Here is a 138,140-nt window from a genome sequence, read left to right as displayed (position 1 = left end):
ACTCACAGAGATCCGCCTGGCTCTGCCTCCCGAGTGCTGGGATTAAAGGCGTGCGCCACCACCGCCCGGCTTAGGACACGCAATTTATGTATTTATGGGACTTAAAAAGCACCAGGCTGTAGGGGACAGGGTGTCCTTTTCCTGTTTTTCTCGTCAGTTGTTTGTCTCTTCCTCATCATCTTTTATACATCACAGCTACTACCCCCCTCAAATACCAGGAACTGAATCTGGGGCCTCTATCACTGAACTACAGCAACCAGCCTTTTTGTGTTTTATTTTGAAATATCATCTCTAAGTTACTTGGGCAGAATCCTTCTGCCTCAGCCTCCCAAATAGCTGGGACAGATATGACAGCACCTTCATCCGGCTCATGACAGCAATTTTAATAGTTGTGAATATGCAGTAAGCATTTCCTCTCAGCCTGCATAGACTTTTGTCTTTTGTTCAAAGTGGTTTTCTTAACATAGTGAGGTTTTTCATTTTTCTGTTTAACTTATAATTCTTTTCCTTTGTGACTGTGAGATCTCTTCTTTGACTCCAGGAATGTTAAGAATATTATCCCACTGGGCGGTAGTGGCGCACGCCTTTCTTTAATCCCAGCACTCAGGAGGCAGAGACAGGCAGATCTCTGTGAGTTTGAGGCCAACCTGGTCTACAGAGGAGATCCAGGACAGACACCAAAACTACACAGAGAAACCCTGTCTTGAAAAACAAAAACAAAACAAACAAACAAAAGAATATTATCCCAGTTTTCTCTTGACCCTATGATCTTTAAAAGTTGTGTTTATATAGTTTGCTTTTATATGTAAGAATTGTTCCTCTCCCACCTCATCCCTGAGTGTACAAAAAGCCAAAGAGAGAAGATGAGCCATTACACCTCAGCGTTAGAGAGCTCAGGGCACAGGTCAAAATGTCAAAGGCCAACAGAGGTACAGGGTTCCAGTCAGCAGAAGCTACAGGGTTCCAGTCAGCAGAAGCTACGAGTTCTCTGATACTCAACTTCAGACTCTTACAACCTCCTAAACCCCATTAGTTTCCCCTGGCCGCTGTGAGGATGTGAAGTGAAGGAACAGCTTGGAATGGCCTGCAAACAAGTCTCCCACGCACTTTGGAGAACCATGCCCTTCTTTCCTCTACCCAGAAGCCCTAGAATCAAGGTCCCAGAGGCTACTATCTACACTTCCTTCAACCCCCCAGGCCTCTCGGACACCGTGTAGGCACCAGGAGCCTGTGAGAGGGCTCTGGAGGAAAAGGGCCTCCCGCCCTGTCATCAGCACCAGGCAGTCCTCACCTTCCAGGGTGCATGTCTTTGGACAGCTGGGATTGATTCAGACAGAACAAAGAGAAAGAATCATGGTAGATGAAGACACAGAGAAAGCTGCTATCAGGGCCGAGAGCAGTGCTGTAACTCCTGAGGAAGCTCGAGAGCAAGCTGTAACAATTGCTCTCCACTCTGGGCACAGGAAGAGCACACGACTGGCCTTCCTGCTTGGCTTCCTCAGGCTGACCTTCACCTTAGAAGAGAGCCTGAACCAGAGGAACACAGCAATCTCCCAGCTGCAAACCGAGACCGCTAGTTTCCCTGGTCAACTGCACCTGTGGGCAAAGGTGTACTGCACCAGGCTTCTCTCTGGGCCAGGAAGAAACAGGGCAGGGGGCTCAGCGGCCCCTGAGCCCAGCTCCTACCTCCCATGTAGGGAAATGTGGGGACTGGTAGCTCTCCATATGCCATATTATATTTGTGCTGAGGGACCTGAAGTGCTTTGGGGTGACACAACTGTAAAAGAACATTCCACACTAGATGTGCTATGACTTAGTCATGCCACTGCTGACTAGGACCATGTGTCGGTGTGCACCCCTGGGAAAAAGGTACGCACTCTCTCTCTCTCTCCTTTTTAAATTCTGTTGTGCTGGGAAGGAACCCAGAGCCTGTCCCATTCTAGATAAGCAGTCTACCTTAGTTATATCTCCTCTTTGGGCTTCACATCAACACCACATGGACTACTTAGGCTATTTATATTTTAGCCTGCCTAGTCACAGAGCCCAGCTATCAGTGTACCCCCAAATACACAATACACAATGCCGATGCTCAATTACAAACCCCTCGCCAGTCCCTGATACCTGTGTTTGGCTGGTGCTAAAGAGGTGTGCCTGTCAGTGGGCATTAACCAGGCATTGATTATATGCTGAGGCCATCACCCAGGTGTGATCTGGATACACATGTTACCAGCTGAGGGGCCTTGTCTAGCTTTTATTTTGTGCTAGTAGAAGTCAGACATATATGTGATTCAACTATAAGCAAAAATTCCCCACTGAGGTATTCACATATAAACTTTAAAGAGCTTCAAGACAAACACACCAAGCAGGCTTGTTATCATTCACAACCTCAGCCCTGTGCAACTAAAACAAACTATAAAAATAAAACGGATCTAAAGCCAACACTAAGATAGTTGACACTTTCATTTCAAATTAAAAAATTTTTTTTTTGTTACAGCCAAATGGTTTTAAAATAAGGAAATGATATAAACATTACCTTTGAAGAGAACTGAGTCGCTTTCCTTCCCAGAACAGCCTAGTGTGGTGACATGTGGTGAGCCCTGACCCATTCCTTTTAAGCCTCAGATATTCACTGTACAATTTCATGCAGGCTTCAAAAGGCCCCCAGATTATCACCTCCCAGCTCACAAAACAGAACAGGGCACAGAAAAGTTAAACGACTGACTTGGAATTAACTGGTTGAACCGAGCAGGTCTGGAAGACAGACTTGACTCTGTCTATTTCCAAGTCCACTGTGAGGTGTCCTACCTCAGAATGATCATGGTTATGATAATCCATGGGACTGCATTCCATTGAGTCTGAAAACTTCTCTAGACATTCTGGGATGGGCTCCTCACTGTGAGTCTAGGAAGCTAGGAGTACAGTTATCCAGTGGAGTGAGTGGGGAACAAAGGCGGCCTCATCCCTTGAATTCCCAGTTCTGAGGTGGCTGGGGAGAGAAATGATGCTTTTTCCTTGTCATTAAAATCCAAACTATGAAAGATTCGAACTAGAACCCTACTTTATACCATATACAAAAATGAATTCAAAATGGATCAAAGTCCTAAACGTAAAAACAAAACTCGTAAGAGAAAATAGAATCATAAATTTTTTGTGATACCAATTAGTCAGATATGGCACCAAAAATACAAGTGACCATAATATACAAAAATGAACTTTGTCAAAATCTAAAACATGTATGTTTCAAAGAATACTATCTTTGGGGCCCAGTGGTTAAGAAAACTTGATGCTCTTGCAGAGGACCAGGGTTTAACACCCATGCAGCTAACAACTGTCCATAACTCCAGTGCCAGGGGATCTGATGCTCTCTTCTGGCCTCCACAGGCACTGCACACACGTGGTGCACAGACATGCACACAGGCAAAACACCCATAAACATAAAATAAAAATAAATATTTTTTAAAGGATATTTTCAAGTAAAGGAAGCCAGATGTGGTGGTACACACCTATAATCACAGTACTCAAGAGGCTGAGGCAGGAGGATAGTGAGTTTGAGGCCAGCTTGTTCTATATGGTTCTAAGCCAGCATGGGCTATAGAAAGACCATATCTTAAGAAACAACAATAACAACAAAATAAAGTGGAAAGCTGTGGGTACAGCTCGATGGTAGTCCATGTTCAGTATGTAAAAGGCCCTAAATTTGATCTGCAGCACAAAAAAAAAAAAAAAAGAAAGAAAAAGAAAGAAAGAAAAAGAAAAAAGAAAGAAAGAACGAATACAGGGTTAAAAACAAAACAAAAAACCTTCATGGAACATGGTAAGTTATTTGCATATCACACTTCTGATAAGGGTCTAGCGTCCAGAATATATAGGAAGGAAGGAAGGAAGGAAGGAAGGAAGGAAGGAAGGAAGGAAGGAAGGGAGGAAGGAAGGAAGGAAGAAAGGCTGGAGAGATTCTCAGTGGTTATGAGCACTGGCTGCTCTTCCACAGGACCTGATTCAATTCCCAGCACCCATGTGGCAGCTCTAACCTGTTCTAACACCAGTTCCAGGGGATCTGACACCCTCACACAGACATACATGCAGGCAAAACCAATGCACATAAAATAAAAATAAATTATAAAAAGAAAGAAAAAAGAAAACCTTATATTACAAGGACAAGGGATTTAAATCCATTTCTCCAAAGATATAAATGCCCTACACGTTATTAAAAAAAATCTCAGCATCATTAATCATGGTGCAACTGCAAGCCAAAACCACAATGGAACTACTTCACACCCACTCTGACGTCCAGGATAAAACAGACAAGCCCAAGTACAGGTTAGGATGTGGGGAAATGGAGCCTACACATTGTGACTAAGAATGGAAAATAACCTGGTGGTTCCTCAAAAAGTCAGGAGTTACGCTATAACTCACCTTCCTCTTCTGGGTCTACCCAACAGGTAGGAAACACATTTGCACAAAACCTTAGGCAGCAGTCTCCCCCACTTCCCTTTATCCAATTTCATTTTCTGTGGTCATTCGTGATCACCGACAGCCCAGAATTATTAAATGGAAGAAAACCAGAAAAAAATGATTCACAAGTTTTAAATTGCACAGCATTCTGAGTACCATGAACTCTCCAGCTGTCCCACCCTGTACCTCCTGTAACATGAGTCAGTCTTCTGTCCAACATATCTACATAATATACTCAGCACTTAGCAGGCTGCCAGTCATTAGCGGCCATCTTGGCTACCACAGCATTGAGATGCATGCGTTTAAGGAACTCTTACTTGAATTTAGAATAGTCTGAATATGTGGCAGTAGAGATGCGGAAATTCAGATATGCCCATAAGAGAAAGATAGAAAGTCTCTAGTTTGGTAGGAAAATAAATTAGTTAAGATCTACAGTAAAAATGAATCTTCTATCCAGGATATTGTGAAGAAGAAATTCCTGCTACATTTGCTGCAATATTTCAAACTGAAAAAGTTATGGTTAGAATACCTAAGAACTTAGGATAGAAAAAACAATGCACCTGTATATGCTTATGTAGGAAAGACATAGACAGGGCTCAGTGTTAGCCTTGGTTTTAGCTGTCTACTGGAGCCCTTGCAATGTATTCACTATCTCAGGTAAGGGGATAAGGACTAGATAAACACAATATGGTATGACAGTTCTTCCTTAGCTATGGAGGGCACGCTCTAAAACCCACAGATGCCCAAGACTATATACAGTTCATATATTCTGTTCTTTCCTATGAACACATACTCATGATAAAGTCTAATCTAAAGTAAGGCAGAGCCAAATGCTAATACTCTAAAGTAAAATTATTAAAGTAATGTTATAATAAAAATTATGTAATGTGGTCTCTTAAAGTATCTTTTTTTTTTTTTTTGTTTTTTTTGTTTTGTTTTTTCCAGACAGGGTTTCTCTGTGTAGTTTTGCACCTTTCCTGGAACTCACTCTGTAGCCCAGGCTGTCTTAAAGTATCTTCTACTTTTACCTTTCCACTTAAAGGAAGCACTTCATGGCTGTATTTTGGCATATCTGAATTGCCATCATTGTGACTCAGGTGTTCTGGGCTATAACCACATAAAATCAGAGTTACCTGGACACAGCACTGTGACATTGTAACACTTGATAACTGAGATGGCTACTAAGTGATTAATGGCCTATTAAGTGACTGTGTGTGTGTATAATGTGGATACACCAGACAAAGAACTGAATCCTGTGAAAGAGTTCACCACACTACTCAGAATGGTGCATTTAAAACTCATGAATTGTTTACTTCTGGAGTTCTCCATGTAACATTTTCAAACCATGGCTGCCAGTAGGCAACAGAAACCATGGGATGGAAAATCAAATTAAAAAGAGATTTCTGAATGTATATCCAAAGAATATGTTAGTCATAAAAGGACTAAATGATTAATGCTACAACATGAATGGACCCTGGAAATAAATTAAGTTGCTACATATTATATGAAACAGTATACGAAAACAATGAGAACAAGCAAACTCGTAGAGGCAGAGAGTGAGGCAGTGAGTACCCAGGGCTGGGGAAAGGAGGGGACAGACAGTTACTGTGCTAAACAGAGGGCTGTGTTGTGGGCGATGAAGTGTTCTGGAATTAAGACAGCAGTGTTCATCACCTCACAACTTTGTGGATCTACTGAAAACTACTAAATTGTATACTCACAGCAAATTTTATAGTATGTGAACTGTATCTCAACCTAAAAGCATTTCTCCCTAAACAAAAAGAAAACAACAGCAACAACCATAATGAAGTCAGGTATGTTGGCATCGGAGAGGCAGGAGGATCACTGCAAGTTCAAGGCCACCCTGGGCTATGGGACAAATCTTATGCCAACTACTTCTATATAGTGAAAGCCTATCTTAACAAAATAAAATGTAAGAAGTCCACACCATAGCCTAGGGTTCCCTGGGTCTATCCACCTCATCCAATGCCAGCACACAAGAGACAGACATCTCTGGAACAACCCCCAGGCAGATACTAGCTATGACAGATTCCCTTGAGAGCCCCTGCCTGCAGAAAAAGCTGACGGTGCTCTTAGACTGTGTTCAAAGGTAAATTTAAAGGAGGAGCTAGCCCAGTGATTTTCAGCTGGGTGATTCTGGCCCCTCCCACCAGGAGAAGATGGGCATTGTCTCCTCTAGAGAACAGAATTTTAGTGGATGGGCCGGGAAGAAAAGTGTTACAGATGTGGATCGAGGCCAGGGATGCTGTTAAGCAGTGTCCCTCATAGTTCAGAAAGACAACAGTGCCATGGCTGAGAAACCCATCTTAATCTAATGACAGGTTAATTACTTTTCAAATCCTCAGATTTATATAACCTTTGTATATGTTTGATATCAATAATGTCAAATATGTCCGAATAGCTCCAAGGCCATGCTTCAAACCAGAATCACAGAGTTAGGCTGGTCCTAGAACTACTGCAGGAAAGTCTAACTAAAAAGAGCATTCCTGGGGCTGGAGAGATGGTTCAGTGGTTAAGAGCACCAACTGCTCTTTGGGAGGATCTGGGTTCAATTCCCCGCACCCACATGGCAGCTCACAACTGTAATTCCAGTTCCAGGGAACCTGACACCCACGGCAAACAGTTTTTTAAAAAGTTAATCAATTAAAAAGAGCATTTTAGGCCTTTCCTGCTCAGAGTCGTGCAAGCCTGAAGCAGCCAGGAAAACCTCCCCAAAGGCAGTCTTAACAACAAAGCTTTATTTTCAAAGAGATGTTTATCAGGTTTCATTCTTCAGTGAAAAATGAAAGGTTTGTGATGTTTATTTGACAGACTCACATAGGCAATGAGAATTTTTTCTTATGCAAGAAAATGTAAAGAGACATTCACAACAGGAGATGGTATACAGGCAGAGTCTAACGTGTATGGTCCCTTCCAGCTTAGTGGCAGGAGGCTAGCCACATCACCAAATTCCACATCTCCAGGCTCTATTTAGTACTCCAAAAAAGATTCAGGAGTCTTTACTCTGCAATTTCAAGAAAGATTTATTTTAAAGAAGCCAAGGCCATCTTCATTATTAAGGGGAAAATAATTAAATATTAGATATATGTTATCAGAAAAGCTCTCAAAGAAAAATGCTCCACATAGGTCTTCATAGACAACTACATCAATGTGACTCTTTTTCTTGTAAAACTAGAATCCTAGTCTATACACTGTTTTATGACTTGTTTCTTTGTGGGGCTTTTTTTTGGGGGGGGGCAGGGTGAGGCAGAGTCTCACTATGTAGCCTTGGCTGGCTTGAAGCTTGCTATGTAGACCAGGCTGGCCTTGAACTCACAAAGATCCACCTGCTGCTGCCTCTCAAGTGTGGGGATTAAAGGTGTGAGCATGAATGGCAAGGACTTGTTCCTCTTACATATTTATTTTCCCATGACAGTAAGTCCACAGCTATACCAGAAATATAATGTCCAAATGCATGGCTGACCACTTTTTTGTTGTTTTGTTTGTTTGTTTGGAGATAGGAGTCTCATTATGTAGCCTGGCAAATTTCAGAGATTTGCCTGCTCCTACCTGCTGGGATAAAAGGCATGTGCCACCATGTCCAGCCTTGTTTGGATTTTCAAAACAAGTCTTGATGCACAGCCCAGGCTGGCTTTGAACTACAGTCTGGGAAGTGCTGGAATACAGATGTGTGCCATCATGCCTCCTGGCTTGGCTTGATTTTTTTTTTTTTTCCTTTAAAGAAACTTTTTCCCACTGTTCTCTGTACTGTCTTCAGTATCTTGCTCCAAGTCTTTAAATGACCACCTGTGTTTAACATATCCTTTTACGGTTCCCTTACCTTTCCTTAGAATCAATTCTCAGAAGTAAACTGCATATGGCTTTTGATATTTTGGCTTCACACTGCTGAACTACCCTTCTTAAGGTCTGCTCACTTCATTATTGTTTACTTTTATTGGTTTTGAGACACAGTCTTGCTATAGAGCTCTGGGCGGCCACAAACTGGTGACCCCTCTGCTCAGCAGGACTTACTGTGTCATCAGCAGCACACCAGTCTCCCCCCAGAAGGGAGAGCAGAGCTGCTCTATGACGCAGCTTTGATACACTGGAGCGGGGTATCTACCACGAGCCCCATGACAGCAATTCACTGATTAAGAATGACTAATTCCAGGCTGGAGAGACGGCTCAGCAGTTAAAAGAGCAAACCGCACTTACCGAGGACCCCAATTCAGTTCCCTGGGTGACTCACAACCTCCTGTAACTCGAGCTCCAAGGGACACAACATCCTCTCTGATTTACATGGTGTTTACACTGACATGTACACACCCCACAGAAATGTACAACACTAAAAATAAAAGGATCTTAAAATGGAAGAATGGTGAATTCTCTTGTTAGTGCTGAGTCTGAGCCAACACTGCAACAGTATGTCTATACAGGTATTCCTTCTTTCTAGTCCATCCTCACCCACTAGGAGGGAAATCCACCTTCAAAATCAAGAGAGATTTTTGCAAAACAAAATGCCTTGGAGTAGAAGAAAATACGTGGCCAGTCTGACTTAACATAAACCCACCAACAAACATGATGTGCTCTACCTGACCACATTCCTCCATCCTCTATCCTCAGAGTCAGGGTCCAGTCTGCTTCTCCTCAAAGCTGAGGTCTGTGTCTTAAACTTTGGTGGCTGTGGGTGGGTAGGCAAAGTTGAGAACCTCAAAAGGAACTTACATAGAAGTGGAAATGCAAGAAGTGGGCCAAAACTCTGGGAGCCACATCAGGGAAGGTGCCCAGGAGAGTCTGGAGGTATACCTCCAGGTCCTTCTCCCTTTTCTCTACCAAGCTTCTTGAGTTCTTTCCGATTATCTTTTTGGGTGGAAGTAGAGCTTTGTCAATTTTTCTCTCTGCAACAAGCTGTAAGAAAACACAAGCATATCAACCACAGACCAAGAAGCTCTGTATCTCTGTAAGATCCAGGCTGGCAATGATCATATCTTCTACAGCCACTCTTGGTAGCAGTACCAGGATTGGTGCTCCAACTAATGCACCTGGGATCTGGCCTCTTCCAATCGAAGTAGAATTGGAAATACTAATATAATTCCAAGTGAGAAATTCCATCTTCAGTCTTTGGAGACATTGAGAAAAGTAGTGCTTAAGGTCCCCTGAAATTTGAAAACTAAAGGAGTCCATGCTATATTTTAGGACACTCTCACTGTAAACATCCCACAGAAAAGCAGCTCTTTCTAAAATCAAGGCAAAAAATATAATCTCAATCTGTTATTAAAGAGTAAAAATATACTTTGTGGAACAAGTTCAAAATTGTGCTCGCCTCAGGAATATGGCAATTTTAAAATCAAAATTTAAATATACTACTCTAGAAGGTCTCACACTAGGGCTGAACTCCTAGGACCAACCAGTTCTTTTGTGAGATGCATTAAGGAGCTGGTCTACTAAAGTCAACTACAAAGCCCATGAGATGGCTCATCTGGCAAAGGCGTTTGCTGCTGAATCGGATGATCTGAGTTCAGTCCTCGGGGCCTATGTGGTAGAAGGAGAACCAGATCTCTCAAACTGTGCTCTGACCTCTATATAAGGGCTGTGACATGTGTGCATCCCCTCCCACCTACAATAAATACATAAGTTATATATATATTTTAAAGACAGAGTTTCTCTGTTTAACAACCCTGGCTGTCTTGGAACCCACTTTGTACACCAGGCTGGCCTCAAAACTCACAGAAATCTACCGGCCTCTGCCTCCCGGGTGCTGGGATTAAAGGCATGCACCACTATGGCCAGCCATAAATAAATTTTTAAGAAATTAGCAAAAAATAGATGTGGAGGCAGTTTTGTCCTAAAATTAATGTGTGGCACAGTGGAGACTCGGTCCTCAAGCCCGTAAGCCCTGAGATGCAGGTTCCCAACTCCTCAGATTACCTTTTCGTGTAGGTCATGGAAGTCACTATAACGATGCTTGACTGTCCACTCGTGGTTGCCATCAGTAACCTGTATGATATAAACCTAAAGGGAAAAATGATTCCTTGAGGCGAGGGAACCCTGCCCCCACAATAGCTGCAAAGTATTCAGACCCCACTCCCCCAAATCCAGAGTCAGGCATCCTTCCACATCCATTGTGCACCTGACCCCCCTACTGAGCGGTGGTGAACCAGCCTTCCTCAGCCTCCCCCACAGCCCTGTGAGGTCTGGAGTAAAGCTGTGCTCTGGTAAATGTGACTAGCTCAACACACCTCCTTAGATTTTGACATCCTGCCTCCATGTAATTCAAAACTCAACCTGAGTTGTCGGCAAGGCTGCCCCTTCTAAGGGAGGTAGAGCAGAACCCTGTTCGGCAGGACCAGTGTCTCTGCTATACATCTTTTCAGGTACCCTGACTCCATCCTAGAATAGGTCTTCAAACAACATTTTCCACTGACTGATTTTGAATTCTGCTGCTGAACCAGGAGTCGAGGCACCACCAAGCTCCTACAGCAGTGGTCCAATCAGCCTTAACGGAAGACAGTACGGTTTTGGTGGTTAAGAAAACCTGGGTTCAAAAATCCGGCTATCCCATTTCCTGGGTGTGGCTTATGTGCAGCTTATGTAAGTGACTAGGAGCCTAAATTCTCTCTGGGCCTCAATTCCTCCATTTTAAAACCCGGCAGGCTTAAGGCTCAAGTAAAGTAATGATTATGAAATGATTTGTGCAGGCCTGACACCTGACAAAAGACAGGTATGTTAATAACATCTAATGCAGCACACCCAGGGACAAATGATGATGGTGGTCAGCTTCGATCACCACCTTGCTCCCTGTCACTTAGAGGAAGGACAAAGCCCCGAACAGAAGAGCTTTTGGAGATGAACCTCTACTGACTGCAGCTAGTCATAGTGGAGTGACCTCATCCCTTAACTAGATGAGCAAACCCCATGGTCCTAGCTCCCCCCTCCCCCGTCTGTGTAGCAGGGAAGGGTGAGTGGGAATAGTCATCTAGGCTGATTCCTCTGACCCCCAGAGGCGGCCATTTCTCTAGCACCAGCCTGTTGCTCCAGGAGCCACCCGCCATAATTCCACCGCGACAGTTCCCCTTCCTTACAGGGGAGAGAAGGGCTAGAGGACGGCCCTCAGGATCCGGCATTAGGATGGGAGCCAATGGGGTGAGGCAAAGGCAGGGCCAAGGCCCTTACCACTGTCCACCCTCCTGGGAACAAAGGACAAGGAGACAGGCTCTATGAGCCCCCACTACAGAACAAGTTTTCACCTGGCAGGCATGGCATCCTACCCTATCCAGACTCAAGAGGGCTTCTAACACCATCACCATAACTACCTTCCTTTTTTTTTTGTCGGGCCTCCCTTGTAGCCTACAAGGATACGTGAGAAGCTCACTGTCCCTCTTCCCTAAGCCATGAAGTCCCCTAAGGTTTGTAGGTCCTGTACTTCAGCCCTAAGGTAACTTCTCCTTCCCCAACGACTGGGGTCCATTTCTTTCCCACCAGACCCCCCAGGGCGCATTCTCCCCCCCCCCCCCCCCCGCCCCATCCCTTCCTCACTTGGCGGGGCTGATCTGGCTTGTGTGGGGGTGGGGTAGAGACCAAGATCCGCCCCCTCCCCTTCACCACCTGAGGATCCCCGGCCCTTTCCTTTGGTTCCAGCTATCAGGGACCACCCCTTTCGAGTCCCCTTCCTCCTAAACGCTCTATCAAGGTCTCTTAGGCTGGCATCCCTCCTTGCCTGCAGGATCTAGAGGGACTCCATCTTATCCACACATCCCTTCCTCCCCAGGTCCTCCTTTACCCTCTGATTTCCTCCAACACAAGTCTCCTTTTCGGATCGCGCACCCTTTCTCCCAACCCCCTCCAGGCGCCCCGCCCTAGAACCTCCTCCAGGACCTAAGCGACCCGGCCCCTTCCTCTGAAAACCCCACTGCTAGGGCTCCCTGGTCGCGATCGCACAACCTTCTACCCTCTCGGCCTCGGCAACCTGGGAGCCCACCCCCACCCCCCCGACTCGGACTCCTGGTTCCAGGCGCGATGCCCGCTCTGGGTGCCCGCGTCCCCCCGACAGCACACCGTGTACGTGTCCACGAGCTCGGAACCCACGACGCGCGCCTCCTTGGCCGGCTCGGCCTCCCGCTCGGGCCCGAAGCTGAGTGCCGCCGCCGCCGCCGCCGCCATGTTGCGGGCTCCGCCGCTGCCGACGCCCGGCGCAGACTGGCAGCAGCAGGGGGCGGGGTCAGCGTCCCGCCGCCCCCCGGCCCCCGCCGCCCCCCGCCCGCAGCCGCGCCGCCATCTTGGCCCCCCTGCCTTCCCGCGCCCTCGCCCCGCCCCTCGCCCATAATTGACAGGACTCGCCAGTGGCACGCATGCGCAGCTCCCGCGGGCTGGCCTAGCCGCCTTTTGTGTACCTGTGTGGCTGGCGTCTCGCTTCTCTTGCGGTTGTGGTTATTGTCCGTTAGGCCCTCAGCATCGGAGGCTAGAGGCCAGGGGCCTTCTGAACTCTCCGAAGTCAGTCTGCTTCGCCTGGCCTCAGTTTCCAGAGGGGACATTACTAGGGTCTCGCCCGGCTGTTAGGCTCATTCCCTGTGTAGCAAGAGCAAGATGGAGAAGATAAGAACGGGGCTTAGAGCTGGAGCAGGGACCAGAGTGACTCTCTGAGACTCGGGGAGTCTGTTGTCACATGTAGTGATGGAGAATTGAGTGTGGTGATTCTGCATTGCCCAGCACGTCCCCGTTGTGTGCTAGGCTGCAAACCGGAGTGTTCACGGGAAATGTATATGAAGCAGAGGTACAGGTGAGGGGAAGGAATATGTGCTGCCCATCTGGTTCCCCAGATGACATCCTGCAAGAGCTCAGATTGAGGGGGACCCAGACTGGCCCTGGACACAAAAGCTTCAGGGCTTGAATGAGCAAACATTAGCCATGGGGACTAGCTAGAGAAGAGGTGGCCCAGTTGGAGGATGAAGGAAGAGAATCCTGATATAGGTAGGATTCTTTAGGAATACTTGTTGAGTCAGAGACATTGCTCTCCTTGAGAGACAGAAGGTTGGGGCATGGCAGATCTGGCCGAAGGGCTCCAGGCTATCCTATCCTAGGTGGACCAGTTTCATGTTATACTCTGAACCTTACATGGGAGGCTTTTCTTGGCAGGGTTTACACTGCTAGCCCCTGTTTGCATGTTACCCCCTCCCGAGAAATGTAATATGAGGTAGGGGCTTTCTGTAGGTAGTCACTGTCTGTTTGAAAGCTTGTTTCCTCATCTGGAAAATGGAGGTGTTACCACCCACCTCTCTGATTGCAGAGAAAATTAACCCATTTTAGGGACCTGGCTGGCCCACTACTTCACATTTCCTGTCTGGGACTGGACTCCATGTTTTCACTCACTCAAGAAACTTTTCTTGGGGCTGTTGAGATGGCATATATATATATATATATATATATATATATATATATATATATATATATATGCATTTAGGTGCTTGCTGTCAAGCCTGAAGACTTGAGTTCAGTCCTGGGAATCTAGGTAATAGAGGGAAATAGATGACTCCTGCAAGTTATCCTCTGATCTCCCACATGCACACATAAATAAATATAATAATAGGTTTTTTCTTGAGCATTCACTGTGGGGTATAGGGAACAGGTGGCAAGGGACCTGGTCCTTATGGTCTTTCATAGTTCCTGGCCCAGGCAGAGGATACAGGGACTCTGGCCAGCCTGAGATTACAGGGACCAGGGGAGGGGGTGGAGGATATTACAGGCAGTGGTGGGCTGGGCTGGGAATGCAGCAGGAGGTGGAGGGAGGCAGGGCTATTTAAGCCTAGGCTGAGGGCTGGCTGGCTGGCAACCCCAGTAGCCTGTCCTGTGAGCTGCCTCCAGCATGGATGACATCTACAAAGCCGCGGTGAGAGATAAGTCTTTAAAGGGTTGGGATGGGTAGGTCCACTGGGGGTTCACTCAACTCAGAATGGGGGGCGAGGGTGCCCCAGGGAAGTGATGGAGGACTCCAAAGAGGCCCCACACAGCTGTAGCTAAGCCCCTCAAAGGAATAGTGGGGCTGACATTTGGAGGATGCAGAAAAGGTAGGAGTCTTGGGGTCTGGAGAGGGGCTGTTAGGGTGGCTAGAGGATGTGGTCTCAGCTTTTCGCATCCTGTGTCACCCTCTGTTTCTAGATGTCTAGTCTGTCTCTGTCTTGACCACACCTCTGTATTTGTGTGTCTATTCTGTAGGCCTTTGGTCTTTCTCAGGGTCTTTCTACCTCTGTTCCCTCCTCACTGTCTCTCCGAGTCCTTGTCTCGCTGTGTATCTCCAGCCCCCACCCCATTTCTACCTCTCACGATCTGCTTCTTACATGCTCAGTTCTGTCACCCTCCTCTGGCCCCTTAGCTGGCGGAAGAAGCTTTAGAAGGTGGGAGGCAACTGTGAGGAAGGGCTGCAGAACTTGAATTCTGGGATGGGGAAGGTGCTTAGAAGGTCCTGTCCTGGGGAGAGGTAGGGGAGAGAGAACAGAAAGCCGAAACCTAGTCCTTGTAAGGTCTGGCAGGCTCAGGGCTTAGGTAGACATTGAGGGTGATAGGAGTCAGGGCTAAAGAACATCACCCCAAGACTCTGCAATCTCCTGGGGACCCTGAGGGGCTTTTGATACAACCACTACCTGCTCCAGAGACAAGAAAATCCTGGCAAACAGCTGTTCCCAGAGACTTCTCCCCCAACACCCAGAATGTGGCCCCTCTTGTGGGCAGGGAAGGGCTGCAGCTGGTTCCTATGGTATCCTTGCCTATCTTGTAGAAGTCCGTGGAGCTGGAGTGGGGGGGGGGGGTAGACCTCCACCCAGTGCCCATACAAGGCCTGGCGGGGCTAGGAACTAATTTTGGCTCCCCAGGCAGCACCAGTAGGCCAGGGGGGCAGATAACACTGCCCCACCCCCCACATACCAAAGTCCCCAGAACAATCACCAGGTTTAACTTTGTCCTCCTTTAAAAATAGCTCAGTGGCCACCCTGGTCCGGTTACAGAGGGAGGCTTTGCTCACCCCCACATTAGTTTTATTGTCTCAACCTGAGGGACAGCTGTCTCTTAGGCCATGCAGCTTAGGTTTCATTAGGGTGATCTAAAGGACATGGAATGGTCATTGAGTATTGTTACTCGGGACACCTTGCTCCTGGAAGGGGTGCCTGCCTGTCATCTTGGCCCCTAGCCCAGCCTCTGGAAGATCAGCTGGGTCAGGAAAGGACTGAGGACTTCCTCTGTAACCTGGGAGTGGGTGCCTCCTTCCATTCTCAGTCTTCCTACCTGTGGAATGGGTCAGTCTCTACAGCAGTCTCCACTAAGGCCTGAGTCTGGGTCCTGAGTTCCCATTTCCTCTCTAGGTAGAGCAGTTGACAGAAGAGCAGAAGAATGGTAAGTGTCACCCATGGAGGGGACAGTGTGGCTGGATGGAGGGTATGTGGGGATGCCTTTTCAGGAAAGAACCCCAGATTAGAGGCCACAGTCTGAGGGTTCTCCTTGCTATGACTTCAAAGAACTCTTGGAGGGAGGTGGGCGGTTTGCTGGTGGCCCCAGGGACCTGGGTTTCTAGTATCCTGACTGCTGATCCCATCCCATCATCCTACCATTGGACACAGAGTTCAAGGCTGCCTTTGATATCTTTGTCCTGGGTGCGGAGGATGGCTGCATCAGTACCAAGGAGCTGGGCAAGGTGATGAGGATGCTGGGCCAGAACCCCACCCCTGAGGAGCTGCAGGAGATGATCGATGAAGTGGATGAAGATGGTGAGCCCCTTCGCCCACTCCAGTCTCCACGCATGTAACACCCTGGCTCACTGGCCTCCAACTCCTAGCCATCTCGTCCAGAGACTCAGCAAAGAGCTCGTGCCTGTAATCCCAAGAAGGCTGAGGCAGTGTGGCTGTGATGAGTTTGAAGCCAGTCTGATTGGGTCACATGGGGAGCTCCAGGCCAGCTTGGACTACAAAGCAAGATTCTGCCTCAAATAAGAAGAATGGGCAAATGAACACACTAGCCCTGTAGGGTTGGTGTGGGGAGGGCACGGCCTGAGTGCTGACCTCCTCTCTCCGGCCCTGCTATCTACCCACAGGCAGCGGCACAGTGGACTTCGACGAGTTCCTTGTCATGATGGTTCGATGCATGAAGGATGATAGCAAAGGGAAGTCTGAGGAGGAGCTGTCGGATCTCTTCCGCATGTTTGACAAGTGAGAACGTGCTTGCCTTCTGACCCTGACCCAAGCAGAGCGTAGAAAGGGGTAGTCTCAGCTGGGCGGTGGTGGTGCACGCCTTTAATCCCAGCACTCGGAGGCAGAGGCAGGTCAGTCTCTGAGTTCAAGGCTAGCCTGGTCTACAGAGCGAGTTCCAGGACAGCCAGGGCTACACAGAGAAGCCCTATCTTGAAAAAAAAAAAAACAAGAAAGAAAGAAAGAAAGGGGTAGTCTCCGATCCCATGCTAGATACCCTGCAGTCAATCTATCTCCCATCCTGTGTGATGAGACACTAGACATCTTCTAGTCTCCCTGCCCTGTCTCCTGGGGTTGTATGTGTGGGGTGCCTCTTCCCTCCTCCTCTGCCCCCTCCTGAGCTCTGAGGTGCCCCTTGCCCGCCCCGCCCCGCCCCCTGTAGAAATGCTGACGGCTACATCGACTTGGATGAGCTGAAGATGATGCTGCAGGCTACGGGCGAGACAATTACAGAGGACGACATTGAAGAGCTCATGAAGGATGGTGACAAGAACAATGATGGCCGAATTGACTATGATGGTGAGTGGGTGGGAGGACCACCCTGCTGCTCTCCATCCTCTGCCCAGCTCTTATCTGACCCGTACACGGTCCTCTTTCCACAGAGTTCCTGGAATTCATGAAGGGTGTGGAGTAGACGTTGACTTTGCACAGAGTTGCCCCCACGCCTGGCCTCCCTCTCCAGACAGACCCTGTGGTACCAGTACAACTGGATTCTCTAGACTCTGAACCTGGTTGTGTCCTTTAACACCCCCCCCCCCCCAACCTAGACTCTCTCCCCTTTCCTGTCCTGGGGAATGCAAATAAATCCTTGCTCCCTAGAGGCTGGTATCTTGCTCTGAGTTTCCTGGGGCCACAGTCTTTTCTCAGGGCTCCCTCCTGCCTGATGCCGTCATCCCTGTCAGGCTGGCTGCAGAGGCTGTGTTGTGACTGCTCAACCCACCTTCTACCAGAGGGCTTTCACTAGGTCAGAGATACCTTGCTCCGTGCCTTGCTGAGAACTGGGCCCTGCAGCAGCCCCAGAGCCTGCATTGTTACAAGTTCATGAAAGGTGTGCAGCCGACCCTGACCTTCACTAAAAGCTGCCCGTTCCCACCTCCCACTTTAGCCAGCTCTGGGATGGGGGTGAGCTGCCTGGGTCAGCCAGTATGGCAGCCAACAGCTGTCCTCTGAGGGGGAGCAGTTAGTTCAGTGGGTACCGGGTGCTCCTTGGCACAGCAACCTCTCCATCCTGGTTGGAATGAAGCTAAATCTCGTGAGATCCAGCAGGCTTATGGCACTATCTCCCCACTGCCTTGTATTTCTCACCGGGAATACTGACTGACTCTTGGCCTCTGATGAGCATGTAGTTTACTCCACACTCTGTCGTTCATTTTACAGATGAGGACCCAATGGCCCAGAGAGCCAAGGTCATCTGGCAAATCTACAAGAGGGCTTAGCCACCTTGCCGCCAGCCAAGGACTCTGACAGACTAGGTCAAATGGACCTACTGTCTAGCTCCTTGGGCCCTCTGAGATTGGCCTCCAGTCACCTGTCTGATCTTTTTCCCTGACAGGAAATGAAGGCCTGAGGTCTGGAGATATCCCCAGCTTAGTGGGGGTGCCCAGGTCAGAGCTGCAGCCAAAACAGTGAAGGGGGAATGTTGGGGGTTTGCAAGGAAATGGAGGTGTTGGTAGCAATGCTTTCAGGACAGACAGCTGATAATGAGGACCAGGCTCCAGCCAGAATGTCAGCAGCTGTCCTTGCTCCGCCCAGCTGCTGTCCTGCCTCTGCACCTGTGCCCCAGCCTCAGCATTCTCCAGACAGGCTGCACATTCCACAGAGAGTCTCAGAATTCTAGACATGCCTCTGGCTGGGCAAGAGTTGTCAGGAGTTCCCGGTCCCTGCAGAGCCATGGGAGGAGTGGAGAGGGGGTCCCCGCAGGCCTGCCCTTGGGATTGGGAACTGGAGAACTTGGGGTCCTATGAAGATATCCAGAGTGACCCAGTGAGGATGATGTCCCAGAGGAGGAGAAGCCACAGTGAGTGGTACAGCCTGCCAGTGCGTCATTCAGTGGCCTCTGCTTCACACACCCTGTCTGCAGTATAGAGCTAGATGCTGTGGTATATCAGAGCGAGGCCTTGTTCCTAATCTCCGGATCTCTAGCCAACTCTGGGAAATGAAAAGGCAAAGGAATTTAGTGAGAAAGCAGCATGGTATGGTAGCCCGACACAAAGTTGTCTTGGGATGTTTCCTGGAAGAGGAAGTCTTGAGCAGAACCCCGAAGAACACCAATTAACCAGCTGTGGGGCACAATGGGAAGACTTGAAATGGGTCTCGAGCAGGAAGGCAGCCCTGGGACAGAAGCTGAGCCCCAGTTACCTCAGGGAGAGGTGGGCAGTGCCTGGCCTCCTGTTCTGTAGTGCTCCGAGAACGATCTACCGTAGTCTGCCTTTGGTTTATAAGTGAGTTTATTAAGTATGTAGCAAGCAAAAGTAAGAGAATAGCCACAGATAGAGAGAAGCGGTAGCTAGCAGGACATTATCCAAACATCCGGCAGAGATGCTCTCTCAGCCCCACTGAGAGCAAACAGGAGAAAGACCATCAAACTGGAGACTTCCAGCCCAAATCAGCTGGGGAAGCCCTGCGTGGGCAGCTGTCTGGAGTTCCCAGTCCAGAGAGTCTTGGGTGGAGGAGACCGTCTCCGCGATGAGTAAAAGAACATTGCCGCAGATAGATAACATCCAGTCAGGTTCTGACAACATCAGCCCAAGCCAGCAGAACAAACTGAAGAAGCCAGCAGTTCCCAGTTGAGCTTTCTTCCCCGTGGCTTCTCCCTCCCTCACTGCCGGCATTTCCCCCCTTTTCTTCATTAATTACATTTTTTCATTTATTTTACATCCCCACCACAGTTCTTCTCTCCCTCCTCTCCTCCCCTCCCCTCCCCCTGCCTTCCCTCTGCCCCCTCAATTCACTCTTCCTGTTTTTGTCCAGAAAGGGGCAGGCCTCCCATGGGTGCCAACAAAGCATGGCATATCAAGTTGAGGTAGGACTAAATTCCTATTAAGTCTGGGCAAGGCAATCCAGTATGAGGAGTAGGCTCCCCAAAGCCAGCCCAAGCCTTAGGGACAGGCCCCGATCTCAGACCAAACTACACAACTGTCACACATATGTAGAGGGCCTAGGTCAGTCCCATGCAGGCTCCTAGCTGTTGGTCCAGAGTCTGTGAGCTCCTGTGAGCCCAGGTTAGTTGTTTCTGTGGGTTCCCTTGTGAAGACCTTGACCACCCCACCCGCCCACCCCACTGGAGGCATTTTACATCATAGGATTAAATAATAGTATTATCAGTTGGAAATGGCTGACCTTCTGGCTGTTCTCAAAGACACAGTGTTTTTTACTCTTAGACTGTTTTAACTATTTCTCTCAAGTTTACCACAGGAAACATTTTGGAGAATATTTGAAATAAGCTTGCTGGAGTCTGGGACAGAAGAGCTTCCCCTGGCTCCCAAGGTTCTACTTCCCACAAGCTTAAACAGCACACAACAGTTTACCAACGTAACAGACATTACACGCTCCCGAACATCTCAGCTTACGTGAGGAGTGAGGCATTCCTGGGGCTGCAGAGGGAGAAGGGCTGAGAGAGCCAGGACGCCTGCCAGCAGCTGGGTGAGAAGGCGGGGTGGCTCTTGGTACTGTGGGATGCAGGAGCAAAGGGGCATAGAAGGTTTGGGGGAATATTTTGAAATCACTATAGGTAGAAATTGCCGAAGGCTTGAACTTGAGAGGACTAGGGACTCCAGGGTGACCCTTAGAGTTTTGGTCACGTTGACACTTCTTGAGATATGAACGCCTGGGGAGGCACAGATTTGGATCGGAGGTTTTAGGGATGGAAATTTCTTTGCATCCAGGTTTGGTATTTATCTTTTTGTGAAATTCTAGACTTTAAAACATGTAGAAATAGCACAAAATACTCCCATTTTTCAGGCCAGGGAGATGCCTCAGTGGAGAAAGGCACCTGCTACCAAGCTGGATGACCTGAGATTGACCCCTGGGACCCAATGGACACAGTGTTGTCATTGGACTGCTTTACTGTTCCCTCCTGTCTTGTAGAGAACTAGCCTGTCCCAGGAGGGATGCTGGGAGTGGTTATGAAAGTTGTTCTCCGACCTTCACACACCCTTCACACACGCACAGTGGCACACTTGCACCCGACCCCACCTCTATGCACATACACAAACATATAAACGTAAAAATATCCAAACTACTCTCAGCTGTCCTCTGGCCTGCTTTAGCAAGATCTCCCAAGGTAGTTCAGGTTAGCCCCAAGTGTGCCGCCCCCCCCCACCAAGGTCTCAAGTGTGCCGTCCCCCAACCAAGGTTTCCCAAGGTAGTTCAGGTTAGCCCCAAGTGTGCCGTCCCCCAACCAAGGTTTCCCAAGGTAGTTCAGGTTAGCCCCAAGTGTGCCGTCCCCCAACCAAGGTTTCCCAAGGTAGTTCAGGTTAGCCCCAAGTGTGCCGTCCCCCACCAAGGTCTCAAGTGTGCCGTCCCCCACCAAGGTTTCCCAAGGTAGTTCAGGTTAGCCCCAAGTGTGCCGTCCCCCCACCAAGGTTTCCCAAGGTAGTTCAGGTTAGCCCCAAGTGTGCCGTCCCCCACCAAGGTCTCCCAAGTGCTGGGACTATAGATGTGAAAATTACGCTGGCTTGGACTTGAGCTTTCCTTTTGTTTTGTTCTTTGAGGCAGGGTTTCTCTGTGTAGTCCTGGAACTCGCTCTGTAGACCAGGCTGGCCTCAAACTCAGAGGTCCACCTGCCTCTGCCTCCTGAGTGCTGGCATTAAAGGCCTGTGCCACCACCGCCTGGCTGAACTTTAACACTTATTTATTTATTTATTTATTTATTTATTTATTTATTTATTTATTCATTCATTCATTCATTCATTTATTTGGTTTTTCGAGACAGGGTTTCTCTATGTAGCTTTGCACCTTTCCTGGAACTCACTCTGTAGACCAGGCTGGCCTCAAACTCACAGAGATCCACCTGCCTCTGTCTCCCGAGTGCTGGGATTAAAGGCGTGCGCCACCACCGCCCGGCTGAACTTTAACATTTTAGATAACCACGAGACGGTGCTCAAACTGAGGGAATCAACGTGAGCATCACACTGTCACCTCACCTGTAGACCTGACTGAAGTTTTGTCAGCTGCCCAGAGTTCTGTTCCCGGCTCAGCCACTGTGTGGTGAAGATGGCACCCGTGTATTCAAGCTATCCTGGCTCCTTGTCGGTTTGCAACGGTTTCTCAGTCGTTCTTCCTCCTTCAAGGCCTTGATTTGGAAGGAGTACAGGCTCATTCTGGTGTGTGTGTGTGTGTGTGTGTGTGTGTGTGTGTGTGTGTGTGTGTGCGCACTCTTGGGTGTGTGTGTACCCACACTCTTGAGTACATGCAGAAGCCAGAGGAAGACCCTGGGTGTCTTGCTCTATTGCTCTGCCTAATTCCTTTGAGACAGGTTCTCTCACAGAAACTGAGCTAGGCCGGCAGCCCCAGCAATCCTGTCTCTGTCTGCCCCCAGCACTGGGATTGCAGGTGCATACGTGGCCATGCCTGACTTTTTATGTGGGTCTTGGAGGTCAAGTTCGGGTCCTCACACTTGCCCAGTAAGCACTCTTATCCATTGTTCATTCTGTCTGTCTGTCTGTCTGTCTGTCTGTCTGTCTGTCTCTCTCTCTCTCTCTCTGTGTGTGTGTGTGTGTGTGTGTGTGTGTGTGTGTGTGTGTGTGTGTAGGCCGGAGGTCAGCTGCAGAGGGTTACTTCTCAGGTGCTGTCCAGCATCTTTTCTGAGACAGTCTTCCACTCACCCCGCAAACTCACCGGTGAGGCTGACGGAGCAGTGCACCCCGGGGACCGCCCTGTCTCTACCTCCCCAGTGCTGGGGTTACAAGAACCTGCCACCACACCTGTTTTATTCAGTGGGTTCTGGGGTTCACACTCAGGTCTTCGCACTCACAGAGCAGGCACTTTACCAAGCGAGTCACCGCTCCGGCTCCCAGGCTGGCTCTTTGGTAGACTCTCTCAGAGTCCGGGTGGGTTTCCTCAGGAGAAATTTTAGGTGGGGCAGTTTAGATGGCTTGACTACAAGAAAGATGAAGAACCAAAGCTGAGATGCCGGGACAGGCTGGTGGGGAGACGCACAGATGGGAGCTAACAGAGGGCGGAGTGAGGGCCAGGAACGTGGGTGTCAGCAGAGCGGGGAACCCTTTTCCAGTTTTATAAACCATGAACGAGGGCCCCAGAGAAAGCGGCAGAGACCGGGTGCCTGAAACTGACATGAGCAGCTGGGTAGGACACATGGATGAGAGTTGATGGGTGACAGAAGCAGGCCTGAATGATGGCTAGTGGCTCCAGGGTTTTGGAATTAGAGCCCTCCCCCATTCCCTTCCCTCTCACCCTCCTTCTAGGCCTTAGCTATCTGGATGGGAGGGTCCCAGGGGGCAGTAGGATGAAACTCAGATTAGAGGGGCCTGAAGAGAGTGATCAGTGGTCTGGGAGACAGGGAATGGTGTGGACAACCACCAAAAATCAGAGGAATGGGTGGGGTCTACAGGAAGAACAGGGACTAAGGAGAAGGATGTTTGAGGATGGGTGGGGAATGACCGGTGTGCTGATGGAAACAACCCATCGAGGGCGCTGGAGAGGCTGGGCAGCTCAGCCACCATTGTCCACAAAGCTGGGCCATAGTGCTGGGCCCAGGATTTAAACTAGAGGGCGGGCAGGTGGCCTCGGCGGGTGAAAGGCTGTGGTACGGGTGTGGGTGTGGGTGTGGGTACTGAGTGTAGCGGTAGTGCCCAGAGGAAGGGTGACATGTTCCAAAGATGCCCACAGAAAGGCATGTCCTGGGCGGCCACTTGAAGAGTGCCTGAGGTATGTGTGGGGAGAGAGAGGTGATGGGCAGTGACTGGGGAGGGGACAGAGTCAAGCCCACGATGATGGCTAAGCCTGCTACACAGCGGCCTCTTTGCCTGGGGCTTAGCAATGAGAACTGTCCAGAAGGGGCATTAAGGAGAGAGGGAATGTCCCTGCCATCCCTGGCTCTCTTCATCAGCTGCCAGAGGTGGGAGAGATGAAGGAGGTCATGACCCATTCATTGAAGGGAGTTTTAGAAAACGCCATGGCAGTTGAGGACAGAAAAGGGGGAGCTGTTCCTTCCAGGCCTCGTTGCCTCAGAAGTGTACCCAGGAATGGCTGGGCTATACAACCCTGCATGTATCCACCTGGTGGCACCTGCTACAAGAACACACATGCCATAGGAATCAGTCCAGAGATCCCAAGTGCCCACCAGCTAACGCCACAGCACTCGCATGCATCACCTATTTCTGGCCTCTCCACTGTGGAGTTTTGTCGTTCTTCGCCTGGATAGGGCTTCGCCTGGATAGGGCTTTCTCCGCGAAGCCTCCCTTGATTTTTTTCCATTAGAAGAAATAGCCGGAGCACCTTTCCTGCTTCTGCTTCTCTGTATTGTGGTGTCTAGGTAACTGCCTGATTGCTCGGGAGCGGGTTCCAGCACAAACCCAGACTGGCGTTTTTGATCTCTCATGAAGTTCCATCTTTGTCCATTAGGTGGCACCAGGGGTCTGTGCGAGGCTCCAGCGTGCCTTTGGGTCTGCCGCTGAGAGGGAAGGGTCCTTTGGGAAAGGATCCATATCCTGCTGCTTAGACTGGGGAACTGAGGAAGAGAAGGAGAAAGGGAGGGATGGAGAGAGAGCGACAGAGGGAGAAACCTGACTGAGTCCACACAGCTGAGTATGGCCCCCCCAGGCTCTGTCCCAGGCTTTTTCTGCCCACCCCACATGCCTGTCCTGATAGACGCAGGCCTCCCTACAGCCACAGCTAGGGTCTGGCTGAGTGCAGACCCCCGGGGTGGTGGCCTGAGGAGGCACCCTGCTCACACTCTCAACTTGCGGCCACATGGTGGCTGAGGGGCTTGTCTAGCTCAATCTCAAGCAAGACACAGAGCCTCGGCCTGGGCGAGGTACAGTGCTTCCCGAGGGAAGTAGAGGCAGAGCGTCTCCACCTACTGAGACTCCAGGGTAGACTCCACTGTATCAGTCCCCCGACAGGCACCATTCTTCAGTGTATAAGTTCATATCCAGGATGACTGGTCCCTTGGCCTCAGGAAGAGAAGGCAGACCCAGGTTGTGAAGGGCATTGGTTAGAGCTCTTGAGCAGAGTCCGAGGTAGTGGGGTGGGGCCACTTGCTAATGTCTCTAAGCAGCCCCTGGTCGGCTTCCAGGTAAAAAGCCCCCACCACATTAATGTTCTAGGGTCCAGGGGAATAGGGAGGTGGAATTGTAAGCCATGGGTCCTTCTCATGCTGAGCCAAGGGCTAACCTGTTTCCTTTCTGGAGATGAGACAGAGAAGGGAGATAGGGTCCTGGGATTCCCACCCTCCAGGAAGCCCAGAAGCAAAAGAGGGCCCCAGGGTTGATTGAAGTCAAGTCTCTCTCCCAACAGCTGCTCGTGGATTTCCTGCCACCCACCTCCCAAGGGCTCCAGCCACTCCATCTGGGAGGCCCACCCTACAGGCATTTCTAGAATTCTGGGAGCTCTAACTTTGAAGGTCACGGATTCTGAAAGGAGGGTGTGGGGTGGGGTGAGGTAGGAGCTGGGGGTGGTGGAGACAGAAACTGCTCTGAAATGGTGGTGGTGTGGGGGTTCCCGCTTGCCCAGATCCAGTTCCTTGCCGGCCTCCCCCTTGGCTCCTTTTCATGCCCTCCTCACCAGAGTTTGGGGCAGAACAGTGAAATCTGGTGGAACTAAAGTACGTAGGGCCCATGGGCTTGGGAAGAACTCACCACCACCCACTGTGCTCTGGCCCCTGGGCCTCTGAAAGACTGCTGGCCTGAAGGGAGCAAGACAATGGAAGGCCCCCTGGGCTTTGGATAAACCTTGTCCCCACCTCAGAGAAAGCCTGCTGAGCTGAGATGGAGCCTGGGAGATTCAGGGAGGGGGTATGGAGGCTGGGGAGGTCTGCGTAGGTGACCTTAGGCCAGTGGTTCTCAACCTTCCTAATGCTGCGACCCTTTAATACCGTTCCTCATGCTGTGGTGACCCCCGACCATACATTTATTTTCAATGCTACTTCCTAACCGTAATTTTGCTACTGCTATGCATTGTAATGCAAACATCTGTGTTTTCTGGTGGTCTTAGGCAACCCCTGAGAAAGGGTCTTTCTACCTCAAAGGGGTCATGACCCACCGGTTGAGAACCACCACCTTAGACATTCATTTCTTACCAGTGCCAGACCTGTGAAGTGTGGCTAGGTCTTAAGCCCCTAGTAGGATGAGTTCCTTGGGTTAGAAACGAACACTGTACCCCAGCTGGGGGGTAGAGTCCCGGGGCCAGTCATGGGGACGTCTCTGGAGAGGCAGAGAGTAAAGCCAGACCCCCACCTGATGATCCCTGACCTCTTTTCCGGGTTGTCTTACCCCTTTGCCGCTTTGCTGGAGCCTGGGTACTTGCATTTGTGAGTGTCTGTCATTCAGACTGTCCGTCCACACCTCAGCTGGAATCTCCTAAGGGGGGGACAGGCCGGCTTGCTGCACCGGCATTGTGTGGGCCAGCTGAGGTGGCTGGAGAAACTGCAGGTAGATGGCAGGCTTGGAGCTCCTCTGCTCCCCTCTGCCTCCCCGCCTCCCCGCCTCCCCGCCTCCCCGGCCAGCGTTGGGTGGAGCCACCGCCTTATAAGTGGCGGACCTGGTAGCAGCGGCGCCAACTACTCCAGCAGCTGGATCAGAGGGCAGCTCCTTTTTCCCAGCATGGCCCCCTCGGCTTGGGCCATCTGCTGCTGTCTCCTGGGGAGCCTCCTGCCCCATGGGGGCAGCCCCAGCCCCGGTCCCAGCCCCAGTGTGCCTCGTCTGCGGCTCTCCTACCGAGGTACTGGCCAGCGCTGTCCTGTTTGTGTGCATGCTGTGAATGCCTGTGGCTCTCGGACGTCCATCCCTCAGCCAGTCAGCAGCGATCCGGGTAGTAGGTCCTGCACATCCCTTGGGAAAGGCTTCCTGGTCAGCCTCTGGATGGTGCTAAGGGTGACTGTGGGCGGGAAAGGTAGACACATCCTGGGAGCCATGGCCAAAGGGGGAGACTGATACAGTGTGGAAACTGAGGAAGCGGTTACAAGGGGAGAGAGAGAGACCGAAACCCTGAGAGACCTCCGTAGGGATAGAGATAGAAGGGGGACAGAGGGCCTGGGCAGAAGGGAGGGTACAGAGAGGGTCTGGACAGACGTCAAGGGAGTGGGTAGAAGTCTGACTTAGTCCTGAGCCACAGGGAAGGGAGGAGCCTCTCCCACCTCTCTCAGCCTGTCCTGCCTGACCATCCAAGCTCACTTTATCATCTCCTCTCCATCTATTGTCCTGGAGAGTCTCTGCTTCCCTCTGCCATGCAGCGTGTGTGTGTGTGTGTGTGTGTGTGTGTGTGTGTGTGTGTGTGTGTGTGTGTGTGTGCAGAGGTGGTCCCCTCTATTCTGTCTAGCTGTGTGGTACTGCCACTGTCTATGGGGAAAGATGATTGAGGCTAAGAGTCTTCAACAAAAAACGTATTGCATTTATTTATTTATCTATTTATCTATTTATTTTGAGAGAGAGAGGGAGGGAGAGAGAGACAGAGAGACAGACAGACAGAGAGAGAGAGAGAGAGAGAGAGAGAGAGAGAGAGAGAGAGAGAGAATGTGCTGTCCAGGAGCCCATGTGCTACAGTGTATGTTGTACGTGTGTGGAGGTCGGAAGACAAGTGGCAGGAATTGGTTCTCTCCACCATGTGAGGCCCCCAGGGATCAAGCTCAGGTGGCCAGGTTTGGCAACCAAGTGTCTTAACCCGCTGAGCCATCTCACCAGACCTGCAGACTCTCTTGGGGAGAAGAATCACCTTCCCCTGAGAACCTCACTTACAAGGTGGAAGGTCCAAGCTTGCTGTGGAGACCAGAGGGGGACAGGTGTCCTTGTTCCTGGAGCCGCGGCTTTGAGGGGAGATCGAACTGTTAGAAATGGCCTGTAAGAGGGAAGATTCGGAGTCTGTATCAACCAAGGAGGGCTTCCTGAAGAGGCTGCCCGGTGCATTTGGGGATGGAGTGGAGTGTCTGAGGAGCTCTGGGCAAAGGATCACTCTCGGCCTTCATCACTTCCATCTCCCCAAGGAACTAGGGCAAGACCTACAACCCTTGGGGCCCTTGATCCCTCCATCTCTGGGGTCAGCTGGCAGGGCAGTGTCTGTGAGGGAGTACGGCATTCGCCCACAACTCTGAGGCTGGAGTTCCATCTGGCCGTGCCTAATCTGCCCTGGGCCGTGGTGTTCCCTCTGCCTGGACCTGTCCGCCTTCCCAGTGGAGCTAGTCTTGCAAATGTTCACACTCTTCCACCTTCTTCCTGGCTCTCCAAGCTCTTTGCCAGGCTTGCTGACGTGATTTCTGTTGGGGGGGCTGTCTTCCCCGGGCACTTAGCAAGGTACAGACAGGTGGGATCCCGGGAGGCTGTGAGCTGAAAGATCAAGGGTCTGAAGAATGGAGGGAGGAGGGTTATTGGGGATTTGCTTGGTAGCAGAAAGCTTGGGTGCTGAGCACGGTGGAAGGTGGCAATGTGGCCCTAAGTTTAATCTCCAAGATCACTTTTAAAAAAAAAGAAAAGAATGGAGGTAAACTGGGCTAGATTGAGTGGGGGAGGGGGGCTGAGAGTTACTTGTACTACTTGCCCCAAGAACCATGTCCCAAAAGCCAACCAGCAATCCTGTGCATGGCAACGTTTTCCAGATGTACGTGTGTGTGGTAGGTGCACAGCTGGGATCTTCATTCCCCGCCCCTGGCTGGGGAAGCAGGCTGAGTAGCAGACCCTAATCCTCTTCCCTCCATCTCTCCTAGATCTCCTGTCTGCCAACCGTTCTGCTCTCTTTCTGGGTCCACGGGGCTCCCTAGACCTTCAAGTCATGTACCTGGATGAGTATCGGGATCGCCTCTTCCTGGGAGGCCGTGATGCCCTCTACTCTTTGAGGCTGGATCAGGCATGGCCAGACCCCCGGGAGGTGAGCGGGACTGGTGGGGGTGAAAGTGGGGCACCCCCAGATGGGAGGCTAGATGGAGAACTTGAAACCTTGAGTGTAAGGGCATTGAGGCACTGGCTGTGTTTCAGGTCTTGTGGCTGCCACAGCCAGGACAGAGGGCAGAATGTGTCCAAAAGGGAAGAGATCCTTTGGTGAGTACTGTTGACAAGGACCTCTCTAGCCCACTCAGTACCAGGCCTTGGTTCTCAAAATGCCCTGCAGCCACGCCCCTGGTGCCTCTGCTCGGAGCATTTGGAGCAGATCCTGAGTGTTTGGGGAGGCCTGGGAAGAATGTGACCTTCGCCCATGTCCTCAGAGCTGATATGAAGCGGGGCTGAGCCTTAGAACCGAAGGACATGGTGTGCTTCTCCCTCACCCTCGGCCCCTCCCTCCTCCTGCAGACAGAGTGTGCCAACTTTGTTCGGGTCTTACAACCCCACAACCGAACCCACCTGCTGGCCTGTGGCACTGGAGCCTTCCAGCCCATCTGTACCCTCATCACAGTAGGGCATCGAGGGGAGGTGAGCCTGGGCCGGGCCCATGAGGGATTGGGAAGCAGTGACATTTCCTCCCTGCTGCCTGAACGCTTCCCATTGAACCGGGGTTGGACAGAGGGGGGATAGGGGCTTGAAAGACGCCTTTGTGCTGGGGTCCTGACCCCGTCAGAGAGGACTTGAATGAGGATTTCTTCCCCTACCCCCAACCCCATGCCTCAGTTGCACGCAAGGGTCACTGCCTGGGTTGAGGCCCGCTTCTTTCCCAGGTGACACCCTCCTGCTCCCTTTTCCTACCTCTAGCATGTGCTCCACCTGGAGCCCAGCACGGTGGAAAGTGGAAGGGGGCGTTGCCCACATGAGCCAAGCCGGCCCTTCGCCAGCACCTTTGTAGGTGGGTGATACCAAGCCAGAGTGGGCCAGGAGGGTGAGAGTTGGCCTATGGCCCTGGGAAGGCATGGGCTGGTTGCTAGGCCTGGCCTCTCTCCTGACTCTGGCCCCTTCTAGGTGGGGAGTTGTACACAGGCCTCACTGCTGATTTCCTGGGACGTGAGGCCATGATTTTCCGGAGTGGGGGTCCCAAACCAGCCCTTCGTTCTGACTCTGACCAGAGCCTCCTACATGGTGAGGCCCCCCTGAGGGCAAGGTTGCCCGGGACCCATCTCTCTAACTGGCATGATAGAAGATAGACAGAATGTGGCACAAGATGGAGAGGCCACACCTCCAGCGCCTGGGGTAGGGGAGGCATGGTGGCTTGCCCTGTCCCATTATTACCCTGTCACTCTCCCAGACCCCCGGTTTGTGATGGCTGCTCGGATCCCAGATAACTCAGACCGGGATGACGACAAAGTGTATTTCTTCTTCTCTGAGACTGTCCCATCACCAGATGGTGGCCCGGGTCATGTCACCATCAGCCGTGTGGGCCGAGTCTGTGTGGTAAGAGCTGTGGTGGGGTGGTGAGGTTCAAGACCCCTGTTGGGACCTCTTTCCTAGACTGTCCCTCCACAGTAGAGAAACTGAGGCAAGCATGTGGTTGGGGTGGAGGGACAGGAGGTGGGGCCCACCCTCATGGGACATAAAGCCCACTCCAACCTCCCATTCCCCAGAATGATGCCGGTGGCCAGCGGGTGCTGGTGAACAAGTGGAGTACCTTCCTCAAGGCCAGGCTGGTATGCTCTGTGCCTGGCCCTGGTGGGGCTGAGACTCACTTTGACCAGCTGGGTAAGGGAATGGCCAACCAGGGAGTTGGAATAGGGAGGGCTCGGAGCGGGTAAGTCAGAGCACTGGCAGTCGCTATAACGCTGACGCCTCTTTCTGTGTCCCAGAGGATGTGTTCCTGCTGTGGCCCAAGGCAGGGAAGAACCTGGAGGTGTATGCGCTGTTCAGCACTGTCAGGTGGGCACACTCTGTTTCCTGCGCCCGGCCACCCCGGCCTGGTGGCGCTGTGACTGTTTTCTCATGTTCTCTCTGTTCCGTCACTTGTCTCTGTGTTCTGTGTCCCGGTCTTTGTTTTAAGCAGACATTGTCATCTTCTATACTACCTGTTGAGCCAGTCTGCGTCACCCCCAACCTGGCCTGACTGTCCCTGTTTGTCCTTGGCAGTGCCGTGTTCCGGGGCTTCGCCGTCTGTGTGTACCACATGGCAGACATCTGGGAGGTCTTCAACGGGCCCTTTGCCCACCGAGATGGCCCTCAGCATCAGTGGGGACCTTATGGGGGCAAGGTGCCCTTCCCCCGCCCTGGTGTGGTAAGCAGCTGCTTGGGACCAGGCGAAGGAGCCCTAAGTAGATGGTGCAGGTGGGGGAGGGCTCCTCCGTAGGAAAGCTTCAGGCTTACATTCATCCCATGGCAGTAGGGGGCTGGACCTCCAGAGGGCTTGGGAGGAGAGCCCCTGCTATGAGCATGGCCCCCTGGAGGTGGAAAGAGGCCTGGCCATGCCATCCTAGGGACTTCAAGTGTCCCCTGTGTTCTGCTCCCAGTGCCCTAGCAAGATGACGGCACAGCCAGGGCGACCCTTTGGCAGCACCAAGGACTACCCGGATGAGGTGCTGCAGTTTGTCCGAGACCACCCACTCATGTTCCAGCCTGTGAGGCCTAGGCGTGGACGCCCCGTCCTGGTCAAAACTAACTTAGCTCAGGAGCTGCGCCAGATTGTGGTGGACCGAGTGGAGGCAGAGGATGGGACCTATGATGTCATCTTCCTAGGGACCGGTAGGAGGGCCGAACAGAGGTAGCCAGGCTTGTGGGGAGGGGGTGGCTCCTTCCTTCTTGTCTCACTAACCCTTGTGCCTCTCTTCCAGATTCAGGGTCTGTGCTCAAAGTCATTGCCCTCCATGTTAGCGGCTTGGCTGAGCCTGAAGAGGTAGTTCTGGAGGAGCTCCAGGTGTTTAAGGTGAGCATGGGTTAATGAGAGGCTCGGACTCCCACCCTTGGGCCTAGGGTAAGTTCCAGGGGAGTGAACCCAGGGGATAGGCTCAAAATATGGCGCACACTGCTGAAGAGGCCCTTGGATGCTTCTGAGTTACTGGGAGAGCCGAGGTAGCAGACTGTGGACTCAAATGCCTGGTGCTTTCTGGGGAGGGAGAGCCGAGGTGAGCGCTTTTGACACAGCCTTGTCAGGCTCAAGGTGCAGTGACCAAGTGGCTGAGACTCCAAGTCCCCAAGAGTTCTCCTCCCCCCATGTATCTGGACAGGGATTGTCTCTGTTTGGGGGGCTATTTTGACTCTGGACATGAAGTAAATGATTTAGGGCAGCTAGGTCATGGCTGGGGAACACTGTGGGAGGGGACAGTGGAACTCTGTGCCAAGCCTCCCACTTGGCCTGGAGGCCAGCCAGGATGAGGGGACCCTTCTGGATGTCGGGAAAAGACTATCCAGACGTTTTTTGTTTGTTTGTTTGTTTGTTTGTTTGTTTGAGACTATATATATATGGCCTGGAACACACTGTGTAGAGCAGGCTGGACTCAGACTCAGAGAAAGCTACCTGCCTCTGCCTGCCAAGCACTGGGATTAAAGGCGTGTGTGACTGTACCCAGCATTTGTTTGTATTTTTGAGACCGTGTCTCTCTATGTAGCTTAGCGCAGAGTGAGACTTATCATATAGAGCGGGTGGGCTGGCTTTGGCCACTTCCTGCCTTGACTACTCAAGTGCTGAGATTACAGGCAAGCACCACCTTTCCCTAACCCCATCCAATCCTTTGCTGCCAGGAGGTAGTGATCCGGTGGGGGGCAACTGCCTCCCACACAGGGCTGGGGGAATGCTGAAAGCAGGGATGCTGTGCACACAGCCTTCACCAACCCATCCTAAGACCCCCCAACCCTTCTCTAGGTGCCGACACCCATCACCCAGATGGAGATCTCTGTCAAAAGGGTAAGGCTGCCCCTCCCCCATACCCCCTCCCTTAAACTTGCCTTGGATTCTATTGGAGAGCTGGGCCTGTCAGATTTGATTAGGTCTTGCAGCTAAGGCCAAGTCCAGCTGGGAGCAGGAGCTTCATGTGTTCAGATAAAGCCACGAAAACCCCTGGGGTAGCCTTCTAATGGGACGCAAATCGGCTTGGAAACAAAAATCCAGACTTCTAATCAAACAAGGTTACTTCTTTTAGTGGTATGCTGTATGCCCTTAACATACTCTGTCCCAGTTTGTCTTTAGGTAAATCACAGCTTACATTGTGTGTGTGTGTGGGTGGGGGGGGGCATGCATGTCTATCTGTCTGTCTGTCTGTCCATCTATGTATAGGTTAGAGGTGTCATTCCTCAGGTGCTGCTCACCTTTCCATGAGATGGACTCATTGGCCAATCAGGCTAGAGTGGCTGGCCAGTGAGCCCTGAAGCCACATGCCTCTGCTTCTCCAGGCTGGAATTCCAACTGGGGCCACCATCTCCTGCTCTCTATACATGTAGTTTCTGAAGAACGAGCTTGGGGCCTTGTGCTCAAGCACGTGACTGCCTGAGCTATTGCCCTAGCATCTAGGAGTAAAGCCCAACTTCCTAAACTTTTCAAAAATATCCTGCCAGGCTCAAGTGGGGGTGAGCAAGTAGCTGAGTCTGCAGGCCCTAAAAGTTCTCGTGGCCAACGGAGGGTGCAGATCAGAGAGCAGTTTCTAGAAGCGGATTCTTTCCTTTTACCACATGCGACATGGGGGAGCAAACTCGGATTGTCAGGCTGGGTGGCCAGCACCTCTCCCTGCAGAACCATCTCACGGGTCCAAATCTCAGCTTTTATCCTGGGATTACTGTGGATGTGTCCAGTCGACATCCCACTGGCTACATGGGGCTGAGGACAGCTATGAGTTGTGGTTCAACACAAAATCATAAACTTACTTAAAACATGAGTTGGTTCCCCCCCCCCCCCCGCCCAGTTTGATTTTGATAACTCAGTTGCTCATACATGAATTTTGCAGATGACAGCGCCATATCACAATGTCAAAAGGTTGGCCATGCCTGCAAGGTACAGTTCTGAAGTCAGAGAGAGGCCAATCACACGAAGTCCCTTAGGCTAGGGTGCAAAGGTTGACAGCAAAGAAGGCCTGAAGAAGTCTCTCATAGAAAAGCCGCAGGCCACCCCCCTCCACTCACAGCCTAGCACAGGATCTGGAACACATTCGGCATCTCTGGTCTTGTGAATGAATCCGAGAGGTTCTGGAAGCCTTCCTGAAACTGATGGGTCTCGGGAAACCCTGGGGGTTGAGAGCCTGTTGGTGAAGGCCAGCTCACCGTGACTCTGCTTGTGCTCCTTCCCCAGCAAACGCTGTACGTGGGCTCTCCACGGGGCGTGGCCCGGCTGCGGCTGCACCAGTGTGAGACTTACGGCACTGCCTGTGCTGAGTGCTGCCTGGCCAGGGACCCGTACTGCGCCTGGGATGGTGCTTCCTGTACCCGATACCGCCCCAGCTTGGGCAAGCGCCGGTTCCGCAGGCAGGACATCCGACATGGCAACCCTGTTCTGCAGTGTCTGGGCCAGGGCCAGAGCCAAGACAGTGAGTGGTGGGCTCAGGATGTGGGTCAGCCTGTGGACTGGGCTCCATCCCTGGGAAGCATGGGCTTAGAAAAGTCGTGTTGTGATAAAGTCCTCAGTTCCCCTATCTGTGCAGCTACACTTGGGGTCTTAGGACAGTGTCTTCTGGCACTGAGAGTGGCTTGGGATTGTTGGATGTCTAAGTATCACACAGGTATCCTACGGGAGTTAGTTTGTGACCCTCAGAGCCCGGCTCCCCGAGTTCCCAAGTTGATGTGACCTGCTCCTCTTTACAGAGGAAGCTTCAAGACTGGTGACCAGAGTCTTCGGCACAGAGCACAACAGCACTTTCCTGGAGTGTCTGCCCAAGTCTCCCCAAGCTGCAGTACGCTGGTTTTTACAGAGGCCAGGTGATGAGGGGACCGACCAGGTGAGTGAAGACCCTGCCTTGACATCCACTTTTCTCCCTAAGCTCTGGAAAGGGACTCTGGGGTGAACTGGCAAAGATCATCCTGAGAAAAATTATACCCTGGGGTACCTATGAGGACCTGCCCATATTTCTGCTACCTAGGCTGGATGTAGCTACAGTCTCTCTAGCCTGTGAGGGGGGTGGCAGAGGTTGAAGAGAGGTCTATGTTGGTCTGGAAGTTCTCATCCTAACACCTGTGGCTCAGCTTTGAAGGGATCTCTTCCCCAGAGTTTCTTAATTGGTCTCTGCCTCAAGCCTGGTCCCTGACCACTCTATTACCTCCTATGCCTAGCCCTATGCTTCTTCCTCAGAAGCCAGTTGTCTGCCCAAGCCCTCTTCTCCCCCGCTGACTGGGAAGGTCTATCAACCCCCAAGATGGCTTCAGTCTGGGGCCTGAGGCAGAGCCGAGTTGGGAAGGGTTTTCCCATGGGGAGGGACAGCGGAGGAGGGCTTTGACTACAGGAGGGGCTCCTCCTCAGCTCGGGAGCCAGGGAGGGCAAGCCTGAGGCCAGCTGTTGGGTTGGGCACTGAGGAGACTCCCTAGAGTAAGGGGAGCAACAAGATGAGGTTACACAATGCTAACCACCCAGGCGGTTCACCCTCAGCAGCGCGCAGATGCAAAGACCGAAGCCCAGAACAGGGTTAGTAGAAGAGCTTGGGATCAGAGCCAGTTCTTGCCTCCCACACTCAAGTGGGCACTTAGCCCACCCCAGGCTTGGGCTGTGGGCCTCACACTGTGGGGGAGTGACTAGGACAGACCAAGACAGGGAAAGGCTAGCACGATTGCTCGTGTGTGTGTGTGTGTGTGTGTGTGTGTGTGTGTGTGTGTGTGTGTGTAGAATTTTCCTTAACTCAGAGTAAAATCTCATTAGAAAGCACCTAACTCCTCTGCTCCCTGGGGGATCCTGCAGAGTTTATGAAGCTGGTGTCTTAGGGATCTGACCTGGGGACACCCAGCCATTCAGTCTTTGAAAGCCTCCTTTATAGGTCCTTGTCCTGTGCTGTGCGAAGAGGAGGGCCTGCCTGCCTGCAATGAGCTCATAGTCTGCCCTGAGATCCTGTTAAGCTACTAGACCCATCTTGGGGAGGAGGAAATAGGCTAAGGGGGGGGGGGCCCAAGGCTTGGCCCCTGAGGGTGGTAAATGTGGAAAAGCAGGGCAAAGAGAATGAGGGGAACGTCCTCCCCAACTCCTTGCTAAGGTCTCCTGTGCTCCCCTGCCCGCGCTGTAGGTGAAGACAGATGAGCGAGTTCTGCAAACAGAACAGGGGCTGCTGTTCCGGAGGCTCAGCCGCCTTGACGCCGGAAACTATACCTGTACCACACTGGAGCATGGCTTCTCCCAGACTGTAGTTCGTTTTACCCTGGAGGTGATTGCAGCTGTGCAGCTGGACAGCCTGTTCCTTCAGGAACCACGGCTAGAGGAGCCCTCAGCCTGGAGAGGCCTGGCCGCCGCCTCACCCAAGACTTGGTATAAGGACATCCTTCAGCTCGCTGGTTTCGCCAACCTGCCCCGTGTGGATGAGTACTGTGAGCGTGTGTGGTGTAGGGGTGTTGGGGAGCGCTCAGGCTCCTTCCGGGGCAGGGGAAAGCAGGCTAAGGGGAAGAGCTGGGCAGGGCTGGAGCTGGGCAAGAAGGTGAAGAGCCGGGTGCTGGCTGAGCACAATCGGACACCTAGGGAGGTAGAAGCCACATAGAAGATGGCTGAGGAGGGGGTGGACAGGCTGGGCTGGGAGACTCAACAACATCTGCCTCCCACCCAGTTAGGGCAGAGGAGGCCAGGGCACCTGGTTACCTCTTAGAGATGGCAATCTCTACCACCTGCAGGAAAGACTAGAGGCTGGTGGGAAGGGCCGTGCACCTCAGCCTACCCCTGCCCCTCTCTGTGTTCTCAGTCCCAGGCTGGAGCTGGCACCCCCTGACCACTTGGAGTCCCAAGGGGCCTGCTATTTGTTCTCAGAGATGGTGTGGCTTCCGGAGCACATTTCCGGTTGTGCCCAGAGGCAAATGGGTTGGGTGGTTCTTTCTCAGCTTGCAGAACAATGGCCATTCTGAGTGGGTGTATGGGTGGCTCTGAGGGGATATATTGGCCGTCCACCAGAGAAGGGGAAAGTAGCTTGGTAAGCTGGCACCTGTGAAGAAGTACTTGCCCCACCAGAGGTGTGAGAGAAGGTGGCAGGGCGAGGAGGTCGGGGAGCTTTGTTCATCTGCCTCCACGCTTTGGTATCTAGATGTTTCCCTGCCTCAGCCCACCACCATCTCAGACTTAGGCAGGAATTGCTAGAACCTGAAAGTGGCCTGGCTCCCTTTAACACCAGGAAGAGTAGTCTCACAACATGATACCTGTTTTCCAGGTCCCAAACTATCAGGCCAGGTTTGTGGGGTACCTACACCTCACCATCAGGGTCCCTCTCTGAGGGTCAGGAGGAGGAGGGTCTGAGGGGCAGAGAGAGGAAGAAGGCAGATCCAGGGTGGGAGCCGGAAACATGGGCTACCTTCCTAAGGGCGAGGCAGGCACACTCAGGCCTGTGAGGTTACGAGTGGGCTCTCTGAGAACTGCAGCCTGTGGTCAGGATCAGTATCCTGGGCTTTGGCCAGGGCTACAAGGAACTAGAGAGGGGTGGGTCCATGGGTCCATGACAGGTGTCCTCAAGAATCAAAGTGACATCAAGCGGTTCAGGAGTCTCTGGGTAGGCCAGATATTTCCAGCTCTGGAGTCTATATTTGCTATACACAGGGGTGGTCATGATGGTTCATTTCTAAGACTCCTGTGTTTTTCATGGTACTCGGGATTGGACCCAGGGTCTCATGGATGCTAGACAAGTGCCCTACCACTGAGTTATGTCCCAGCTTGCTCGTTCTCTCTCTCTCTCTCTCTCTCTCTCTCTCTCTCTCTCTCTCTCTCTCTCTCTCTCTTTTAATGGGAGAATGTGGCGCAGAAAGCTGATAGGATGGTGATGGGGGGGGGCTGAGTGTCAAGGGCACATCTGGCTTGGGCTGTAGAGGAGGAACTTGGCCATCAGCAGTCTCTCCAGCTGGGGAGCAGAGTGGGGGAGGAGGACAATTAAATGAGAAGTTATTCCCAGCCTGAGGGTGAATTAGTTAGTGACGCACAAGATGGACAAGAGGGCAAGTCTGAGATCCCTCCTTTGAAAAGAAGGAAAAAAGGGGGTGGGCAGAAGAGGAAGCAGCAGGATAGAGGTTCTTGCTCTCCTGAAGTTCAGACCTTGGGTTTATTTCCTCTAACCTGGCACCACCAGGGTGCTGGGATCTGAAGGCCCACACCCTCTCCGCTTTGCTCAGCTGGCACACAGGAGCCCTGAAATCCACCTGCCCAAACCCAGGTCCTTCTGCTTGTGGGTGCGGCCCCTTGGGATATTGGTGGATGAAGGAAGAGGAGAGAGGAGTGGGTAGAAGCCAGAGGAAAGAAGGGATGGGGAGACAGAGGAGATGGAAGGGGAGAGGAGACCCTGAGAAAGCGGCAGCCCAGTCCTCAGTGGCCTTTGGCCCGAGTCTACGTTTGGCAAGCTCTGGGTAGGCTCCTCTGGGGAAATGGCCCTGGAAAGCACAGGGAGAAGGAACTCAACATCCTGAACCATGTACCCCTATACTGGGGAATAGGACAGCTCTTGCCGACAGCCACCCTCCCTGTGGTACTGTGGTAGGAGCCCCTGGGAACAGCCATATGTGTGAACTGTGTTTGTGTTGGTGTTTTGAAATGAGCCTTTTTGGCTTCTCAGTCCTCCAAGCATACTTACTGAAATTAGTATTGATATTTTTATTGTCGTGGTTGCCTTTGAGCTCTGATGAGGAAAGAGCCCGTAAAGAAAGGGATGAAAAAATATTTCTGTCGTCCAATTGTATCATGACTGTATCTGTGTGTTTTTGTACTGAGCTGATGGATATGAGCTACGAGAGGAAGGAAGAACACTATGTGTTCCCGGAAATGGTCAGCCTAGATGGCGTTTTCTAGCAGACAGGGTGATGTACGACAGAGGAGGGAGTCAGATGGCTTTGCCTGTAAAGCAAAGATTGCTCAGTACACAAGGAAAATCCTGTCCTGAGGGCTTAGAAAATTGACCTTTTTGGAGCTTCAGAAGGATTTTGAGGGGGGCAGGAGAAGTTGGCAAGGGCAGGCAGGCACGTAGGCGTCTCCCCTCCTTTTTTTTCCCTCACAACTCTTGACGTTTGTAACTGTGCCTCTAGCCTGGTACTGCCTTCCTTCCAAGACATAAACTAATGTACATCAAGGCCACTAAAATCATGCCCAGGCCAGGCTAGACTACAGCTTCTGGGCAGGCGGGGAAGTCTCGAGAGTAAGCTACGGGGCATGCTCAGAAGGCTTTCTGACCACACACGCGATCCCCACTGCCCCCCAGACATGTGACATCCTTCCCAAAGTATGGACTACAGTGATGCCGGGGGAGATGGGAAAACTACAAGGAACATTTCGAAGACAGGGGGACATGGCGGCCTACCCCCCCAGGAAGCTGGCCGTGGCGTCTAGCTTGGATAGGTCCCTTGGAGCGAGGGCCACTTTTTAACCTGGGCCCCCTCTGCAAACACTAGGCTTCACTGAGCCTGACGCTCCACTGCCCCACCTCAAGTCGTCATCACCACTGACTAAGAAACATCAACATTGCACTGACCTGGCATTGGCCCAGCCCAGGGTACAAATGTGGCCACAGCCCCTTCTCCCCTTGGCCACACTATGCAGCCCCTGCTCCCAGCGGCCGCTGCCACCCACGTTCCCAAGGCCTTCTCCCATCTTCCCTCCCCCCTTCTCAGCTCAAGCCCAGTTTCCGGCCTCAGGGTTCCACCTTGTGTCTTTCTCTTGCAGCTTTCCCCTCTGAGTCTCACACTTCCCCTGCTGTCGGGACCCCTTGTTCACGATTTCCCAGACAGGTTTAAAGCTGAGAAGAGGCGTAGACAAAGAGACTAGTCAAGGGTTGCCAAAATGGTGTCCTGTGAACTGCTAATCCCAGGAAACGCTCCCTGGTCTCCTGGTCTCCATGGCCTGTCAGAGTCCAGGATTCCTGTGTTCGTGGCTGCCCCGGGCCTGGAGGCTGCTGCCCTGTGGACTCCTGCGATGGTCTCTCACCCACCTCCTCCCTGCTGTGGCAAGGCCTTTTGTCTCGTTTGCATTTTTGCAGGGCTGCTAACATCTTGTTTCTATGTTCTGAAGAGCACATTTTTAAAAAGTGCTGATTAGATTAATTCCTTCCCTTTACACATGAAGTTAATTTGTTAATCGTTGCCTCCCGAGTCGGTAAACACTGGAGGCCCTGACTCCCAGATGTCAGTCAGTCTCCGCTTCCTTCACCAAAATAGGCCCTTCCACCCTGACAGAGCTGTAAACCCACTAGTGTTAGGAACTGTGGGTCTGGGGTCTTTCCTGCTCTGGCTCCCATTCTCCTACCCTCAGCCTGTCTCCTCAGTCTCTTCCGGCTCTTCCAGTGTCTAGTATGGTTATCTGTGTGTATGGGAGGAAGAGGGGCTGAGTGTCACCTCAAGCCTGCGGCTGGCCTGAAATTGAGCAGAGCAATCTCTCCAGAAAGGTGGGGAACTTATCAGAACAAGAGGAACCGCCCCTTTTGCTGTCTCAAATGGCTTCTGTGCGTCTCTTTCATTGAGTTAAGCTTGAGTCAGGTCTCAGACGCCCCAAGAATCTTGAGGAATGGACATATAGCAGCTACCAGGAGACTGTCTCCTCTAAGACAGTCCTCACTGGAGGCTGGCAGCAGCAGCCTGGCTCCCTGGAGGACCAACTCACACACCTCTGTCAGCCCAGGAAATGGATGCTTCTCTGTGTAGCACCTTTTTTGTTTGTTTGTTTTGGTTTTTTGAAACTGTAGCTCTGGCTGTCCTGGAACTCGCTCTGTAGCCCAGGCTGGCCTCAAACTCACAGAGATCACCTGCTTCTGCCTCCCGAGTGCTGGAGGTAAAAGCATGTGCCACCACCGCCCAAGCACCATTTTCTTAAAAGTAGGAGAGAGGTATTCAGAAATAGTCCACTTTTCATGGAGATAATGACCTAGTCTTGTCTCATTTGTGTCCTGGGCTGCGGGGGGTGGGGCACTCCATGAGGAGGAGCTTGAACATAACAGAAACCAATCTCCATGTTTTTCTAAGAATACAAACTTGGAAAGGAGTAGGCAGGGCCAGATTTGGACTCAGTATCTGATAAGGAGCTTGGGGATTGTTGGGGTCCCACCCGGCTTCTTTTCCGGACTCACCTTCCTCTCTGGAATATTGGAGATGAGGAAGGCAGCAAAGGCCTGGTGCCCACTCCCCCTGCCCAGCCTATTCACCTTGGCCCCTTTCCCTCCGAGGCCACCTTATATATAATGAAGCCTTTCACTTTCTTCGATGGAACTTCATTAAGGAAATTTCTAGTTCCTCAATCATTCTATGTGGGGGATAAGAACTGCTACAAAGTCTCCAGGGAGGCTTGTAAGGGATGCTGGGCTTTCTTCCCAGAGGCCTCCAGCCAGCTGGTAGCCTGCTCCCAGGAGCTCTGCTGATGGGGGATGCAGGGAGGAGCAGGTTCGAGTCTCTACTCTAACAATGGTATCTGTTTCCCATGTGTATACCACTGGACAGAGGGGACAACCAGGGCCACCAGAAAGCCGTGACCTGATTAGGATCCAAGGTGAATTAAAAAAAAAAAAAAAGTCCTGAACAGAATCCAGGTGTCTACCTTCAAATAAAAGGGACTGTACTGGGGACACTTGTATTGGCCTGTTGGGAGGTCAGGGCAGTTCTGCTCTCATAGATACAGATATAGAAGAATGATTTGTCAGAACAGCAGCTTGCTTTGTGGGCATGATCTCATTGTGCATACCACCTCCACCGCCTCAGCTGATAAGAATCTGGCGCTGTTTCCTGTAGTCCAAGGGTCTAGGACAATAGTGTGAACGGCTGGCCCAAATGGAAAGGACATTGTTCAGGGAAGAAAAAACAACACTCCCACACAAAGCCAGGGCAGGATCTGTCTAAATGTAAGAGCCTGTTTACAAATTCACCATTTCCAAGGAGTGGAACACAATGGGGGATTGTTTCCTTGAGGATGATGTCTCCTCTGTCTGATCCTGATGGCTAGGGATGGCTTTGATGACCCAGACGGGTCTCAGATGCACTGAGTCGGATGGACACTGATGGCGCGGATGCCTTCCTGTTTATCAGGCATGCATGCAGGCTAGGGTCAAGAAGCCAGGGTCAAGGGGGAGGGCCTGTCAGGCTTTACTCCTCCATCTGAGCCTCATGATGTCTGATCCTTTAAAATGGAGTTCCCGGGGTTGGGGATTTAGCTCAGTAGTAGAGTGCTTGCCTAGCAAGCACAAGGCCCTGGGTTGGATCCTCAGCTCCAAAAAAAAAAAAAAAAAAAAAAGAGGAAGAAAAAAAAATAAAGTGGGGTTTCCTTGCTTAGTCACAAAGGAGTCTTCTTTCATCTAGGGCTTCCACGATGTTGTGATTCACCTCCTGTCAGCCTGGAACACAGGGGGGGTGGGGGTGGGGGTGGGGGTGACACTGTGGAGATGCTGCTTTTCACAGCATCTCTGTCCTGTCCATGCCTTTGGACCACCAACCACAGACTGTGGCTGTGTGTGGGTGTCTGCATGTGTGCACATATGTGTATGTATATGTGTGGGAAGGCAATTCAGAAGAGCAATAGAACCATATTAAATATCCCTTGGGACTGGAAGTCATTGGTTGGTGGTGGGAGAAGGCAAGCCAGGCTTAGGAAGGCCACTGTGAGTCTAGAGGAACTATAAAGGTAGTCTTGTTTAAGGATTTGACCTGAGTGGTAGTGTCGTTGTTAACTTTAATATTCATCTCTAACCCTAAACATAAATACACTTTATAAATAAACTTGAACTAACGTGTTTAGAACAAGTGAGCACATTACTGCTAATTCCCCAAACAGAAGCAAGGTTTTCATAATCTCATTCCTCAACGTGCTAACACTGCCCTCTGGTGTTTAATACTAGAACAACATGATCGAGAACCCAGTGTGGATAGATGGCAAACTGCCTGGGAAGGTGGCTGGGCTAGGCACCACAAACCAGAGAAACAGTAAAGGTAAACAGTAAAAGTAAACAGGTCTCTGACTGCAAGGGGCTTCCAATCCAGCAGCAGAGACAGACTTACAGCTGTAGGACTGACAGAGGACATGGGCTACAAGGGCACAAGCAGAGACCAGAAGTGAGAACCCAGCGACGAAGAGGTAGCCATTGCATTCAGTTCAACAGGCTAAGGATGAAAGTTAGGGCCTTCCACTCTGGGGACCTGAGGCCCCGCAGTTCAGAAAAGGACAGGGCAGCATGCCCATGGGTGGGGTGCTGTGGGAAACGCGGCTGTGCAGGGCCCTGTCTGAGAAAAGGCCACGGACACCAATCCTAAGCAAAAAGCTATCACGTATTCTATGGTAACTGAAGGAAAAGGGGTGCATCTGAGCTGAACACTGGCAGCAGCAGAAAGGGGGGGGATGTGAGAAACAGATGAACTGACAAGAAAGCAGGTTGATCAGGGAGGAAAGCAGAATAAAACCCCCAGGTTTCTGACCTGCACTTAGGGCTCCAGGAAAGAGAAGCTGAGGGGGGCATGTGCATTGGAGAACTTCAGTGAACTTTTGTTTCTGTCCTTCACAAAGGTCAAGTCCTCAGTTATGAAATAGTCATTAATTGAACATCTATTAGTAATTTGTTCCAATAGACACATCTGTTATGAAAAAAAAAAAAAACATTTAGCCGGGCGTTGGTGGCGCACGCCTTTAATCCCAGCACTCGGGAGGCAGAGCCAGGCGGATCTCTGTGAGTTCGAGGCCAGCCTGGGCTACTGAGCGAGATCCAGGAAAGGCGCAAAGCTACACAGAGAAACCCTGTCTCGGAAAAACCAAAACCAAAACAAAACAAAACAAAAAAACAAAAAAAGCATTTAAAAATACAATATAATGTTGGGACACATTGCATTCCAGAAATTAAGGATGTATTGAAAAACAAAACAAAATGCAATGATAGAGATGTTTGAAAAGGACACAGAAGTGCCCAATGGCCAAAGCAGGAACAATCTAGACAAAAAAAAAAATCATATTGAGTTGAAACCCAAAGCATAATATGCACATTTCCAATCCCATACTGATATTAACGATAAAATGAAAAATATACATTAAAATATAAAAAATAAAAGTGCTTGAGTAAATAATTAAGTGGGAGAAAACAGGTAAATCTCTGCAGAAGGATTCCACATATTTTTTTATGCTCTCAAAGAGAAGGGTACACAAGTCCCCCACACCCTGCAGGCTGCATGCAGAGGGGCATGGCTGCCTTCCACCATGCCGCCAGCAGGGCACTTCAGATGCTGAAATGCTCTTACCTCTGTGCCCTTCGAAACTCATAACCCCAGTCTACTCTGATAAAGACATTAGATAAATCCTATTTAGGGACACGATACAAAATACCTGATAGTCCTCTACAAAACTGTCACAGAAAAATCTGTCACCTCCAAGAGGAACTTGAAAATGACTCAATGTGGCTGAGCATGGTGTCTTTAATCCCAGAGCTCAGGAGGCAGAGGCAGGCGGATCTTGATGAGTTCCAGGCCAGCTAGGGCAGCATTGTGAGACCTTGTCTCAAAAAGCAAAAGCAAAACAAAACAAAACAAAAAGATGAGTTGGTGCTATGTAGTCTTGGGCAGAAATCTGAAAAAAACCAAAAGAAAAATATAGGGGAAAACCAAGAAAAGCTGAATAATGTGTGGTCTTTAGTGGATTATTATGTAACAATATTGGTTTATTTGTTGTGAGAAATTCACCATATGAATCTAAGACATCAGTAATAAGAAGTTCTGGGTTTGGATATGTAAGAATTCTCTACATTATCTTCACATTTCCCCCTGTAAACTGTTTTAAAGTGAATTTTTTTTTTTTTTGGTTTTTCGAGACAGGGTTTCTGTGTGTAATTTTTTGTGCCTTTCCTGGAACTCACTCTGTAGACCAGGCTGGCCTGCAACTCACAGAGATCCACCTGCCTCTGCCTTCCGAGTGCTGGGATTAAAGGCGTGTGCTAAAATGAAAATTTTAAGGGGCTAGAGAGATGGTTCAGGGGTTAAGAACATTTGTTGGGCTTCTAGAGGACCCAGCACCAACATGGAGGCTCACAACCATCTGTAACTCTAGTTCCAGGGGTCCTACTCACTTCTGACTGCCACGGGTACCAGGCACACAGATGGACATACATACATTCAGGCAAAACATTCATATGTATAAAATAAATCTTTAAAAAGTTTGCTAAAGAGAATCTGGATATCTAATAGAAAATGATTGGCTTGAACCAGAGGAAGAGTAGTATAAAATTGATTTTTCTGGCCTATAAGAATGGGATTAGGTATTAATATCAGTGGAGAGTATAAATGTAGAGTAAGATATGTTTGATGTGTGTGTGTGTGTGTGTGTGTGTGTGTGTGTGTGTGTGTGCACATGCACCCATAAGGCCAGATGCACACAGAAGTAGGATGGCTGAATGCTTGGGTGAAAAACTCTCCCACACCACACTTCTACCATAAACTCTGCCTTTTAATCAAAGCTAGAGTTTCAAGATCACTGCTGGGGAGCAATTCTTTTCAGTCAAGATGACGGTTTCTTGCATTGTAGTATTATACAGATTGATTCCTATAAACAGAAAGGCACTAACACCAATCTCTAAGACCATGACACTTACAGTAACTCCAGGTTAAGAAAGAAAAGCACAGCCAGGCAGAAACAGCACACACCTTTATTCGCACTTGGGAGGCAGAGGCAGGCAGATTTCTGTGAGTTCCAGGACAGCCTTGTTACAGAGTGAGTTCCAGCACAGCTCTTGTATAATATTAGAGGGACCAGCCTTAATATTATACATCCCAGGGGCTCAGGAGAGAGAACTACTAATGGCGAGGACTATTTTTGGGAAATAGAATCTCAGCACACCGAGCTCTATAGTCCACTCGCTTTAATTCCTCTGGCATAACATCCTATATACACAGCTTCAGTTCTGTTCTTGTGCCTAGCTCCATTCTTGCCTGATTTCTCTCTATACTTATCTATTGCTCTCGCTAAGTTCTATCTTAATTCTCTAGTCTTAATTCTGCCTCATCTAGGTCCTTTTCAGCTTGTTCTTACCCAGCTAGTACTTCCCCATCTGGCTCTTCCTCATCTTCCATCTCATTCCTCTAGTACTCTCTTCCAGCCCTTCAATCTAGTTCTTCCCCATCTCGGTTTATTCCTCTCAAGTTCTTACCCATCTAGTTCTTCTGTTTTCTTTTCTCTTCTCCGTCCCCTTGTACCCTGGAAGTCCTGGTATATATACACTTAGAAGCAGTATTCCTTTAGCAGTGCAAAGCCAGGCTTCCAGGGTCAAACGGAGGGGTGATCACATAGAGAGGCAATAACCAGGGTTGGGGATTTAGCTTAGTGGTAAAGCGCTTGCCTAGACCCTGGGTTGGGTCCTCAGCTCCGGAAAGAAAAAAAAAAAAAAGAGAGAGAGAGAGGCAATAACTGTTAATTATCATTTGCAACCCCAAAGGGAAGTGACCAATGGGGAAATGAATTAACTAAAGGCTAAATTCAGGTAATATCTAAGAAGAGGGATCTTATGTGCTCAACTACAGTCTTAAATGTAGATTAGTAGAAAATGTTAAGAATCTATAAGTTGCTAGGTCAATGGGAGAAAATAAAACTGCCTTCTTTTTTTCCTGTGGCTCCTATCTGTCCAAGCTAACTGCCATTTATCTGCAGGGTGGGGGAAGGTATGTTCAGTCCTTAGTGTACAGCTAGATGCCTCTGGTGATAGTTAAAGGGAGATCTGGAACTAGAGGTAAGGTTTGGGAAAGGAGGAAGTTAAGAAAGGAGGGTCTGAGCTAACTTGTGTAAAGCTGTTTCTTAAGATCCACCTGACCTAGGCGATGTCTCCTTGTGGGATTTACCTTAAGTCAGGAGACTAGCATGTGGACTGTTATCACTGTTAGTCCTTGAAAGTGGCCAAGGGAGATATCTGATTCCAGGGAAAGCCTTTTCTGAGGCTGTTCTCCAATACCTGGAATGTGTATGTCCAGAAAGTGATCAGTCCACACTGTTAGCCCTTCTTAGGGAAAAGTCAACTGGGAAAACTATGAAGGCATACATGATTTTCATAACAGAAGACAGCTGATATATAACAAGCCAAATAACACCAAAAGCTCCTTGGAATTTGGCTTCCTCTGGAGGAATTCCCTGATCCCTCCAGGTAGTGACTTTGCCATAACCAGCTGAGTTTTTTTTTTTTTTTTTCCCCAAGACAGGGTTTCTCTGTGTAGCTTTGGCACCTATCCTGGATCTCACTCTGTAGCCCACTGGCCTTGAACTCCCAGAGATCCACCTGCCTCTGCCTCCCGAGTGCTGGGATTGAAGGCGTGCACCACCACCACCCGGCACCAGCTGAGTTCTTATGATATATTCCTGCGGCCCGGAGCACACAACCAGGGCTACACAGTGAAACCTTGTCTTGAAAAAAACCAAAAAAAAAAAAAAAAAAAAAAAAAAAAAAAAAAAAAGTCAACTAAAGCAATTGTGGCTCAAAGCTGTCATTTTAGTACTTGAGAGGCCGAGGCCAACCTAGGCTGCAGTCAGTTCCAGGCCAGCCTGGGCTGCAGAACAAGACATGTCCTGCCCATCAAACCTATGAAGTGGAAAATGAAGAAAAGGGGCCCAGTTCCAGGAAGCCCTAGGAGAGTGGTTGTTCAGAAGACCCAGGAGCAGCCAGCTTAGGCTAGGCTGTAGAAGGCGGCCTCCTGGAAAAGAGGCACAAGTGACCGTGATACACTATCTAGAGTTAGCAATAGGTACCCAGCAAGTAAAAGAGGCAGTGATGGCACAGGCCGTTAATGCCAGCACTCCAGAGGCAGAGCCATGCAGATCTCTGTGGGTTCAAGGCCACCCTGGTCTACCTACATAGCAAGTGCTGGACCAGCCAGGGCTACTACATATCAAGATACTGTCTCAAAAGACAACAGTGCCTCTCCACCCCTACCCCAAACCCACAAGAAAGCCAAAAAGGGCAGTGACTAATCTAGGGAAAGGAAAGTGAAAACATAATGTATTATCTGGATCAGCAGTAAATCACATTATCATAGTCATGATATCTAAATTATCATCAGAGACTGAAAATGGGAATTTCCTAAGGTGCTAAACCCGTTCTAACATAAGAAGTCAATGATGTCTAATATTACTAAATCAAGAAACTGCTTAAAAATGGCAGCAGTTGCCTTTAGGAAAGAGGACTAGAAATAGAGAAGGATGAGTTAAGAGTGGTTTTCATTATTATCCTTTTAGGACTTAACGACCTAATGACTTTCATAAGTATGTAAGTGCTGGAGGGTGAGTGGTGCCAGGACCTTGCGTATGGTAAGCATGTGTCCTACCACTGAGCTCCACTCCTAGGCACTGCCGATTTTTAAATGAATGTATTACAGATTTAAAAATACATACCTTAACATATTAAAAAGAATATATTACTTTCCTGTATATTTTAATGGTGACAAAACAATGCTGATGTTTTCAAGTGAATCTAGTCGAATCTGAAGGCAATCACCATCTACATCTTGGATCTAAGTCTGCAGGATTTAGCAATATTTGAAATGAGAACACTGTCCTCCACTGTTAGTGGCAATGACTCACTGAAACCTAGGGAATTCAGTATGTGGCAATGCTCTGAGTTTCTCCCACTAACCCAAGCCCCATGAAATCATTAAAAACATATAAATGTAAGATAGGCTCTATTCAGTTTCTCCCCAGGCCCTCTGCCAGATTCCCATCCTAGCTGCCTTGCCTAATGTGGATGTTGTGCTCTGCAAGTTCAAGTTACACTAGTCAGAAATGCTCCAGCCACAGGCAGTGGGGCTTTGGGTGCTCACTCTAGCTAGAGAGCTAAGACCACACTGGCTAGAGTGGAAGCCTGCCCCACCTAAGTATGGCAATCCTATTAGGTTGAGTCCAGGGCCCACGGCCTTGCTACAAGAGCCTGTTCTCAGACCAAAGTGGACTGCTAAGCTGGCTCACTGCCCAGAACTTAGGCACTTATTTGCATAAGGGTGACACTCTATGCCCCTGGAATCCCAGTGACCCTGCAAGCTGATTCCTTCCCAAAGAACACATCTACGCTCTATGTTCAATAGTTTAGTGACTCGTTTTGGGGATCAGAAGGCTGAGTTCTCTTATACCTTCACTCTCCCCTCCAGATTCCTTAGTGTACTAGATAGAGAAAATTCCTAAGGAGCCACCACTGGAGAGACAACTTTATTTGTAGATAACAAATGGCTGAAGCAGGAAGAGGCACATGATAACCATCTGGAGTGGAAGAATCTTGGTGAGAGAGGAAAAGAAGTGAGGAGAAAGAGCAGAGGAGCCCTTACACTCAGCTGTTGGCGTGGAGACTCAGTTCTACTCCCGGCCTCCCCAGATCTCTTCACTTGGCAGCTAACCTCACTGCTGGCCCCTTTTGTCTCAAGCTTTCAAACGCTACCTCTCCAAACCACTGTCCCTGGCGGCAGCAGCTCTTCTGAAGCTGTTACTTGGGCTTTTGGCAGCCCTTAGAGATTCTGACTCCTTTGGATCTCCAGGAGCGCCTTCTTCGGCCGCCAGAGGACTCGGGCTTTTCTAGTAGGGAAGGGCGTAGCCACTCAGTCCAGGAAGAGTCTGGATTCTCTTCCAGGTTGGTGGCCCTGAAGTGATGCTCCTGGGAATGGAAGGTACTGCTACATCAGGGGATGTCACCCAAGTCTTCAGATATGTAATCTGTGGTGAAAGAAAGGTAGAGAAGAGAAGGTAAACTCAGCCCTCAGTTTCTCCTGTGGACAGGTCTTTAAAGCCTCACCAGCAGCTTTCAAAGCTATAGTGCCCGGTCAAAGCTTCCTTCTGTGACATGCTTTCCCCATTCCCAGGCATGAAAAGTCCCCATCCCCACCCCAGTTCTTTGGTTTCTCGAGACAGGGTTTTTCTGTGTAGCCCTGGCTGTCCTGGAACTCACTTTGTAGACCAGGCTGGCCTTGAACTCAGAGATCTACCTAGGCCGCTTTGCCTCCCGAGTGCTGGGATTAAAGGCATGCACTGCCACCACCACCTAGCTCCCATCTCAGTTCTTATACCAGACCATCCTTCAAGCCTTACCCATGGTTGAAGCAACTGAACACTCATTACACTCCCATTTCTTGCTGTTAGGTCTAAGAGAGGAGCAGTCTCGGTGGGTTCCATGGGATCCACATGTAGCACACAGAATGAGGCGCCACCGCCTATGGAAGAGCCATGGAGAGATGTAGGGTCAATCAGGACACCAACTGTCACTTTTGAATGTTACCCATCATCCAGCCTCAGCCATGAGGAGAACTTCCTGGGAATTTTTTTTAAATGTGTATTGGTGTTTTGCCTGCATGCATGTATATGTGCCATGTGCATACAATATCTGTGGAGGCCAAAGGAGGTGTCAGAGTCCCTGGGACTGGAGTTGTAGACAGCTGGGAGCTGCTATGTGGATGTTAAGAATAGGGCATGGGTCTTTTGGAAGGGCAGTTGGTGCTCTTAACCACTAAGCTGTCTCTCCAACCCCAAGGGCATTTTAATTTAATTTAATTTTACTATACACATTTACTACACCCTGTGGCACTGGGATGCTGAGTTGATTCTAAGAGGAGACAGGTGGGCACATCACCCAGCAGGATGAATCTGGAAAGGAACTGACCCTGAATGTCTCTTCAATGGGCACAAACAGCAGACCCTGCAGAGGAGACCTGTCCATTTGTGCATGAATAAGTCAGGGGCTGGCCAAAAGTGGGACTTGGCAACTGGGCTCATCCAGAGGGTCGTAGACAAGAGCAGACTTCCTGCTTTCTAAGATGGCGCTGCCCAGGAGCTTCTTCCTACCCTTCGTCCTCGAAGCTGTCCCTGCCTTGTTCGTACAGACAGATGGGGGCATCACAATGTTGGTAGCGCTGATACAGCTCCGAGAAAGCCCCTGGCTCCAGTTCCCAGGCAGCATCTCTGCAGGGAGAAAAGAAGGTAGTTGTTAGGGGATACACAATCTGCTGGTGAACCTTTGTTTACTAGGAAGAATCCAAGCTACACACAGCAGGAGTTCAAAGGCTGCCTGAGCACTGCCAACAAGACTGGGCAAGCAGTCTGGCTGCGAGAAGAGGACTAATGCACTGGTGTGGAACATGGGGTTCCTTAGTTCCACCCTGGGGTACAAACTCCCCATCCCCAGACATCTGTTAGGTTTTAAAGCACCTTTTCAGGAAAAGGCCTTCTGCCCACTTCCCCCTCCCTTTTCTTGGATGATTGAAAAGCACTCTTCTCACTTCACGGTACATCAGCGCCTCAGTTGCTGCCAATCTCTGAACTATCCTCACATTCACCTCCTGTCTAGAAATCCAAACAACCCACTCCCTGGCTCAGCTCCTGCCGCGCAGACTACGCACTACCTGTCTGGAATGTGAATCCCCATTCTCAGCATCTCCTGGGGAAACTCTTCTCGGTTGTTACACTGGGGGCACTTGAAGAAGTGCTTGGCTGATGTGTGGGCATATTTCTGTAAGAGAAGGCGGCATTTGTGAAAACGGTCAGGCCACCTGCCCACTCCCACCCTCACCGCAGGGGAGTTCAGGAAAGGCAGTTTGGGCGTACTAAGATGGGGGCTGCCACCAGGTGTCAGGCCTGTGCCCAGAATGCTTTGGAAGAGCTCCCTGGAGTGCCTCAGTTGTCATCTCTGGCTGTGGGGTTTGGCAGTGCTGACTCAGCAGGGGTCAGGTACTTGGATACATTCCCTTTTCTTTCATCTTGGTAGTGAGGCTGATTTTGAGCGCTGACTCATTCTTGGAAATACCCATTTGTTTTTGACAATCCTGATGATTTTGCCTAGTCTAAATCTTACTATAAATGAGGCTCTAGGCCAAGGATAACCAGAGACTGGGTTGACTATTCCCTCACTGACCCGGAAGCAGTTCCTGTTTACAGGCCTGCAGTGTGTAGTTCTGAAGCTTAGACATGCCTGAGCATTCCCAGGTTGCCTTGGTTCCAAGCACAGAGCCAGAGCAATCATGGAAGGCTCCCCCCTCCCTCCCCAGAGCAGGGAAAGCCTACCTGGATACACCTTCGGTGGTAGATAGCTTGATTACAACATGGGCTCTGGATATTCTCAACACTTATTCTGGATAAGTCTTCGCAACACAAGACGCAGCTTTCCTCCTCCAGACCCTCCTGTTGGATGTCCTGTGTTGGGCGATGTTTTCCACAAAATGATCTGTGGTGGGTAAACAGACTGGGTTTCTGGCTTGTCACTGATGCAGATTCCCAGCTGCCTGACCTAGCAAGGGCAATCAGCTATTTGCTTGGTGCCCAGTGAATAGCTATACCCCTCAGAAAAGCAGGTGAAGAACCATTACATGACTTCTCATGGCTGCTTACACACTAAGCAAAGCTCGAGGACTGTCTCCATAGCTTTCCATTATTGAAAGCCCTATTTAGTTATGAACAGCTGTCTAAGAACCCCAGCTGTTTGTAATTTAAGGAGGGCACAGGAAGCAAGAAGAAACTCCTGTGAAACTTCCAAGTCAAGACACTGTTTCCCATCATTAAGTGGAGGGACAGATTTGTTGGAAAATGCACAGAGTCTCGTGAGAACTGGGTCCTGATTTCAGGGGTGTCTAAACAGTAGGTTACAGAAGGGCAACCCAACTCTCTCCTTCCACACTCACTTGTACTCTCCAAAAAATTGTGAAAGGCAACCCCTTTCTTGGCCACAGGGAAGATGGAAGTTTTTGACACACTGCTCGTTCTGGCATTTGATAGCAGCTCCCTTTTGCTTGCACACAAAGCAGATCTGCAAATGAGATAGATTCCAGACAATGTTTTGTGACCCGAGAAAGACAAACAGAGGTTGTGGTTCTTCTTTCTATGACTGGAAATTCTGGGAAGCAACAGCTATTCCCTTTCCCTCAGTGGTCCAGGGCACCCTAGAACTGAACTTCAAGAAGTGCTGCATTTTCTTATTTTCTCAGGGTGCTGCATCCTCTCTTTGCTGAGGAAACATTCCAGAAGAGATGGGACCTAAGACAAGGACTTGGGCTAGGGGTGTAGCTCAGTGGTAGAGTGCTTGCTTATCATACCCCGGCCCTGGGTTTGTCTCCCAGAGACAGACAGACAGATGAATTCTGAAACATGTATGAGAAGAGGCCTACCCCAAGGTCCCCATTTCAGGAAATTCTAACCTTCTTAGAAGCCCGGGCTGCCTCCTTTTTGATGTCTTCAGGCATAAATCCATGGAGACCTTTCTTGGGTTGGCCCTTCTGAGGCAACTTGCTAGATAGGATCTAGGGGAGCAGCAGAACCAGGCTGTCAATATAAGTTTGTCAGTGACATAGTACAGTGGGGTGACGACTAAGAAATGGAGCTTGGTGGAACACATTTGCCTATACAGACAATCTATTTACTGAAGTCTGATATAATGGCATGTATTGGATACTCTAGCACTTTCTAATTATTAGCTCTTTGGACAACCCAATGAGGAGAAACATAACTTGTTAGAGGCCACTGAGCTGCAGGACCAGTGCCTTTGTGCAGTGCTAGTCTGCGCATTTGCTCCTGCATTATGTGAACACTGGGGACATGCTCTCCTGATGGACTCACTTCATGCTTATAAAAACAGAAGCTATTGTGGCTTTCGTTTCACAGAGGCCACTGAAGTATAAATGTGGCAAGTGACATGGGTGGAACCACATGGCAAGGAACTACAAAGCCGGCCCTATAGAACCCGAGCTCTTACCCCTTTGCTGTATTTCCCTTTAGTACAGGATTTTTTAGAATATTTCTCAGAGTATTATAGGAAGGTAAATGGGATTTTAAAGTCTTCTTTAATGGCCATTCTGCATTAATAAGAAAAGGTTAGGAGTTGCACTTTTACTTTTTTTTTTTTCCCCGAGACAGGGTTTCTCTGTCTGTATAGTTTTGTGCCTGTCCTGGATCTTGCTCTGTAGCCCAGGCTGGTCTCGAACTCACGGAGATCCGCCTGGCTCTGCCTCCCAAGTGCTGGGATTAAAGGTGTGTGCCACCACCGCCAGGCCGAGTTGCACTTTTAAAAACATACTTTAAAGAGATGTTTCTTTAAAAGTGTTCAAAGATAATTCTATGGGTAATTAAGAAAAAAAAAGCTATATGGTTCTATTAAATTCATTGGGACATGCTGCTCATCTTAAGACTATTTCAAAAGTATTAGGATCTTGGGCTTCTTGCAGTGGTTATAAAATGTGTAATGGGAGCTTAGGATATATATTTATTTTTTAAAAGATTTTTTAGTGTGTATGAGTGTTTGTCTTCATGTATGTGTGTGTGCAGTCCATAAGGAGATCGGAAGAGGAGGTCAGAGTCACTAGAACTGGAGTTCCAGATGTTTGTGAAATGCCTTGAGGATTCCAGGAACCAAACCCTGGCCCTTTGGAAGAGCACTGAATACTCTTACACCAAGCCATTTCTCTAGCCCCAATATTCATTTTTGAGACAGTCTGTGTAGTCCAGGCTGGTCTTGAACTTGTGATACTCCTGCCTCAGTCTTCCAATTCCATCATTTAATCCTGCTTTAACATTATAGAGAGATGATCCTGTGTTAGATGACTTGGATTATAGCTATAGGTTCCTAATGATGCTTAAAACATTTCACACATTTTATCACTATCTCAAGGCTTTATCATGACTGATTTTTGTTTTAGTTATATTCCAAAATACTAGTCATGTTTTTTTACAATGAGCATGTGCTATTTCTTTCTTTCTTTCTTTTTTTTCAAGACAGGGTTTCTCTGTGTAACAGTCCTGGCTGTGCTGGAACTCGCTTTGTAGACTAGGCTGGCCTTGAACTCACTTAGATCCACCTGCCTCTGCCTCCCAAGTGCTGGGATTAAAGGTGTGCACCACCACCACCCCACCAAGCATGTGCTATTTCTACAAACAACAAAAAAATCAATATAGAACAGAAACAATTCAAATGTTATTAAAAAATTTTTTGAGACAAGGTTTCTCTGTGTAGCCCTGGCTGTCCTGGAATTTGCTTTGTAGAGCAGGCTGGTCTCAAACTCATGAAGATCCACCTGCCTCTGCCTCCCAAGTGCTGGGACTAAAGATATGTGCCACCATGCGAACGTTTTTTTTTTTAATGATTTATTTTTATTTCATGTGCATTGGTGTTTTGCCTGCATGTGTCTGTCAGGTCCTCTGGAACTGGAGTTACAGTTGTGAGCTGCCACGTGGGTGTTGGGAATTGAACCCAGGTCCTCTGGAAGAGTACCTAGTGCTCTTAAATGCTGAGCCATCTATCTTATCCTTTTAAAATTTTTGGTATCTACTTATTTTTTTGAGACAGTCTTATATAACCCAGGCCGACTCTGAACTCAAAATCATCTGCCTCTGCCTCCCAAGTGCTGGGATTATAAGTGTTCACCGTCATGCCCAGTCTAAATACTCTTTAACAGGAGTTTAATATTTTGGGAACATCCATACTATGAGACACCAGTCAGCTACTTAAAAACTAGGTTTATATGTTGTATATGAAGAGATCTCCAAAATACATGAGATGGAAAGAAAACTCTACAAAACATTGTATATGTTTAATTTTATGTTAAAATGTATATGCTTATTAACGCACCAGAATTAACCAAGCCCTAACACCTAGCAGGACTTACAAGAAAGGAAAATCACAAATCAATTTTTCTCATGATAGATAATAAAAAAGGGATAAGATTAATAAGTTGAGCCCAGCCCCATATTCAAAGAATAATATAGCATGACCAAGAAGTGCCTGTACGAAGAATGCAAGATTAGTTTGATGTTAGATAATCCAGTTGGTATAACAAACCATAAAAAGAGAAAAATCAAGATCACATCAGTAGACGCCAAAAACATTTCCAAAACTCAATACACATTTGATACTCTCAGCAAACTAGGAATAAGAGAATTTCAATCTGACAAAACATTATCTGTGAAAGTTTAAAGCTAATGTATTTATAATGATGAAAAACTAGATGCTGTCCCCTAATGCTGAGAGAAAGGCATCGATAATTATTTACACTACTTCTATTGAACATTAGGTTGAAGGCCCCAGCCAGTTAAAAAGGCAAGCTGGGGGCTGGAGATGAGCTCAGCTGGTAGAGTACCTGCCTAGCAGGTATGGGGTCTTGGGTTCAATCTTTGGCCAACGTTAGAAACTGTACAGGGGGTTGGGCAATGGTGGCCCATGCCTTTAATTCCAGCACTTGGCAGGCAGAGGCAGGTGGATCTCTGTGAGTTCTACAGAGCGAGTTCCAGGACAGGTTCCAAAGCTACACAGAGAAACACTGTCTCAAAAAATCAAAACAAAACAAAAATACTGGGCAGGAATCCACATAATCCACATGGTGGCTCACAGCCTTTTTTTGTTTTTGTTTTTGTTTTTTCGGTTTTTCCAGACAGGGTTTCTCTGTGTAGCTTTGCGCCTTTCATGGAACTTACTCGGTAGCCCAGGCTGGCCTCAAACTCACAGAGATCCACCTGGCTCTGCCTCCTGAGTGCTGGGATTAAAGGCGTGTGCCACTACTGCCCGGCGGCTCACAACCTTTTATAACTCCAGTTCTAGGGGCTCGAACCCACTCTTCTGACTTCCTCAGGCACCAGGGCATGCTTATGTAGGCAAAACACTCATACATATAAAGTGAATTTTCAAATAAACAAACTGAGCTTGTGGCAAATGCCTGTAATCTCAACACTTGGGAGTTCAAAGTCAGGCCTGGAGAGATGGCTTAGTCAGTAAAGCCTTGCTGCACCAGCACGAGGACCTGATGCTGGGGATGGTGATGTGTGCTTGGACTGCTGGCACTAAGGAGGCAGAGACAGCAGGGTCCCTGGAGCTGGATGGTCAGGTATTCTTGCCAGACTGGTGAGCTCCAGGATCCTGTCTGAACAAAGATGGAAACAGAGGACAGCTGATGCCAACCTCATCTCCACATGCACACATGTATGCACACAACTGAACACACAAGCACGCCTACATGATTCTGTACATACGTACACTCCCTCCCCCAACACACAAGAAGAAAGGAAGTTCAAGGTCATACTCAAACTACAGGATGAGTTTAAGGCCAGCCTGGGCTACATGAGACCCTATTTTTAAAGAAAGGACAACATTTGGAAAAGAAGCAGAACTGTCTTCAGTTACACATGATACTGACTATATATACAACCAGAGAATCCCAAATAAATTTTGTTGAATGGGTATGTGAATTTAACAAAATTATAGAGTACAAAATCAATATACAAAATAATTGCATTTCTGTAATTCAGCAACAAAATATTTAGAAAAACATTTAACAAAGATTCACAATACCACCCTTTCATTCTGCAGAACAGTATGGAAAAAAATTAAAAGGTGTTATGGAAATTAGTTTAAGATGTGTTACATTCATTTATGCTGTGGAACATTTGTTTAATGATGCAAAGATGTGTTGCATTCTTTTATGTTGCATTTGTTCAACTCTGTGAAGCTGTGTTACTGTGCCTGTCTAAGACACCTGATTAATTTAATAAAGAGCTGAACGGCCAATAGCAAGGCAGGAGAGAGAAACAGGCAGGGCTGCCAGGCAAAGAGAATAAATAGGAGGAGAAATCTAGGCTCAGGAGTGAAGAGCAAGAAGCAAGAAAAGAAGGAGAGGAGGATGCTAGGGGCCAGCTACCCAGCTACACAGCCACCCACGGAGTAAGAGTAAAGAAAGATATATAGAATAAGACAGGTTAAAAAAACCCAGAGGCAAAATGTAGTTAAAGAGAAACAGAATAATTTAAGTTAGAAAAGCTGGCTAGAAAAAAGCCAAGTTAAGGCCAGGCACTCATAAGTAAGAATAAGTTTCTGTGCATTTAATTTGGGAGCTGGGTGGTGGGCCCCCAAAGAGTAAAAAAAAAAAAAAAAACCAAACCCAAACTACAGAAAGGAATTGAGCCGCTGGTGGCGAGGCATGCCTTTAATTACAGTACTCAGGAGACAGAGGCAGGTGGATCTCTGAGTTTGAGGCTAGCCTGGTCTATAGAGAGTTCCAGGGCAGTCAGGGTTACACAGAGAAACACTGTCTTGAAAAAACAAAAACAACAAAAGATAAAGGAATTGATACCCAAAAGACTGTATAATTGACCATAATTAGTTTTAAGACACTATAAAACCACAAGAATTAAGACAGTGGAGCGCTAGTATATGAATAGACACCTAGACACTAATGGTATAAATAGATTACCCAGATCCACAAATACATATATGGCCAATTGATTTTGATAAAGGCATGTAGGTACTTCAGTGGTATTTATGTACCACTTAGGACACACAAAAAATGCTAGCCATAAAAGAAAAACTGATACATGAAAAATTTTTAAAAATTTTCAAAAGATATTATTAGAAATATTATATACATACATGAAAAGAATTTGTATCCAGAATATATAAATAATTCTTACAATCCAGTAAGACAATAGAATTCAGTTTCTTTTCTTCTTCTTCCTCTTCCTTCTTCTTTTGAGACAGGGTTTTTCTGTGTAGATTCGGCTGTCTTGGAACTCACTCTGTAGCTTAGGCTGGCCTCAAACTCACAGAGATCCATCTGCCTCTGCCACCCAAGTGCTGGGATTAAATGTGTGTGCCACCACCGTGCCTGGCTTATAAACCCAGTTTCTTTTAATTGGACAAAAATATTCAAACAGATTCAAAAGAAAATATGTGAATAAGCACATGAAAAGCTCAACGTCTTTATTCCTCAAAGAAGCACAAATTAAGAGTACAGTAAAATGCCAGTAGCATCTAGTAGGAAGGCTGAGACAAAAAAGACTGACAATAACAACTTTTGGTAACAAAACGGTCAGCTGCAACTCTCATAAGTTGCCAATGAGTGTGTAAACTGGTACAACAACTTTGGAAAGATGACTTGGCAACTTCACACACGTATACTTACATGTAATCAGTAATCCCACTCCTAGGCATCTGCCCAAGAGAAAGAACACATGTCACAAAAAACTTGTACATGAATGTTCTTAGCAGCTTTATTCACAAAAGTCCACCAAAACCAAAACAAATCAAATTTCCACCAACTGTTGAAAAGATAACTTTAACATGTTCAAACATTGCTGGGGAAAAATCATTTCAGCACCCGATATAAGCCAGGCTTAATGAAACCTCTGAGTCTGAGAAGGGAAAAGCTTAGAGGAGTCAGGAGAGAGGAGCTGATAAATCTAGTAAGACTCCATGGTTAGTTCAGGATCTGGCAGGCAAACTAAAGACAGGGAGAAAGACCAACCGAGTAGAAAGGGAGACATCCTTAGGGGAGTGGCAGTAAAGAATTTATAGGGGCAATAGGAGGAGGAGAGGGGAGAGACTCAGGAAAAGACGTAGGACTTAGCAATCTCGCCAGAGGGAGGATTCCAGTAGCATGGGAATAGACACACAGGAGGGAAGGGGTAAGTGCCACAGGACCGACAGAATCTCAAACTGAAGGCATCCCCAGGGGATCGAGACTTGTCAGAGAGATGCCCAGGATCAGTGGACAGGCGTCCCTTGTCCACATTGATGGGGGGCACTGGAGGGTGTAGGGAGGTTTGCCTGGCATACTAGTATGACTTTTGTATTGAGCTCCAGTGAGCCAGAGACAGAGCAGGCAGCTTGGAGAGGACACTTACCTGAAAGATAAGTGAATAGAGTAGGTGGAGGAGAGAAAAATGCTGGAGAGGTTTGTAGTCAAATTTGGTAGGTGGCAGGAGTCAGAAGAAGCAAATGATGTGCACCCAGGAGGGCCAAATCAACAGTTTGGTTACAAGAGGCAGAGCCCCTTTAGGATGGGGCCCAATGTTTCTTCCCTTGTTCCTGCACTAGATGTAAGCAGGGGTGCAGTGAAACAACCGAGCAAGACCACTTGATGGGTGCAAAGGAAGGTTTACTGGAAATACGAACCTGCCGCATGGCTATCTCTTGTGTGATAGACAGAGACTAGTCAGTAATAGAGTTGTGTTTTGGAGAGAAGAAGGTAAGTTAGTTGAAGAGCCTGCGAACTAGCATGGGGCTTTGATCTGTTGGAGGCTTGCTCCAGTTAATAGGGAACGAGATGCCCTCTCTGCTGGTAGGTGGTTGTGGGGGCAAGCAGATAAGGGAAGAAACGGCTTTTCTTGACAAACAGAAACCCACTTTACAAGGTTTCTGAGGAATGCTGATTTTAAGTAACAATCCTTCTGTTTACCTGGTCACAGTCCAGCCTGAACTGGGCCCAGACTTCCACTTTTGGGGTTGGGACCTAACAGAAAGAATATAAACTGTACAGTTTAATTTATATCAAGTAAAATAACAGGCAAAAATAATCCTTCTAGTGACTAACTCTGGTGGTACTGACTAGAAGATGGCATGAGGTGAATTTTCTGAGGTTATTTTGATGTGGATGGTGATTACATGGGGATATACAATTTATCAAAAATAAAGGGCTGGAGAGATGGCTCAGCAGTTAAGAGCACTGGCTGCTCTTGGGCAAGACCAGGGTTTGGGTCCTAGTTATCCACATGGTAGCTCACAACTGCCTGTAACTCCACTCCTAGGGGATCTGATGCTCTCTTCTGGCCTCTGAAGGCACTGCACATACATGGTGCACAGACATATACAGGTAAAATACATAAAATAAAAATAAATAAATCTTTAAAAAACTCATCCGACTGTACACTTAAGATTGGTTCATTTTATAGTATCTGGTTATATTTATTAAAAAAGTATACTGGGGAAAATTAACTGGAAGACAATTTAAATGAACATTTGTTTCTCGGAGGCAGAGAGGAAGAAGGAATATGATTTAAGGAAGAGGGCTATTATGTTTTATACTGTCAGGATTATGACATTTGTTATTTAAAACAGATTTTAAAAGATTAAAAACTGTAAGGAAAAACAAACAGCTGTTTAATTTGAGGCTAGATGCAGAAGTGCCTGTTTAGCAAAAGCTGTAAGACACGTAGAGCAGTGAGGGCCTTATACTCACAAGACAGAAATAGTGCACACAAAGACTGTTTTTCTGAAGAAAGTCTCCTAGTTTTTCAGGATCACCAGGTTCTTGAAGGCACAGCAGGCAAACTGGAAGAGTGAACATTAAGAATAAAGGCTTGGCTCAAGCTGATCACTAAGAATAGAAAAGTGGAGCTAACCGTCTAAGAACAGCAAAGAGTCGAGGCTCCTTTACTTACAAAGGGCTTTTAGCTAGATAAACTCTCCATACATAAAACTTCCTAAGTTGGAAGTGCATTTACTACATGTAGCCTAGGGAACACCATAGCTTAGCAGCACAGTATACTGCAAATAGTTGGCTGTTTCCTATTATGCTTGTGTGGCTTACTGGGAGCTGTGCCTTGCTGCCAATGCCCAGCACTGCAAGAGCATATTGTACTAGCTATCATTAGCTTGGGAAAAGATCAAAACCCTAAATATGAAGTGTGGTTTCTGTTGATGCACGGCACTTTTGCATCACCTTAACGTAAAAACAAAACAAGCTAAAACATTGTAGTCAGGAAGCACCTTTATCAGGAACAGGGTAATTCTGGCAAGAATAAAAGTTAACTCTTGTTGAGTATCAGGCCTTGATATAATTTTGGTCACATTGACAGAGTAGGCTGCGACTAACACTTTTTACTGTTTTGTTCTCATCTGGCTTTAATTAAATTCTTTCTTGAACGTCAGCTATGAAACTTTGAAACTACAGACACTGAAGTCTTTGGGATCTTAATCTAAGAGAACTGGGAAAGAAGTGGGGTTGACAGTGAAAGCTACAGGTTGGCTGCCCTGCTAACGGCTGGAAGTAGCAACTCAATACCACCTCATCTCTCTTACCAGGACCTGAAGATAGCTTCCTCTGGGTTACCTTCTTAGTCCTGGCAGTTTTTCTATAGAAGAGAAAAAAATGTAAGTACACTACCGACAAGCCTTCTGAATTTCCCTTAAAATGCCACCAGTAATCTGATTAAAGACCCAATTCTCTAAAGGCTTTTCACATTTCATTTTTAAAGTATAAAACATACTGAATTATTTGAGGCTAGGGCCATCTCAGTGCCTGTGCTGCCTGTGCTGAATGAATTCAAGAGTAACCCTTCTTTTACTTTCTTCTGCCAATTATCCAGAGTGCACTGAAATGACACTGACGTTGGCTGGTTCCCAGCGCTGGGCACTACACTTGCTCCTTTATCATGAATTAGGTCAACAACTCTGCAGAACATTCTACAAAGGCAATACTATCATAATGCATATTTTTGAGTAAATTGAGGCATAAATGATTTGCCTCCAGTCTTGCAGTCATCAAGCAGTACAGGTGTGATAGAGATGTATCTAATAAAGTCCCACACGTGTCACTGTGCCACTGGGGACATGTCGCACAGGTGTTGGCTTTCATACTGTCTAGCCCTAGCCAAAGGGAACAGAAAATGCAACATGTGTCAATGCCACTGTATCTCCCCAGCTCTTTCAGGTCACCTACTCTACCTCAATCTTGGGCGTTCCTTCTTTTCTCTTATTGTCTTCATTTGCTTCCTTCTTTCCTTCCTATCTAGAATTCTTTCGTACTATTATGAAGACAACACAGGCTTTTCCAGCTATAAATATAAACAAGGTAGATTAGCAATTTAGTTTTACATTTGGTTATCAAGTTCTACAAGATCAAAGCAGCAGTGCACTTTTCAACTCATTCACTAAAAGGGGTATATCTAATAGTCATGCCAGTACTGGCCAATAATAACCCAATTGTGCCAAGAACTGTTCTAGGCACTTACCACACACTGAGACACAATTATCACCCTTATTTTCAAGTCGAGGAGACTGAGGCACAGGTCAGAATCAGTGATCCAAGGTGAGACTTGAAGTTCCAGAGGCTATCATCAACTCTCATGTCCTCACACAGCAGTGTAAGATGTTGGAACCATTGACTGACCTAGTTAAACGGTTCTTTGCTAAGTGCAGGGGACAACACTCAAGAAAAATGGACCTCTTGTACCCAAGTGTGGGTGCCTTTTCTATCCAGTTAGATAAGGTAGCTCTTTCCTAGCGAAAAGAATCTGAGAGAGTTGGCAGCTTAAAAGCCACAACTCCATCTAGTTGAGGGAGAAATAACAATGAAGATCACCCCCTTAGCTCTTCTCCTTTTTACCAGCCTCAGATGGCCATTGAGGCTTGGCCTGTCCCATCCTTGTCTAGATGTAAACTTAAAATACCACTCCTGTTACCCATGTAAGCAGATTACAAAGTTACCCAGGTTTCACTGGCCATTACAAAGTCTCCAGAAGTGTACTGGGATGAGGGAAGTGGGGGGAGTCACCCTACAAAGGGCTAGGTCTAGTAAGGGGAAGAAGGGCAACATTTCTTAAAGAGAGTCCAGTGACATACTGAGGTCACTCCAGAGACATACACTTCAGTACCCAGAGCCTCAGATCAAGGCTGAGGATTACGAATATCTTCATGAACGTCTAACTATCCTACATAAATACTAGCTGCTACAAGCCATGGAAACTTCAGGCTAGGTTTTCCCAACACAGGAGATGCAGTTAACGGAGTTGACATCTGTTTTCTTACTAAACAAACGTGGATAGACGGGAGATGTTGTGGCTCTAACCTTGCTATTTCCCTATGGGATCTATTTTAACCACTTCCTAGTTGTTGGCGCTAAACCCAACCGTGTTAGAATAGAAATAAACCTTGAGACTTCAGTCCTTTGCATCGCTGGACCACGACGTTACTTGAGTAGGAGTCTGTGCACACTGGTAGTTACAAGATGGGACAGTCTTCAAAACCGTCGAGGACGGGACGTGGCAAAAGCAAGTTGCTCAGTCCTTCACTTCCTAACTAGGCGGATGCTTGCTGAAAACGTTTTCAAGTTGTTTCACTGTTATAAAAGTGTTGAGTAAATGCTTGCTGAGAAAAATTAAAAATATAGTAACGTGTTCGGCTCCGCCTCTGCCAGAATAAACGATTTATTTGGAAAATACGTGTCGGTGTGGCCACAACCGTCCCCGGAAGGTAACAGCCAGAAGAGGGGCTCAAGCAGCATTCCGCGCATGCCAGACCAGGCTCGGGTCATGCCCGCCGGGCAGCTGGTGCGGGGCCAGGCTGGAGGTTGCTTGCTTCCACCTCTCGCTCCTCACGGAAGTCACCGCTCCCAGCCCGGGCTGCCCACCCAGCGCTGTCGCCGAGGGCGCCGCTGTCCGGGGAGCTTTATTCGTTGACACAAGCCGTGGTAGCTACTTCACGGACGGCCGCCCCGCGCGGTGACTGCGCCGTCGAAGGAGGCGAGCGCGCTAACGGGGGCTGGGTCATGCGGACTCTACGGGCCCCGGAGACCTCAGCGTGGCGGACAGTCGTTAAAACGAGGACCGCTAACGGCCGCGCGCTAACGCCCGCGCGCCCGACCCAGCCTCCCTGCGTGCGCGAGCCCGCCTCCCTGCAGGTCTGCGGGCGGAAGTCAGGCCCCGGGCCGGAGTCGTCGCGGGATGATGACGTTCTACACCCCCCCCTCCCGGCGCGGGCCAGTGACGCGACGCGGCCCGTTGTCTGTGTGGGGCTGAGGAGCCCCGAGGGCGGTGGGCGCTCCCTTCGGGAGCGGCGCGGGGTTGGCAGGGCCTGGACATGGCGCTGAGGGGCCGCCCCGTGGGAAGATGAATAAGGGCTGGCTGGAGCTGGAGAGTGACCCGGGTACGGAGGGGCCCCGGCGGGCCGGGGGCTGGGGAGGCCGGATGGGTCCCGGACGCGCCTGCCTGACAATCCCTCCTCCTCTTGTCGTCCCACCCAGGCCTCTTCACCCTCCTGGTGGAAGATTTCGGTAAGAGCCGCCCCTAACCTTTGGGACCTGGCTGTTGGGGTGTGTGTGTGTGTGTGTGTGTGTGTGTGTGTGTGTGTGTGTGTGTGTGTGTGTGTGTGTGTGTGTGTGTGTGTGTAGGGGTGCTCCCTGAGTTCTCGCTGCAGAGCCTGGGGGGGCTGCCCTGCCGACTTCTTCTTTCCTGATCATAGGTGTCAAAGGGGTGCAGGTGGAGGAGATCTACGATCTTCAGAGTAAATGCCAGGGGTGAGTGGCTGGGCCCTTGCCTCCGGGGGGCTGGGGAAGGGCAAGGGATGGTACCCCTTCAAGGGAGGCAGTGTTAGAAGATCCAAGTTGTATAAAATGTCACCTAAGAAAGCTTCACTCTTTGTGGGTTCCCTCCTTGGACTATTTTTTGTTTTTTTTTGTTTTGTTTTGTTTTGTTTTTTTTTTTTTTTTTTTTTGGTTTTTCGAGACAGGGTTTCTCTGTGTAGCTTTGCGCCTTTCCTGGAACTCACTCTGTAGACCAGGCTGGCCTCGAACTCACAGAGATCCGCCTGGCTCTGCCTCCCGAGTGCTGGGATTAAAGGCATGCGCCACCACCGCCGGCTGAACTATTATTTTTTTATTCCCAGTCTTTGCCTCTGCGTTTCCCCTTAGGAGGTAGTAGTCCACCTTTTAACCCTAACCACTCTTGGAGTACAGTTCAGCTGCCTTTTCTGGTTTCGCAGTGAGAAGCCTCTGGCTGCACAGTGCCTTTTTTGTAAATGTATAATCCGTTAATTGCATAACCACGTGAGCTGTGCCTTTCATCACCACACAAAATTTGTCCTGACCAGGAGGGGTGGTATGTCCCTTCAATCCCAGGGCTTGGAAGACAGAGGCAGGCATATCTGAGTTTGAGGCCAGCCTGAGCTACATAGTGAGGCCGTGTCTCAACAAAACTAAACAAGAGTTGTCCTTTATTGATTGGTTGGTGTGACAAGGCCCCTTTCAGGTACCTAAACTCAGGTTCTTGTTTTGGTGATCTGTGAAATAGAGGAACCTGTTAACAGTAATGATCCAAGAAGTCTGCTTTCATTTCCTGGAAATGAAGGGACTGGTTCAGGAGTTGATGTGTGTCCCTAGTTTTAGGGCTTGAGGCTGCGGTCCATAGTGAGAATGGATACTTACTCATCAGAACTTTGGGCCTTGTATTGTGTTTTCACCTTGCTCCATCCTGGGCCACCAGTTCCAGATTTCCTTCTTCTCTTGCCTAGACTTCATGAGGCTGAGTGGAGTTTCAGAGTATCAAGCTCACACTTGATTGCCTGTGATAGGCTTCTGGGTGTGAGGTCTCAGAGCCATGTTGGGCACAGTATTGGTAAGAGTGACGGGCTCAGAGCAATAGCACTCCAGTGCAGAAGATACGGAGAGAGAGACGGGGGTGCTGATTGTCATCTGCCTCTTCTTTCTCTAGGCCTGTTTATGGATTTATCTTCCTGTTCAAATGGATCGAAGAACGCAGGTCCCGCCGAAAGGTTTCTACATTGGTGGATGATACGTCTGTGATTGATGATGATATTGTGAATAACATGTTCTTTGCCCACCAGGTCTGCTGAGTTCTGAGCTTGTTGGAAGGGCAGGATGTTATGTTTTGTTTTTGGTTGTTAGTGGTTTTGCCTGGAAAGTGACAGTGGGGGAAGCAGGGAGAAGAGCTAGACTGGTCCCAAGAGAGTGCAAGAACCCACGGCAGACAGAACCTAGCTCTCTCATTAAAGGGAATACCTTTAGAGTAGGGTAGTATCTCAGGATATTCTCCATGTCCCTAGATTCTTGGGACTTAGTTGGTCTGTGTTACATGAGTAAAGACTGAGCAAGACAAAGGAAACTGGTGAAGGTTGTTGACCTTTTTTTCAGTCTTCTCAGTGAATGTGGGCTTGGGGAAGCGTGGGGTAAAGGATATGTGAAGGGTATATGAGTGACTGTTTTTGATTGACAGCTGATTCCCAACTCTTGTGCCACTCATGCCTTGCTGAGCGTGCTTCTGAATTGCAGCAGTGTGGATCTGGGGCCCACCCTGAGTCGAATGAAGGACTTCACCAAAGGCTTCAGTCCAGAGGTATGCTGCTTGCCTTAAATCACGGCTCACAGCTGGCTGGACACATCTGATCCTAGAGCCGTTGTTAATGCTACCACATGATATTTGGTACTGTTTGGTCTTCTCTTTTTCAAATGATAGTTAACATCTATTTGATTCGTAAAGAATGTGGAAGGTGGTTGATTTAGGCTTCGCTGTTTTAAGAAAGGAGATGATAGAAGTAGAGAAGGAGGAGACTTAAGTCACCGATGTCCGAACCTTTTCTCTTGTGACTTTTGTAGCAGGCTGTGTTGCTCCCCAGTAGCCACTGATTACTGTGCAAAGCCAGCATGGCCCATCCCTTTGGGAGGTCTGTGCTCTTCTTATCTGCCACCGCTAGCCCTGTAGGAAAGTTTGAGGTTCCTGGAACGCCTCTAAGCCTGCTCTCTGGAACTCTGCTCTTACCCAGAGGCTCACCTAAGAATCTGTTCTTGCCAGGGGGTGGGGGTGGTGGCGCACGCCTTTAATCCCAGCACTTGGGAGGCAGAGGCAGGCAGATCTTTGTAAGTTCGAGGCCAGCCTGGTCTACAGAGCGAGATCTAGGACAGGCACCAAAACCACACAGAGAAACCCTGTCTCGGAAAAGCAAAAAAAAAAAAAAAAGAATCTGTTCTTACATAGTCTTATTTTCTTCTTAGAGCAAAGGATATGCAATTGGCAATGCTCCTGAGCTGGCCAAGGCACATAATAGCCATGCCAGGTAGGTGAGAGCTGTGGTTGCTGATATGGGATAAGGGTGGTGGAGGATGTCTCTGACTTTGTCCTTTTCCAGGCCAGAACCACGTCACCTTCCGGAGAAGCAGAATGGTCTCAGTGCAGTGCGGACCATGGAGGCATTCCACTTTGTCAGCTATGTGCCTATCACAGGGCGGCTCTTTGAGTTGGATGGCTTGAAAGTCTACCCTATTGATCATGGTAGGCATCCTATGGGAGGGGCCTGCTGGATTTGTCATGCTTCCTTCTAGTTACCTGGGTCTCAGGGCCCTTAAGTTCGTGAGACTCAGTAGCACCGAGTTATGTGACCAGCTTGGACTTGGCTCAGCCACACTAATCTGTTTTCCTTCTTTTCCCTGGTCACCCCATCTCAGGGTTTCCCACCAGCTGATTCCTCATCTTGTTCTCCCCTAGGGCCCTGGGGAGAGGATGAGGAGTGGACAGATAAAGCTCGACGGGTCATCATGGAACGAATCGGCCTTGCTACTGCAGGGTAAGGACCCTCAGTTTGCCCTGTTTCCTTCTGGAACTATGTCTCCTTTGGGCGGGAAAGAGAGAAGCCAGATGATCTGTAAATTGTAAGACCACATGGTGTATCTGGCAAGATCAGGCCTGGGTCTTGGGCTTCTAACTTCTTGCCTTCCTGCCCGAGTTGCCTGTGGCCTGCTCTGGGCTGGGCTCAAGGAGGGGCAAGCCTTTGGGGAGCAGGGGGGCCTGGGTAGCACAGGTGTGCTGACTCACTTCCTGACAGGCCCCTCGTAGTTCATGGAAAGGTACAGCTCAGATTTCTGGGTATGTGGCTGGCTGCTGCCTGCCTATTGGAGTGAGGCCTGTACCTGCCTACAACTACAAGATACTTGCCTCAATCAGGCAGTAGGGCTTGGGTGGGGATTGCTCTGATGGCTGTCACTGTGACTACAGGGAGCCATACCATGACATCCGCTTCAACCTGATGGCTGTGGTGCCTGACCGTAGGATCAAGTATGAGGCCAGGCTGCATGTATTGAAGGTGAACCGACAAACAGTCCTGGAGGCCCTGCAGCAGGTAGGTGGGCCTCCTACCTGGCCATGGCAACCCAACCACCCCCGTCTCTCCTACACTGTAGCATCTATCTCTGATTCCCAAATCACTGTCTTACAGATCCAGGTTTTAACTGACCATTTCTTTCCTTTGCTTCCTTTGTAAGGGTGGCAAAACTTAGGGTAGGAAGCTTCTAAAAAGCAGCTGTGGTTTGGCCTTTTTGTTTTCCATTAAATAAATGAATGAGTAGGGTCAGGGCCCTTAGCTGTCTAACGTGGAAACCTGGTTCTACCCCTTCTCCTCTAAGCTTTGAGTTCTGTTTTAAGCTGATTAGAGTAACACAGCCGGAGCTGATTCAGACCCACAAATCTCAAGAGTCACAACTGCCTGAGGAGACCAAGCCAGCAAGCAGCAAGTCCCCCATCGGGCTGGAGGCAGGCAGGGCCCCAGCGGCCTCAGAGTGCACTCACACAGGTACTTGAGGCCTCAGCCATCTAGGGTAGTTTGACATGGGAGGCCCAAGCACTCTAGAAGGTACTTGGGCAGTGGTGCAGGGGCTTGAGCAGGAGGTCTGAAATCCCAGTACCTGAAGCTTTCCTCTCCAAAAACGACATCTGTCAGGGACTACCATGACCTTGGACTCCTGTCCCTCTGTATTGCCCACCCCTTCCCCACTTGTTATTTTCTCTATAGGCTGCCTTTCTTGCCCCTCCCCCCCCAAACAACTGTAGGATTGGGGAGACTGTAGGCTTTTCTTAAGGATCAAACTGAATGTCCTGTCTAAACTCTGCCTTGTCTCAGATGGTGCAGAGGAGGTGGCTGGTTCATGCCCACAAGTTCCGACCCACAGTCCTCCCAGCAAATCTAAGCTGGTGGTGAAACCTCCAGGGAGCCTCAATGGGGTTCCCCCAAACCCTGCTCCTATTGTCCAGCGGCTGCCAGCCTTTCTAGACAATCACAATTATGCCAAATCCCCTATGCAGGTAAGATGGAAGCACCTTGGCAGAGGCCACAGTGTTGGGTCCACAGTGTTCTTCTTTGACTCTGCTTGGGCATTGATGACTAGTCTCCTCTAATACCCTTAGGCCCCACCATAGTACAATAGCATGCCCTTAAGGTAGCCAAGAGAGCTCCTTTGGCTTTAAAGCCATTTTAGGGGCTTTACATTTGGGCATACTCCTTGGTTCTGTATGGGATGGTTTCTCCTGGTAACACAGAAGCATGTGGCAGGGCGTTCTGTTTCTTTCAGAAGCGCTTTGCACAACCGAGAGCCAGGTTACCTTCCTCCCTAGCTGCAATGCCATTCTGTAGCCCTCCTCATTACTGTTCTTGTCTGCCCTAGGAGGAAGAAGATCTGGCGGCAGGTGTGGGCCGCAGCCGAGTTCCGGTCCGACCACCCCAACAGTACTCTGATGATGAGGATGACTATGAGGATGAGGAGGAGGATGTGCAAAACACCAGCTCTGCCATCAGGTCAGTCCCAACTCTGAAAAGCTTTGGGAGCCCCAGGTCCTGTTCTGAGTATTCCACCCTGAATCTGAGAAGGCATTTCCACAGACAGAGAATATGAGGCACTTAGAGACTGCAAGGCTTTGGAGGGGACTGCCCTGAGGGGCCAACCCCAAGTCTTCAGGAACTTGTGGGTTTAGGGGGAGGTAAGCATCTTACTGTGAATCAAGACATGTCTTGTTAGGTGATCTTTCAGCGGGACCTCCAGGAGTTGGGTAGGAGAAGAGGTTGGAGCCATGATTCATTGAGTAGGACGGCAGTTTGGTTGGAGGATGTAGCATTGGAAGGCTAGAGGTGAGGTAGCTAGAGTAGAGCGGGTCCTCTGAGATCACCTGTCTACACTGGCACTTAGGGGGCCATCGCTGGTCAGATTGCTTGGACCAAGTGTAAGGAGCTTCCAGGTTGGCTTGGGCAGAAGAGGATATATTTGAGCCATACTGCTGGGTGTGGTCACCTGGCCCATTCCCTCTTTTTACCTCTTATTGGACCCCACAGATACAAGCGGAAGGGGACAGGGAAGCCGGGATCGTTGAGCAATTCTTCAGATGGGCAGCTGTCAGTGCTGCAGCCCAACACCATCAATGTCTTAACTGAGAAGCTCCAGGAGTCTCAGAAAGACCTGTCGATTCCTCTGTCCATCAAGACCAGCAGTGGGGCTGGGAGTCCAGCTGTGGCTGTGCCCACCCACTCGCAGCCTTCACCCACCCCCAGCAATGAGAGCACAGACACAGCCTCTGAGATTGGCAGTGCTTTCAACTCGCCCTTGCGCTCGCCCATCCGCTCGGCCAACCCAACACGGCCCTCCAGCCCTGTCACCTCTCACATCTCCAAGGTGCTTTTTGGAGAAGATGACAGCATTCTGCGTGTTGACTGCATGCGCTACAACCGTGCTGTCCGTGACCTGGCTCCTGTCATTAGCACAGGCCTGTTGCACCTTGCTGAAGATGGTGTACTGAGTCCCCTGGCACTCACAGGTGGGCCTTGGGCTGCCTCACTGACCACTTGGTGCACCCGAGGAGAAGGGGAGGGAGGTGGCCAGGTGACGACAAAGTATCATGGACTCTGATGCATCTTTTTATGTCCTCTCCCAGAGGGTGGAAAGGGTTCCTCACCTTCTACCAGATCAAGCCAAGGCAACCAGGGGTCCAGCAGCCTAGAGGAGAAGGAGCATGTGGAAGCCACAGATAGCAGAGACAAGTCTGGCATGAACAGGTCCAGTGAGCCCTTGAGTGGAGAGAAGTATTCACCTAAGGTGAGTCTCTTTCAGTTTTCTTTTCCTAGCAGAGGGAAAGACCCAGGGCCTTACTCCCTGGGTATTGGCTTCTTTTTTGGTTTTTTGAGACAGAATTTCTCTAGGAGGAGCTCTTGCTGTCCTGGAACTTGATTTGTAGACCAGGCTGGCCTTGAACTCATAGAGATCCGCTTGCCGTGATTAAAGGCGTGAGCCACCACACCTGGCTGGTATTGGGTGGTTCTTGATTGGAATTTTGTTGTGAAAGTTGGTGGCTAGAGCCAGGTGCCTGATAGCCTTTCTGGGTTGGTTGGCCTCAGTAGCCCCATGGACTATGGCTGTTCACCCTTGCTTCTAGCTGCTTTTTGGTAATGGAGCTTTGGGGCTAGTCAGACCCCAAAGATACATAACGTTGGGTTCTGGCAGGAGCTGCTAGCACTACTGAAGTGTGTGGAAGCGGAGATTGCAAACTACGAGGCTTGTCTCAAGGAGGAGGTGGAGAAGAGGAAGAAGTTCAAGGTGGGTGATCCCTCTACTGTCTGTTCCTCTGCCCTCTCCCAAGGACAGTTACTCTGAGAAGATGAGCTCTAGTGTCCTCATGTGCCTTCTTTCCTACAGATTGATGACCAGCGGAGGACCCACAACTATGATGAGTTTATCTGTACCTTCATATCCATGCTGGCTCAGGAAGGTGAGGGGTTCCTATAATGTCTTCATCGTCCTACTTGCTGAGGGTCATGTCCCCCAAACTCCTCACGCACACCCCTCCAAGAATTCTTCTGAGGCTGGTCAGACAAGGAACCTGGAAGCCAGCCACCTACTAAGGAGTTTCTGCTTTATACAGGTATGCTGGCCAACCTAGTGGAACAGAACATCTCGGTGCGGCGCCGCCAAGGGGTCAGCATTGGGCGGCTTCACAAGCAGCGGAAGCCTGACCGGCGGAAACGCTCTCGCCCCTACAAGGCCAAACGCCAGTGAGGACCTCTGGCCCTGATTCTGCAGCCTCTCTTGCCGCAAGGCCCTCATCAGGGCCTCTCCCTGTCCCACTCTTCTTTTCCTAGTATTACTGAATAGTTCAGCCAGAGCTCAGGCCCTGGGAGTGGGAATAAGCTGTATGTCCTGCATTATACTCTGTGGCCTGGTAGGGGCAAGTCAGCCCCATAATGCTCAGGAAGCAGCAGTTGGAACTGGAGGGTGCTGTGGCCTCCACTACCATCTATGGAGCAGCAGCAGGACCTGGCCTTGTTGCCTGGACAGCAGGATATACATTTTACCTATTGGAGAAGTCTGTTTTTTTGGGCTCTTGCCCTTCTTGCCACTGTATTATCATGGCCAGCTTCCTGACTCTGCTTTCTCTCCCAGCAGCTGTCATCCTGCTGGGGATGACACCAGGGTCCCAGCTGGGAAATTGAGAAGGCATTGGCCCTGGTGCTCTAGCCCCAGCTACTAGCCTGTCCTTGTGAGGAAGCTTGGCCTACTCTTTATTCCTCTTGGGAGAGCGCCAAACTCAGGGACCTGGCTGCTGAGCTGGAATGGGCATGGGGCGTCCTAGTAGGACGCCCAGCCTACCGGGGTCCCACAGCTATAGTGGAGAGAAGTGTTGAATTGTCCCAGTGGCATGCAGACTCTACTTCCATCCAGACTTGCTAATGCTGTCAAAGCAAGGTTCTGGGGCTCTTTGCCTTCAGTGTTGTGGCCCTGGCTATGGGCCTACCTTGGGCTCCTAATCTCTGTCTCTGGGGCTCAGAGGAGCCTCTACCCAGCCCCTCAGTATTACCATGTCTCCCTCCTTTTATGGATATCAGAGACAGGGCTGCTTGAACGAAGCTGGTACCACTCAATTCTCCCTACTGTACCAGCTTCCTTGGCCTCTTGCAAGGTACTCAGGGTAGGGGACAGGGTCAAGATGAGTTAGAACGCCTGTGTTCCCAGAGGGCTTGATGACAAGGGGTAGTAAGCACAGCGCTGCTTCAAGCTCCAGCCCCAAACAGTTCTGTGCCCTCTGCTAGAGTTAGGTGATCCAAGCAGGCCCTTTATCTGTACATAGTAACTGTGGGGAGATGGTGCAGCCATCTTACCCCTCTTGTTCTGTAAATATTGGATAAGTGAGTGAATAAAACTGTGCTAATAAATGATCCTCTGCTTGCTGTCTTGAGGTCTGTAGGCTGGGCTGTGGTGGAATGAGAGACTAGTCTCTGGCCCAAAGCTCTGTTGATAGCAAGGCAGTATGTATTCCTGGGCCAGAAATGATTGGTTGTGATGGTAGGCCTGGGATGGGATTCAGGGCCTAAACTGAGGGGAATGTTTCAGATGGGCTGTGGACAAGGTATACAGAGGTGAGAATGCTTGGCTTTCACCAGGTCTAATGGCTTTGAACCTGAAAAGGTTCTGGAGCCCTGGATCAAGGCAAGGCTGCCTATAGATCTGCCTGGTGAATTCTTCTTTGAGGGGCACTGGGACCTGAGAGGTTGCATGTCTCATCCCTTACTGCATTTGGGTAGGTACGGCAGGCCAGAGCTGCCTCTGACCCCCTTTCCCTTACTGACTATTCTCTACTGAGACTGTTATATCTACCCCTTTCCCCCTACAGTGGTCCTGTAGATGGGGCCGTGTACACAGCCAAGGCACAGCAGGACTTTCTGGAAAACTTTTAATGACCTTGGCCCTTCTAACAGGGTCTAGTAATCCAGGGCACAGATGAGGGCCACACCACGCTTTATCCAGTGTCGCTGAGGCCGGTCGGTGGGGATCTCCACAGCAATGACGTAGTTGGTTGAGTGGCCTGTGGTTGATAATGTTCCTGAAGCAGGCAAGAAAGAGGGACGGTTAGGTTACACCCTGTCACCACTAGAGAAGGGCTGGATTAGGGGGAGGAGCATAAACATAAACAGTGAGTTTGACAGACTTGACCAGGGCCCTAAAGGCTCCATGGTGACTTGATGGGACCAAGGCTCAGGCCTGCCTAGAGTTACGGCCCTGAGGATGAAGTGCTACCACCCATCTCATTCCCTGTTGAGCCCAGCACTGACTGGTCCCTGGTTTGGCCTCAGTTCTTCCTCTGAGCCCCCGTGGAAGATGGGGCCCGTAGGCTCCTAGGATGCACGATAGATTACTAAGGAGGCAGGCGAGCAGGCAAGGAATTAAGGCCCTAAACACTGACTTGCACTGGGCTCTGGACTGGCCCAAACCTCCATCAGCTTTCCTGAGCAGCTAGCCTGTATCCATGTAAACTGACTAGACTTCCACCTATAGTGTAGAGGGCCTGCCTCAGTTTGCCTTACCAGCACGGGTCAGAGTCTTGTAGATGGGGCACAGATAGAAGTCCTGGTTTTCAATCTTTCGATTGGCTACTGGCAAAAGCCAGATAACAGCCATCTCTGTATACAGCTCTTTGGGCCGTGACTCAGCCAGCTGGAAATCCAATGGGTCCCAGCGAGCACCTTCCAGGAACAGTCCATGGATATAGCACCCTATTTCAGGCCTTTCCTCAATTTCTGACGGTGTCCTGGACATCACCTGTGTTGGGCACATGGGCACCCACATTGGAAGCAAGGTTAAGATTTGCATCAGGAGGCACCAATTCCCTCCTGAAAGCTGCTGCCTGCTCATCACCTATCTGCCATTTTAATCTGTGGCCTGTAGTCTGCCCTGCCCCTCTGAATAACTCTGGGGCTCCTGGCCTGGGTCTTTTCACCTCCTATTCAGTATCGCTCCAACTTTTAGGTAATTATGGCCACAATGCATCCCTCCCCCAACCTGTGTTCAGACCTTGAAGTCAAAAGTGATAGTGTCGATAGAGATGATGAACTTTCGGGCGAAGTTCTGCAGAGTGCCCGTTAGGAAAGCCTGAGGGAAGAAGAAGCCGCTGATCCAGAAGACAGGTGGAATGCCATCTTTGATCCAGCACTCCACGAAGTTCAGGCGCTGCAGCAGGTCCATGATCCATGAAGCCAGTGGCTTGAGTGATGGGTAGGCCTTGGAATTCCAAAGCTCGGGCACAGTGTTGTTGTACAGGCTGGTGGACATCAGCTCCAGCTCTAAGGACATTACCACTAGCCCCTTGAGTGCCTTGAGCATGTCACTAAGTGTCTGTGTGATCACCACTAGGAGCTTGTTGTACCTGTGGGGGCAGTGGCAAGGTATTAGTGGGCTGGGGATCTGTGGCAGTACCTATGCCCTTCCCTCTGGGACCACAGACATGACAGACAAGCTAACTGCAGAACCGGGTGAGGCATTCTGGGTACAATCCCAGCTCTGGCCCTTAGTAAATATGTGATTTAAAACAGTCAACCTTCTTGGGGCCTCTGTTTATTCCTCTATAAAATGGAAATAAGCAGTTGAATTAGAAGACAGATGTTTAGTACTTAGCATGACAGCTGGTGAATAGCACCTGTTGTCATTTATAGCACAGTGGCCCCTGACTGGGTTGGCAAAAGTGTGGCAAGAAATTACCTAATGACCTCTTGTACCAGCACTGTGTTCATTGACTCCTCATACAGCACAGGGTATTTGTTTATCACTTCTTGCAACTCAACAGGCTCAGGGATCTGGAGCAGAATGTCCTGAGCCACATCTTCTACTAACTGTAGGGACAAAAAGATGGGAGGAGGCTGGCTACCCCTAGCCACGGCAGGATTTTACTTCAAGAGTTCTGTCCACAGGTGCAGGCACGATGGGGCAGCCTGGCCTTGCCCAGACCTTGACCCTCTCCCTCTACTACTACCCACCTCCTCCCGGCTCTGGCCGCCCACAGAGGATGATTTGGGCTGCAGCTGGAGGATGGCACTGAATAGGGCGAAAGTCTCATTCTGGGCAAAGGTGATGTTGGCATTGTCATGCAGACCGAAGATCTCAGGCATATCATTGAGTGGAAGGCTCTTGATGTAGGAGAGATAGCCCTAGGAAGCAAGAAGGCTCAAACTGAAGGCCTTGGCTTGCTCTCCAGCCTTCCAAGTCAAGGCCTCCCTTCCCAGTTCACCTTCCTGTTGTTTCTAGAACTGAAGTGGTCTCTGTGATGCTGCAGATCATGGCTATTGCTTTCCTCTCGGCCATTTACTGCCATCCCTCTCCTTGTCTCTCCAGCTGCTCAAACCTAACATGCTCCCTCTTGCCACAGGTACTGGCACTCACCCAACCTAGCCTCAGTCCAGGCTGCTTCCTCCTTTACCCTAGAAATATGTCTTCAGAGAGTGTCCCTACCCCCACACCTAGTCCCATAACACCGAGTGATACTTGGGATGGGTGAGGCAGGGTTTACCTCCCCTCACAGAAGCTGGCCTCCACTGGATGTGACTGACTGTTCCTTGCTGTAGGATGGGATTTTCATTAGAGAGGTGTTCTGGAGGGCACCTACTTTCTACTGTCCTCTGCATCAAGGTGCCATGGGACTCCAGGAACCCCTCTGGCGCCCTCTGTGGACTCACATTGAGATCATAGGTGGGTGGGATCTGGTGATAGATGCCAGAGTCGCTGTAGCTGTGCTCAGAAGAGAGCACAGCAGGGTTGTAGAAATCTTCTAGGATGTTCATGACACAGCGGCGGTCCCAGTCGTCAGTGACACGGCCGCCATAGTTGATCTCTCCAGCTGTGTACTTGAGAACCTATGTGGTAGGTGAGAAAAGGTCCCTATTACAGGTGCCCAAGTCAGTGGCCCCCAGCCTGCCTCCTGCCTACCTTATACGGGATATCATCATATTCATCTAGGAACATCTTGAGCTGGCTGATGCAGATGCGCAGGTCTCCATCTGTGAACTCATAGGGGATGTTGAAGCCCAGGGGCCCAAATTTACGGCGTTCAAGGGCATTCCCATGGAACAAGCACAGAGATAGCAGCAGGGACTTGAACTCCACTACCTGCAGGACAGAAAGGGGTAGGATCATAAGAGGAAGGGATGGAATAGGTAGGTGGGAACTTAGAATGTACCTCACTTAAAACATTAAAAATTATTTTTAGTTATGTGTATGAGTATGTGGGTATGTGCACATGAGTGCTGTTGCTCACAGAGGCCAGAGGTATGAGATCCTCATGAAGCTGGAGTCCCAGGTCACTGAAAACTGCCTGATGTGGATGCTGGGAATTGAACTAAGTTCTCTGGAAGAGCAACCAGTGGTCTTAACCACTGAGCCATCTTCTCTCCAGCTGGTGCCTCACCTTTTGACAGGAGTGGAGGAAGTCATCACTGAGGCTGTTGTAGGACTTCAGCAGGTTGGCTTTGACACCACGTGGTGGTTCAATAGTCATTTTGGAGCCGTTTTGCAGGATGGACACTGGGAACTTGTTGCTGGGGAGGCTGGTGAGCCACAGGCGGAAGTCCCGATGTACCTGGTGGCCATAGCACCTCATGAGCACAAAGACCTTGGCTTAGGTTCCTTCTTATCCAGAAACTCACCCTCACCCTCTGACTTACTCCTTCCCTGAGTTGGTTAGGATCTACGGCTATGTGGACAACTGGCTAAGAACAGAGCTTGGCAAATCCTAGGGTCACCAGTCTGTGCTGGGTAGCCTTAGGGAGGTCACCAACCTCCTGAGACTCAGCAGTTTGGAGGGCCAGTAATCCAGTTAATAATCTAGAATAGCCAGGTGGTGGTGGCCCACGCCTTTAATCCCAGCACTTGGGAGGCAGAGGCAGGGGGCTCTCTGAGTTCGAGGGCAGCCTGGGCTACAGAGTGAGTTCCAGGACAGCCAAGGCTGTTACACAGAGAAACCCTGTCTTGAAAAACAAACAAACAAACAAACAAACAACAACAGCAACAGTCCAGAATAATGTAGTTGCATCGTGGTACATAGGCTATGTATCTGGGTTTGGACTGCAAGCTTTGTGGGACTATTTCTTTTAAGCACCCTCAGTCCTTGGTGGGTGGTTTAATTACTCCTTTCACTGAGAAGGACCCAATGACAGGCAGCATGGCACACCTTGTCAGGATTGATGTGCTCGATGAGACGCTCCAGGGCTGGCATCCAGCTTGGTGCCAAGTGGCAGTTCTGAAAGAAGACCCACTTGCCCCTCTCTATGGAGCTGCGCATCATGGCTTCTGCCCGAGGGCCCTGTAGGACGGGAACATTGAGTGGGGACAGCTGCTCATCCTCCCCAGCCTACTCCCTCTTCCCTGCCTTACCCTTACCTGGCCCTGGCCCAGGGAGATGGCAGAGAGCTTCTTGGAGAACTTCATTTCTTCTGCAAACTTGTAGAGGTCAGCGGCAGGGTCCGTGCCGGGTGACAGTACAAATATGAGCGGTGTTGTGGAGTTGGACTCTTTGAACACCACAGACAGGTTGGCTGTCTGGAAGGACAGGGAGAGATGCTGAGACCAGATGGGGCTGGTGAGAGACAGGGTTCAGGGCAAGGGCAAGGGCAAGGGCTCAGGCTCCTGAGGTTCCTGGAGCAGTTCCAGAAGGGCCTTCTAGATCCTAGACTGTCCCTGTTCAAGAGTTCTAGCCTGGACAGGGCTGAAAGGTAGTCCTCAAGGCAGCCATGTCCTGGAGACCCAGGATACCAGCTCTGCCTGGAGACCAGCACTTGCCTGGGGCTCAATGAAACGGGGTTCCAGGTGGTTGGCCACAAAGTCCTGCATGGCATTAGTAACCTTGTCCCCACGCAGGCAACGGAGAACAAGCAGTTTCTGGAACTCATCCAGGTATGTGTTCCACATGCCAGGCAAGAGTTCCCTGCAACAAAGCCCACATCTCCCTGAGAGCCAGCCCATGGGAAACCACTGGCCCAGGGACTTTGCCAGAAGGGGTGGGGTTTCCCAAGAGAACAGGGCCAGAAGCACAGGGAGGCTTGGCCATAGATGCAGGGCAGTGCTAGGTAATCTTTCAGAGAAGGCCTCTGGGCAAGCCTGTTCCTGGGGTCTTCTCTTGTGTTCCTAGTAGCATAGTCTGAGATCCAGCTCACCGGTGAGGCTCCATGCTGTCAAAGATGACCCGGAATTCTGAGAGGTGCTTCACAAAGCCAGATGGGAACAGGGTAAAGGCTGGCAGGTTTGAAAGTGCCAAGATGTCTCGCCAGGCTCGGTCCGATAGCCAGTCTGGTGCAGGGTTTTCAGTCATGGTTTGGATGGAGCCTCCAGACAGGAGGTAGCGCCACTCAGCCTAGCAGAGTACAGGTCAAGTTGGTGCCTACACCCTGTAGACAGCTCCTTTGTGTCTGTAGGTACCTCACCTGAGAAACTGGGTTACTCTTAGTGTCTACTCTTTTTTTTTTTTTTTTGGTTTTACAAGACAGGGTTTCTCTGTGTAGCTTTGTGCCTTTCCTGGATCTCACTCTGTAGCCCAGGCTGGCCTCGAACTCACAAAGATCTGCCTGCCTCTGCCTCCCGAGTGCTGGGATTAAAGGCGTGCGCCGCCGCCGCCGCCGCCGCCGCCGCCGCCGCCGCCGCCGCCGCCGCCACCACCACCACCCGGCCGAGTGTCTACTCTTCTGCCCTTTCTTGGACATGAGGTCCATGGAAGCTCCTGACTAAACTAGTATGGGAGGCTCAGGACAGTTTGTCTCTGGGGACATTCTCTGCTCAGCAGCACGTTTAAGGCTCTTAGAAGACCTGTGTTCATAGCTTCATTTAGGCCATATAACCCAGAGATCCCTGGTGTGTTTAAGCAAGGAATTGTGCTTCCAAAGACCTCTGTCCCCTTTAATTGTGCTATGCCCTTATTCCTGGCTTTCCCATAATACCTATGCTGTGCTCTCAGGCCCACAGTGGGGTCACCCCCAGACAGACAGTCCCTGAGCCGTCTGCCTGCTTCTGCACCTGGTTGATCTTGCCCTCATTCATCATAATACGGACGCAGAGCAGGAAGGCGAACATCAGTTTGTGCTTCTCGAAGAGGCTGCGGCAGACATTGCTGTAGAGGCTGTAGGTTAGGTAGCGGTTGATGTTGCTGATGCGCTTCTTCAGGTTGTCTGCAGGGTAGGAGAAGTGGTGGCAGAGCATGGGGAAATGGAAGAGATAATCTCAGGGTCTAGCCCATCCTCGAAAGACTCCCAGCAGCTATCAGGGTAGTCTGTGCATCTCCCTGGACAGCTAGTGTTTCCAGTAAAGGGGCTCTAAGTAGGGGAGGGGTGGGAGGGGACGTCTTCTTCGGTGTCATGAGTGTATGATGTGAGAGTGGACAGAGACGAGGGCTCATATGTGTGCTCCACCATAGAAATGTGCCCATAAGCGTCCCATCCACTTCCGAGTGGGCCTGTTGTGCCAGTGTGCCAGAGCTACCTGCCCTCTCTGAGTTGGCGATGCCTGAGAGGAAGATGTTGAGGAACCACTCGAGGGAGTACTGGTACATGGGGTCCACATTAGCCAGGTCTGACACACAGAAGAAGAGGATCTGGGTGCGGACAGCCACAGGGATGTATTCCATGCGTGTGAGGTCAATGTCCTTCTCTGTCTGCTCTGCAATCCTGACCTTAGCCTGGAGAGAGGGGCAAAGGCAAGGTGTTAGGTTCAGGGGGGCTGCAGAGAGCAGTAGGTGAAGGTAGATTGAAGCAGGGCTGGGGGAGGGGCAAGTGTGGGGGGGTCAGGTTGGTGGGAAGGCAGTTCCCAACCTGGATCTCGGCAGCCTTCATCTTGGAAGCCTCTAGCACCTTGATAAGTTCCATGTCATCTACAGGGTTACCCTCGGAGGAACTGAGACGGTACAGTATCTGGTCTTCAATGTCCTTTAGCTCTTGGCGCATCTTGGCATTACTGACAATCAGCTGGTTCTTGGCCTCTTCTAGATCAGGTCGTTCCTCGGCCACTACCTGGCCCAGTAGCTGGTCCTCTAGGCCACTACCGGGGTGGAAGACCACGCTTATAACACCTGGGGAACTCCAGGGGTCAGCGTTAGCCCACACTTAGCTATCAAGAGCCCAGCACCACTACCACTGTCAGCCTCAGTCTGTGGGACTGGTGCAGGGCTGCTTTCAAACCAATGGCTGTCAGTGAGACCTTGAATAGCAGGGGTCGGCCAGCTAGATCCTGAGTTCTTCTTTGGCAAAGGGGGCTATGAATGATCAAGTAAGAGAAGGCTTCAGAGTGTCTGTTTCCCACTGCTTGTAGCTACTCAAATGGAGGTTTTAGTATGTAGCAGGCCAGTGTGTGTGTATGTGTGTGTGTGTGTGTGTGTGTGTGTGTGTGTGTGTGTGTGTGTGTGTAGGGGGGAATGAGGAATACTGTTAGGTGGAAATGAAGTAAGAGGGACCAGTGGAGGGTCTGGAAAACCTTGGGATGCCAGAGTACCTGGGAGGAAGCTGATGGGGCTGCTAAGCAGGAAAGACAGACCTCTTGAGTCCTGCAGCTTAGGGATGGCCTGGGTGGAGGCTTACCTGGGTGACAATGTAAAGTTGATGAGAGTGAGTTTGGTGGAAATCTCTGGCGTATAGTGAGGGTTGGGCAGTTTGGTGGTAATGTACATCCTGAAGTCCTCATGGTAGGGGATCACTGTGTCTCCCAACTTCAGCACCGTATTCCCTTGCTGCTTGTAAGTCTGTGGTAGGCAGGATGGGCGGGCACTGTGGTTGGCGTGTGGATGGCTCCCTGCGCAGGCCTCTAGTCCTTAGCTTCCCCTTCCTCGACAGACCTACCTGCTTGAGCAGTACAGGCTCCAGTGCGGGATCCAGCTCCTCACCCACATTCTCTAGAAGGCATGGCTTGCCGAAGCGGATAGCGTTCTCCATGCTGCGCAGGAAGTCACGGTCATTCAGCTTGAACACATCCAGCCCATTGTCTTTCTCCTGCAGGGGAAGAAGGTGGGGTTATGGGAGCTTAGAGCCAGCCCAAGGCTCAGTCGCTTCCCTAGCATTGGCTGAGCCTGCCCGAGGAGGCAGCATTAGGGGATCTGCTTACCATGTTCTTGATCCACTTGTTAGCCTGACTCTGAGGGTCAATGAAGTGGGTCCAACGCTGGGAGTACTGATTGATGACCCCATTCTCCACTGACAGAGTGTCATTGGGGAGGCCAGCGATCTGTAGGCAGCAGACACCATGCTGAGTCAGGGTTCTCATGTGAGCACAGCGGGCTGGGACATTAGCTACTCTCAACTCTGTTCTGGATTTTTGTTTGCTTTGTTGTATGTTTTGGATGGGGAACTTGAGGGATACAGGTGGCAGTGTGGGTGAGGTCCTATCTCCAGGACTCTCTTCTGCTCCTCCTTTGCTGGGCCTTTCTGTCCATGTGCCCTCTACATACTTGCTTAGTGACATCACCTCCATGGTACCCCTGTCCCATTGGCCCTTTTTGCATTTGCCCATGCTTGGCCTCTCTCTTTGCCTTTTGGGCTTAGCTTAGACATGACTTCCTTCCTTCCTTCCTTCCTTCCTTCCTTCCTTCCTTCCTTCCTTCCTTCCTTTCTTTCTCTTTCTTTTTCTTTCTTTCTTTTTCTTTCTTTCTTTCTTTCTTTCTTTCTTTCTTTCTTTCTTTCTTTCTTTCTTTCTTTCTTTCTCTCTTTCTCTCTCTCTCTCTCTCTCTCTCTCTCTCTCTCTCTCTCTCTCTTTCTTTCTTTCTTTCTTTCTTTCTTTAGAAACCTCTACCATAGCCAGGTAGTGGTGGTGCACACCTTTAATTCCAGCACTCGGGATGCTGAGACAGGTGGATCTCTGTGAGTTGGAGGCTAGGCTGGTCACAGAGCGAGTTCCAGGATGGCCAGAACCAACCTCACCCCCAAACACCCTGCAGCTGCTAGCACCTGTGACACACCTGGCCTGTTCTTTCCTCTTTTTCTCTCACCACCCTCTTGCTGCACCCAGGAGGGCCGGGAGGAGGCGTCCACGAGTTGGGCTTGGGAAAAGGGAGTGGAAAGGAGGCAGGAGGCTCTGGGCCCAGCCAGAAGCACACCCTGCCATCTCCAGATAGTCACCTGCCAGGAACGGATCTTCACGGGGTTTCCCAGTGTTGCAATCAGTGTGGGCTTGGAGGTGTGCGGGACGTGGTGAACCGTGAGCTGCTTGACCCACTGGTCATAGAGTGTGGTGCGGTACTGGCCCTGGAGAGACGTAAAAGTTACGGCCACCGCACCAGACCCGCAGTGTCCTCCTCACCTCAAGCCACAACACTGCTCAGTGAAGGTGTGCAGAAGTCAAAGCTCAGATGTAGAGCTAGACGTTACAGACACTCCAGACCTGCTTGGATCCACACACCATGGACCCTTGTCTAGGAAAGCTGTCATGCCTGCAATGTCTTCCCAAAAGATGGCCGTGAGGATTAACGGGACACACAACGAGGCATTAGAGCAGTGTCTGGCGCATGTGCGAGCCATTTCAAACTCTCAAGGGGGGCTCTTCTGACTTGTGTGCACAGCTATGGACCTGCTCAGCATCTGCATGCTACGCGAGGAAGGGAAGGAGAGGCACTCCAAAGGTTGCCCTCACAGAGGTAAGGCCTCAAAGGAGGGTCTCTTTGTGGGATGAATCTGATCAGGGCTAGGGTGGGGGGCTCTTTACCGTGAAGGGGCCCAGGTAGGCCACAAAGCCAGCAGCCACCAGCACATCACCAGAGATGTTGTCAAGCATGTTCTCCAGGTTCTCCACAGTCTCCTGCCAGCGAACCTTTTCATCTGATAGTCCATTGATGAGCTGTAAAAGCAGTCTTGTGGAGTGGACTCTGGGAGGCTGGGCTGAGGCCTCCTGTCCATCAGTTGCTAAGAAGGGGATGGGGAGAGCCAACCCATAACTGTCCTACATCACCTAGTCCTTTTCTTCCTGGTGGGCCTGCCTGTGTGCTCTGTGGAAGAGGGGCATGTACCTTGTCAGCTCGGCCCAGGCGCTGCTCACACTGCTCACACTTCATCTCCAGCTCTTCCTTCTTGGCAACACACTCCCGGTACTTGGCCTGCATGGTGGCGATGCCATCTTCCACTTCACGCAGGTGCTGCTTTGCCTCTTCTAGGATCCTCTGTGTCACTTCCAGGTCATCCTGGGCTTCCCGTAAGGCTTGCTGCAGGCAGAAAGAGGGCCATGCTCGTAGCCAGTGCCTGAGTTGGGGAGCTGGCCCCCCGCTAGCTCTGAAGAGTCCTCACCCGTTTGGGCTCCACGGCCTTGGCTACAAAGTGGTACTTGTGCATGGCGCGCACCCACTGGCAGATCGATGTGCAGGCCTTGGACACCTTGGCAATGGCGGCTGGCTGGAACTCCTCGTTGTCAATGTACGGCTGGATGGCCTTGATAACTGCCTCCCCAATGTTGTCCTGGGGAGGAAATCATGGCTCTCAGGACACTGCTTCCTCACATCTCAGGTGCCGGAGAGCCTCCCACGCCCATGCTCTGTCCCGCCTTTGTTGGTGATGGGCCTGGGAACTGAGCTGTTAGCAGGCTCTCAGAGGTCAGAGCTGAGGGAATCAGAGCTCAGGCTGTGAGCCCTCCTGGGTTGGGAGCCTCTCTGAGAGAGAAGGGTGTCTCTGGGCCTGCAGATCTCTCGTTTCTCATCTAATGGAACAGGAGGAAGGCTAAGGAAGCCCTGAGGGTGTCCAGTTGCTGGGATACTGTGATGGCAGGGGGTAGCCCATGTAGGCCAGGCAACTGGCATTCAGTGGACTTCTGGACCGGACAGGGGTTCGCTGAAGGGGTTGTGGGCTCTAGGATGACCTAACCATGGCACAGGCCAAGAGAGCAGATACCCATGGACCCTGAAAATCCCAAATGGATAGATGTACAGAGGACCTAGAGACAGCCAGAGGGAGCTGAAGCTCAGGGAGGGAGATAATACAGAACAGGAGGTGAACCTCTTGACTAGGACCAGTGGGGGTGGGGATATCCAGGCCATGGAGCCTTGGAGTGACTGTGGCTGACATCCTGTAGGCATAGGAACCTGCCCTGGTCCCAGTTTCCTCACTAGACATCTGTTGGGGAAGGGGAGGCTGTCATCCCACCTGACAGCTTCTTGGGGTGGGGCTGGGGGCATGGCTCTATGTCCCATGGTCCCAGATGCCTCTATGTCCCCCAGGGGCATGTGTCACAGCACCTGCAGACACTGGTGTGACAGGTACTCCTCCAGTTCCACCCTGCTGTGCCCTACCCACTGGCTTACCCATAAGCTTTGCATAGGTACCTTGTCAAACTTGAAGAGGCTTTCAAGGAAGCGGCCTGGGTCTTGCAGCAGCCCTTTGCCTGGCTCCCAGTAGTCATCCACTTTGGAGCCTGGCTTCTCTCCAGGTACCTTCTTGGGCTTGATGCCCTTCATGATGCACACAGCTTCTATGACCAGCTTCACTCCCGGGGGTGGGCGCTGCATGGCGCGCACCTGTGGGCCATGTCGAGAGGTGTAGGTGGGGAAGGTCCTACCCATGGGCAAGGTGGGTCCCACCAACCAAGTCTTTACTGCCATAGGTCCTAGAGCCTTGGGACTTCCTGGGGGCGGCACAAGGAAAGTGGAACAAGAAGCTAGTAGCTGACCCTCATTCCGCCCTCACTTATTGGTACACAGTCACCAAAAGATGTGCAGAGGGTGGGCTTGGGGACACCATCAGGACCTAAGAGGACACCAGAAAGGGATAGGCTAGTGAGTGTGAGATGTCTGGCTGCCCACCTCTGTCACATCATTCTTGTTGAGGTTCCGAAGGCTGGCCAGGGCTGCATCCAGAGCCGGCAGTGCCTCGTCCAGATCCTTCTGAGCATCATCAGCAATAGCTTGGGCCTTGCTGGCCTTCTCATTGGCCTTAATCTCCTCTGCCTGCACTGATTTCCGGGTCTCCTCAGCTATGGCCGTGTCCACCTGGGGATGGGAGACAGTTAGTGGCCAGTGGCAAGGATAGGAACATCATCCTCCCCTTTCTGAGGGCTGAGATGTCCGCCTTTTCCCTCTTAGTTGCAATAGGTGGTAGAGACCTGGGAAGGTCAGGAGTTCCTTCCATATTACAGAACAGTGCTTAGGAGTTTCTAGGTTTGGGCGTTCCAGCCCTGTAGGCCCACACGGCCATCCGTACATGATGCAAAGATGCACACCCCCATTTCTTCAGAGAACATTTTGTAATACCCTGACTCTATAGAGCAGGACACTTGGATGCTGGCAGAAAAGCTGTCGTGCTAATAATGGTGGTGTGTGCTGGGAGGATTGGGCCCTTAACTGTAAACCCTGATTCTGTGCAGAATCTGCCTGTGGGGGTCCTTCCACTCAGTCTGAGTTGTGATCATCAGCATCGCCTGGCCTGTTTGGATTCATCTGCCTTGCTCTCTGTAGGACCGCTGCCTGGGGAGTGCCTGGCTTAAAGTATTAACAGTTCTGCCTAAGTATCTGTCAAGTAAGTGGACAACTGTGAACGAGGAAAACTAAGTACACCAAGGCTGAAGGACTTGTGAAGGCCAGGGGCTAGCTATTTGATGTTTTGAGATGTTTAGATCCTCAGACGGGATCAGGGAGGAGGTGGGCACCCCAACCTTGATCTGCTCCATAGTGAGCATGGTGTCCTTGGCAGCCTCTTCCAGCAGGGGGCGCATAATCTCCAGCTCCTCCTGCATCTTGGCCACATCCTCAGAGGTACGCAACAGCTGAGTTAGGGGAGGGGGGGGGAAGAGGGGGAGTGGGGGGAGCAAACAAAACAAAACCACAGGTCTTACAGGGCCCAGAGAGAGGCCAAGTCTGTAGGGTTCTGAGGAGTTGGCCCTGCTGGATTGCCGCCGTCATTCATGGCCCCCAGGTTGCTTGGTGATCACTGGAGGAGGATGCCTCACTCCCTGAGAAGCTATTTTTGCCCTTTCCCTTCATTGTTAATTTCTATTCTTTCACTGAGAAGGAAGTCACCCTTTGCGGCACTTTGGGCTCTAGTCTGAAATGCTGGGTCCCCTTGGCATCAAAGACTGCTGCGACCCGGCAGCTGGAACCACTGGGAGCTAGCCATGATCTTGAAAGGCCTTTCTCAGGCCTACCTTGTCAAGGCCACTCTTCATGCGGTTTTTGGCAGTCTTCAGTTCCATTTTCTTCTGCGCAATGAGGATAGAGAAAATATTGAGCAGCTCCAGATAGCTCTTGGGAGTCACATAGTTGTGGCGGGCCAGCTCTGCCAGGTACTCGATACATTTGGTGGCCACAGACTGGTGGATATATACGCAGACCTGAATCTGTGGAAGGAGAGACCGTGGGTGTTTGCGGCACTTCCGCAAGGACCAGGTGCCAGGAACCCACAAAGGCGCTGTGTCTTGGTCCTGAGGAGAGGGCTGTAGCAGAACTTCTACACCTCATATTTACTGTTTCCTAAGATCCTCGCAACCTCCCGGTCGAGGTAATCCTTTCTGCAGATGAAAAGCCCAAGAACAGAGCTGGCCTTGGACGTGGGCCCAGGTGTCTTCCAGCTGTGGCCCAGAGCCCTTGCCGCAGCCCCCCAGCTGCCTCTCTCTGAAAGCCCTAAGACTCTGAAGGTGTCCCTTGAGGCTGGGCCTGCGACAGGGAAATGCTGGGTTCGTCTTAGTTCTCTGAGACCGAAGCAGACAACTCTGGCTTAGCCTGTCTGTGGTCTCTAAAGAGGGGTCAGGGGGCTCTTGGAAGAAAGAGGAATGCTAGCCATTTGTAGAACACTAGGTCACCATATGATTTGCGGCCTCATTTCACAGATGGGAAAAATGAGGCATGGACAGGTAATGCCATCTCACCAAAGTTTTGCCTCAGTGACCTTAAGCCTCTACCTAAAGTGAGACATTCCTCCCCAAGAGACTGCTTCTCACCAAGATACCTACCAGCCCTTGAATTACTTCCTGGGAAGATTCCAGTTCTGGGATCTCGTTCAGGAACATGGTGGCCACGGATTGCAGGGCCTCTGCCGGCCACTCATTAAACCAGTCAATGGTACAGCAGTTGACAAGGGAGGGGAACTGCCTCAGGCGAGCTCGGAAGATCTCTCCAATGGGACTGAGGGAGAAGGATCCACGTAAGACCTATGGACACTGACGTACGTATGTACGTGCTCAGGACTCAGAGCCTGTCTATAGCCCCATGCCATAGCTGACAAACCAGCCTAGAAGTTTGGTCTAAATGGCATAGTGGCCAGGCCTGGGGCCACCTTTCATTTCAGAAGTACCGTCCATGACCCCCGAGGCCCCAGTGTGGCCTGGTGATAACTGTGTGTACCTCATGCACAGCACCATGTGGATGTTGTTGCGCACACGTCCAGTATAGGCAGCCATGAGGTTGGCTTTGGTTGGCTGCAGGCCCTGTTCCTGTATGTAGGGCCTCATGGTGTTGACAATCTGATCTTGCTCATCCGCACTGTAGAGGTTGGGGATGTCACCTGAGTTCAGGACGTTGTTAATATCCTCTAGGAAAGACTCATTTTTGATCTGGAGAAGGACAAGGGGTAGGAGCTAAGCCTTTACAGAAGACCCTGTGTATCACATTCCATGAACAGTCTTCCTGGACCTTTGTAACAGCCCCATATATAGACCTAGGCTGACGTCACTCAAGTGGTCACATAAGTCCTGGACTTGTACTCAGATCTTCCCCATTGTGGAAACTCTGAATATAACCTATGGGCTGTGGCAGGCCCCCGGGTCCTGGGTGGTGTCGTGGCATCTTTCTTCCTGATCCCCTTCCAGCTTTCCTCTAGGCCTTATTTTACCCACAGGAAGAAACCATGGCAACTGACAGAGGCATCCAGCCTGTGTTAGAAGGAAACCTCACTTCCTTGACTGTATGAAGGGGTTGGACAGGTCTAGGAGGGGAGGGACTTGTCTGGAGTTGGGGCAATATCTTGGAGCCTCGGTCTCCCGACACAACCTATACTGCCAGCCAGGTTGAAGTGCTGCACTGTTTGTCTTGTGAGCTCTCTACTCAGAGACCTGGAAAGAGGCATTATGTCTCCAAAACTGGAGCTATGGGTCCCCTGTACCTCAGGAACCAACGTGTGGTCCTTAAGGTAGGAAGCCATTGGCCTGTGAGTGGTGTGCTATAGTACCAAGGTGCTTCTTTATGCTCCCCTGAGCCCCGAGACACTGGGTTTGCTTCCTCTCTTGACCAATCCAATCGTAATCCCACCTGGTGCGGATGTATAGGGAGTTGAGCATATAGGACTGACCACTTACGGGACCCCACTTGGGGACACTCGGTTCAGCCCGCCCCGAACCCTGCCTGCCCACTGCTGTGGCGGTTGCACCTGGGTGTCTGAGAACAGGAAGGTGATGGGTAGGTTCTGCAGGCCAGCCTTGAGCAGGACCTTCTTGACATCTTCACGCCACTCGGACATGCCGTAGTTCTTAGACAGCTCAATTTGGAAGCACTCATACTCAGCCCTGGAGGCAGGAGTTTGGGTCAAGGTGGGCCAGAGGCCTGAGGCCAGGCACTGATGGATGATGGGTTCTCATACCCCAGCTAGACACCTGGTTACTTGCTCCAATCCAGGATGGACTTACAGGTTCTCTAAGGTCCTGCACCCATTCTCTTATTTCCTGACCTTTGCCTACTGTTCCTATAGCCTAGAATCCTGTCCCTTCCGTCCCCAACCCTCCATGCTCTGATTCTGATAGCAGGCCCATGGATACCTCCCCTAGGCATCCTTCTGGGATGCTTGCCTCCAACCTCCCTCCCATAGCAGCAAAGGGTACTGTTTCTGCCTCTTCTTGGGGTCTAGGCTCCATTTGCAGTTCTTCCAGAAGCTCACGTGCTGAGTAGGTTTATGTTGGGGGCTACACCATTGATTCTACCATGGTGGAAACGCATCTATCTGTTCTAGCCAGTCTGCCGCATGCCACCCACTGCCCATCATGATCCCTTACATGTGGGAGGCAAGCCGAGTGAGGGAGCTACGGCCACTGCCACCCACACCCAACAGGAGTGCATTGCCCAGTGCCTGGCGCAGAGTCCGGCTGATGCGGCAGATGTGACTCATGGCGTCCACGAAGAGGACCAGCTTCAGCTTGGCTGTGTTGATCTGGTTGTAGTCCTCCATGTACTCCTCAATCACCTGCATCATCTGGGAACAAGGAGGTGGTGGGGATTGGCAGGCTCTCCTCCATGGGAGGACCCCCCATCCCCTGACTCCTCTCTGTTCAGACCCAGAAATGGGAGTGATTGAGCACTCGGTAACTCGGCCAGTGGCAGATTTTCTCCTGTGGGCTAGAACTCAATCTTGTGCCTTGCATATCTTCAGGTGCTGACAAGCTGGCTCAGGTTGCCACTTGACGTGCTGAAAGAACCCTATGCCGATGCCAAGTCTCTGTGCTCTCGCCCTCATTGCGGACATACTAGGATACATTGTCTCAATGTGCTTCATGAGGAATCTGTAACTCCCTCTATTCATAAAGTCCCCAACAAATGCTTTGGGCCCATCACCTAGTGCTGCCTTCTTTGGATTCTAGTCAGTTCTGCCTCGGAAGTGTTTGGGGAGGCCCCTGTAGGAATCCCCCGCCACTGTTTTTTGTCAGCTCTAGCTGTAGATAGGTTTGAGGGTTGGAATATTGGAGTGATGAGTGCCAGGCCCTCTTTGACACAGAGCTGACCCTTCCCACGGCTAGTTCTGTTCTTTCTGTACATGAAAGGAATGTTGGCTTCCAGAAGTCAGGTCTGCCTGGCCTATGAGCACACCAGTCTGAAGCAACCCTGGGGGACCACCTGGGAAGCAGGAGAGGATGCGTATAGGGAAAACTCCCAGGCATTCCACTGCAGCCTCACAGCTTGGAGGCCGCTGATGAAAACCTCGACCCTGTCTCCCAAGGTCCTAACTGGGTTGTGGCACCCAAACCCTCTGCCCCTCTGTGAGTGAGAACGGTAGCATCTCAAATGGGCATGGTATGTCACAAGTTGGCAGATTTGTTCCAGATGAACTCCAGGCTTGTTCTTACAGATAGGCTCACTAGCTAAACCCATAGGAAAGGGGGAAATGGGGACTCAGAGGAGCCAAAAGCTTATTTGACTGTCTAGTCTAATACAGTGATTCATTAATGGTGATAGGAGAGGGCCTGGGGTCTTTCACTCATCCTGTGCAGACTTTTGGACTCTCTAGGCACTACACTTGGGGGCCCCTGGACCTACCAGAGTAGAGCATCAACCCACCTTATTCTCACTGGTAATGAGCTCATAGGACTTCACATCTGAGCCTGGAGACATGAAGTCCCCGTAAAGAATGGGCTGGAAGGGGCAGACTTTGATGAAGGCCACCCCCAGTTCCTCCATCTGGGTCTCGAGGAGCTGGTCAAACCAGGTGCGGTCTTCATCATTCACCAGTCGGTCACGGAACACACGGCAGTTCTCGTGGTACCACAGCCGCAGCAGCTGCACCTTGTCCTGTGAGTGCCCAGGGTCAGGGCCGGCCTCGGTCCCGGGCCCTCAGCCATCATTTGACGTCCCCGGGGGAGAGATAGAGGGCAGGAACATGCTTCCTGGGACTAGTCTCCTTCCTGTGACTCAAAGCCAGAGCCACATGCATAAGCTGTTGGGAGATGGGCCTGTGGCGAACTGGAGACCAAGCCAACTGCGGAATACTGCTTGGGCCTCCTATTCCTAGCCCCCGGTGCCCACTCGGCACCCAGCACTAGTACCTGTCATGGGTATCCTAAAGACCCCACTTCCCTTTATTTAAACCTCCAAACTCCAAGCCTGGGAAAGATACCTCATTCTATTGCTACCTTCCCAACACCCCACATCTAACTGCTCGGTAAACCCTACCAATCTCCCTCTCTGTGTTTGGATCCACTGCCTACTGTTCCAGCTTCCACGCCCTTCCCTCAGGGTAACTGGGCACACGAAGGAAGTTCTGGACTTTTCTCTTAACGCATGGACTATGGGCTTGGCCAAAGCCAGAACCAACTTTTGTCTTATTCACCCCACCTTCCCAGGGCTAGCCCACTTCGGCTCTTTAGCCAGTGGCTCCCCGTGGCTCCCCATTGGAGCTCTATGCTGGACCCACAGCCCTGTACTCTCTGGCTCCTGTGCATCCCATTGCCCGCGCCTCACACCTGCACATGTTTAGCTCTCAAAGGCACCTTGCTCACCTCCACCCAAGTCTTCTCACACATAAGGCCTCTACTAGAAACTATCCTGCCTCCTTGCCTTCTCCTGGCTTGTTCTTCGTATGGCCTCACCATGGTCACAGTTTTGGACATGAGTCTGACTAACAAGAGAGGCTTAGCTGCACTAAGTATGGTCTGGCTCTGCCGGGCCTGACCCTTTTATTTTCCAGTTTCCTCAGGGCCTAGCTAGACCAGGGCTGGGGACTATTTAGGCGGAAAGGCCTAAAGTTGGGAGAGGTCTGGAGAGGATGGCAAGGGCGATTTGGGCATGGGGCAGGGGCCTGGCAATCCTCACCTCAACCTTGGATGGCTCGGCCATGAGCATGCCCTGGAAGACTTTGGAGAGGTCCCTCAGATTGAAGGTGTAGTGGGACTTGGCTGGAGTGGGCAGCAGCTGGGAGGTTATGGTAGCGTATATCCTGATGGTAGCTTCCACGAGAGGTTCCGTCAAATGGACGATGTTGGGGGCCCCAGCTGTGGGGACAGGAGAGTGGGCCGGGTCACACAGACAAGAGTGCCCCAGTGCAGGTTCTGCAGGTCCTAACCGGGCTCCCGCGATTCCCCAGCACCCGTTCCCTAGCCTTAGGCTTGGATGCTCCTTATGCTTCGACCCTTTCTTAGACGTTTGCAAAGCCTTCCTGACGTCCCTACCTTAGACTGAAGATCTCTTGTTCTGTGTGCCCCAGATTTACACGCACATTCCTGACAACCGGCCGCGCATAGGGCACTGAGGTGTAGTCACAGAATCGTGGGTATTAGTGGGCTCAGTACTGACCCTTCCTGCCTTGCCTTAATGAGTCTATGAATGACCTGAACATGGCAGTGCTGAGTGGCGTATGGGCAAGGGTCACTCAGTCTACACAGGCTTCAGGAGTGCTTGATGGTGGGGAGAGGGTGACCTGGATCTCAGGCCCGACACTGGGGCCTCACCACCCTCTGTGGAGTTGCAGAAGTTCCATCACTACCATACCCATGTGCTTGTTCTATGAAAAATACCCGTCTCCACCTGGAACTAAACTCTGAGAGTGCAAACCTGGGGTGCAGGAAGAACTCGGAAATGGCAGAAGAAAAGGGTCAGGAGAACAAACGTATTCTAGTGGAACACAGAGGTGGATCCAGACAGACATCGCTCACCCTTAACGAGCTTTGTCTCAGAAATGGATTGACAGAGACAGCATCCAGGTGAAAAATGCTACACGGAGACTTGAAGCAAAAGCAAGGCTTGGGGAAGCTCAGTGTTAGGTTTTGAAGTGATTACAGAGATGCTGTGGGGTATCTCTCTGAGAAGGGAGACAGTCGAGCTGAGACCAAGAAGAGAGATTGCAAGCATGTACACTGCTGCAGAAAAGGTGTCCTGGGCAGAGGGGCCAGCAAGAACGCCACCCTGGAGACAGGAAGTAAAGGACCAATGGGCAGAGGGGCCAGCAAGAACACCACCCTGGAGACAGGAAGGACCAATGGGCAGAGGGGCCAGCAAGAACACCACCCTGGAGACAGGAAGTAAAGGACCAATGGGCAGAGGGGCAGCAAGAACACCACCCTGGAGACAGGAAGTAAAGGACCAATGGGCAGAGGGGCAGCAAGAACACCACCCTGGAGATGGGAAGTAAAGGACCAATGGGCAGAGGCCGAGTGGGAGACGGATGAGGGATGCAAAGCATGGGCAGTGTTTCCTGGCACTGTTGTGACTTGGACTATTGCTTGGCCAAGACAGTTGAGAAGGAGGAGGAGGAGGAGGAGGAGGAGGAGGAGGAGGAGGAGGAGGAGGAGGAGGAGAAGGAGGAGAAGGAGAAGGAGGAGAAGGAGAAGGAGGAGAAGGAGAAGAAATCCTTTTACTTTTGGATTTGTATATTTTTGAGACAGGAACTTGCTCAGGCTAGTCTTAAACTGGTGGGCTGAAGTGATCCTTCTACCTTAGCCTCCTAAGTAGCTGGGACTACAGGCAGGCACCAGCACACACATCTTACATCAATTTTTTTTCTTTTTCTTTTTTTGAGACAGGGTTTCTCTGTGTAACAGCCCTGGCCATCCTGGAACTCACTCTGTAGCCCAGGCTGGCCTCAGACTCACAGAGATTCACCTGCCTCTGCCTCCTAAATGTTGAGATCAAAAGCATGCACCCCCACTGCCTGGCTTGATCTAATGTTTTAACAGGTCCCTCTAGCTGCAAAAGGAGGATGGATCATTGGTAAGTGAACGCAGAGTGAGTAGACCAGGGAAGGGGCTGTCCCAGTGATTGGGTGAATGAGGACAGGGTGGTGAGTTGATTCAGGACAGACTCTGCAGGGACAGCCAAGAGATTTTCTGACAGTTGTCATGTGGTTTGAGAGGAAGAGGATGACGGGGAAATTCTTGTCAGGAGCATCCAGAAGGATGGAGCTGTCACCACCAAAGGTGGAGGGACTGAGAAGGGGACTGACGGGGTATCTGGGAGTTTGGATTTGGACAGGTTCAGTCTGAGATACACAGTTGACATCTGAGAAATGTGGAATTAGATGTTTAGGGGAGAAATCTGAGCTGAGGGTGTGAACTTGGATGCTGATGACATAACGATGACTTTACTTTTGAGCCAGGATGAGACTGTCTGAGGACAGCATGTTTAAGAGGGAAAAGTGGTTGGAGGTCAAAGTCTAGTTAGTCCAAGATGGGGTGCCTAGTTTGTGTTTGAAGTGCTTCCCTGCAAAAGCTTGTGGTTTGAAAGCTTGGGTCTCCGGCTGGTAGATCCAATCATTTGGAGATGATTGGATCATGAGCACACTCACCTCATCAATAGGCTAATTAATTGATGAATGCTTACTGAATGGGGTTCATAATGAATATGTGAAGGAAGCAGGTTGGGCTGGAGGAAGAAGATTGTTTGGGCAGCATCTTTGAAGAGTATACATTGGTGCTCAGCTGGCTTTTAGGAACCTGTTCCCCGTGCTGGATTACCTTGCCCAGCCTTTATGGAGGGGGAGGGTCTCGGTCCTACGTCAACTAGATGTTCAAGACCATGGGAGGCTGCCCCTTTCTGAATGGAGATGGAGGAGGAATGGGTGGATGGGAAGAGGGGGTTAGGAAGGAATTGGGGGGAACAGGAGGGGAGGAGGAGGGGGAACTGTGGTCGGTATGTAAAACAAAAAAATATTAATTAAAAAAAAAAGAGGCTGGGCAGTGGTGGCGCACGCCTTTAATCCCAGCACTCGGGAGGCAGAGGCAGGCGGATCTCTGTGAGTTCGAGGCCAGCCTGGGCTACAGAGTGAGTTCCAGGAGAGGCGCAAAGCTACACAGAGAAACCCTGTCTCGAAAAACCAAAAAAAAAAAAAAAAAAAAAAAAGAGAGGGGGAGGGTGCCTGCCTCCTAACCACAAGTCACCTGCTTTCCTGCTCATGCCTGCCCCTTGGAGAAGCTGGCTTTATTGTTACTGTGGTTCTTTTGGACAGCAGAGTTCATTGGATTCCTTCCTTTATCCACTCATTGTTCATTTCCTGCTACCAGTGTGACACTAACCGAGGCCTGATCGATGGAATGGCTAAGAGTGGTTCAGGAGCCTGAAGAGCAGCCAGGGCCAGGGCTGACTTGGGCTCTGGCTCCATGTGAGCCCAAGGAGGGCCCACCATGGTCCTTGACCCTAGTGTTAACATACCAGCTAAAGCCAGAGTCCGGGGTTGCCCCCAGATGATCCCCTTTCCCCCAAGGTCTTCCCAGGCCCAGGCCACACTTACGCACTGGCTCTCGGTAACTCTTCTCTCCAAGGAGTCCATCTGCAGGGTGGAGGGGCGGACACAAGGTTCAGAGTTAGGCGGTCCCTGGCGGGCCACCTTGGCCAGCTGCATCCTGCTGGGAGCTCCTCACATAGCTGCCTCCCACCCTTTCTCAGAGCAGTGTGCCCCTTGCCCCAGTGGTATGTGAAGGAGAGCCCTGGTCCATAGCTCTGGCAGGGTGGCCCATGCCCGATGGAAGGCTTGACTTCCAGCACTCTCTGCCCAGCATGGTGCCAGGTGGAACTCCATGGTGGGGTGTGCCGGGTGGGAGGCGGGCTGCTGGAGAAACAGCATCCTGGGTGGACTTTCTCCAAGCCCCAGGATGGAGCAGGGCTACTTTGTCCCTTTGGTCTTCCTGTGTTTTCCTGTTCTACAAAAGTTACAGTCATTCTGTGTGAGCTTCTGGGCAAACACTAGCACGTCTTGATGTGAGTGAATACATGCACGGAGGTACGTGTCTGTCACGTGTGCAGTATGCAGAATTGCTGCACGGCTTTATCTTAGGTGCTAGGTGCCATACCCTAACTCTCAAGACGTGGAGGGTAGGTATTAATATTAGCACCATTGCTAAGGAAACGGAGGTTCGCAGAGGCTCAGGAACTTGCCAGCTGTAACGGCCGAGTAAAGGGGTACGGCTTGGGTTGCAGTCAGCAGCTCAGGGCCTTCCTCCTGCCCAGTGCTGTCCAGCTGTCTGGTGTGACAACCAGCTTGGGGCTCTTCTGCCTTTGTCCATGGCCTCTCCTGCCCCGACCCTGTACTCACCCATCCAACATCCCAGGATTGTAGAGAAGATGCGTTTCTTGCTGACTTCATCCATCTCAATGAAAGACAGGTAGTTGAAGTGGCGTGTCAGCCTTGGAGTGATAGCGTTCCTGCCTCCCCCTGGGGGACCCATGGCACAGACAAAGTTGATGTCCACCAGGTTCTTGAAGGCTCCTGAGTGGGAGTAGGAAGTCAGTCAGGGGGTCTACTCAGAATGACATGACTTCTGTGGGCCCCTTGCCCATGATTACAATGTCCGTTAAAACTGGAATTTATGGTGTTGGGGAGATGGCTCAGAGGATTTGCATGCCCAGTACCCACATAAAAGCCAGGGTGTCTGTGATCCTAGTGACTCAGGAGGTAGAGACAGGGGTAGACTGGCTAGCTAGGCATGCTGAGTCAGGAAGTTCTGGGTTCAGTGAGAGACCCTGCCTCAGTTAAGTCGACGGTGATCCACATGCTCAACGTGACCCCTCCCCCCAAATACATGTGCCCACACTCGTGCAAACACACGTACATATATGCATCCAAAAATGTAATTTACAACAGTACCGGTACAGAGAGAAAGTGTTAACAGGCACTGAAACTTTTCTTTGACCTGAGTTCACTCCCTCCAGTTTTAAGAGGAATCAAACTGTTTTTGTGGACCCCTAAAATGGTCTTTGCCCTGCGCCCCCTGTGCTCGTCACCCAGCACGTGCGGCCCACTCCCCGCCACCCCAGCACAGCACGCACCGATGATCTTCCGGTCGTACCAGCCACCGTGGTCCATCCACTGGCGCAACAGCTCTATAGGCGGCTGGGCCCCGTACGTCTCCAGGGCTGGCATGTTCAGGTCATCAATGAAGAAGATGAAGTTGCGCCCTAGGGGCGGCCCGAACACGCCCTTTCGCCTGCGGGAGGGACTGTGTTAGCCCAGCACCCACGGGCACCAGGTCCTCTGAGAATCTAAGGGTCAGCTGAACGGGACCTCGCGAAATTTTAGCCTTCTCTAAGTGGCCAAACCTCACGACCAGCCCTCTGTCTTGGGACATCTGGGACGAGCTGACCTGTATCTGAGGTATTTAAGAAGAGTCCTACTTTCCAGAAAGGTGGACAATAGCCATCTCTAAGGCAGCCCACAGCCCTGCCGTAGTGGCCGGTAAAAGCCCCGCAGAAAGACTAGGAGGATCCTGAAAGAGGCAAGGAGAGCTCTGAAAGGCAACCTAGGTCCCCTAGTGGGCTTTCTGGCTTCTGCTGTGTCATTTCAGGCAAAGCCAGGATCATAATTTGGTGGGGCGTGGTGAGACAGCTGGGTCAGTGAGGTTGGGGACGCTGTGGCTGAGGAAGGAGCCAAAGGCGTCCTGCCTCTTGTCCAGCTTGCTGTCAATGAGGTCCTGGGTCTGGTTGGCTGAAGTGCGGGCTGAGAAGGTGAGGAAGTGGCTGATATATTCCAGCGGCAGGTTCCTGAGAAGTTTGTTGGAGACGGTGAGCGTCTTCCCTGTGCCTGTCGGCCCAATGCACAGCACCTGGGAGAGTGGCAATCAGGAAGGTGGGGCACATTCGGGGCTAAGGCAGAGGGAGCTACCAACATGTCCTAACCCGAGCCTTGGGTGGGCAGGGACAGGCATGATGAGGGCACTCACAGGCTTGTTATTGGTGATCAGCATGCCCAGCAGGTAGGACATCTGCATGGTGTCCATGGTGGGCACAATGATGTTGCAGTAGTTGGTGTCTGGCATCATGGTGAAGGGAGTCGAGGAGTCCATCCACTTTACCCAGGCGACCTGGAACCACATCTGGGTCAGGGTGGGTCTGAAATCCCTTCCCATTCCTCTCCTGGCCGTGGCCCCATGGCTAAGCACAGCCCAAGGATGAGGTACTGTTCTGCTGGGTCTCGGCAAGGATATGTTGGGGAAGGGCTACTTCTGACAGAGGCAGGAACTCCTGTGGTCTGCTCTTTGCATGGGATGGAAGGCACCCAACACAAACCACCAAGAGTGGGGGTTCTCTGAACACAGCTGAGCAGGTGGGGGCTCCCTGACTGCAGCTGCTGAGTGCTGGCATTCCTACACACAGTCAGTCCCTAGGTCTTGGTAAGAAGATGCTCTGGGAATTGAATAACCCAGGAAGGCAAAGGTGCTCACTGTTTATTTTTAGGCTGATCAAGGAGTGGGGACACCAGAGCCCAGGGCACCGACAGCTGAATGTGGAGAGGCCACCTCACGCTGTCTCCTCGATGTCCCTGCCCCACGAGTTCCCTTACCCAGGGCCCTTGTGAAACTTTTTGATGAAGGGCTCACTTTGGCCAAACCAACATGTCCCATGGTGGCAGTTCTGACTCTTAGACCCAAATGTACCCTGAAGTTCCACAGCAAGACTCTACATAGTGACTTCCTGTCACCTCCTCTGGGGCCCAGGGGGCCTGGCCCTGGAATAACTGTGGACCCAGAAGCTCTATTGGCTGACAGTTAAGATGGGCACACAAAGCAGGATACCAGGCATGCTCCTGGGCCCTTAGGGAGCTTGGTTCCAGGGAACATGGGGGACTGCTAACTAGAAAAGAGGGCCAGTCTTTGGACTCATCATCAACGCAGAAGAAACATGTGTCTGGGAAGTGGGCACTCTGAAGCCTCCAAACTCCACGCCCAAGGTCAGCTCTACCACTGACTAGCTGATGATGACTGTTTCGTGGTTCAATTCCCATGTCTATACAATGAACACAACAGTAAACAGCTGGTAGACTGTAAAGCCCCGGGTGGTGACAGAAACAGCCAATCGTCTCAGACCTGGTGGCTATCAATGTGGCCTTCTCTAAGTGGCCATTATTCATCGAGGGGGTGGGGCTCTACCCTCCTTCATTCCTGGGCAAGCCCATGGCCACCTGTTTGCCCTCCTCCTCTTCATCCTCCTCATCCTCAGTGCTGCTGATCCCAGCATCATCCAGTCTGTAATCGAACACCAGCCCGTCTTCTGGGAATTGTAGTTTCACCTGTCAGGACCCGGGGAAGCAGCCTCGTGAGCCCCGGGGTGCGGCCGGCCTGTCATTGGCCTGGAGGCCTGGCCCGGTCCGACCGCTTCTCACCTGTTCTAACATCATCTTCATCCTCAGCCACTGGCTGAAGTGGAGGCGGCTGCTGTAGTCCCCTGTGGCGCCTACACTCCAGACCAGAGAGAAGATGAACCAGGGTTCTATCAGCTCTGGGATATGACTCAGCTTTTCGGAGGGTATCTTTTTGATGCCCTGGGGACAAAGGGAACAGTGTTAGGCTATGTCGGGGGGCAGTAGTGGGCATATCATGTAGTTTGTTTCCCTACAACGCATTGGATGGGGTGGGCTCATGATCTGTGGGGAGTCAATCCAGTTCTTCTAGGAAGCTGGAGGTGGAATTCATAGGCTCTCTGCGGCCAAGCTGGGAGGACAGAGGGCAGGGGGACCAGGCCTGCAGCCCTACAGTTTGGGCTGTACCTCTCTGGGGAGGAAAGGTTGGAAGAAACACTCGAGGAGCTTCAGGAGACTCATGGTCAGGTTGCTGTTGGTGGAGGCAATCACTTCCTTCACTGTGGATCGAATGAAGGAGATGGAACTCTGTTGGGAAGAAGCACCAGGCTTTCATGGCTGGCGGTGACGATACCCTACGACCCCTTGGGCTGGGTAGCCTCACCTACCTCCAGGAACTTGACGAAGAGGTTATGGAAATGTTCCTCATGGGACTTTATTATGGAAGGGAGACGTTTTAGCCAGCACTCAACGAATGGCATGAGCCCTAGGATGCTGGGCTCCAGGTACACCATTCCACAACGGGATACTGTGGCTGGTGAGGCCACTGCCAGGTCCTGCACTTCGAACATCATGGTCATTGCCTGGTGCCAAGATACAACATGTAAGTGGGCCAGCTACCCACCCCCAAGTGGGTAGCTATCTGCCCATCCTGCCAGGAGGCTCTGTGGGCAGTTGTAGGGTGGATCAGGGCTGGGGCTGAGGTTCAGTGATGCCTGGATCATCATCTGATAACGTGGCCATCCACAGAGCCCTGAGGGAGAGCCAAAGTTGGGGAGTCCTGGACTTTCTGGCCAGTGTGGAGTTCCTAGAGGCCTGAGAAACCTGATAGGACACATGTGCGCTGCTTCAGAGCTCCAGCCACACACACGGGCCCACATGAATTGCCACATGTTCTCAGGAGTCTAGTGAAGTATGCACTCTGAAATGCTCTCACACCCAGGCCATAACTGGCTTTCTCAAGAGCTGAGCTACACAGAACAAGCAGGTCCCTGTGGCCAGGTTTGTGCCACTGAGTCCCCAGCCCCTTAACACATTGCTAGATCTGGGTTAATACATAGAGCAAGAATGGGCAGACATGGCCCAAAGTGGAGTGGACCTGGGAGGCGTGAGGCAGCATAACATCTAGGGAACAGTAGGGCAGCTGTCACGGCCCTAGGCTTGGAACACCATAGGAAGAGGGGTCTTCTGAAAGGTAGCCGCATAGGACATGGCTTAGAGGAGGGTGGCTGGGGGCTGGGACAACCATCCTGTCTTCCAGGCTCCTCAGTGAAGTAGGGGTAGAGTGGCATGAGGCCTGGCCACCATGGTGTAGCTGCGGAAGAGCCGGGGTGGGTAGGCATGCAGCACACCTCTGTGAGTTTGATGATCTCCCCGGAGCTGAGGCACAACTTTTTGTTATCGTCCAGCACTGTGTTCATGTTCTCTATCCAGACAGCATCCACTGGCCCGTCAAACATGTACCATTTCCTGTTGGTGTCAGCGGCAATGGCCCCGGCCCGGATGAGGGAGGAGAAAATCCCATCTGTCCTGTAACCACCAGGGAGGAAAGAGCTGTAGGTGCCAGGAACACAGGGTGTAGGCACAAATGTCTCCCACGGAAACCTCGTTACCCAGCTGGCTCCTATCTTTGATTAGCATATATTAATTATGTTTAATAACAGGTTTCATTACATTGTCTTCATACACTGATATAATGCAGTTTTTGATGTGTTTGCCAAGTGGTTACTGAAGTATTGGTCAATTTTGAAACATGAAACGAAACAAAACAGGTTTCTTACTTAAAAACATTGATTTATCTTCAAGAGATACATTCCAAGACCCTCCCACCCCCACTGTGGATATCTGAAACTGTGTACAGTACATAATACTATATACAAGCTGTTTTATCCTACATGTAAATCTATATGAGAAAGTTGATTTATAATTTAGGTACATTAACAAACAGAACAATTGTAACAGGGTCCTGTAATAAAAGTTTACACTATGGGGCCATAGTTAGTTAAAACAGGGTTTATTTAAATATAAGCAGTGAGACCATGAGTCAATGTGGTAGCTGACATGGCTAACAAGTGCTATTGGGGGGGTAGTGTATACAGCATGGACACACTGGACAAAGGACCAATTCATTTCTCATGGTGGGATGGAATGGCTCAGATCAAGATTTCTTCCCACTACTCAGAATGGTGTACAATTTAAAATGCATGAATTTTGCATTTAATAGTTACAGATTGGGCTTGACCCCAGGTAAATGAATCTACAGAAAATGAAATGTCTGATGCGGTGGGGTGGGGACTGCCAGGGTTCTACTATATTTTGAATAAAAGACTCTAAGGTCACATATAGATACAAATGTATTTACAAATTTATGACCTGTCTATTGATTTCTTTAAAGTGATCTTTAATTTTTTTTGTATATTACTTACATATAATGTATTGAGATCATTGGTTCTCATCTTTTTAACTCTATCATATCTTCACTCATTAAAAATCATAATAGGAGCCGGGCGGTGGTGGCGCACGCCTTTAATCCCAGCACTCGGGAGGCAGAGCCAGGCGGATCTCTGTGAGTTCGAGGCCAGCCTGGTCTCCAAAGCGAGTTCCAGGAAAGGCGCAAAACTACACAGAGAAACCCTGTCTCGAAAAACCAAAAAAAAAAAAAAAAAAAAACAAAAAAAAAACCAAAAAAAAATCATAATAGGAAAAATGGAGGTTTTTTAGTGTAACATGGTATAATGAAAACATGTTTATATCCCTCCCTGCTGAGTTCCCATGGAAGTCACATTAAATGAAAGTAAATGGTGGTGTCCCAATGGGAGAGGCACCAGCAGAGGCAGAGGCACATTTCGTTCTGAAAGGTGGGAATAGCTGGAGAAGGGCCAAGTTTTGTTTCAGAATCTAAGAAAGGCTCAGCTTCCAGAAGTTCCATATGCCAGGGGAAGGCTCTGACTGGTTCCCGATAGTCTCCTAGGCTCCACATGCACACTTCTCCATAAAATCAGCATTAGCAACCAGCCTGCTAAGTCAGTTTAGACAAGCCCTCCCCCCACACACTTACCCACCTCAACACCTGTTCGGGTTCCCCATTTCCCTCCAGGTGAGGTCTGACTACTTGGTCCTCTTAGAAACTTTCTACCCACCATTGTCCACCTGGCCCCACTGGCCTGTGCTGTGTTTGGAGTTGAGCACATTCTGCTCCTTACCCTGAGACCCTGCCCCAGCAGTCCCTATGCTTGTGGTCATGGTCACGAATAAAGTCTTCTTTAGCATGCTTGGAAAGATATAGTTAAATAACTTTTTTCTTCAATGGGACATTTTCCTGGGCTCACCCATGGACCCCACCACCGCCCACATGAGTCTGGAGTAGGCATGAGAAAGACCATTACACAGAAATGGGAAAAGCAGAGCAGGTCCACACTGGAAAAGGAAGGTGACTCTCTCATTAGCGCCCACCACTTACTGGGCTTATGGCGCACCACAACTAAGGTACTTCCAGCAGGAGAGGGGTGCCTTTGGAGAAATAGAATAGGGTTTTTCGTTTTGTTTTGTTTTTGTTGTTGTTGTTTGTGTTGTTGTTCATGTGTTAGGTTCCTTTCCTTGCCACGGTCACACTGCCATTATTGTCATCACTGTGCAAACAGTGATGTAACAGAGGAAAGTCACGGGGAAAAAGTGGAGTGTTGGATGTAACCCCAGGCTTTCTGCCAAGAGCTTCAATTCCCAACTGCCGCTGCAGGCGGCCTGAGAGTGCAGTCTGGAGCAACTTGGGGGCCACTCACCACTCGTGGGTGAGCAGGTCAAATTCCCCGTAGAGCTGGCCCATCGTGATGGACTTGGGGTTGAGCACGTAGTAGTTGACAGCTTCGTACACACCACCGCTGATGGATGGCTGCCCTTTCAGCGACGTCATGGCGGTGGCCAGGACTCTGTAACACTGTGGAGTCACCGCCAGAGAGTGAACCTCCTGGCTTCTCGGAGGGCAGGGATGGATGCAGCGGGCTGGGGACTACAGGAGGTGGGGAGGGCAATCCAAAGGCCAGTGGGGTGCAGGTGGAGGCTGATGCCCTTGTTGGAGATGCACGACCCCCACCACCACCACGCCCAGGCCCTGCGCTTGCTTCTGCTTACATTACTCTTGCCAGAGCCCGTGGGCCCAACAAGCATGAGGCCGTGCCGTACCACTGTGGTCTCGTATAGCTGGATGCACTTGATCAGGAAGCCTAGGGGACAGGGCGGGAGAACCTGGGTTAGAGGGTGGGATTGAGTCATGTCTCTGAGGCTAGCTTGTGTGGCCTCAGGTGTGTCACTTGACCCCCTGAGCCTCAATGTCTTCGTCTGCAATGTGGGGAAGGCAGTAATGCCTATGCCATAGGCAGGGGCAGGTGAAGCCCCATGCACAGGGCCTCCAGGGCACGGAGTAGAACCTATCTAGATGCCCGTCAGTAGTAGTGTCACTACCAACTGCCTACCATTGTCTGGTTGGGGCAGCCATTACGGGCCTCAGAATGAACTTCTTTCCTGAAGCAACTGCCCAGTCTCCAGAGAGCACCAGCCTGAGAAAGTGCTTTCCAGTGTGAGGTAAAATTCAAGGGTCAGAATCCCAGTCAGTCAGGAGCTTTAGGAATGAGCACATTGCTTTGGCCCAAGGGGTTGGGGGTGGTTGTGGCTCTGTCAGGCTCAGGGGTCCCTGCCAAAGGGACGGGGTACAAATAAAGGGTATAAATGGTGAGGGAGGAGGAAGCTGATGCAAGGCTGTGGGCGAAGAGAAGAGCCCAGGGCTTGATTTAACAGGCTTGCTGGAGGAGGTGGCCAGGGAAGGGAGTGTTATGCTACACACGGAACAGAAAGCCATGGGAAGCACCAGGGAAGGGGCCCCACAGGGCTGAGATGAGCAAATGAACTGATCAGGCCCTAGTGGAGGGGCTGTGTGGCCAGACATGCCTTCCTGAGAGAGTCCCCACCCCTAAGGACCTTCTGGGAGGGGCTGGGAGGAGAAGCGGAGCGGCTGTGCCTGTGGGAATCAAGAACGCCAGCTGCATGGACATGTGGTGACCAGGCTGTGGTGTTTCCCTACACCAGCAGCCAAGCTGGGGAGAGGACAGTCTCAACCAGTGGATGTCACTTGGCACAAGCTAGGGCCATTTGGCAAGAGGGAACCTCAGCTGAGAAAAGTTCCCATCATATTGGACTGTGCGCCAGCGTGTGGCATTTTCTTCACGACTGTGGATGGTGCCACCCCTGTGCTGGTGGTCCTGGGTGCTATAAGAAAGCAGGCCGAGGCCAGGTGGGCGGTGGTGGTGCACGCCTATGATCCCAGCACTGTGGAGGTAGAGGCAGGCGGATCTCTGAGTTCAAGACCAGCTCTAGTCTACAGAGCGAGTTAGTTCTAGGACAGTCAGGGTTACACAGAGAAACCCTGTCTCAAAAAACAAAACAAACGAAAAGCAGCAAAAACCAAAACGAACAAGAAGCAGGCGGAGCAAGCCATGGGAGCAAGCCAGTAAGCAGCACTCCTCCATGGCCTTCGCTTCTGTTTCTGCTTTCAGGTTCCTGCCTTAACTTCCTCCAGTGATGGATTGTGACCTGAGAGTTATAAGACAAAATAAACCCTTCTCTCCTCAAATTGTTTTGGTCAGGTTGTTTTGTCACAGCAACAGAAACCCTAACTAAGACACTTAACAAACACTCATTGCTGCATGAAGCAAGGCTAGAGAGGGGACCTTGGGTTGGGATGGCTTCTACCATGGGCAGAAGACCTTAATTGTAGGGTCTTGGTAAAGAAACAGGCTGCCCATCACCTGGAGAGCACTAGTAAGGACAAGTCCAGGGGCACCTTGGTCAGTGGCGAGGGACCCTTGAGACAGCATTGCCCGGTCCCTGTCTCCAGCCCTGGACTCCAAGGTGGCTGGAGCCAGCAACCTCTTCAGATTGGAACACCATAGGTCTGTAGAAATCCTGGGGCTGGAGCTCACCCTCCACATCCTTCAGGTTGCTCTTCTCACAGGCCTTGCGGATGGCGTGGTCCAGGATGCCATAGTCAGTCTCCTCTTCCTTGATGGTAGGAAACAGGTCGGACACAATCCCTGCAAAGAGCTTGAGGTCTTCCTGCAGGAACTTGGGCACATTCACATCCCGGATGGCCCGGAGGCAGATCAGCTCCTGTAGTAGGGGCCGGCAAGGGCTTCAGGGTGGTGGGCTGGGGCTGCCCCTCCAGGGCGGGGACCCTCCGGAAGCCCTCTCCGTGGGAGCTCTGTGGCTGGAGCTCACCTCATTCATGGTGGGGTTTTCTCTCTTGAGGTTCCCAGCGGCTGAGATGACAGTCTTCACAGCTCTCATCCCAAAGTCGTAGTGATCCTGTTGGCACCACGGGAAGAAGCTCGTGCGGGCGCTGTCGTTCTTAGTTCTGTCTTGTCAACACTGCCTCCTGCGTGGAACCTGGCCATGCCTCATCACCCACCTTGTAGCTGAGATGTCCTTTTCCCCACAGGCCTGCACACTGTAGCCCGGGCTAGGTGCCCCTTCTCTGGGACCTTCTACTTCATCCTCCCTACAAATCTCCGGCTTATAGGCATGCCTGTTCTGAATCTCCCCCTCACAGAAGGCGAATTTGGAATAGCTCTGGAGGTGGGAGTGAGTGGATGGCAACACTTCTTCAGTCCGAGGCTGTGGAACTAACCGGGGGCCTTACCTGGGAGCTGAGCTGCTCAGAAGACAGCTTGAAGGTGGTGGTGATCTTCTTCGCCAGCACGTTGGCCTCATTGAAGCCAAAGGAGTAGAGGGAGATCTCGGCGATCATGGCGTAATCGGGGACCATCATGGCCACGGGTCGGAAGAGGGCCTGGACACACAACATACACGTGAAAGGCAGAAAGATCACAGCCCCACCCCGGGACTTAGCCCATCCTCTGGACCGTCTGATCACAGCTGGGATTCTCTGTGCCACACCGGCACCCCGAGGCTTCCACCCTGCAGTGGCTGTGCCGCGCTTACCATTAGAAATAGCTGCTTGGTGTCGATGGACACCTTCTCCATGTGACTTCCAGGAGAGGGCCCCTCTCGCTGCCTGTCTTCCCATTTTTCTCACACATCCACCTTAGCAGCTTCTGTCAGACACCCTGCCCCCTGCCCCGTAGGAATCCCAGACTTCTCCCATGCCCTGAAGACAAGTCCAGGGCCTCCACTCTGTAGCTGGGTGTGGTCCAATGGGTCCCCTGGACAGGAGTGCCGCCACAGGGAGTCCCCGTTCTTCATGCCAGGCAGCTAGCTGTGCATTCTTGAATTAGAACTGGAGCATCCTAGAGTCCAGGCTAGAGCTCCCTCACCTTCTGACCACCCTGTGCCTCGACTTACCTTCAGGTTGTCAGGCAGCTCGGTGCGGCCGGCATAGCCTGGGTTCATGGTGATAAACACGGCACAGGATGGTACAAGGGGGATTTCAACGCCCTCAAACACGAAGCGCTCCACCTGTGTGTGAGGTACAGGGGTTGGCCCATATTGAAGAGATTAAAGATGCCAGACCTTCCTGTCCTCTGACTGGGCTCCCTCATGCCGTTGAGTCAGCCAGGCTGGATTTCTGGTGCTGGGTTAGATCTCCCGGGATCTATCCTAAGCACCTTAGGTCTCAATGATCTCTCATGGGCTACCAGGACCTGGCTCCAGTTCCTCAGAGGTTTCCACACAGTTGCTGCTTCCCTACATCCACTATTCACAGTTCTGACCGGCCCCTTACGATTTCCTCAAACTCAGCCCAGAACAGAACCTAGGGCTCTACTTCAAGTGGGGTGCGTCAGCTTTTCAGCTCTTGTCCCTTGGGTCGAGATCCTTGGCTACCCTGAACAAGGCGGGTGAGAGTCCGATGCCCTGGGCTTTCCGTAAGAGCCAGGGTGTAGGACAGGACTCCCTTTAACTGGGGTAAAGGTTGAGGGAAGGATGTGTGGTTTGGAATCAACTATAGAATCCTTTTAGACATGGCACTCAGGGTGACAGGGGGCAGTGCCATCCCTCTAGGGTGCCCCAGGCTCACCCGCTGCTGCTGTGCCTTCTGGATGGTGGTGATCTGCTGCGCCACCACAGACAGCACCTCGATGTCAATCCGATTAAACTCATCGAAGCAGGCCCAGGCCCCAGCACTAAGCAAAACAAGGCATTTGGGTGGGGCATGCACTCCGAGCATACTTAGTGCCTCCTCCCGACAACCCTCTGACCTCCCTGGGGAGGAAGTGCTCAGTGGTGACCGCCAGCTCGCCAGCTTCACTGCAGTCCTACCCCTGTCCCACCCCTAGCCCACTGAGCCGAGCCTCTGACTTCTGCCACTCCTCCCTGTCCCCTGGGAGACGCCTCTTAGCCAGTGCTCTCCCCTGCTTCTCCCTGTGCGGCTCACACCCACTCTCACCTGGCCAGACCCTTGAAGAACTTGCCCATGGCCATGAAGTCGAGCTGGTCAGAGCAGTTGAACACAACTGTCTGTATGGCCAAGGCCTTTCCCAGGTCTTTCGTGGTCTCCGTTTTCCCGGTGCCAGCTGGGCCCGCTGGTGCACCTCCAAACTTGAGGTGCAAGGCTCCAGTCAGGGTCAGATAGCACCTGTGGGACAGAAAGGAGGTGGGCATGGGCCACAGCCATCCTGGGTGCTCCTCTTCCTGGGGTGTTCCACAGACCTGAGGCACTTCCCCCCTCAGGACCCTTAGGATCAGCAACTCTTTCTCCTCTTCGCTCCTCTCAGGACCAGGTATGCCAGCCCCGACTGCCAGGGTCAGACGGGAGCCTGGGGCTGGGTACCAGGGTAGTTTCTCCTGCCCCATTTCTGCGCCTTGCTGAGCTTTGTTTAGAGACACCCCTGGGCTGGCTGACCTAAAGCTACCCATTTCCCTTACTCAAAAGCCAGCTGGGGAGGGCCTTCACCTGTCAGTGAGGGGAGTGATCACCAGCCTCCCACTGTTGCCTAGGTACTCGTAGCCATAGATGAACTCAGCGTTCACAGCACGGATGTACAGGTCATTATTTGTCCAGTAGTATCTAGCAATGCAGGGACACGGGTTTCTGGACATGGGGCCACAGGCCACGGAGTAGGTGTACAGTTAAGAAGAGGAGACCATTTTAGAGAATAAAGACACAAAAAATACCCTTATCCATCTTCTCTCTGTTTCGAGGCCAGGGACAAGCCTCGTGTGGATTGACAGTATCCCCAACCCCAGCCTCATCCATTCCGGCCCTGGGGTAGCTCTCCAGGACCTCACCTGAGCTGTGAGATCCACTCGAAGTCATGTACACTGACGACATTCTCGATGATCAGCTTGCTCACCACATCCTTGGCATGGACCTCAATCACAATGAGTGCCGAAAGTACCGCCCGCTGCATGCGGGACAGTTTCCCGCGAACCAGGGCCACCAGGTCACTGAGCTGAGGGGATGGGGAAATCACTGTAGAGCTCTGCGCTCTGGAGGGAGCCCCTCACCCCTCGCACAGAGGGTAGGCGTCGGCCACGGCCACGACAGCCTCTGTATCCTGGGGCTTCTGCCGGTCTGAGGTGGGAGGGAGAGCGAGGACTGGGCCAGGGAAGATGGAAGAGCACACAGAACACATGCACGGTACCCGCCTCGGTGGTGTGCGGTGCCATCGCTACGCTCAGGGCTGGGAGTGGAGTCTGGAGTATGGCAATAAGCACGGATCATGGATGGCCCAGGAGACAGTACAGGAAAAACCTAGGGACTGCCTCACTGGCCATTAGGATAGGGGCACCTGCCCAGTCCCAGAGCCCTCTTTAGGGCCCCTCTTCCGGTGCCACAGAGTCTGATCTGCTCCTTGGACCTCACCTTCGCCCTCTTCCAGGCTTGATGCAGGAAAATGTTCCTAGGAGAACTGGGTGTGGGGTGTTGGAGTGTGGGGAGCACCAGTCTTCCTGTACCCTACCTGTTTGGAGAGCTGGGGGAAAAGCTTGCTCTTGGTGTTGCCAGCCTCAAGAGACTGGCCTACTTCCATTGTCCAGTACGTCTGGCAGCCAGCAATGGTCACCTGGCCCGGCCAGTTCAGAACCCACCCAGTTCTGGGCATCTGGAAAGACAGTATGAGCAGACTGACTCAGGTGCTGCCAGCCCGGACCCTGTCCTCTTCCTCGCTCGAACGTTGTCTGTGCTTCAGCCTTTCGAGCTCTGGGTTCAAATGTTCCCTCAGAAAGACAGGCAGCTGTGACGCCCTGAGCCTCTTGAGGGCTGACAGGTGGCTGGAGGTGGAGGCGGGCTGGGGTAGAGGGGCACTGAGGAGGGGGCACACTGGAGGCCGAGCAGGAGGGCTGCACTCACTGTGGGGTAGGCCTTGATGGCCCGCTCGATGATGTCACGCACGCTGGCCTTCATGCTGCGCTCCACCTCCAGCAGCCAGTCCTCCACATTGTTGGAAGGGTAGATGGAGAAGGACAGTTCCACCTCTTCCCCCTCTGCTGAATACATGTGTGTGATCTCCAGGTCCTCCTGGAACAGCAGCTAAGGGCAACGTGGGCGGGTAGGAGCGGATGACTCTGGGGTGTCAGAGGGCTTGCCCTCAGCCCCAGGCTGACCTGGCCAGACCTCTTGCCCCTTGCTCTGTGCAGGGCCACCCCCCTAGGTGTTTGCCTTCCCTGGACCTTCCCCAACAGCAACTTGACAGAATGTATCTAAGCCCTTGGGGAATGAGGCTAAGCTTGCCCTCTGCGCTTCCACCCCTCACGGATCTCAGTATTCTGGAGGACGGGAGCTGCTGACTGAGTTAGGACCCCAGGGCTCCCAGACTCAAGGGGAGGGGTGGGTTCTTTAGCTAACACCTCCTTCCCGCCAGCCCCAGGTGTATCTCTGAGGACCAGGGTCTCTCTTGCCATCTCATCTTTAAGAGGAGAGGTGTCTCCTCCGGAGAGTACCCCACTACATTGGCCACGCCCCAGGCCTGGCTACACACCCGGGCGATGTTCTCGAAGCATTTGCGCAGGTGGGGCTGCACGGCGGTGGGGTCCTTGGTTTGTGACAAGATCTCCAGTAGTTCATCGTCTGACAGGAAGTAGAATCTTCCAAGGGGACATTGGGGATGAAGAAGGTCAGGTGGACTTGCCGGACCCCAGCAACCCCCAAACCACTGACATGGTGCTTCCTAGACTGGAAGAGCAGCTGAGAACCCGCCGTGTTCTTGGGCTGCCGTCCCTACCTGGGGAAGGCACTCCGCTTGGTCTCCAGGTACTCGCTGAGGCCCTTCTGTACCAGGTCCAGCAGCTTGTTGCAGTCCCTCAGGCTGTCCAGCAGCCTCTGGTCAGCACACACATTGATCACCTGCAGGAACCAGACCCAGCCAGGGAGAGAAAGCCCGAGTGAGTAGGATGGGTTCACCAGACAGTGCCCATGCCAGCCAGACACCGCCAGGGAGGGTGAGGGGCAGGAAATTGACCCCTGGTCTCAGGAGTGCCTCCATCAGCCCTGAGAAACCACTCTGTAGTCAAAAAAAGAAGGGTAATAACGCTAAGGAGTTGTCTTGCTGCAGGACTGGGCAGGATCTCTAAAATGCTAAAACCACTGTTTCCGAGGGGCATCTCCAGTACCAGGAGTCCGCTCCCAAGGACACACGCCACAACCAAAGCCTTCAGATTGGTCCTTCATCCTTGTTTAGGGAGGGAAAAGACCAAGAAATCCCCAGTAATGTAATTAGGGTCCCTTGGGGGCCCTAGCAGCCTTCCCAGGCCCCTGGGGCTCACTTCCTGTTTTCCTGCCCTTTACCTATCTCCCCCCCCCTCCCCGTGGCTCACCTCCTCCCCCCCTCACCTCCCGATTTTCATAGGCGTTCTTCATGATCTTCCTCCAGATGCGCTCCATGGTTTGATAGCGCTTGCTCTCCACGGGCAGCTGCCGGGTGATGTCCTCGGAGCTGAAGATGGGCTCCAGGTAGAGCCAGGACCGCTGGCAGTTCAGCCATTCCTCCAGCACTTCCTGGGGAGGCAGGGCAGGGTAGGGACTGTCGGAGCTGGGGGCTCAGACAGGGCTTCGTGTCCATGATGGAGACATCTCACCCCGTTAGAGTGCGGGGCAGAGCACCCATATCAGAGCCAGCGTCTACTGGGGTACCTTTCCTTTCTGTCTCCCAGTTCCCCACCTGGGATTTACCTCGTCTTTACCCATCAATGCAAACTGATTCCTTCATCTCTGCTCAGGAGAGATGGTTGATTATTAGCACCATAGTTAGCTCTGTATCAGGTTCATGCCAGGCTTAAACGGGTATCAAGAAGATGAGGGGAAGCGGGCATGGGCTCCTGTTCTTGAGGAATACACTAGTGGTCACTCTGTTCCTGGGTCACTAAAGACCCCGTATGTGCGAAGCCTCTTTAAGAGGTGCTGAGCGAGGGCCTCACTGGGAATATCCTGCAGGCAGGTGTGGGTGAGTCGTGAGTTGCTTGTGCTAAGCTTTGGGGGAGATGGGAGGTGGGGCTGGAATTACAGGTGTGAGCACAGCAGAGGGGCCTGTGATCGATGCTACGTGAATAATTCCCCTTCACCTGACTTCTGGCCTTCACTGGTATGTGTACAACATCCAAGAAGGACTGAAGGAGAAGGCCGTGGGACACACCTTCAGGCCTACCCTCTAGGGCTCTGCTGTGGGCAGCCCCTGCCTCTGGTCTTGAAAGCCGGAGACAGCTGTAGTCCTAAGCTCCCTGGCCTCTCTCCTCAAAGTATCACCAAACGGGATGGGAATGGGAGGCTCAGGACAGGGTGGAAAAGAATACTGAGGCGCCTGGGGGCCTCATAGTGTCCAACCCATAAAGTTCCAATGACTAGACTGTCCCAAGCTTAGGCAGCCACATTGTTTAAATTAAGGGCCACTCTTTCCACAGCCTTGACTGCCTCTTTCAGTAGCTGTGCCTCATACATGAATGGCACCATCCTGTCACCCTCCTCCAGACGGAGGCTTGTCAGAGATCCAGGAGCTGGGGCAACAGGGGCAAAGTGATATATATATATACCTAAATACAGTGAAGTGCCGCTTGGTGGACAGTGCTCCTTCGGAGGTGAGGGACAAAAGGAAGAAGGCCCACCTGGGTCAGCTTCAGTTTGGTCTCCCAGGAGTTGATGCGCTGCTCAAAGGGCTTCTTGTACGGGGAGAAGGACATGCTCTGAGTCATGACAATGTGGTCATCAAGCAGCTGTGAGGCTTCGTCGGGGCTCTTGAGGATGTAGGTGTCTGTCTCCTTGTAGGGCAACACGTTGAACAGGATGGATGACCATTCCTTCTCCATCTTGTCTAGTGCCTGGGGTAGGGAACAGTCAAGAGCTGTGTGCTTGGGAAGGACTGGCTGTCATGCTATCTGACCAGCACCGGGCAGGGACATCATGGACTCTGCCAGGCCACGGCCTTCGTGTGGGCCCCACTGGCAGATGCTCCCAGCTTGCCTAATCAGCAAGTTCCCAGTGGGCCTCTGTCAGAATCCAGGGTTGACTCAAGCTCATGTGCAACATGAGAGGCAGTTGGGTGCCAGTTAGGAGTGCTGTCACTCCTAAAGAATGTGTTATTTTGGCCACTGCTGAGCCTCCCTGAGCCTTAAAGTTCTCTAATTAGTTAATTTAATTAATTTTTAGCAGTGCAGAGGGTTAAATTCATGCATCAAGGCTGGCTACATCCTCAACTCCTGAACTCATCTGTTGAATGATGATAATGCTATCTATTAGCTCCTTGCTAGTCTTGAGAGGGAAACTGAGTATTATAGCAACAGTGGCTATTATGCCAAGCACTCCACCTACATTACTAACTTTTAATAACATGTACCCTCACCCTAGGGATGGAGTCTGTTATCCTTCCAAATGGCTGTCATTGCAAGAGCTAGAGACCAGCCTGTTCATCAGGGGCCAGGATGGATCAGGCCTGCCGGTGGTTGGGTACTCACCTGTTCAATAGCATACTCCTTGCCAGCCACCTCAGCCACCTTGCTGATGCTCTCAATATGGTCCTGAAGGTTCATTTCGAGGCAGCGGGCAAAGGTCAAGTTGGCCTTGGGCCTGACGTTGATGTTGATCTCATTGGACAGTATCTCCCAGTGCCGGTTCCGCATACCAGGGTTGCGCAGGCCTTGGATGAGCGGGATGTAAGGCTTAAACTCTTCTATACGTGCTCGAATGTCCAAAGCCACATCCTGGCAGGCTGTGGGGTAAGCAGGAGGGCATGAAGGTTAGCCAGCCCAGGGAAGGGAGATGACAGATAGGCGGGGTACCCAGGAAAGGGCTGGCTGGCTATCATGCTGTCTGACCACGTGTTGGGCAGGGAAGAACAAACCCTGCCAAGCCCTGACTTTTGCATGGGCCCCACTGGCAAATATTCTTAGCTACCTGGGATGTCCCTGAACTGCTTCACACACTTATGCATGGTCTTAAAGGACTCAATGACATTCTTCTCCAGCTGCTCAGCATCAATGGCTGATAGGGGGTCATTCATCCAGCTCTCAGACCAGCGCAGCCAGTCTGAGGCTGTGGTCCAGAGGTCCAGGTAGGGTTGGAATTCCTTCACCATTCTTGAGAGCTTGTCGTACTACAGGGGCAGAAGGTGGGGCTGTCAGGATGCTCACAGGGCGTTCTCCACACCATCTCTACACTGGCCAGGTCCTCTCTCCTCCTTTGTTCTTGGCTGCTCTCCCTGCTCTTGCCCCACGGACCCAGTCCAGACCTCCCTTCTCCTGCCAAGTCTGGGCTTTGGATACCGACCTTCCAAGGTCTAGGCCGACCCTCAAAGCCCCCCTGCTTGTTTCTCCTAGCTTCCTCATCCTGAGAGCCAAGGAAGGTTATCTTTACCCCGGAGCCAGCTCAGTTCTACCCTAGCATGCCCGAGCCCTGGCCCGTAGCAGCTGGGCTCTGCTATGGCTGCAGATCCAAGTTGCTTCCTGAAGCCCTAGGGGGTAGGGCAAGGTTCCCACAGTAGGCCTACATTGGTGATGGGCAAGCCAAAGATGCGCTCGCGGTTGTTGTAGAGCATCGCCAGCTGCTGGCAGTCCTTCAGCTGCTTCTTGACCCGCCGCACCTCGTTGGCGATCTCGTGGGCTCGTGCAATCTCCACATGGGTGGAGAAGCCGGCCACCACCAGCTGTGGGCCAAGGAGCAAGGCTTAAATGCACCTGAGTCCTACGATGGCGTGTATCCCACATACCCAAGGCATTGACTCCTGGCTGAAAGAATGTTGTTTCGTGGTGAGCCATTTGCCAGAAATCTCAGGCAGGCTGTTACAGGATTGGGGAGCAAATGTGGATCTTTGCACACTGTGCTCACTGCCCACTGGGATGCCAGAGGTTGGGTCCATTATTGCCTTTCAGTTCATTCTCTCAGCCCTTTTGTAAATCTGTCCATCCAGTCATCTATCATATACTGACTTGGTATCTCCTAAATGCAAGCTGTAGGACAACACTCGTGTGTGTGTGTGTGTGTGTGTGTGTGTGTGTGTGTGTGTGTGTGTGTGATGGAGAGCAGGTCCTAGCAGAGCCCTACGCCAAGCCCCACCTGCAGTCCTTCCAGCTTCTCCTGGAAATTGTTCTGGTCCATGATCTGGATTTTGCGGAACTTCTCCTCATCCTCCACGTGTTGCTGCCGCACCATCTCTATCTGCCCAAGGATCTTAGAGGGCCAGTTGTTGGCAGCCCATCTGGCAGGGAAGAGTATCAGGATTTGGGAAAATGCCACAGCTGAAATGATAGGATGGAAAGGACGGGCCACCCTTCCAGGTGCCCAGGCCCCAAACCTAAGCCGCTAGGGTGTGAGCAGGGCTGGGTTAGGGTGAGATGAAAGAAACAGGCTATCGGCTGGATCTAGCTGGGACTGGGGAACTGGGAAGTCCGAGTAAGCTGGGAGGCTGCCACTGCCACCTGTGGGGAGACACCCCTGCCCTGCCTTCTGGGGGCCATGGTCAGCATCCGGTGAGTTGCAGCTCCAGTGTGCCTGTGCAAAGGGGCAAAGGGGAAATAACAGGAGATCGCCGGCAAGTGTGCTGGCTAGTTTTATGTCAACTTGACACAAGCTAGAGGAATCGCAGAGGGGGGATCTCTGATTGAGAAACTGCCTCCATAAGATCAGGCTGTAGACAAGCCTATCGGGCATTTTCTTAATTAGTGTTTGAGGTCAGAGGGCTCAGCCCATTGTGGGCGGTGCTATCCCTCGGCTGGTGGTCTTGAGTGCTATAAAAAAGCAGGTTGGGTGAGCTGTGGGGAACAAGCCTGTAAGTAACACTCTTCTGTGGCCTCTGCATTAGCTCCTCCCTCCCGGTTCCTGCCCTAACTGCCTTCGCTGATGAAGTGTGATAGAGAACTGTAAGCAATATAAATCCTTTCCTCCCTAAGTTGCTTTTGGCCATGGTGTTTCATCACAGAAACAGAAACCTTAGCTAAGACAATATATTTCCTCTTAAATCCTAGGGTTCTCAGATGAGGCAAAATCAAGTCTCTAGCCTGCATGCATGCCTTTGTTGACCAACCAGGGCCATCAGGCCAGCTTCCTTCACATCAGCCGGCTCCCTCTGCCATCTGACGCAAGGCCTCAGTGGAACTTAAGGGTTCTAACTGCAACTGGCTTAGAGGTGTCCACCATTGGAGGGCTCCTTCTGAACATGTCAGGCTGATGTGTGGGACCTCCATCTGTAAGGCAGACCTGGGTGAGGTTTCTAGTGCACAGGAGCTGTCCAACAGACTGATTTTGCTTTCCTTTACTGTTCCCAACCACTCCACGTCCAGGGTAGATGTGTAGACAAGCTCGTGGACAGGACAGAGATGTGGTCCCTAGACCAAGGTAGTTTGCCCCCACAATTTCTTTCTGTCCACAGGCCTCTTGGTTTACCTGACCCTGGCTCCTGGGAGGAGCCATGGTTTAGAGCATCTTGGCATTTCTGGTGTGACATCATAGCTTGTGACAGCTGGTACATTTGCTCACCACTGCAGCTCAGCATCTCCCTGCTGCCCACCCATTGTCCGGTGTCGGGAACAACGCTCCCACTCACTTGTCATTGAAGTCGTCTGTGGTAAGGTTGTATAAGAACTCATCCATGACATCGTAGTCAGACATGACCTTTACAATCCGCTCCTGCATGAGCAGGGAATGATAAGCCATGCTGGAGAGGGGGTTACTTAGACGAGTCCTCCCAAGTGGCTGGGGGCCAGGGAGAAGGTGCTTTCTTCCAGAGAGGGGAAGCCTCAACAGGTTTTAAAGCCGGCCCAGGGCTCCAAGAGCCATGGCCACCACATCTCCGGTTCCTGTCCTCGGACTTATGCCTCCAGTCCTCCTGTCTGCCCAGGGAGCACAGCTCTGAATCTCCACAGCACCCCCAAGCTATAACCCTTGGCCCCTGCCAGTCCCTGGGTATCTGCTTTACCTCACCACCTGGCTCTGCTCTCTCAGCCTCTGCCTGTCCCAGCCCCCAGCTCTGACCAATAGTTTTAGGTATCCAGCCCCTGGGTCCCTAATGCACCACCCAACTCCAGCTTCCGGTCCCACCAGGCTCCTGGACACCCAGCACCAGTGTGCCTGCCTTACCTCCAGCACTACCAGCTTTTCAGGAATGCCCTTCATCCAGTCTCGGAGCTCAGCAAGCTCCTCAATGCTGTTGGGCTTCTCGTAGATCTTGCGGCTAATGCCGCGGAACTCCTCACAGATCTGGTGGGTAAGGGTTGGAGGGCTCTAGGGAGGGTTATGTGCCTCGCCTACCCTGGGGTCTGTTTCTCTTCAAGGTCCCCAGGGCCTGGAAGTCAGCCGTTCTACCATGGCCATACTCTGCCATGCTTTCCAAGGGAGAGGCTCCTGACAGGCTCACTAGGCTGCTGAGATCTCTTCTGAGGCAAAGGCATCGCCCAGTGTGCTCCACCCTCACAGTTTCCTCAGCACCCAGGAGCACACTTAGGGCTTCTGACATCTGTGCTTGCACACCCTCAGCGCTACGGAACAGTCCAGCTCAGGCTGTCCTTCACAAGAGCTTCCCGGGTTTCTACACGTCTAGGGATGGAGGTACCAGCCTAGTAACATACGGAGACAGATGAATGCAGGCAGGGGTCAAGCAAGGGTGACTTCCAGATCCCTTCTTTGACCCAGGCACCTGAAGACACCCCCAGACTTCACCTAGGGCATCTCACTAGTGGGAGTACACCATGTGTGCAAAGGCTGCTTGTGTGTTGCCATGGTCGCTGGGGCCAGGCCAGTCATTACTTACGTTGTCTACCTCCTTGTGTAAGTTCTTGGCTAGGATGTCCAGCATAGACGTGGCCAGGGCCTTGCGCTTTTTGGACAGGCTCTGCTTAACGTTGTCGACATTGATGTAGAATGGCCCAATGACAATGCTGCCCGGCAGCGAGTTGTCTAGGATCTCTTTCTCCTTCAGGTGGGTCAGTACCACTTCTCGAACCTCCTCTGCTGACGGGCACTGAATCTGATAGGTCCTAAAGGCAGTGTGCATGTGCAGAAAGCAGGGGGCGGTTATCAGGATGGGAGGGGATGCATACACAGACAGACAGACAGATACACACACACACACACACACTGACACATGCACACACACACACACACACACACACTGACAGACACAGACAGACAGACAGACACACACACACATACACACACACTGACACACGCACACACACACTGACAGACACAGACAGACAGACAGACAGACACATACACACACGCACACACACTGACACATGCACACACACACACACACTGACAGACACAGACAGACAGACAGACAGACACACACACACGCACACACACTGACACATGCACACACACACAATGACAGACACACACACATGCACACACACACACGCACACACACACTGACACACACACACACACACACACACACACACACACACTTGAGGAAGGTGGTGATGTCATTGTTGTTCAGCTCCAGATACTTCCTGTACTCCTTGGCATAGGCCTGCAGTGGGATCATGGCCTTGCGGATGGCGTTGGTGATGCTAGCCCGCAGCTCCTCCACCAGTGGCTCATGGAGCCCCACTGACTCCAGCAGAGGGTCACCGCTGATAAAGATGTCCTCCATCACCAGCTTTAAGGAGAAGGACAAGAGAAGGCAGAGCTGGATGAGCCCTAGAGTGGGCGGCAGAGTCGTCTAAAGACTGAGCAGGCAGCAATGTGGGCGAGCACAGACAAGATGGCATAGGCGCGGGGGAAGGGCTTGCAATGGCATGTCGGAGAAATTACTAAAACAAATGCAGAAGCTATGGTGAGGCCGACCGAGGGACCGCACCCTCTCTGCCTGGTCCGACTCGGACTTGCCAAGGATAGGGGCAGATGGGGCAGCCAGGCTGCTGATGGTGCCGAAGCAGGAGATACAGGAAGGGACTTGAGCTATGGAGGCTCTTGGGCCTGGAGAGTGGGCTGTGTGCAGCTCGGTGTATGTGCAGCCGTGGCGACTTGAGACCTTGGATGTTAGCTGTGTGTGTAACTCCACCAGGGTCTACACTTGAGGTGGGGAAAGGGGCTCGGAGCTGGAGAAGACAAAGAGGGTGGGATACAGGGCAGAGGTGGCTGTGGCAGGATTATTCCAATAAGTCTAAGATTCAAACTGATGTCCTGATACTTAGCTGTCTTGTAAACTAGGTTTAACTGGTTTATTTTCTCCAGGTCTACAAGGCAGTGGTGCTAGCAGTCCCATTTGTGGTGAGGATTAAAGGGGATCTTTGTGAACTTCAGAGCCCATTAAGTGGAAGGCCCGTGGTAACCAACTACTCTGGCGTTTGTGAAAGCACTGTGGCTCTCACAGCTAGGCTTTGCTCAGCTTGTAGCACGTACCTTCTCTAGTTGGGGTACAGCATGGGTGGCCAGGATACCCTTGTCAAAGAGGTTGAGCAGAGTCACCTCAAACTGCTCTAGGGGCGTGCTGTAGTGCACCCCTGAGCTGTCCAGCACCAAGTCTACGATGAACAGGGGATTCTTCCGAGGCCTGGAGGCAAATAACTAGGCTGACTGAGAATGCCTACCCCTTCTTACCAGTATTGTTATCTAAAGTTTCTTTAAGCATAATATTGCCTTCTCTTTCCCTACATAAACCCCCGATGTACTAGACAGAAAGCTTGGGGGGCCAGCCAGAAAGGTTCTTTGGCCCTTGCCCCAGAAATCCTGGGGCACTACAGAGGTAACACCATCCTACCTTGGTCCTGAGGTCATTGGACAAGTTCACCAGGCCTAGGTGCTTGCTAGAGCCCCCATGCTCTTCCTGGGAACCAGCTATCCTCAGCTTCAGAAGTTTGAGGCACATCAAAAGCCTTTCTGATAGATTCCAGTGAGGGTTCTGTTGATAGCTTCTGACTTACTAAAAATAAATCCAGCCCCCAGTACTGAACCCAGGAAGTGCTTGGTGGTCTAGACTGGAACCTCTGACCTGTCCCTCTAGTATCCTCATGCGACCTCCTCCCTGACCCCAAGCAAAGGCCCATTCCCAGAGTACATCATGAAATTGGCAATGACAGTATCTATTAAATGTCTTGCTATGCCTGCCTCCCACTGAAGTAAGATACAGTAAAAACTGTATCTCAGAGTCCCCTAAGACCAATATCTGGTTCACGGTAAAGGGCTCGGTATTATCAAAGCAACTCAAAGAGTGAGCGCGTGAATGATGATTGCCAGAAGGTAAGCCAGAGCTGGAGGGGACACTTCTGGGTAACCTGGAGATGGCCAACCTCTCTCGGATGTCAAGAACCTGGTGTGTTGAGTGCCCTGCCATCGGTTGCCCAACCAAGCCGCTTCCCGGGGCCTCTGCCCACCTGAACCCACCTGTAGGGGCTGTTGACAAGTTCGTCGCCCCAGGCCATGTCGTCTGTGCAGTCAAGCACGCTGTAGCAAGCGTCACCAATGAACTGCGAGAAGCTGCCCAGGGAATCCTGCACCAGGAAGCGCAGCGTGTCCTGCAGCATGTACTTGATGAGCTCCATCAGCTTACGCAGCTTGGACATGAGGTAGACCTCCCAGTTGGTCTCGTAAAGGTTGTACCAGCCCTTGCTCATGTCTCGAAGGCTGCTTCGCATAGCTACTTTCAGTGTGCTGACCCAGCTGTCCTTGAGGAACATCTGCACCTGGAGTGGACACACGCGTCATCAAAAAGCCACCCCAGGGACCCACCATCCACAGCTACTATGCGCAAGGGTAATATACCAGGATTCTTGAGACTCATATGACAATGGAGGGAAATGCCCTACAACTTGTTGCCAAGCTCTGCGGAGCAGTACCCTCAATGTGACATCTGGGGTCCAGGGCTGCTTGGAGGAGAGGCGGGGGACATGGGCCTCAGAAGCAGCCGTGGGAAAGAGACAGACCCATAGAAGAGGAGGAGGCAGAGACGGAGAACACAGCAGTGAAAGTAAGACAGGACCGAGCGGAGAGGGGCTGCAGCCATGCCCCTCACACCCTGGTCCTCAAGTATTGGGATGGGGGTGTGATGCCTGTTCCCCCTTAAGACAAGAAATCTGCCCTAAGGCCACCAGAGCTGGCTCAGAGGGACTGGAAAGGAAGCCCACCCTGGTTCTCCCTGCATTGCAAGATGAGCTCCACCCTTGCCCCACTCCAGCAGGGCCTAGAGGCCTGTCCTGTTGGCTGTGAGGGCCCCAGGGCCCCATCCTCCATGCTCTGATGCCCAGGTACCTGGGAGAGGGTTTGAGACTGGATCTGTTCAAATTCCTCCAGGCGGCTGTACTTGGAGAGGCTCGAGTGGAACAGGGACATGGCGTTCACCTTGTTGCATTCAGCCCGCACCTTGCTCAGAGCGGTGATGACTTCTGGCCGAGTGAGCAGGGACACGAAAGTGAAATCTTCCTTTTGCTCCCGGAAGGGGTACTTGGGGATACTCACCAGCCCTGCAGAGGTGGGGGCAAAAGCCAGCATCAGACCTGGGGTACCCTGAGGGCCAGGACTCATCCACAGAGTGCTTGATGGAGGGGACACAACTGCTTCCTTCCCAGGAGAGCCAACTTCACTCCCAGAACCCTTCTCTTCCTACTCTAGGCCCACAGTGAGTCACCTGCTCTGAGATTCCCTCCAGGCTCATTAGAGGTCACGGGCCCCTTTGAATAGTGGGAGGTACCTGTAGGCTCCTCCCTGTCTACTCTACCCATGCTACAGGAAGCTAAAGGCTGGTCTGGAGCCTATCCTGGATCCCCAAAGAAGGAATATTTAGCTATAAGAATGCTTGATATCCACACATCACACACAAGAATCTGGGGCCAGGAAATGCACTCCGCATGCATGAGTAGTCTCAAAGCAAGGAGAACTCTTGGGGTTTGTTCTGAGACTTGGTCTTCCACATGTCCATGGTGCTGTAGCAACTCTACTCCTGTTATTGAAGGAGGAAAGGCTGGTATACCTTTGAGGCCTGACTATCAGGATCCTAACAACTACTTTTGACCATGGCTTTCCTGGTACATATTTACCTTGTGGCTTCTGCATTACTGGGAAGCGCGCGCACACACACACACACACACACACACACACACACACACACACAGAGTTTTTCCTTGGACAAGATTTTCCTGGGCATCTGGAAAAAGAAAGGTATGAAGGCTAGGGACAGGGTGGGCCCAAAGGAGTACCAGGTTCATGAGGCCCTGAGTGGCTAAACAGAAAGGGAGGCAGGGGTGGGGCGGGCTAGCCAGGAGGGCAGACAGAGTCCTATGGCTCTCACCATGACTGGGCACCTTTTCTTCCTCTTTCTGGGGAAGAGTCACATAGGAGAACGTGTCTGGCTTAGAAGAGACAATCTGGTCAAAGTTGATCTTGTTCATGCTTCGCTCGTAGTCCAGGCTCACTTCTCTGGCCAGGTTGCTCAGGTGCTCCAGGACCCTGCCACAGAGAGGGGTACAGGGAGTCAGGGGGTCCCCACACTCCGCTGAGTATAAATTATGAGTGCAGCCGGGCGGTGGTGGCGCACGCCTTTAATCCCAGCACTCAGGAGGCAGAGCCAGGCGGATCTCTGTGAGTTCGAGGCCAGCCTGGGCTACCAAGTGAGTTTCAGGAAAAAAAAATTATGAGTGCAATCTAGTGTATATGTAAAAGAAACAAACTGAGGACCAGCGAGAAGGCTCAGTGGGTAAAAGGTGCTTGTCTCAAGCCCGATTGATGGTGTGCATTTGAGTCCCAGAATCTATGTAGCGGAAGGAGAGGACAGACTCCCAAAAGTCATCTTGTGACCTCTATATGTACTGTGGCATGTACATTCTCTCTCTCTAAACAAACGTAATTAAAAAAACTTAATTAAAAAAATTAAAATAATTGAGCCAAACTACACCTCATAAAATATATAAATACCCTAATTGTGAGGAAGAATCAACTCAAATCAGCTTTGAACACAACATTTTGACTGTATTCTCCCATCCTAAAGAGGAAAAAAGGACATAGGGCCAGAAAGCCTACTAAGAAGCTTGGAGTGATGGCCATGCCTGTAATCCTGGTACTGGAGTGGCCACAGCAGAGGGACGTTGAGTTCAGGACTGTCTCAAAACAAAGCAAAACAAAACAAATAAAATTTAAAAACTGTTCAGAGTTTTTCTTCTAACTGTCATGGACCAGCCATTTGAAGCTACTTTTGGTGTATTATAGGACTGGGCATATAAACCAACATGTGTTGAACAACGGGAACCAATTTTCTTCAGGTAAAGAAAGCCACAAGTATGTCAAAGTGAGAATGAGCCACGTGCTGTTAGAGTCAATTTGAAGGTATCATTGGGGCTCATGCTTGAAAAAAAACAGACATAGAGAAAATAAGGAGGTGTATAGAAGTGCTATATATAAGATTAATTATGTCTAGGGAAATATTTTCCCTTGGCTGTCTTTGTTCTAAGATCCTTGCAGCAATACTTCTTTTTTTTTTTGTTTTGTTTTGTTTTTTTTTGTTTTTTTGTTTTTTGAGACAGGGTTTCTCTGTGTAGCTTTGCACCTTTTCCTGGATCTTGCTCTGTAGACCAGGCTGGCCTCAAACTCACAAAGATCCACCTGCCTCTGCCTCCCGAGTGCTGGGATTAAAGGCGTGCGCCACCACCGCCCGGCCAGCAATACTTCTAATGCCTAAATCCTGGCTTTTAAATTCCCCACTAAAAGCAACTGGGGCTTCTTGGAGAAAAAGCCTATTTTGGGGACTGGAGAGATGGCTCAGCAGTTAAGAGCACTGGCTGCTCTTCCAGAGGACCTGTGTTCAGTTCCCAGCACTCATAAATCCCTTCACAACCATCTGTGACTCCAGTTCTAGGGACTCTGACCCCCACTTTCGGTCTCCACAGAGCCCCGGAACACATGTGTTGCATACGAGCAGGCACTCATACACATAAAATAAAAACAAGATTTAAAAGTCTTTTGTAAAAGCTAGTTTCAAGGCTGGATCTGGGAAAATACAAATTAACCCCGAGACCTCCTGCTGTGCCAGGAAGTAAGAACATACTCAAATCATGATAGGACATAGCAAAAAGACATGAGGTTAGCCTGAAGAGGCCACGGGTCACATTTCAGGATACAGATTAGAAAGAAGCAGTAGCGCACTCTAACCCTTTCAACATAGCGAGAATTCGTGAGTCCAGAAGGCTCTACAGGGAGGCAATTGGAGACACCCTGACATTGCTTGGAGTCCCAGTCCCTATGTAGACAGCAAGTCACCTGTGCCTACTTGATACAAACTAGGGTCATTTGCAAAGAGAAACTTCAGCGGAGAAATGCCTCCGTCAGACTGCCTGATGGCAAGTCTGTAGGATGGTTTCTTGATTGATGAGTGCTGTGAGTGAATCTAGCTCACACAGGGCTGGTGCCACCCACGGACAAGTGGTCCTAGGTTGTATAACAAAAAAGCAGGCTGAGCAAGCCAATGAGGAGCAAGCCAGGAAGCAGCCATCCTCCATGGACTCTGCTTCAGTTCCTGCCTCCAGATTCCTGTTCTTGAGTTCCTGCGCTGACTTCCCTCAGTGATGGACCCAGAAACACAAGATGAAATAAATCTTTTCCTCTCCAAGTTGCTTTTGGTCGTGGTGTTTTACTACAGTAAAAGAAGCCCCAACCAAGACATCACCCCACAGAGACGTGCCAGCGGTTGCTCTGTAGCCTGGCAATGCTACCCCCATAGAAAGGCCCGGGAGGCTGCAGCACCCAACTCACTGCGGCCCCTTGCGCATGCGTGGTGTGCTTAAAGCCCACTGTTTTATCTTGTTCAGGCTTTGCTCATTGATGACCCGCTGGCCCTCGGTGGGCATGCAGTCCACGTACAGGTTGTACAGTAACAGCGCCTCTGTGTTCTTGCGCAGAGCGTTGGCCTCGACCACCCGCTGCGTGAACACTCGAGGATCTTCAGCACAGAAGAGCAGCTGGATCCGAGGCACCCAGTACTGGGAGACCAGAAGGGGTGGCCTTCCTAGGGGTCAGGTGGGAAGGCGAAAGGGACACATAGTCAGGCTCCCTGGACTGGAGTAGTGGCTTCTGGTCAGCTCTGCCTCAGCTGGTGGCTCTGAGCAAGCTGTCATTGTTATCATGGGGTGTGGTGCCCCTCACAGTCAAATATGTGAAATGGGCCAAAGGACATTTCCTGCTCTGCCCACTTCATAAGGCATTATGGATGCATGTGAAAATACTTCGTAAACTGTAAAGAGCCTTGCTCTGGCAGGAGTTAATACAGGGGTGGCTATTCAGGTATCCCTTCCTTCCTCCACACTCCAGAGCAAACATAAACAGGCCTTGGTTTCCTTTACAACACCATGCTCCCAGCCAACAGGCCAAAGAGTGGCAATTTGCCTTCTCCAGGTCCTCTGCTTCAAACTGATCAGGGGACAGGCCCTGGTTAATAAACCCAGTACGGCAGAATTCAGAACTGAGCTGGTGGGATTGGCCTGTAGTCACAGGCTGGGCTGAGCTTGAGCCGGGGCTCACTTGGGGAAGGCACAGAGCTTGTACCTTGGGGGGTGACTCCTCCATTCACGATGGGCATCCCCATCTCGTCGCGCACCAATCCTCTCTTGTCAGTTTTCTGCACCAAGTACAGTTTCTTTTCTTCGTCGTAGTCGAGGACGCCAACATCACACCATCTGTAGTCCAGGTTCTGACTCTTGGGGTCCTCTAAAACACAGGGGGACACCCTATCATACTCTCTGCTACAGAGTGGAGAGGGGTTTCTGAGTGTGGCAGCCGATGTTGGGAATGGAGCTCAGAGGTGACTAGACCGACGTCTCTTTCCCCAGGACACCCCTTCTGGCTCCAGCTGAGTAGCCGTCCCACGTCCCCTCGGATGAGCTGACCCCTGAGGAAGCCTCAGTCACAAGAGGACCCACAAAGACCAGGCCTCAGGGCACAACCCCCACCAGAGCAGAGGGAGACACAGGCCAGTGGGGAACCGTGAAAGCTGCAGCCAAACAAAAACTCGCCATGCTGAGTGCCGAGCCTGGTGGCGCATGCCTGTGGTCCTGGCTATTCTGTGACATGGAGGCAGGGGTATGGCACAAGTTCAGGGTCAGACTGGGCTACAAAGTGAGCCCAGGACAGTCTGGCAACTTGGTCACACCCTGTCTCAACATGAAATGTTTTTTAAAAGGGGGCTGGGGGGCTAGAGGGGCAGCTCAGCAGTTAAGAGCACTGGCTGTCCCTCCAGAGGACTGGGGCTTGATTCCCAGCACCCACAAGACAGCTCTCAACTGTCTGGAACTCTGACTTCTGAGGATCTGACACCCTCTTCTGGCCTCTAAGGGCGCCAGGTACACACACATGGTGCACAGACATACAGGCGGGCAACATATCCATAAACAAAACAAAGATCAGAAACACAAAGAACACTCATGATCACAAGTGGCCATCATGGGTGAAGCTAGATGACTCTCTTTATGTGACCAAGGAACCTCTGGATATAAGGCCACTGACCTCTGTGTGACAGGACAGGACAGGACAGGGCAGGGCAGGGCAGGGCAGAGTCAGGAACAACCGCTCCATTCACATACGGTGTATCTGTCTATCCTTGTGACTTACTCTGCCTCAGGCCCTTTCCCTAAGGGCAGGAGCTATTTTTGTCCCACCTTAAGCACAGCTGAAGACTTGGGCTCAGGACAGAGATTGGTGCATACCTGGTATTAAATGTTATTGAAGAAGTAAGATGCACACACAGTGCCCGGCGGAGAACTTAACCACACAGAGTAGCTTCAAACAACTTGGTGAGTTCTCCAGCTTGGGTTAAGGAAGGAAGGGCTGGAATTCTGGGAAGAGGCGCCTGCCTCTGACATCAGATAGTCAAGGAGGCCACTGCTGTGTGCCCTCACCTCTCTGGGTTTACTTTGCTTTTCTCTTCCTGGGATGTTTCCTTTTTGAAAACATCAACTTCATCTTGGCTCAACTTATAGGAAAATCTGTCCCAAGAGACTACTGGCCAAAAGTAAGAGTTCCCTGGCAGATGCTCCCTACTGCTCAAGGCCAGGGCCCCGGTGAATCGAGGAGGAACTGGTATTCAGTGCATTTAAGGTTAACGCAGCCCCACTCCTTATGGTTTAATTGCCAGGAACTGGAGAACTGGAATCAATTTAGTTAAACATTTCTGTAGTTTAAGCCCAAAGTGAAGGAAACACTCTGGGCTTCTTGTCTACTTCAGAGAAACTGATTCCAGTATTGACATATTTTTAAAATGAAGCGTATCTGTAGCCTGCTCAGAGAACTGCCAGGGGCCTCCCCCAGAGCATACACAACTTTTAACCCTGTCCTTGCTCACACAGTCCTGCCTTCCACCTGATGGCTGGGTAACTGGGACTGCTCACTCCACACATTGCCATCCACCCCAGAACAGGGAACAGCTTTCATCTCTTCCACTACCAAACTCCAAACCATACTTAGGAATCTTCCTAGGAAGGCTGCACAGGACCCAGTCATGCAGGCCAGAGCGGCATCTACATTCGCTCTGTCACTGTTCCTAACAGCAGGCAATTGAAGAAAACCTCCGTGGCCATCGGGGCAGACCAGAGGCCAATGGAGGAGACATAAGCACTCCATAAACAGATGTAGGCAATCTGGGTGGCATCCCGTGGGTACATGTGGAAAGGGTGTGGCACTGGTTGTAAGTGTGTGACTGTGGAATAGATACGTATGTGCTGTGGAAATGTGTTTAAATGCAACAACATGCTAGGAAGGGGGATAGTGTGTGATATAGTGAATGTGATTGTGAATGTATGTGACAAACTGTGTGTGTGCTCCTGTGAGCAACTCTGTGACAGTGTACTGTCCACAAAAGAGAAAGAGCCGACGCTGGGTGGTGGTGGTGGTGCACACCAATAATCCCAGCACTTGGGAGGCAGAGAGAGGCGGATCTCTGAGTTAGAGGGCAGCCTGGTCTACAGAGTGAGTCCCAGGACAGCCAGGGCTACACAGAGAAACCCTGTCTTGAAAACCATCAGGAAAAAAAAAGAGAGAAGGAGCTGAGGTTGCCGAGAGCGGAAACAATAGTGATTTCAGGATGGATGGATGGAAGGTCTGTAATTGTGTCCTTAAACATTTCCAATGAGCATTTATATTTCCACTTTACTGCCAATAAAGATTTTGTATGTGTGCTCTTTGTGTGTGTGTGTGCACACGTGTGCAGGTAAGCACACCTGTGCACAAGCTCATCGATGCCAAAGAGGGACGGAGGAGTCTTCCTTTATGGCTCTCTGCCTGTTCCCCTGATACCAGCTATCTCACTGAACCCAGAACTCACCATTTCTTGGTTAGGCTGGCAGCTAGCCAGTCCCTGTGATCTCCCCGTCTCTAGCTACATCCCTAGCGCCGTGGTTATAGGTATGCTCACCACACTCTGCTTTTGACATGGACGCTGGGGATCTGAACTCAGGTCCTCGTGCTTGGGCAGCCAGCGCTCTTCCCACTGAGCCATCTCCCTAACCCCCAAAGTTTGTTTGTTTGTTGTCCTGTCCCCGCCCTCTCGACAGGGCTGTCCTTGGCCTTTGTGTCCCTGCCTCTGTGCGACCAGATTCTTGGACTGCACCATAGCTGGGGGGCTTCAACAGATACTTTAGCTCTGCTGGCAACCGGGGAGACTAAGGGTCTTGGCCAGGGGTTGCTGGGACGAGACAGTTTTCCCAACCCCAGAGTAGTCCTGCTCACCATGGCCCAGAACGTCATCGGTGGGAAGGAGGGCTTTTCCAGGGACAGGCTTCCTGTTTTGAGACCCTGGCTCCAAGCCCATGTTGATCCACTCTGTGGGAGTCCGGCAATCAAACTCTTCATTATCAAACACCTTGGAGAAAGCAGGCAATTGTCCAATGAAACAGTTCCTCTAGTGGCCAAGCAAAACTGGGCATGCCAGAGGCCTCTGCAGCCTCCTGAGCTATAGGCTGTACTAGACTGATCTGTAAGATCCCTGCTGCTTCCATTGACCCACAGTGTTTGAACGAGGGAGGCTGCCCTGGATTTATGTCTAGCCAAGCCTGCCAAGGCTCAGTCTGAGGGTGTCCAGGGTCTCAGAGGAGGATGTGGGCCCTCTTGACTACTGGAGGAAAACACTGAGCTCAGGACCAAGGGGACAGGTAACTCAGAGATTTCCTGAGACATCCATGCTGATCAGAACAACAGAGACTTGGTGCTATCAGCGGGCAAACCTTAGTAGACTGATACTCATCTGGATTCAGCTCTGCTTCCCATGGGGGCCACAGTGGAAGGGAGGAGAGGACATCAAGAGCTGGGGCCTGGCTGTGCTCCCTCTTTCTCCTCCCCAGATTCAGTTTCCCTGGAGAAAGAGGTACCAAATCCCTCCTACATCCCTACTCTCCTCATTTCATAAGCTCTCATCATCAGGGGGGTCTCTAGTCAGGGGGTCAGGATTCTGTGCCACATTTCAACCTGGCTGTTTACAGATGGCTGTGGCTAGGGTTAGAGTACGGAGCAGGCACACTGGGCTGTCTAGGATTCCAGGGAAGAAGTAGGGAATTGATGACTTATTGGTTTGGGGATCACTCCTGCTTCAGCACAGCATCTACCAACACCTAGGGATGAGTTCGGATTATTCCATTGTGTGACAAATGAATGCCTATGCCTGGAGTGGGAGTCCCCTTGGTTATGTGACTCCTTGAGCTTCACCTGGGGTTCAGGACCACCATATATCAGCAATCATGGCAGTGTGACTCACCTTCAATGGGAGATATATGGGGAAGAGTGGGTCATGGCCCTGTTCGATAGTTTGTGGGTGCTGCAGGTCTGGGTGTCTGGGCATGAGCTTGTTGGAGTCGATGCCCTCACTGGCCAACAGTTGCTCAATGTCCAGGCGCAAGTACTGTTGTTTCCTCCTAGCCAGAGTCAAGGGATGACAGCCTATGAAGTAGCTTCAGGGACATCAGTAAAGACCCAGGGCCCCAACTGCCTCTTCTAGCCTGCCCTGGCAGCCCCACTTCATTGACTTAATGGCTGCCCTCCCCAATTCTACAGCAAGGAAAGCCATTGGTTCCTATTAAAGGAAAAGTTGCTCGCACATTTACACATGCTCTGCTGTGGGGCTTGTCACCTCATGGTCTGCAGTCCTCCAACCCTCGAGCCCAGCAGATGCTGCCTCCCTGGGACAGGCTTCCCTCTTCAGCCCTCCAGGCATACCTCTCAATCTCAGTCTTACGAGGGCACTGGCTGGGCAGTACGTAGAATGGGACCTGCACCTTGGGCTCATAGGCCTGTACCGGGAAGTCAGTCTGAGTGAGCAGCCGCGTGGTAGCGCCAATGCACTGCTGATCCACGCACTCCTGAAAGTCCTCAGGAATCTTGAATGATCCAACTATGGGTAGAGGAAACATCAGCAGCTGAGGGTTCAGGCTAGGGCCAACAGCTCTATTCTGAGCCATCCCAGGAGGCACACCCTCAGATAGGAACCAGGTAGACATGTCCTGGGGTGTGGGATGCTTAGGTGTGCCTGTGGCTTGGCAGAGTCAGGGAGAAATGAGAAACCCTGGGCTGTTAGGCCAGTCCAAGGCCAGCATTGCCCATTCCCTCTCAAGCTACCAATTATTTTAATACTGGGGACCAATGCTCAAGCTGCAAGAGACTAGTGAAGGTCACAGCTGGACAGGAAGATAAAGTGGGGTCCCTTCCTGCTACTCAATCCCGGACACCCACGATGTGTTACATGTTAGAGTCCCACATGTCCTTTGGGCTTGTTTCCAGGAGCAAGGCATTCTGGATACTGTAGGAGTGCCCTCCATGGGACCCTTATGGCACCACATGGCTGCTGCCCCTATTTAGACAATGGTAGACAGAGGCGTCCATTCTAATTCTGGGAGAGAGAGACAGTGGGAAGAGAGTCGTAGATAGGTTGACCTACCATCTCAGCTGGCCAGGACAGGGGTATCCTGAGACACAAGATGCTCAGGGAAAAGTACCAGAGGAACCAATACCATACAGGTAAAGAAAGGGGGTATGGGAATATGCTGTAGGATGCCATGGGCTACTACTCTCCCCTATGTTCTTTTTTTTTTTCCTTTGGTTTTTCGAGACAGGGTTTCTCTGTGTAGATTTGTGTCTTTCCTGGAACTCGATTCGGAGACCAGGCTGGCCTCGAACTCACAGAGATCTGCCTGGCTCCGTCTCCCGAGTGCTGGGATTAAAGGCGTGTGCCACCACCGCCCGGCTCTCCCCTATGTTCTATGTGACCCTGGGACCTCACCTCCTCTCTGGAGTAAAAAAGCAGTTATATGCATGAGCTAATTTTAGGGGTATCCTTTGGAGTCCCACAGAAGCCTGGGCTAGTATCTGAGATTTTGTAGAGGCCTCAGGTAGCTGCATAGACTTCTGTCAGTGCCTGCCAAGGCCTCTGCCTGGCACCCTCCTGGGCCTGTTGGGATGTTCCTCCTTCTGAGGGTAGGCTGCTGAGCCACTGGCCTTCCCCGTGGTCTACCCTTGTCATGGATGGTAGGAGCATCATTCACATCCCCCGCAGGCTGAGACCTGTGGTTCATTGCCATTTCTTCAACCCCAGGTGCTCTGTGAGCCTGTTGAGAATAAGCTAGACCCTTGCACAAGCACACATATGACCGTGGTTGTGATGTTTCCTGGGCCTTTTAAGAGGTTCACAGACTTGGGGCCTGACAGAACTATTTTGAACAGTGTTAGGAAGGAGCAAGGCCTTTCTTGGGGTAGACCTGGGACCGTGGGGCATCTGGGTCTGATGGAAGGGGTACGCTGTCTGTTGGAGGAGGAAAACAGTGAGGTCAAATTCCTTCTTATAACCTGGACTCTGCTAAGGCCATCTTCTCTCTGCCTCAGGCATGTTCGAGACTTACCCACAGACAGTCCTCTGGCCTTTAGGAAAGATCTCTCAGGCCTATACCAGGCTCTGTTTCAGATACAACTCAAACATGACCTTGGCTTCCCTACAGCCCATATTCTGGGGATGAAGAAAACTCACATCCTACTGAGCCTAACTCGGTAGAGAGACTTGTGGTCCTTGGGAGCTCAAGGCCAGCATCAAGCCCTTACTCAGCTCTGCTGAGAGTCAGGACAACGCACTCCTGTGAACTGGGCCTTTGCAAAGCTCATAATTCACTAATATCATTCCACCCTTAAGGAAACTAAGGCTTTCTGCCAGGAAGAGGCCATTTCCCTGAGGCCTGAGGTAGTCTGCATGTCCATTAGCACTCCGTGCCCAAATCCTCCTGGCACTGACCTTTTGGGGTGAACTTGTCGAGGTCAGCTTTACGAATCAAATTCTGGGACATGTAGGGGCCACAGCACACATTCTGAAACAAAACCCAAAACCTTGAGTGTGTACAAAAATTCCACAGTCAGGACCCAGGGGTGACTCCAAGGCTGGATGTTTCCCAACTTTCCACCAGAGAGCACCCCAGGAGCATGGGGGTGAGCTTATACACATTGTTCAAAGGCCATGGTGGATGACAGACTGAGGCCACCTGGGACACCCTTGGCTGCCTTATTTGAGTCCAACGTAGTTTTCTTCCTTCTAGAGAACACTCCATTATGTCCAAGGGCCAAGTCATGAGGCAGAAACTGTAAAGTCAGGAGTTGTCTCTAGGTGTATTTCCTTTCCCAGGGGCCACTCTGGCACTACTGGTGAGCCGGTACCAGTGGGTTCCCTCTGCTTCTCCAGTCTTTCCCCTGCCTAAAATCTTCCTAAGGCTTCCTAACTTTAAGATCTCAGCAGAATTCTGTCTCATCCACACACTCCTTCTTAACCAGAACTGGTACTGGGGGACTTCTGAAGGCCATCACATCAGGGATGTGAATGTCTTATCTTTGCTAGTCTCCAGTGCTCAGCCCTGGTTCTGGAACATAGGAAGGGCTTAGCAATGAACTGGAAAAGAATGGACTGACGAATGGGATAGCTAGGTGGGTGGGCAGATGGATGAATGGATAGACAGATGGATAGATACAGTCGAGTAGCTAAGTGAACCAATGAATTGACACTGAGCAGGACAAAAAGATGGGTGAATGGAACCCACATGGAAGGATCAAGGCTGGAAGGGACAGCTTTCATACTCACCCCAAGGTAGTCTAAGGTCCCAGGGCTGAGGATGTCAGAGTAGAACCCACGCTGCTTCATTAGGGGGTACTTCTTCTCAGCACCTGTCAGAGGTGACTTCCGGGGCTGCCCTAAGTCTGAGAGGCGTAAAGGTGGGGGCTTGGGCTCAGGAGTTGGAGGCTTTCTTCCTATATGAGAAGTGGATTCTAGGAGTATCTTCTCCAGGTCACTGTCTTCGCTTGCAGGAGCCGGCACTGGGCAGCAATATGAGCCCTGAGAGCTCTTTCCTGATCCTCTTCTACTACGGTCTCCCATGCTGCTCTCCAGAGAGTCGCCCCAGCCAGACCTCCTACGAAAAGATACGGCATCACTCACACTTTGACAACTTCTGCCTCAGCCCAGGTAACTATAATTCACAGTTGGACAGATTGGCTCTCTACATCAAGTCTAAGTCTACTATCCACGGGTAACAGAAGAGGACAAGGTCAGGAGCCCCACAGATGACAATGGCCTTCCTTGAGAATCAAGGATTGAGGGAAGGGACCTGTAGATACCTCCAGCTCAGTGCCTCCTCATCTTCCCACCCGTTCTCTTCTTTTAGACAGCAAGGCCTGGCTTCCCTGCTGTAGGGGATGAAAGGGGGAGACCCAGAGCTCACCCACTCACTGAATTTCCCCCCAAAGGCTTTCATACAGTCAGAAGTAGTTCCAGTGCCCTAGCTTAGACCTGCTGGACTGGCCTTCCTCTCCTCCATATGGTCACAAGGCTGCCATACCCACTCACATCTATGCTTGCCCAATCCATTTACCCACATCCCTAGGAGTCAGAGGATGCAATGCTCTTGCCAATAGGATGAAAAATTTGACCATCCATGGACCCACAGATCCTCCTAGAAGCCGCAAAGTGGCATTCACTCACCTCAGAGTGTCAGATCAGCTCAAGGAATGTCACTTTTCTGTCTTCACAAAGGGAGTAGCAGGAAGTCTCCAGGTTATGGGCACATCCACCACCTTGAGGACAAGGTGATTATTAGCAAGCCCTTCCCATACCACAGCTGCCTTTTAGCTACCTCAAAACATTATCACCAGAGGAAATCCTTAAGCAGGAGAATGTTACAGTAAGTTAGATAAATGTGTGGGCGAAGAAGAGGTTTTCATGTAAGGGTGGTACAGAAATAAAAGAAAGTCTACAATCACCTCAAAAAAACTGAATGAAAAAATATCACATGTGTGTTTTGCATGAATGGACGTGCACCTGTGTCTGGGTGTGCTTGCCTGTGTGTGCACATGTAGAGGCCAGAGGCTTAATTCATCTATATTCCTCAAGACATTTCCACATTTTTGTACATTTATCGTGTGTGTGTGTGTGTGTGTGTGTGTGTGTGTGTGTGTGTTGTGCATGTGCTACAGCTTGTGTGGAGGTCAGAGGACAACTTTCAGGAGTACTTTCTGTCCTTCCACCATGTAGCTCTGGGGACTGAATTCAGCTCATCAGTTTTGGTGACAAATGTCTTTACTTGCTGGCATCTCCTTATACACTGTGGCAGACGGTCTCATCTACAGTACCGTGAGGAGTGGGGTGGGCCTCTAGGGACCAAAGTTGCCCAGCAGCTCAGAAGCCAACTGCAGCAGCTGAGCACTTTCTAAGTAGAAGACCGAGATTTGGAAGGCCATTTGAAGGACAAACAAAGCCAGGCAGGCCTCTGGTAGAAGCCCCAGGTACCCAGAGGGAAGGCTCACCACGCTCTAAGTAGGCAGATCTGACAGGCCTCCCTATGAGAAACTACCTGCACCTACTCCTGGTGGCCAGCTGCCTCGTAGGGCAGATACTAAAGATAACACCAAGTCTGTCCTACCTGCGTGACACTCACTGCCCTTTTCAGGACAACATAGCAGACAAGAAGACTCCCTGGGGCTTAGCTTCCTCATTCTGCAAATGCACAGACATCATCTTTGAACAAAATCATCAAACAGACAGCTGTGCTTGCAGAGGCCAGGGTCCCATCTCCACAGGAAAGCATTCTGGTCTTGGTGTCTCCAGCCAATATACTCAGTATGTCTGGCCTGCTTTACTAGGGATTAGCACACATATGACTGTCTAGGAAATCGCAGTGTGCCTGGAGCAAAGGAGTCTGGGTGAGTGGATTTCTTGTCCCCCATTCCATAAGCGAATGCATTGTCGACAGTGGGTGGAGTTCATCATGGCATAGCCCAAGGAAAAAAGATGGGAGGTGGGCTGTAGACTCAGAGCCCCATTTCATTCTACTTCCCAACCCATCACAACCAATCCTTTCCAGTCCTGCCCCACCTTGGGGAGCCTATACCAAGCCAGTGTGTGCAGGAACAGACAAACTTCTGCCTTCTTACCATAGCTCCATGGGTGACAGCAGTCTCTCCCTGGGAACGAATGTGGCTAGAAGAGAGAGCATGTGGCTCACAGCAAGACCTCTGCTGCCGGTCACCCTGGGAACTCCTTCCCTCCCCTTTTTGTGTGAGGAAACAAGGTAGTGAGGTGGCAGGTTTGGTCCTGGCAGGCCCAGAACTGGGGATGGTGAGTGTCGTTAGGGCCTCAGACGCATCCCATACCTAATCCCATTTAAACTTACGTGGAAATCGAGACTATTCTCGTTTTTCAGAGATGAGAAAATGGACCCTCAGAAGATTGCATGACTTGGCCAATGTTTCACAGCTGGCAAGAGGCACCCACCCACTCAACCACTCGGTTGAATGCATACAGATAAATGGAGGTGGGGGCTGGGCTGGGAGGAGGTGTGTGGTTCTTAGAACAGGCACTGTGAGTACTACCAACACTTACAAACACGGAAACTCAAGTCCAAAGAGGTGCACGGAGAAGCCCTGAGACGTGTGCAAAATCAGGCCCACGGAGGACGGCTTCCAGTCACCCATGCATGCCTGACTCAGAAAGAACCCCGCACTGCTACCGCTGTGAACATCTCACGGTACTGTGTAAGCTCTCATTTCACAAAGGATGGGAACTTGAAAGGATCTGGGAAGTCTCTGCCTCTGCTGAGACTACTGGGCCAACAGTACGGTTAGGTGGTCATCTCTCTCACAGGCTTGGGACTTCCTTCATCCTTCTGATGTATTCAGCGGAGGAAAACTAGCTCTGCGCCCACGGCTTCCTGCACCATTTCTGGCCATAGCCAGAAATCATATGGTACTTTGCTCTCCCCTGCCACGAACAGGGATTGTTTAAGAAACATTGATGTCAGGAAACTGGGTGCCTACCATGGGACGGTCACTGGCTTGGCACGCAGTAGGTCCCCAGAATGCACTTGCTGAATTATAGTGTGAACCAACGAAAAATTGAATGGGGTTTGTAAAGGAAGCTACAGAGTCGATCTCTGTAACAACTCTGTGGTCAGATGAGGAGAGAGAATGGTGTCTGGTGAGGCTCCTTCCTTGCAGAGATCCTCGCAGGAGCCTGCTATAGGGAGGAGGGCCTCGAGTCACACTCCCTGCATAGGGGTAGGATCCGCACCCCAAACGGTGTGCTAAGTACAGGACTTAACAGCAAGGCTGCTTAAGGTGCCTTCCCCTATACCCTGCTCCCCAAGCCCCGAACCCGCAAAGGCTCCGTAGGTGACCCACACTCATGGGAGGCAATGGTGATCTTAAGCAGGCAAGGGTGCCTCCTCGGTGTCCACTCACTTGTGCGCCTCTGAATTTCCCCCGACCCGATCATCCCGCTGCCTCACGGACCTACCGGCTTCCCTAAACAGCAAAGTCGTCGGACCCTTCCTGTCTCTAGGGAGGGACGCTGGGCCCGTTGCGAGGGGGCGGGGCCGTGTGGCACCGTGGGGCGAGAGCTTCCGGGTACCAACTTCCCCCGGGACCGCTCATGCTCTAGAGGTCTGGTTTTTCAAGGCTAGTCAGAGCGGAGATCAATTAACTACACCATTCCGGAGGAGGAGGCTGTGTAGTTCTCAGATTCAGACTCCGTTACCCATTTCCCTCTTTAGGGCCCTCTAACAGTAAGAGACAAAACAGCCAAGATGCAGCGTGAAAACTTTGAATAATGGGTAGGGAAATAGGTGTGAAAGGGCGGGAGAGGGGTCTCAGACCCCGGGTTCCAGCACATAGCAGGCAGGGAGACAAAGTCATCCTTTAATACATGCCAAGTTTGATGTCAGCCTAGGCTACCCGAAACCTTGTCACAAACAAGGCTATTGGGGCTGGAGATTTACTCATTTGGTAGAGGGTGGGCCTGTCTGCAGACTGGTGGTGCACATCTGTTATTCCAGCAGTCGGGAGGTAGAGGCAAGAGGCAAGAGGCAAGGTCATTCCCAGCTGTGGATACAAGAGACTCCATCTCAAACAACAACAACAACAACAACAACAACAACAACAAAACGCCATCAACAGTAACCAACCACTAAACATCAACAAAAGGATGTGAGGAGGTTATGAATCGGAATTTGGTGTTCAAGCCATAGCTGCAGGCAGATGGTCACAGGGCACTGTGTGTACACAGCACTGGTTCTGGTTCTCTGGAGTCTCAGCTCACTGGCCACTCTCCCTCCCCTGACCCGGTCCTCAGTCCCAGCTCGCTATTGCATCTGCCTCCTGTGGCTGGCTAATGACTGCACTTGTATCACCCTCCCTGATAGTAGGTGTCACTATTTAGTGTCCACATCTGCTTCAAACTGGGTATGGATTCAGATTGCTCTGAGTATTGAATAACTTTAAGTTTTTGTTTGTTTCAGACAGGGTCTCACTTTGTATCTCTGGCTGGCTTGGAACTCACTACCTAGACCAGGCTGGATCCACCTGCCTCTGCCTTTCAAGTGCTGGGATTAAAGGCGTGCACGACCATACTCACAGCTTTCTTTCTTTTCTTTTCTCTTCCCTCTCACCCCCTTTTGGAGGGTGAGTCTCACTATGTGGCTATGGCTGACTTGGAGCTCACAGAGATCTGTAGGCCTCTGCCTCCCCATTG

General features: G+C 51.0%; 6 protein-coding genes across 7 annotated transcripts in view; 3 read left to right on the top strand and 3 right to left on the bottom strand.

Moving 5' to 3' along the window:
• The window catches only part of Nisch (nischarin), a 31,933-nt gene extending 19,292 nt beyond the window's left edge, over positions 1 to 12,641 (bottom strand). For both annotated transcript variants that reach the window (XM_059273915.1, XM_059273916.1), the window contains exons 1-3: positions 12,508 to 12,641; positions 10,381 to 10,464; positions 9,178 to 9,360 (exon numbers count right to left, since the gene is read on the bottom strand). In XM_059273915.1, coding sequence (XP_059129898.1) covers positions 9,178 to 9,360; positions 10,381 to 10,464; positions 12,508 to 12,612 — 372 coding nt within the window. In that variant the 5' untranslated portion in view covers positions 12,613 to 12,641. The remainder of the gene's footprint in view (positions 1 to 9,177; positions 9,361 to 10,380; positions 10,465 to 12,507) is intronic.
• A 1,275-nt stretch (positions 12,642 to 13,916) lies between these two features.
• Tnnc1 (troponin C1, slow skeletal and cardiac type) lies at positions 13,917 to 17,450 on the top strand. The gene is made up of 6 exons (XM_059274528.1): positions 13,917 to 14,335; positions 15,801 to 15,831; positions 16,056 to 16,202; positions 16,526 to 16,640; positions 17,062 to 17,198; positions 17,282 to 17,450. The coding sequence occupies exons 1-6, from the start codon at positions 14,312 to 14,314 to the stop codon at positions 17,311 to 17,313; spliced, it is 486 nt and encodes a 161-aa protein (XP_059130511.1). The 5' UTR covers positions 13,917 to 14,311; the 3' UTR covers positions 17,314 to 17,450.
• Positions 17,451 to 26,435: 8,985 nt separating this feature from the next.
• On the top strand, positions 26,436 to 36,451 carry Sema3g (semaphorin 3G). The gene is made up of 16 exons (XM_059274527.1): positions 26,436 to 26,579; positions 28,555 to 28,715; positions 28,823 to 28,885; positions 29,135 to 29,254; positions 29,531 to 29,621; positions 29,735 to 29,851; positions 30,018 to 30,163; positions 30,334 to 30,448; positions 30,553 to 30,622; positions 30,830 to 30,974; positions 31,207 to 31,438; positions 31,528 to 31,619; positions 32,556 to 32,597; positions 33,972 to 34,206; positions 34,481 to 34,614; positions 35,884 to 36,451. The coding sequence occupies exons 1-16, from the start codon at positions 26,462 to 26,464 to the stop codon at positions 36,346 to 36,348; spliced, it is 2,346 nt and encodes a 781-aa protein (XP_059130510.1). The 5' UTR covers positions 26,436 to 26,461; the 3' UTR covers positions 36,349 to 36,451.
• Positions 36,452 to 48,943: 12,492 nt separating this feature from the next.
• Phf7 (PHD finger protein 7) lies at positions 48,944 to 64,101 on the bottom strand. Its single transcript, XM_059273914.1, has 12 exons — positions 63,408 to 64,101; positions 62,203 to 62,312; positions 61,558 to 61,610; positions 60,716 to 60,807; positions 59,936 to 59,989; positions 52,919 to 53,020; positions 52,406 to 52,530; positions 51,792 to 51,951; positions 51,134 to 51,240; positions 50,577 to 50,693; positions 49,827 to 49,948; positions 48,944 to 49,454 (listed from the first exon to the last, which is right to left on the bottom strand). Exons 2-12 carry the CDS (start codon positions 62,241 to 62,243, stop codon positions 49,420 to 49,422), a joined length of 1,008 nt encoding a protein of 335 aa, XP_059129897.1. The 5' UTR covers positions 62,244 to 62,312; positions 63,408 to 64,101; the 3' UTR covers positions 48,944 to 49,419.
• A 120-nt stretch (positions 64,102 to 64,221) lies between these two features.
• On the top strand, positions 64,222 to 73,233 carry Bap1 (BRCA1 associated protein 1). The gene is made up of 17 exons (XM_059273913.1): positions 64,222 to 64,401; positions 64,499 to 64,528; positions 64,717 to 64,771; positions 65,964 to 66,096; positions 66,486 to 66,605; positions 67,262 to 67,323; positions 67,396 to 67,538; positions 67,752 to 67,830; positions 68,259 to 68,382; positions 68,685 to 68,832; positions 69,160 to 69,341; positions 69,701 to 69,831; positions 70,363 to 70,841; positions 70,959 to 71,119; positions 71,525 to 71,617; positions 71,717 to 71,789; positions 71,943 to 73,233. The coding sequence occupies exons 1-17, from the start codon at positions 64,365 to 64,367 to the stop codon at positions 72,074 to 72,076; spliced, it is 2,184 nt and encodes a 727-aa protein (XP_059129896.1). The 5' UTR covers positions 64,222 to 64,364; the 3' UTR covers positions 72,077 to 73,233.
• Positions 73,234 to 73,731: 498 nt separating this feature from the next.
• On the bottom strand, positions 73,732 to 136,976 carry Dnah1 (dynein axonemal heavy chain 1). The gene is made up of 79 exons (XM_059273912.1): positions 136,908 to 136,976; positions 134,100 to 134,191; positions 133,203 to 133,530; positions 132,369 to 132,441; positions 130,310 to 130,484; positions 129,852 to 130,008; positions 128,831 to 128,963; positions 125,657 to 125,818; positions 124,868 to 125,120; positions 122,415 to 122,572; positions 121,379 to 121,590; positions 120,515 to 120,813; positions 119,534 to 119,684; positions 118,594 to 118,787; positions 117,933 to 118,158; positions 117,263 to 117,382; positions 116,730 to 116,812; positions 115,244 to 115,385; positions 114,678 to 114,833; positions 114,086 to 114,284; positions 113,647 to 113,900; positions 112,801 to 113,013; positions 111,536 to 111,700; positions 110,928 to 111,049; positions 110,685 to 110,790; positions 110,057 to 110,236; positions 109,668 to 109,808; positions 108,994 to 109,157; positions 108,659 to 108,772; positions 108,152 to 108,340; positions 107,783 to 107,888; positions 107,110 to 107,223; positions 106,448 to 106,597; positions 106,027 to 106,113; positions 105,732 to 105,918; positions 103,888 to 103,979; positions 103,539 to 103,693; positions 101,112 to 101,289; positions 100,149 to 100,343; positions 99,949 to 100,068; positions 99,565 to 99,723; positions 99,364 to 99,471; positions 98,126 to 98,266; positions 97,848 to 98,008; positions 97,236 to 97,393; positions 96,502 to 96,675; positions 95,701 to 95,739; positions 92,292 to 92,470; positions 91,041 to 91,271; positions 89,765 to 89,961; positions 89,146 to 89,281; positions 88,125 to 88,333; positions 87,734 to 87,905; positions 86,930 to 87,121; positions 86,441 to 86,551; positions 85,593 to 85,778; positions 85,116 to 85,307; positions 84,088 to 84,255; positions 83,814 to 84,005; positions 83,513 to 83,644; positions 82,930 to 83,055; positions 81,920 to 82,039; positions 81,658 to 81,807; positions 81,400 to 81,560; positions 80,638 to 80,863; positions 80,309 to 80,504; positions 79,847 to 79,998; positions 78,994 to 79,190; positions 78,620 to 78,764; positions 78,221 to 78,379; positions 78,012 to 78,143; positions 77,250 to 77,420; positions 76,772 to 76,951; positions 76,522 to 76,698; positions 75,826 to 75,996; positions 75,551 to 75,681; positions 74,867 to 75,218; positions 74,380 to 74,614; positions 73,732 to 73,898 (listed from the first exon to the last, which is right to left on the bottom strand). Exons 3-79 carry the CDS (start codon positions 133,494 to 133,496, stop codon positions 73,777 to 73,779), a joined length of 12,759 nt encoding a protein of 4,252 aa, XP_059129895.1. The 5' UTR covers positions 133,497 to 133,530; positions 134,100 to 134,191; positions 136,908 to 136,976; the 3' UTR covers positions 73,732 to 73,776.
• Between the last annotated feature and the right edge of the window lie 1,164 nt (positions 136,977 to 138,140).

The sequence above is a fragment of the Peromyscus eremicus genome, chromosome 9 (assembly GCF_949786415.1).
Source record: "Peromyscus eremicus chromosome 9, PerEre_H2_v1, whole genome shotgun sequence".
NCBI lineage: Eukaryota > Metazoa > Chordata > Mammalia > Rodentia > Cricetidae > Peromyscus > Peromyscus eremicus.
This window is presented reverse-complemented; position numbering and strand designations above follow the sequence as displayed.

What these genes read in the sequence shown, in the direction of transcription:
- Tnnc1 (XM_059274528.1), top strand. Translation starts at nt 14,312, where the DNA reads ATGGATGACATCTACAAAGCCGCG. An exon ending in ATGACATCTACAAAGCCGCG is followed by an intron (nt 14,336 to 15,800) that starts GTGAGAGATAAG and finishes TTTCCTCTCTAG; the next exon opens with GTAGAGCAGTTGACAGAAGA. An exon ending in CGATGAAGTGGATGAAGATG is followed by an intron (nt 16,203 to 16,525) that starts GTGAGCCCCTTC and finishes ATCTACCCACAG; the next exon opens with GCAGCGGCACAGTGGACTTC.
- Sema3g (XM_059274527.1), top strand. Translation starts at nt 26,462, where the DNA reads ATGGCCCCCTCGGCTTGGGCCATCTGCTGCTGTCTCCTGGGGAGCCTC. An exon ending in AGGAGCTCCAGGTGTTTAAG is followed by an intron (nt 31,620 to 32,555) that starts GTGAGCATGGGT and finishes ACCCTTCTCTAG; the next exon opens with GTGCCGACACCCATCACCCA. An exon ending in CCAGGGCCAGAGCCAAGACA is followed by an intron (nt 34,207 to 34,480) that starts GTGAGTGGTGGG and finishes TCCTCTTTACAG; the next exon opens with AGGAAGCTTCAAGACTGGTG.
- Phf7 (XM_059273914.1), bottom strand. Translation starts at nt 62,243, where the DNA reads ATGAAGACAATAAGAGAAAAGAAGGAACGCCCAAGATTGAG. An exon ending in GAAGCTATCTTCAGGTCCTG is followed by an intron (nt 60,808 to 61,557) that starts GTAAGAGAGATG and finishes TCACTCTTCCAG; the next exon opens with TTTGCCTGCTGTGCCTTCAA. An exon ending in ACCACCGAAGGTGTATCCAG is followed by an intron (nt 51,241 to 51,791) that starts GTAGGCTTTCCC and finishes CTTCTCTTACAG; the next exon opens with AAATATGCCCACACATCAGC.
- Bap1 (XM_059273913.1), top strand. Translation starts at nt 64,365, where the DNA reads ATGAATAAGGGCTGGCTGGAGCTGGAGAGTGACCCGG. An exon ending in CCAAAGGCTTCAGTCCAGAG is followed by an intron (nt 66,606 to 67,261) that starts GTATGCTGCTTG and finishes TTTTCTTCTTAG; the next exon opens with AGCAAAGGATATGCAATTGG. An exon ending in GAGTCCCCTGGCACTCACAG is followed by an intron (nt 70,842 to 70,958) that starts GTGGGCCTTGGG and finishes GTCCTCTCCCAG; the next exon opens with AGGGTGGAAAGGGTTCCTCA.
- Dnah1 (XM_059273912.1), bottom strand. Translation starts at nt 133,496, where the DNA reads ATGGGAGACCGTAGTAGAAGAGGATCAGGAAAGAGCTCTCAGGGCTCA. An exon ending in GGACCTTAGACTACCTTGGG is followed by an intron (nt 132,442 to 133,202) that starts GTGAGTATGAAA and finishes GTTTTGTTTCAG; the next exon opens with AATGTGTGCTGTGGCCCCTA. An exon ending in TCATTACCAGTGAGAATAAG is followed by an intron (nt 89,962 to 91,040) that starts GTGGGTTGATGC and finishes CCTTGTTCCCAG; the next exon opens with ATGATGCAGGTGATTGAGGA.